The sequence below is a fragment of the Aquarana catesbeiana genome, linkage group LG09, assembly GCF_042186555.1.
Source record: "Aquarana catesbeiana isolate 2022-GZ linkage group LG09, ASM4218655v1, whole genome shotgun sequence".
Classification (NCBI taxonomy): Eukaryota; Metazoa; Chordata; class Amphibia; order Anura; family Ranidae; genus Aquarana; species Aquarana catesbeiana.
Window position 1 is genome coordinate 6164785 of NC_133332.1, and position 130955 is coordinate 6295739.

Consider the following 130955-nt stretch of genomic DNA (forward strand, 5'->3'; position numbering starts at 1 on the left):
CAAACCTACCAAGACATGGCCGTCCACCTAAACTGACCGGCCGGGCAAGGAGAGCATTCATCAGAGAAGAGGCAAGAGGTCCATGGTAACTCTGGAGGAGCTGCAGAGATCCACAGCTTCCTTCTCATGATTGCAGTCGGTTCCCAGCCGTTGGTCATTTCAGCACCCAGTTTAAGATACAGCCGTTTGTGCAGGTACGTGTGCATTGTGAGTATTGCATTGGGGGCATTTGTATGGCGCCCCCCGGAGTCAATACTTTGTAGAACCTCCTTTCTCTGCAATGACAGCTGCAAGTCTTTTTGGGGATGTCTCTACCAGCTTTGCACATCTAGAGAGGGACATTTCTCCCCATTCTTCTTTGTAAAATATCTCAAGCTCTGTCAGATTGGATGGAGAGCGTCTGTGAACAGCAATTTTCAAGTCTTGCCACAGATTCTCAATGTGATTTAGGTCTGGACTGTGACTGGGACATTCTAACACATGAATATGCTTTGATGTAAACCATTCCATTGTAGCTCTGGCTGGATGTTTCGGGTCGTTGTCCTGCTGGAAGGTGAACCTCCACCCCAGTCTCAAGTCTTTTGCAGACTCTAATGCCCCGTACACACGATCAGATTTTCCAATAGGAAATGTTCAATGTCAGGCTGTTGTATGCTCCATCGGACAATTGTTGTCGGACTAGCAGGTTTTCAAATTTTCCGCCAACAAATGTGTGTTGTCAGATTTTCTGAGCGTGTGTACACAAGTCGGACAAAAGTCCAAAGTACAAACACGCATGCTCGGAAGCAAGGAACGAGCCGGAAGCGGTCGATCTTGTAAATTAGCGTTCGTAATGGAGATATCACATTCGTGATGCGGCAAATTATGAAATATCTCAGTGCAGTGCATTCTTTTCTTCTTTATAATGGTATAATAATGAAGCTGCTTTGGCTTTTCTGGTGATATTCACAGAGTTCTGACAAACGTATTTCTTTTTTTGTTTTTTCTAGTGATCTCTAGAATAATATTCTTTTTATTGTGATCTCCAGAATAATTTTGTTTTTTTTTGGGTTTTTTTGTGTCAAGTTACCACAACACCATTATTATGTCGTATTTTTAAAGTTCAAAGACACAATATGTTGGTGTCCCTTGTTAATTTGACATTGTATTTTTGAAATGTACCTGCCTACTCACAAACAAACTATCCTTTTTTAAGTAAAACACATAGCTAAGTATTTTGCAAACAATTTTTGTTTTCAATAGGGAGCGCAAGGTCATATAAAAATCAAGAGGAAGGCAACAATGGAGAAACAGTTGGAATTGGTTATGCGTTTGTACCCTAGGGCAGACATCAATTATTTGAATTTACAAATTCGTAACCTGATTCCATTGTTGTCTAGTTGTGTTTGAAACTATAATGAAATGTCAACTTTATTCAGTGTCAGGAGAGGACATTCAGCAGTTGTTTACGCATCTGGACGCAGGAGCACTAGTGTGGGACACCATAACACCCTTGTTATGGTGTCCCAAGCAGGTGCTCCAGTGGATACTCGGGGTCTCTCAATGTGTGAAACTTGCACAAAACAGGTAAGTATTCCAGCATTTGAAAGGGAAAAAAATCATGTCTTCAGCTTGGAACTCTGCCAAAACAGACAATTGGAAGACACTTCCAAGCAATGTTTCATATTACTATTTCTAGCCTAACATATCTGTCTGCTAAGTATACCTTTTTTGTATTCACATAGGGGAGAAAAGAAGAGGGACATCTGGGGACACCAGTAACCCCACACCTAATGAAAAAAGGGAACTCACCACACACCCTGAAGATGTGGATGCAGATATACAGGAAGTACTGGGTGAAGTTTTCGAAATGGTGTCAGAGTCTGAGACCACAGCTTCAAGTAATAGATGGATGCCTGCATATTTTTAATACACTGTGTGTTTTTTTAATTATTAGGTAATGTGAATGTCGCGGAAGAGGAAACTCACTTCAGCAGTGCAAGTGCACAAATCCTGATCAGGGAGATTATGGTTTGTAATCGTGATTTGGAACAAATGAAAAAAAAACATCCATGATGTTCAAAAAAGACTTAGCAACTTCATAGATATTTTAGGTCATATATATATATATATATAAAATTCTAGTTGTCGTTATGTTGTACGTGTTTGTACAGTTTTAAAAGATTTGCAAAGCCAAATTTTGAAGATGCACACAGCGTGTCAACGTGTGCTATCTCCCATCATGGGATATCAATGTACGCGTCTTGTGGGTGCAAACCCTTCCTGCAAACTAAAGTAGGTGAGGGGAAGGGGTTGCACCCCAGAAACACGTCCATTGATCCCCCATGATGGGAGCTAGCACATGTTGACACACTGGGGCTTATTTCAGGAAGGTCAACTTGCATTGTACTTGTAGTGCGAAGTGGTTTTGCCTGGAGTCCCAATTTGTGTGCATCTTCAAAATTTTCCTTTTAGAGGGGTGAGATCACCCCATCTGATGAAGGCAAGATCAACACAGTTTTGAGATACTAATGTCTCATATGGCCTTCACTTTAGCAAAGTTGAACTTTGAAAGTTCCTGAGTTGGGGATGTCTATGTTTTATAGTTTTAAACATGCCTGTTTAGCCACAAAAAGGCTAAATACTGTCAAACATACATGTTATACAACAAGATGTTGGTTTGTTGAAAAATCCTTTATAACGCACATGTGAATGTGCTTGGAGTAAAATGTTTTATACTCAACAATGTGTGGCTTCATATTTCAATGCCCAATACCAGTGCATTTGGTAAGTTGGTAAGTTGGTGTGGTTACAGTGACAATGTGCTGTAAAATGTGCCAAACTCAAGCAATTAATTCAAGGAGTTGAAAAGGGTGAATATTTTTAACATTAATGCATTACATACGTTAACAACAATAACATTGGGTGTGTGCAGGGCTGCCATGAGGGGGGTACAGCCGGTACACAAGTAAGGGGGGGCCCAGACCACTGATCACATCCCGGGCCATATTTAACACCAGGCAGCTGCCGTCAGAGCAGACGGCTGCTAGGATGCAGGGATGGGCTGATCCCACGTGCGTGCAAGTCGGGGCCTGCTGTCAGGTTCTGTGCGGGGTGGGGTGAGGTCAGATGCCAGGACCCCATGGAGAAGGATATCAGGGGGGAGAAGCCCCCCACACCTGCTTTTGTGCATGCAGGTCAGGCGCCGCTGTCACAGTCAGGCAGGCTCTACTCCGGTCAGGTACCACTGTGCGTTGGGCTGTGCGGGGTGGGTGAGGCCAGTTGGTGCCAGCCAGAGGCCCCATAGAGGAGTGGTCAGGGTGGAGAAGCCCCTCCCCGCTCTTTCTTGCAGCTGCCTCTAGCGATCCTGGTGGAGATGGGACACAGGCTCAGCTACCCCTCCTGGCACTGCTGGACAGGTAAGAGCTGGGAGGACTGGTGCTTCTCTAGGTGTGTGTGTGACACTGCCTCCCACCAGTCCCGCCCCCCCACCTGTGACACTGCCTCCTACCTGTCCCAGTGCCCCCCAACTATGACACTGACTCCCACCTGTCCCGCTGCCCCCCACCTGTGACACTGACTCCCACCTGTCCTGCTGCCCCCCACCTGTGACACTGCCTCCCACCTGTCCCGCTGCCCCCCACCTGTGACACTGCTTCCTACCTGTCCCACTGCCCCCACCTGTGACACTGCCTCCTACCTGTCCCGCTGCCCCCCACCCATGACACTGCCTCCCACCTGTCCTGCTGCCCCCCACCTGTGACAATGCCTCCCACATGTCATGCTGCCCCCTACCTATGACACTATCTCCCACCTGTCCCACTGCCTCCCACCTGTGACACTGCCTCTCATCTGCCCCACTGTCCCCCAAGTGAGACACTGCCTCTAATCTGTGATGCTGCCCCCCCCACTTTTTCTGCTGCCCCCACCTGTCCTGCTGCCCCCTTCCATGACACTTCCCCCTCCAGTCCTGCTGCCCCTCCTGTCCCGCTGACCTCCTCCCATGACACTTCGCCCTCCAGTTTTGCTGCCCCCCTTTCATCCGGCTGCCCCCTCCTGTCATGCTGCTCTTCTCCTGTGACACTCCCCCTCCTGTCCCACTTCCCCCTCCTAACCCATTTCCACCCTTCTGTCCCCCTGCTATCTTCCTGTCCCATGTCCTCCCTTCTGTGGTAGGAGGAGATGGGACTGGAGGAGGAGGAGGAAATGGGATGTAGGAGATGGGACTGGAGAAGAAATGGGATGGAGGAGATAGGACTGGAGGAGGAATGGTATGGAGGAGATGGGACTGGAGGAGGAGGACATGGGATGGAGGAGATGGAACTGGAAGAGGAGGACATGGGATGGAGGACATGGGATTGCAGAAGGACGAAGAGGACATGGGATAGAGAACATGGGATAGAGAAGGAGGAGGATGTGGGATGGCCAGTGGGCAGTTTCGATGGGACGGCCAGTGGTCGGGCCCTGGGGAATGTTGGCGGTCAGACCCGGGGGGAAGTCCAGGCCTAAAGCTGTGTAAGGGGCCCCACAATTTCTGATGGCTGCCCTGGGTGTGTGTGTAGCAGAACCACAGCACAACATAATAGTTAGCTGAAGAAGAGATTGTCACCTCAAGGAGCAAATGGCCAAAATTAAAAGGCAATTTGAAAACCTAGGAGACAGATAAGAAACACAAACAGTAATTCAAATGAAATATGAGTTTAGTTTTCCCAAAAAATTTTATTGGACATTCGCCAAATATTGCTGTAAAGCAATTGCCCCTCTACCCACAAAGTACTCCACATATTTTTGGCGGACTTCTCGGGCACTTTGGGCGGGTAGGCCAGCATGGCCACTTTCCAGAGCCGTCGGCACTGTGGATTCAGCTGCAAAGTCCGCCTCAGTAGAAACTGAGGCCAGATAGCTGGCTGCATTCCTCCTTAAATAATTGTGAAGAATGAAGCAGCCTAACACCACATGATTCAGTTTATATTCTGCCAGGTTCATGGCTGTAAGGAAAAGCCGGAACTAACTTGCCATGATTCCAAATGCATTATTCACCACTCTTCGGGCACGAGACAGCCGGTAATTGAAAACCCTCTGCTCTGGGGTCAGGTTCCTCACGGGGAACGACCTCATGAGATGTTCCTCCAGAGCAAAGGCCTCATCCACTACAAAAACAAAGTTGAGGCCCTCTACATTCTACTCAGGAGGTGGCAACCGCAAGAGGCCATTTTGTAGCCGCCGGTAAAACTCTGTTTGAGCTATCACTCCTCCGTCCGAGTTTCGGCCGCTCTTCCCAATGTCAAGGTATAAAAATTCATAGTTGGCTGACACCACCGCTAACATGACAATACTACAAAAGCCCTTATAGTTGAAATAATAAGAGCCTGATTTGGGTGGTGGGAAAATCCTCACATGCTTCCCATCAATAGCACCACCACAATTGGGAAAATCCCACTGGTGGTGGAAGCCACAGTCTGCCATTCCTGTGGGTTTGAAGGAAACTGTGGAGTCAAACAAGAAAAAAAAATTGTACTTTTGCACATAACATTGCAAGCAGATTAGACACAAACATTCTTGGCCAACATAAGTATAACATTTATTGAAATGAATATTTAACCACTTGAGCCCCGGACCATTATGCTGCCTAAGGACCAGAGGTCTTTTTCCAATTTGGCACTGCGTCGCTTTAACTGCTAATTGCGCGGTCATGCAATGCTGTACCCAAACGAAATTTGCGTCCTTTTCTTCCCACAAATAGAGCTTTCTTTTGATGGTATTTGATCACCTCTGCGGTTTTTATTTTTTGCGCTATAAACGGAAAAAGACCGAAAATTTTGAAAAAAAATGATATTTTCTACTTTTTGTTATAAAAAAAATCCAATAAACTAAATTTTAGTCATACATTTAGGCCAAAATGTATTCGGCCACATGTCTTTGGTAAAAAAAATGTCAATAAGCGTATATTTATTGGTTTGCGCAAAAGTTATAGCGTCTACAAACTAGGGTACATTTTCTGGAATTTACACAGCTTTTAGTTTATGACTGCCTATGTCATTTCTTGAGGTGCTAAAATGGCAGGGCAGTACAAAACCCCCCCAAATGACCCCATTTTGGAAAGTAGACACCCCAAGGAAATTGCTGAGAGGCATGTTGAACCCATTGAATATTTATTTTTTTTGTCCCAAGTGATTGAAAAATGACAAAAAAAAAAAAAAAAAAAATATTTACAAAAAGTCGTCACTAAATGATATATTGCTCACACAGGCCATGGGCCTATGTGGAATTGCACCCCAAAATACATTTAGCTGCTTCTCCTGAGTATGGGGATACCACATGTGTGGGACTTTTTGGGAGCCTAGCCGCGTACGGGGCCCCGAAAACCAATCACCGCCTTCAGGATTTCTAAGGGTGTAAATTTTTGCTTTCACTCTTCACTGCCTATCACAGTTTCGGAGGCCATGGAATGCCCAGGTGGCACAAAACCCCCCAAAATGACCCCATTTTGGAAAGTAGACACCCCAAGCTATTTGCTGAGAGGCATATTGAGTCCATGGAATATTTTATATTTTGACACAAGTTGCGGGAAAGTGACACTTTTTTTTTTTTTTTTTTTTTTTTTTCATAAAGTTGTCACTAAATGATATATTGCTCACACAGGCCATGGGCATATGTGGAATTGCACCCCAAAATACATTTAGCTGCTTCTCCTGAGTATGGGGATACCACATGTGTGGGACTTTTTGGGAGCCTAGCCGCGTACTGGACCCCGAAAACCAATCACTGCCTTCAGGATTTCTAAGGGTGAAAATTTTTGATTTCACTCTTTACTGCCTATCACAGTTTCGGAGGCCATGGAATGCCCAGGTGGCACAAAACCCCCCCAAATGACCCCATTTTGGAAAGTAGACACCCCAAGCTATTTGCTGAAAGGCATGGTGAGTATTTTGCAGCTCTCATTTGTTTTTGAAAATGAAGAAAGACAAGAAAAAACATTTTTTTTTTTTCTTTTTTCAATTTTCAAAACTTTGTGACAAAAAGTGAGGTCTTCAAAATACTCACTATACCTCTCAGCAAATAGCTTGGGGTGTCTACTTTCCAAAATGGGGTCATTTGGGGGGGTTTTGTGCCACCTGGGCATTCCATGGCCTCCGAAACTGTGATAGGCAGTGAAGAGTGAAATCAAAAATTCACGCCCTTAGAAAGCCTGAAGGCGGTGCTTGGTTTTCGGGGTCCCGTACGCGGCTAGGCTCCCAAAAAGTCTCACACATGTGGTATCCCCGTACTCAGGAGAAGCAGCAGAATGTATTTTGGGGTGTAATTTCACATATTTCCATGGCATGTTTGAGCAATATATCATTTAGTGACAACTTTGTGCAAAAAAAAAAAAAAAAAAAAAAAATTTGTCTCTTTCCCGCAACTTGTGTCGCAATATAAAATATTCCATGGACTCGACATGCCTCTCAGCAAATAGCTTGGGGTGTCTACTTTCCAAAATGGGGTCATTTGGGGGGGTTTTGAACTGTCCTGGCATTTTATGCACAACATTTAGAAGCTTATGTCACACATCACCCACTCTTCTAACCACTTGAAGACAAAGCCCTTTCTGACACTTTTTGTTTACATGAAAAAGTTTTTTTTTTTTGCAAAAAAATTACTTTGAACCCCCAAACATTATATATTTTTTTAAAGCAAATGCCCTACAGATTAAAATGGTGGGTGTTTCATTTTTTTTTTTCACACAGTAATTGCGCAGCGATTTTTCAAATGCATTTTTTTGGGAAAAAACACACTTTTTTTAATTTTAATGCACTAAAACACGCTATATTGCCCAAATGTTTGATGAAATAAAAAAGATGATCTTAGGCCGAGTACATGGATACCAAACATGACATGCTTTAAAATTGCGCACAAACGTGCAGTGGCAACAAAATAAATACATGTTTAAAAGCCTTCAAAAGCCTTTACAGGTTACCACTTTAGATTTACAGAGGAGGTCTACTGGAAAAATTACTGCACTCGATCTGGCCTTCGCGGTGATACCTCACATGCATGGTGCAATTGCTGTTTATGTTTGACGACAGACCGCCGCTTGCGTTCGCCTTAGCGCGAGAGCAGGGGGCGACAGGGGTGTTTTTTTTTTTTTTTTTTTTTTTCTTTATTATTTTTTTGCTTTTTTAATCTTACTTTTAAACTGTTCCTTTCATATTTTTTTTTTTAATCATTTTTATTGTTATCTCGGGGAATGTAAATATCCCCTATGATAGCAATAGGTAGTGACAGGTACTCTTTTTTGAAAAAATTGTGGTCTATTAGACCCTAGATCTCTCCTCTGCCCTCAAAGCATCTGACCACACCAAGATCGGTGTGATAAAATGCTTCCCCAATTTCCCAATGGCGCTATTTACATCCGGCGAAATCTAAGTCATGAAATACTCGTAGCTTCCGGTTTCTTAGGCCATAGAGATGTTTGGAGCCACTCTGGTCTCTGATCAGCTCTATGGTCAGCTGGCTGAATCACCGGCTGCATTCTCAGGTTCCCTGTTGAGACAGGAGAGCCAGAGAAAAACACGGAAGACGGTGGGGGGGGGGGGGCATTCCCTCCCACGGCTTGTAAAAGCAGTCTAGAGGCTAATTAGCCGCTAGGATTGCTTTTACATGAAAGCCGACCGCTGGCTGAAAAGAATGATACCAAGATGATACCTAAACCTGCAGGCATCATTCTGGTATAACCACTCAAAGTCGTGAATGGCGTACCTGAAGACAAAAAAATGGTTAACAATGGTTAACAATAAAGCACAGTAAAGTGTAAATAATTACACACCTGAAAAACAAACATGATAAAACATAATAACAATAACAATAAAACATTGCAGAATAGAATACAGTAAAAAAGAGCAGAACAATAGAGAGAGAGAATAGAGAGAGAGAGAACAATAAAACAACAACTATTTTTTTTTATTTCATATTTTTTTTTTTTTTACACTTTTTTTGTAACTAACTTTTATAACGGTAACCGGTTCCAGGTTCGGGTCTCTCAAAATGCGATGGCATCTTGGGAGACCCTGTGAAAGTGTGCCTAGTCTGTGCAATGCTGTACCCTACGCTAATACTCAACTAGTGAATGGTAGCGTTCAAAACATTCACCAATGCAAAGACCAGGATTGTCAGGACAGGGGGGACAATAATAGCGGGTGTCACGCCTATATCCGCGCTTGCTGCAGACACGACATCTTTTTTGGGGGGTTCGTTGGGTAGGGGTACTCGGGAGGACATAAAGAAAATGCCTCTCATGCAGCCGACTGCATTTGGTTGGGGATGTGAATGGGGGAAGTACGGGCGCTGCAGAAGTGGTGGGTTCCCAATTAGGATTGGCGAATGCAGCAGGAAGGGCATTATGGGCACGATGGGCCTGTGTTTGTCTTTTTGGTGGCAGCGGGACACTACTTGTGCTTGCCACCTCACCAGCTTCAACTGCACTTATGGGACTCGCCACGTCACCACGTGTTACTGCAGTGCTGGTTTGACTACGACCGGGGTGTACTAGGCCGCTGGCGCTTGCCAGTTCACCAAAACGCTACCAAAAAACGTTAGCGATCGCAGGGATCAGGCCTGACTCTGCGAACGCTGCAGTTATGCGTTTAGTGTTTTGTAAGTGTCAGTGATCGATCGATACTGCACTTGGGTGGGCTGGGCCGGGCCGGGCGGAGGGGCAAAACGCAGGTGCTAGCAGGTATCTGGGCTGATCCCGCTAACACTGCGTTTTTGGGAACCCTAAACTGCTGGTGACGCTAGTATAGATCTGATCAGATCAGATATTGATCCGATCAGATACTATACCACTAAGGGAGGTGTACGGTGCGTGCGTGGGTGTTAGCGGTACTGGCGCTAATCTGACGCTGCCTGGGGCTGGTGCTTGCCAGTTCACCAAAACGCTACCAAAAAACGTTAGCGATCGCAGGGATCAGGCCTGACTCTGCGAACGCTGCAGTTATGCGTTTAGTGTTTTGTAAGTGTCAGTGATCGATCGATACTGCACTTGGGTGGGCTGGGCTGGGCCGGGCGGAGGGGCAAAACGCAGGTGCTAGCAGGTATCTGGGCTGATTCCGCTAACACTGCGTTTTTGGGAACCCTAAACTGCTGGGGACGCTAGTATAGATCTGATCGGATCAGATATTGATCCGTTCAGATACTATACCACTAAGGGAGGCGTATGCTGCGTGCGTGGGTGTTAGCGGTACTGGCGCTAACCTGACGCCTGGGGCTGGTGCTTGCCAGTTCACCAAAATGCTACCAAAAAAACTGTTAGCGATCGCAGGGATCAGGCCTGACTCTGCGAACGCTGCAGTTATGCGTTTAGTGTTTTGTAAGTGACAGTGATCGATCGATACTGCACTTGGGTGGGCTGGGCGGAGGCACAAAACGCAGGTGCTAGCAGGTATCTGGGCTGATCCCGCTAACACTGCGTTTTTGGGAACCCTAAACTGCTGGGGACGCTAGTATAGATCTGATCGGATCAGATATTGATCCGATCAGATACTATACCACTAAGGGAGGCGTATGCTGCATGCGTGGGTGTTAGCGGTACTGGCGCTAATCTGACGCTGCCTGGGGCGACGCATATCACCGCCGAGCGATCAGGGGGCTAAACCTTTATTTGGTAATAAACGGCGGGTGCCCTGACACTATAAAAAATAAACGAACTAACCAGCGTCACCCGTAACGGTTATACGGTGATCAGTGGTGAAAGGGTTAACTAGGGGGCAATCAAGGGGTTAAAACATTTATTAGGTAGTATATGGGGGTCCCTGACGCTATAAAACGCTGACGGCGAACCTAAATATTTACCTCACTAACTAGCGTCACCAGCGACACTAATACAGCGATCAGAAAAATGATCGCTTAGTGACACTGGTGACAGGGGGTGATCAAGGGGTTAAAACTTTATTAGGGGGGGTTAGGGGGGTACCCTAGACCTAAAGGGGGGTAATACTCACTGTCCCAACACTGTAACTGTCACAAACTGACACTATGCAGTAATCAGAAAAAAAAAAAAAAAAAAAAAAAAAAAAAAAACTGCTGGTGTCAGTTTGTGACAGGGGGGGGGGGTGATTGGGGGGGGATCGGGGGGGGGATCGGGGTGTTTTGTGTGCCTGGCATGTTCTACTGTGTGTGTGTGTTGGTGCACTCACATAGATGTCTTCTCTCCTCGGGCCGGAACGGAAAATACCGACCCGAGGGGAGATGACATCACTTCCTTTGCTGCTGTTTAGCATACAGCAGCAAAGGAGTGTTTTCATTGGCCGGCGGCGATCGCGAGGGGGGGGCCACGAACGGATGGTCTCCCCCTCATCACCGATCGCCGCTGGACAAAAGACGACCGCCTCGGGCACCGGGGGGGGGTCCGATCGGACCCCCCACCCGCGGAAGGCAAATCACGTACCCTGTACGTGATTTTGCCTGTCCGTGCCACTTTGCCGACGTACATCGGCGTGAGGCGGTCGTCAAGTGGTTAAAGACAAAAGTTTAAGGTCAACTTATCAGATTCCTCACCCAATCTGGTGGCCCATTGTAAAAATTTTAGGGTGGGGAATGGGTAGATATTTTGGACAGGTAACCCTGTCCACTTCATTGAGAGCTGAATGCATAAATAATGTGTGTTACTTTGGCCAGCCCCTCCTTACTTACACCATTGGCAGCCCACTGGACAGGTAAGAAGTGTGGATACACTCTGTCCAAATTGGAGCACATTTTTACACTCTGAAATTACCTATCAAGATAATAGGAGAACAAAACTTTCAACAGTACCATTCGAAAGTATTCAGGCAGGCCCTTGCACTACATGCTTTGGTGAATTCATCCATAAATCTGACCACAAAAGTGGTAGGTATAGTGTGTATGGGTTTGACAAAGTCAGCAGATAGAGTATTGGTATCGGTTGATTTAGCATGGGGGGGTTCAAAATGAGTTTGGGCCCCCAAAAAAATAGCCTCTTGCACTATGCCTGAATGTGAGGACAACAATAACATTTGTACATATTTTAGGGAGTGTTTAGGGTAAAGCACTACAATGGAGCTGACAAAATACATTGTTAAGTGACTAGGCTAGGTGTGTATGGGCCCAGGATAGCATGCTGGGGAGGTTAGTGAAGGCAAATATGCATTAAGGACAAAAAAGGAGCATTAAAAGCTTACAGCATGCATGAGAACAAATTCATAGCATATTACAATCATGGTAATTATAGAATGAAGAAATTAATGCAATACATTAGCAAACATTAAATACATAGAATGTGATGTTAAAGGATAAAACTTACCCGAATATAGTCCTTCTGCAGGACTTGGATGATGGCAGGACAGGTCTCTGGAATAATGATCCCCAGAGCCTGGGGGGGAGATGCCTGTCGTGAACTTCAGATCCTGAAGACTTCTCCCAGTCGCAAAGTACCGCAAGGTGGCGATGAGCCTTTGCTCGGGAGTGATGGCTTGCCGCATGCATGTGTCCTGCTTCTTAATATAGGGGGTCAGCAAAGCCAATAGGCGGTGAAAGCAGAGGGGTCCATCATCCGGAGATAATTCCTGAAATCATCAATAGTATTCTCCTGGAGCTCCCGCAGCAAAGGCATATGACAGAATTGGTCATGATTAAGCAACCAATTCTTGGTCCAAGAACTCCTCCTCCCCCTGTTCATGGACTGGACTTGGGTGAAAACAAGAACTCCTAGCCCAACAATATCACGATCTCTCCGACGAGAACGCCACATGGCTAGTAGACAAACGGCCGTTCAGAACGACCTGACAAGAACGCACTGAAAATCAGAAAGGACCTGAAAAACAAAAACGAACCGACAAGCACAACCTGAAAACCAGAAATGAACTGACAAGCACGAGGCTGAAAAGTGCAAATCGACACTCGTCAAACTTCCACTAACACGAGATTAGCAGAAGGAGCCCAAAGGGTGGCACATGACTAGTGGCCTTCCTTTTTATTGGCTTGTAGTAGGTCTAGTACGTCACTACGTTCGTAATTGTTAACCAACATTTGTGTGACCATGTGTATGCAAGACAAGTTTGAGCCAACACCCTTCGGACAAAATTCCACGGTTTTGTTGTCGGAAAGTCCGATCATGTGTATGAGGCATTCTGGGAAGGCTGTCCACGAGGTTTAGGAGGGTGTCTATGGGAATGTTTGACCATTCTTCCAGAAGAGCATTTTTGAGGTCAGGCATTGATGTTGGACGAGAAGGCCTGGCTCACAGCCTCCGCTCTAATTCATCCCAAAGGTGTTCTATCGGGTTGAGGCCAGGACTCTGTGCAGGTCAGTCAAGTTCCTCCACCCCAAACTTGTTCATTCATGTCTTTATGGACATTGCTTTGTGCACTGGTGGGCGGTCATGTCGGAACAGGAAGGGGTCATCCCCAAACTGTTCCCACAAAGTTGGGAGCATGAAATTGTCCAAAATGTCTTGGTATACTGACGCCCTAAGAGTTCCCTTCACTGGAACTTAGGGGCCAAGCCCAACCCCTAAAAACAACCCCCCACCATAATCCCCGATCCACCCACACCATTATCCCCCCCTCCCCCCACACCATAATCCCCCTCCACCAAATGATTTGGACCAGTGCACAAAGCAAGGTCCATAAAGACATGGATGAGCGAGTTTGGGGTGGAGGAACTTGACTGGCCTGCTCAGAGTCCTGACCTCAACCCGACAGAACACCTTTGGGATGAATTAGAGTAGAGACTGAGAGCCAGGCCTTCTCGTCCAACATCAGTGCCTGACCTCACAAATGCTCTTCTGGAAGAATGGTCAAACACTCCCATAGACACACTCCTAAACCTTGTGGATGGCCTTCCCAGAAGAGTTGAAGCTGTTATAGCTGCAAAGGGCGGAGCCAACTCAATATTGAACCCTACGGACTAAGACTGGGATGTCATTAAAGTTCATGTGTGTGTAAAGGCAGGCGTCCCGATAGTTTTGGCAATATAGTGTGGATAGATAGATAGATAGATAGATAGATAGATAGATAGATAGATAGATAGATAGATAGATAGATAGATAGATAGATAGATAAGATAGATAGATAGATATCGCTCTTAAAAATAATACTAGAAGATGACTTGTTATCAGATTCTTGCAGTTCCTGTACAACAGATTTCAGAGTGGGAGAGGAAGAAGCAGCTTAAGTTGACAGTCGGCTCATGTGTAACAAGGAGCACGCAGACAGAAGGAGAAGGCAGAGTGACAGAGACCTCAATACAGTGCTGTTTCTCCTTCACTGTTCAGGTTGCAGGATGCTGGCCGTCATTCAATCCAGAAGACTGAGTACATCTAGTGGCAGAAAATGAGTACTGCAGTCAGGATTGTAAATTGACTATTGCACCAAAAGTTGGCTTGTGTATTTTGTATTTTTTGATGTGCTATTAATATTTTCAGTTATATTATAAATTATAAATATTTTACCTGGTGTTTTGCTTTGATCGGAAGAATAGATGTGCACAGCCTATTGCATCAGGGTGCGTACCCCAAAGTGTATATATGTGTGTGTTTAAATAATGGCGGTGTCAGTAGGGCAGTGGACAGTGTCAGTTTTTTATTTTTTATTTCATTTTCAACAATTTTTTTTATTATTATTATTTTTTTTTAGGAGCCCCATTGGGGTCTAAACAGGAATCTGTGCCACACAGGGTGATTAGGGTGTGCCCAGGCACACCTGGCACACCCTGTGCACACACCTATGAATGGAAGACATTCAATTCTGTCAGTGCTTGAAGAAATGTGTGTATTGCTACCTGCAGCTTCAGGCTTACAGATTTCCATTAGGTTAAATGAATAGTGGGGGTATGTTACCGCCCCCCCCCCCCAACCTGAAGGAGGAGGGGGAGGAGCTGGACCTCCTATCACAGTTAGAAATGGCGGTGAGGCAGGAAAATGTCATCATAATGGGGGGACTTCAATTATCCCGATTATTGACTGGGCAGAGGGGGGGCAGCTCATTTATTAATCGCTTTAAGGTCTTTTTCTGACACTTGTTGTTTACAACAAGTTTAAATTTGTTTTATTTGCTAGAAAATTACTTGGAACCTCCAAACATTCAAATATATATATGAAAAAAATATATATTTATATATATTATTATTTTTATATATATATATATTTGATTACATAAATATAAATATTTTTTTTTCTTTTTAGCAGAGACCCTATAGAATAAAATGGCGGTTGTTGCAATATTTTACGTCACACTGCATTTGCGCAGCGGTCTTTCAAATGCAATTTTTTGGGGAAAAAATACACTTTCATGAATAAAAAAAAAAAAAAAAAACAGTAAAGTTATCCCAATTTTAGTATACTGTGAAAGATGATGTTATGCCGAGTAAATAGATACCTAACATGTCACGCTTTAAAATTGCGCACGCTCATAGAATGGCGACAAATGACGGTACTTAAAAAATCTCCATAGGCGAAGCTATAAACATTTTTATCGGTTACCAGTTTAGAGCTACACAGGAGGTCTAATACTAATTGTTGCTTCCACTCTAAGGATCGCGGCGATACCTCACATGTGTAGTTTGAACACTGTTTACCTTTGCGGGCACGACTTACGTATGGGTTCACTTCTGCGCGTGAGCACGGAGGGACGGGGCGCTTTAAAAAAAATAATTTAATTCATTTTTTCTTATTTATTTTATTTATTTTTATTTTTACACAGTCCCTTTTTACATTTTTCATTTTTTTTATTACTTTTATTGCTGTCACAAGGAACAATGTAAACATCCATTGTGACAGCAATAGTCATGTGTCAGGTATTTTGGAGGCTTATGGGGTCTATAAGACCCCAAATCCCTCCTTTGCACCTAAAAGCATTCAAAACGCCAAGTTTGGCTGTTTTGAATAGTGATTTTTTTTTTTTTAAATCTGGCGCCTTGAAGGCTCCAGTAAACCAGAAGTGACGTTGTGACGTCACTTCCGGGTTACTAGATCCGAGACCCGATCAAAGCCGATTCGGGTCTCCGGCCAACGTGCCGGCTGGTCGCATAGAGACTGGGGTCTCACCGTTTGCCCCTGGCCCCATACTAATGATTAGGACCCCGATTCTGGGTCACCTGATCGCTGGGGTAGCATCTGATTGTCTGCCACAGTGATCAGTCGCTGTGAAGCCCGCCCCTGTGTTTTTCACTCTCTGTGAATGGAGAGGAAAGATACAATGTATCTTTCCTCTACTTGCAGAGAGAAAAAAAAATATGCATAAAAAAAAATTAAATAAAAATAAAGAATAAAAAATAACCTACATCAAGGTTTGGTCTAGGTCAGTGCCGGGGTTAGTGTTTGGGTCAAGGTCAGGGTCAAAGGTCAGGGTCAGTATATTTTGGGCAGGATTTTTTTTTTTAAATCAGCATCAGTGTCAGTATGTTTTAGGTAGGACAAAAAAAAAAAATCATAATGCGCACTATTATTTCTTGGCCTTTTCTTGTTGTTTGGTGTAAGGTTATGGTAGTTACAAAAAATATACAGCTACATTTTTTTTAAAAAGGGATTTTTTTTTTACAATTTTGGGCCAGTTTTAATTTGATAATAGTAAAAATTAAAAAAAAAATAAAAAAGATATCCATAACCATTTACTACCAAATCAAAGTCCGATTTGTCCTTAAAAAAAAAAAAAACAAGGTTTAATCCACCGCATGTCAAAGTTTCAAAATTGTGCTTAGGCATTAAGATTTGTTTTACCCTTAGGCGTGAAGAGGTTAAAGAACAAAATGGGTTTTTTAAAAAATTTAAATGGGAGGACTCATTGTCAGCATTCCAACACTACAAGGAATGCAATAAAAAGTGTAAGAATGCAATCAGGGTGGCTAAAAAAAAGTTTACGAGAGACAAATAGCGGGGAAGGGTAAAAAAAAAAATCCCAAGACATTTTTTTAGATATATTAACAGTAAAAAAGCGAGATCGCATCATGATAGGGACGATGGTTGCATATGATAAGGAGAAGGCAACTGTACTAAATGATTTCTTCTCCTCCAGTTTTTACACAGGAAAAGGAGGAGTTTACCAACCACGTCTGTATTGTTAGTAACAAAGACTAGAAAAGTTTAACACAAATAAATCACCGGGACCGGATGGCTTACACCCAAGAGTCCTAAAAGAACTGAGTCAGGTTATAGCCAAATCGCTATTCCTAATCTTTATAGACCCTTGGCGGTGCATTCATTAGGGACGCTCAGGCGCCGCCCCCTCTGTGTAGGATGAATAGATTCATGCATTGCATGAATCTATCCACGGCCGCTGTAGCCACCCCCCCATTTAGGCGTCGGGCCTCTTTTCGGGCACCTGAATTACAGCGGCAGGGGTGTTTTTGAAGCACCTGATTGGAGCCATAGGCTCTAATAGGCGTCAAAAAAGGTGCACTGTGAGCGCAAACCATTGCGCTCATAGTGCACTCAGGTGTGTTAGCAAAGCAAAGCAAATGAACATTTGCTTTGCTAACACAGAACCGCCTCTCAGCCAATGAGGAGGCCCAGATGTAATACCGGGCACCTGATTGGTTGAAGGTAGAGGCGATCCCATTGGCCGCCGGGCAGAACAGGAAGAAGATGCGCACAGAGGACACAGCATCCATCGCCGCACTACATGTCCCACAGCTCGCCGCCTGACCCACCACCACGATGGGGTAAGTGTCAGGCAGACAGCGGGTGGGCGGGGAGGGCACAGTGGCTGCTAATTTTGGGCACAGTTGGCTGCATATGATGGCCACAGTTAGCTGCATATTATGGACACAGTGGCTGCAATTGATGGGGCACAGTTGACTGCATATGATGGGCACAGTTGGCTGCATATGATGGGCACAGTTGGCTGCATATGATGGGCACAGTTGACTGCATATGATGGGCAATGATGGGCACAGTTGGCTGCATATGATGGGTGCAGTTGGCTTCATATGATGGGCACAGAGGCTGCAATTGATGGGGTACAGTTGGCTGCAATTGATGGGGCACAGGCTTCATATGATGGGCACAGTGGCTGCAATTGATGGGGCGCAGTTGGCTGCATATGATGGGCACAGTTGGCTGCACATGATGGGCACAGTTGGCTGCATATGATGGGCACAGTGGCTGCAATTGATGGGGCACAGTTGGCTGCATATGATGGGCACAGTTGGCTGCATATGATTGGCACAGTTGGCTGCATAGGATGGGCACAGTTGGCTGCATATGATGGGCACAGTTGGCTGCATATGATGGGCACAGTTGGCTGCATATGATGGGGTGCAGTTGGCTGCATATGATGGGGCCCAGTTTGCTGCATATGATGGGCACAGTTGGCTGCATATGAAGGGCACAGTTGACTGCATATGATGGGCAATGATGGGCACAGTTGGCTGCATATGAAGGGCACAGTTGGCTTCATATGATGGGCACAGAGGCTGCAATTGATGGGGCACAGTTGGCTGCAATTGATGGGGCACAGGCTTCATATGATGGGGCACAGTGGCTGCAACTGATGGGGCGCAGTTGGCTGCATATGATGGGCACAGGTGGCTGCATATGATGGGCACAGGTGGCTGCATATGATGGGCACAGTTGGCTGCATATGATGGGGTGCTGTTGGCTGCATATGATGGGTACAGTTGGCTGCATATGATGGGGTGCAGTTGGCTGCATATGATGGGGCCCAGTTGGCTGCATAGGATGGGCACAGTTGGCTGCATATGATGGGGCCCAGTTGGCTGCATATGATGGGCACAGTTGGCTGCATAGGATGAGCACAGTTGGCTGCATATGATGGGCACAGTTGGCTGCAAATGATGGGCAAAAGATCGCCGCAGTATCCGCAGCCATGTCTGGCCCCTCCTCCGCACTGCAAGGCTTCACTTCCTGATTCCCTTACTTAAGATGCCGGCGCCTCCACCCGGGAGCCGAGGGTGACGTGTCGGCTTCGGGTGAGGACATTGTGGGCACCCCTGGACACATACATTTCCTTATTTTAAAAGTCAGCAGCTGCGGTATTTGTAGTTGCTGACTTTTAATTTTTTTTTTTTTATCAGGCGGAACTCCGCTTTAAAAAGGTTTCCTAAACCTCATTTAGTGACTATTGCCTAGGATGAAATATTATCATTCTGCTGCAGGCAAGAGGAAGTATTTCCTCGGTCTCCTCTCCCACCAGAGATCAGATTGTAAGATTGTAACTTTGTGTCAAACCACATGGTGAGAGGTTGCAGGGACTGAGTTGGGTCAGACATTTGTGAACAGAACCAGGAACTGCACAGCCACCGGGATTTTCAGGATGGTGTTATCTCTGGGTTGGCATCTCAGTAGAGGAGGTAGATGGTCACCTTGAATGTCCTCAGTGGACCTTGCCTGGCTGGAGTCATGCTTCCAACAGAGTTTAGGTCTAAATTGTCACAAAGAGGGAAGACACATTAAAGAGAGATAACAGTGCTGCTCACCCCAATATGGACAAGAAAAAAATGGAAAGGAGTCCCCCAGCCGGGTTTTTTGGCAGCTAACTATAGATATGAGCCAACCATAGATGTAAAACATTGGAATTTTTATTGAAAAGTGATAAATAGGTATAACAATATATCAATATAAATTGTGAGCTCAAGTGGGGAAATACCCATACCAAATACAGACAATAGAAAACATAGAGGTTATATATAGCATGTGATAAAGCCATTGTACAACAATCCTGACGCGTTTCGACCCATGAAGTTTGGGGTCTCTTCAGAGGATGAGTTTGCTAAAGAAAAAGAAAATTACAACCTATCCAGCTCATTTTAAAGAGTTATAGCATAGGCGAGTTTGTTGAGTAACATAATGTACATAATTACCACTGAATTTGGATGTACCCCTCGATCAGAGCCTCCCCACATAGCAGCCAGGCCATCCAGTGTGCCCACATGTAGCAGCATCCCGGAAAGAGGGGAACAGGAATCCACTTGATGTGGCTTGCAAGGAGTCACACGTACAGTTGCCTCCCCACCAACACGCCACAAGGGAGGTGGGGCCAGAACCTACGACAATTATCAGAGCGTTAGCTCATGGACAAATCTATATTAATTAGTGATTGGATTTATCTATATATAGGGCGGTCAGGAAGTGTTGTAATAATCTATTACAGGTTAGGTGTATCCATCATGTAAAGTTTATAATAATGATGTTGATAAGATAACTGTGTTGGTATGAACTGATGTATAATATGCCAGGAATAACCTTATCTTTAAATACTGACAGTAGCAGTAATGAAAAGGGAAGTGAAAATTGTGCAAAGTGAATGGTAATGTGAAAACTATCAAAAGGGGGTGTGCATGAAAATAACACAGATGAGTGTTCAAGAAAGAGTGAAAGAGAAGTCGATGAGTGTGTGTATATCATGTGATCGAAGGAAAAGTGCATGATGTTGCCAGGTATCTAAATCTGCGGCATCAAAAGCCGATGTGCACATAAATCAAAATTAAATATGGGTAAAAATGTTGTTCTGTGTGATCTAAGAAAACATTGGTAATCAAATATATAATAGTTTTATACTCACTCCTGCAAATAGAGAGGAGAGTCTGGCCGTCCAAGAAAGCGTATGAGGGGATCACAACCGGATCAACCCTCATTATATAGTGTCCTTAATTAGTACTAAATTAGCGACAGGTGTCGTTCCTTCCGCCCCCCAACCCTGGCGTGTGGAGGAAGGCTGTGGCCACCAATTGGCAGGCCTCGCGTGGCTCCCTCGGCGTCCCTCAAGGCAAAGCCCCGACCACTGTCGTCACCTCCGCCGTAAAAAACGTGACGTCACGACGTCGCACGCACACGCGAACCAGCACGCGTGCGCACATCGCACGCAACGTCCGGAGGTGATGAGGGACGCCGCCGGCAGGGTGATCACACCCATAAGCGGCCGACCCGGGACAACCGGCCAGCCAAGGGGAGAAAGAAAGGGAGCGCAGATGGTAAAGCTGCGCACAGCCTTCCTCCACACACCAGGGTTGGGGGGCGGAAGGAACGACACCTGTCGCTAATTTAGTACTAATTAAGGACACTATATAATGAGGGTTGATCCGGTTGTGATCCCCTCATACGCTTTCTTGGACGGCCAGACTCTCCTCTCTATTTGCAGGAGTGAGTATGAAACTATTATATATTTGATTACCAATGTTTTGTTAGATCACACAGAACAACATTTTTACCCATATTTAATTTTGATTTATGTGCACATCGGCTTTTGATGCCGCAGATTTAGATACCTGGCAACATCATGCACTTTTCCTTCGATCACATGATATACACACACTCATCGACTTCTCTTTCACTCTTTCTTGAACACTCATCTGTGTTATTTTCATGCACACCCCCTTTTGATAGTTTTCACATTACCATTCACTTTGCACAATTTTCACTTCCCTTTTCATTACTGCTACTGTCAGTATTTAAAGATAAGGTTATTCCTGGCATATTATACATCAGTTCATACCAACACAGTTATCTTATCAACATCATTATTATAAATTTTACATGATGGATACACCTAACCTGTAATAGATTATTACAACACTTTCTGACCGCCCTATATATAGATAAATCCAATCACTAATTAATATAGGTTTGTCCATGAGCTAACGCTCTGATAATTGTCGTAGGTTCTGGCCCCACCTCCCTTGCGGCGTGTTGGTGGGGAGGCAACTGTACGTGTGACTCCTTGCAAGCCACATCAAGTGGATTCCTGTTCCCCTCTTTCCAGGGGGGTTCCTACATGTGGGCACACTTGATGGCCTGGATGCTATGTGGGGAGGCTCTGATCGAGGGGTACATCCAAATTCAGTGGTAATTATGTACATTATGTTACTCAACAAACTCGCCTATGCTATAACTCTTTAAAATGAGCTGGATAGGTTATAATTTTCTTTTTCTTTAGCAAACTCATCCTCTGAAGAGACCCCAAACTTCATGGGTCGAAACGCGTCAGGATTGTTGTACAATGGCTTTATCACATGCTATGTATAACCTCTATGTTTGCTATTGTCTGTATTTGGTATGGGTATTTCCCCACTTGAGCTCACAATTTATATTGATATATTGTTATACCTATTTATCACTTTTCAATAAAAATTCCAATGTTTTACATCTATGGTTGGCTCATATCTATAGTTAGCTGCCAAAAAACCCCGCTGGGGGACTCCTTTCCATTTTTTTCAGGTCTAAATTGTCAGACCAAGAAATTCCACTAGATGGCAGCATTACAGCATTTCACTAACCAACTGTAAGTATATGCAATGTGTTATTATATTACTTTATATTACCATATTACCATAATAATGTATTATATTTTATATACGGTATATATACACATGTTGTATTAACAAAGAACAAAACAAAACTAAGAAAACACACTTTTTGATAAATTGGTCAATGTAACTATGTAAGTTTTTTTTTTTAAGTTTTTTTTAATGTTACTGTAGATTAAAAAGTAAATAAAGGTAAAACAAATTTACATGTTCACTCTATAACTAAATAAATAATTGAAATTACGTTTTTTTTTTTTTTTGTTTTTTTTTTTTTGTTGTTACTGTAGATTAAAAAGTAAATAAAGGTAAACAAATGTACATTTTCACTCTATAATTAAATACATAATGGAAATTACGTTTTTTTAAATTTTATTTTATTTTTTCAATTGTTACTGTAGATTAAAAAGTAAATAAGGGTAAAGCAAATTTACATTTTTACTCTATAATTAAATAAATGATTGAAATTATGTTTTTTTTAAATGTTACTGTAGATTAAAAAGGAAATAAAGGTAAAACAAATTTACATTTTCACTCTATAATTAAATAAATAATTAAAATTACATTTTTGTTTTTTTAAATGTTATTGTAGATTAAAAAGTAAATAAAGGTAAAACAAATTTACATTCTCACTCTATAATTAAATAAATAATTGAAATTCCTTTTTTTTTTTCTTTTTTTTTTGTCGGGGGGGGGGGGGTTGAGGTTGTTTTTTTTATTATTAATTTGCTTCTTATTTTAATGTGAAAATAAAAGTGAACAAATACAAAAAAAGAAGTTAACCACTTCAGCCCCGGAAGGATTTACCCCCTTCCTGACCAAAGCACTTTTTACAATTCGGCACTGCGTCGCTTTAACTGCTAATTGCGCAGTCATGCAATGCTGTACCCAAACTAAATTTGCGTCCTTTTCTTCCCACAAATAGAGCTTTCTTTTGATGGTATTTGATCACCTCTGCCGTTTTTATTTTTTGCGCTATACACGGAAAAAGACCGAAAATTTTGAAAAAAAATGATATTTTCTACTTTTTGTTATTAAAAAAATCCAATAAACTCAATTTTAGTCATACATTTAGTCCAAAATGTATTCGGCCACATGTCTTTGGTAAAAAAAAATGTCAATAAGTGTATATTTATTGGTTTGCGCAAAAGTTATAGCGCCTACAAACTAGGGTACATTTTCTGGAATTTACACAGCCTTTAATTTATGACTGCCTATGTCATTTCTTGAGGTGCTAAAATGGCAGGGCAGTACAAAACCCCCACAAATGACCCCATTTTGGAAAGTAGACACCCCAAGGAAATTGCTGAGAGGCATGTTGAGCCCATTGAATATTCATTTTTTTGTCCCAAGTGATTGAATAATGACAAAAAAAAAAAAATTACAAAAAGTTGTCACTAAATGATGTATTACTCACACATGCCATGGAAATATGTGAAATTGCACCCCAAAATACATTCTGTTGCTTCTCCTGAGTACGGGGATACCACATGTGTGGGACTTTTTGGGAGCCTAGCCGCGTACGGAGCCCCAAAAACCAATCACTGCCTTCAGGATTTCTAAGGGCGTAAATTTTTTATTTTACTCCTCACTACCTATCACAGTTTTGAAGGCCATAAAATGCCCAGATGGCATAAACCCCCCCCAAATGACCCCATTTTGGAAAGTAGACACCCCAAGCTATTTGCTTTGAGGCATGTTGAGTCCATGGAATATTTTATATTTTGACACAAGTTGCGGGAAAGTGACAATTTTTTTTTTTTTCACAAAGTTGTCACTAAATGATATATTGCTCACACAGGCCATGGGCATATGTGGAATTGCACCCCAAAATACATTTAGCTGCTTCTCCTGAGTATGGGGATACCACATGTGTGGGACTTTTTAGGAGCCTAGCCGCGTACGGGGCCCCGAAAACCAATCACTGCCTTCAGGATTTCTAAGGGTGTAAATTTTTGATTTCACTCTTCACTGCCTATCACAGTTTCGGAGGCCATGGAATGCCCAGGTGGCACAACCCCCCCCCCAAATGACCCCATTTTGGAAAGTAGAAATCCCAAGCTATTTGCTGAGAGGCATGGTGAGTATTTTGCAGCTCTCATTTGTTTTTGAAAATGAAGAAAGGCAAGAAAAAAATTTTTTTTTTCTTTTTTCAATTTTCAAAACTTTGTGACAAAAAGTGAGGTCTGCAAAATACTCACAATACCTTTCAGCAAATAGCTTGGGGTGTCTACTTTCCAAAATGGGGTCATTTGGGGGTTTTTTTTGCCACCTGGGCATTCCATGGCCTCCGAAACTGTGATAGGCAGTGAAGAGTGAAATAAAAAATTTACGCCCTTAGAAAGCCTGAAGGCGGTGCTTGGTTTTCAGGGTCCCGTACGCGGCTAGGCTCCCAAAAAGTCTCACACATGTGGTATCCCCATACCCAGGAGAAGCAACAGAATGTATTTTGGGGTGTAATTTCACATATTCCCATAGCATGTTTGAGCAATATATCATTTAGTGACAACTTTGTGCAAAAAAAAAAAAATGTGTCTCTTTCCCGCAACTTGTGTCACAATATAAAATATTCCATGGACTTGACATGCCTCTCAGCAAATAGCTTGGGGTGTCTACTTTCCAAAATGGGGTCATTTGGGGGGGTTTGAACTGTCCTGGCTTTTTATGCACAACATTTAGAAGCTTATGTCACACATCACCCACTCTTCTAACCACTTGAAGACAAAGCCCTTCCTGACACTTTTTGACTACATGAAAAAATTATTTTTTTTTTGCAAGAAAATTACTTTGAACCCCAAAACATTATATATTTTTTTAAAGCAAATGCCCTACAGATTAAAATGGTGGGTGTTTAATTTTTTTTTTTACACAGTATTTGCGCAGCGATTTTTCAAACACATTTTTTGGGGAAAAAACACACTTTTTTAAATTTTAATGCACTAAAACACACTATATTGCCCAAATGTTTGATGAAATAAAAAAGATGATCTTAGGCCGAGTACATGGATACCAAACATGACATGCTTTTGACATGCACAAACGTGCAGTGGCAACAAAATGAATACATTTTTAAAAGCCTTTAAAAGCCTTTACAGGTTACCACTTTAGATTTACAGAGGAGGTCTACTGCTAAAATTACTGCCCTCGATCTGACCTTCGCGGTGATACCTCACATGCATGGTGCAATTGCTGTTTACATTTGACGCCAGACCGACACTTGCGTTCACCTTAGCGCGAGAGCAAGGGGGGCAGGGGTGCTTTTTTTTTTTTTTTTTCTTTTTTATCTTATTTTTAAACTGTTCCTTTCATTTTTTTTTCTAAATCATTTTTATTGTTATCTCAGGGAATGTAAATATCCCCTATGATAGCAATAGGTAGTGACAGGTACTCTTTTTTGAAAAAATTGGGGTCTGTTAAACCCTAGATTTCTCCTCTGCCCTCAAAGCATCTGACCACACCAAGATCGGTGTGATAAAATGCTTTCCCAATTTCCCAATGGTGCTGTTTACATCCGGCGAAATCTGTCATAAAATGCTCGTAGCTTCCGTTTCTTAGGCCATAGAGATGTTTGGAGCCACTCTGGTCTCTGATCAGCTCTATGGTCAGCTGGCTGAATCACCGGCTGCATTCTCAGGTTCCCTGTTGAGAAAGGAGAGCCAGAGAAAAACACGGAAGACGGTGGGGGGGCATTCCCTCCCACTGCTTGTAAAAGTAGTCTAGAGGCTAATTAGCTGCTAGGATTGCTTTTACATGAAAGCCGACCGCTGGCTGAAAAGAATGATACCAAGATGATACCTAAACCTGCAGGCATCATTCTGGTATAACCACTCAAAGTTGTGAATGGTGTACCTGAAGACAAAAAAATGGTTAACGATAAAGCACAGTAAACGGTAAAGTATAAAAAAATTGCATACCTGAAAAGCAAACATGATAAAACATAATAACAATAAAACATTGCAGAACAGAATACAGTAAAAAAGAGCAGAACAATAGAGAGAGAATAGAGAGAGAGAGAACAATAAAACGACAACTATTTTTTTTTATTTTATATTTTTGTTTGTGTTTTTTTTTTTTTTTTTTACACTTTTTTTGTAACTGTAACTTTTATAACTGTAACCGGTTCCAGGTTCGGGTCTCTCAAAATGCGATGGCATCTTGGGAGACCCTGTGAAAGTGTGCCTAGTCTGTGCAATGCTGTACCTACGCTAATACTCAACTAGTGCATGGTAGCGTTCAAAACATTCACCAATGCAAAGATCAGGATTATCAGGACAGGAGGGACAATAATAGCGGGTGTCACGCCTATATCCGCGCTTGCTGCAGACACGACATCTTTTTTGGGGGGGGTTCGTTGGGTAGGGGTACTCGGGAGGACATAAAGAAAATGCCTCTCATGCAGCCGACTGCATTTGGTTGGGGATGTGAATGGGGGAAGTACGGGCGCTGCAGAAGTGGTGGGTTCCCAATTGGGATTGGCGAATGCAGCAGGAAGGGCACTATGGGCACGACGGGCCTGTGTTTGTCTTCTTCTTGGTGGCAGCGGGACACTACTTGTGCTTGCCACCTCACCAGCTTGAACTGCACTTATGGGACTCGCCACGTCACCAAGTGTTACTGCAGTGCTGGTTTGACTACGACCGGGGTGTACTAGGACGCTGGTGCTTGCCAGTTCACCAAAACGCTACCAAAAAAACTGTTAGCGATCGCAGGGATCAGGCCTGACTCTGCGAACGCTGCAGTTATGTGTTTAGTGTTTTGTAAGGGACAGTGATCGATCGATACTGCACTTGGGTGGGCTGGGCCGGGCGGAGGGGCAAAACGCAGGTGCTAGCAGGTATCCGGGCTGATCCCATTAACACTGCGTTTTTGGGAACCCTAAACTGCTGGGGACACTAGTATAGATCTGATCGGATCAGATATTGATCCGTTCAGATACTATACCACTAAGGGAGGTGTATGCTGCGTGCGTGGGTGTTAGCGGTACTGGTGCTAATCTGACGCTGCCTGGGGCGACGCATATCACCGCCGGGCGATCAGGGGGCTAAACCTTTAATCGGTAATAAACGGCGGGTGCCCTGACACTATAAAAAATAAACTAACTAACCAGCGTCACCCGTAACGGTTATACGGTGATCAGTGGTGAAAGGGTTAACTAGGGGGCAATCAAGGGGTTAAAACATTTATTAGATAGTATATGGGGTCCCTGTCGCTATAAAACGCTGACGGCGAACCTAAATATTTACCTCCCTAACTAGCGTCAACTTTTTTAGGGGGGTTAGGGGGGTACCCTATACCTAAAGGGGGCTAACCCTAACTGTCCTAACACTGTAACTGTCACAAACTGACACCAATACAGTAATCAGAAAAAACAAAACTGCTTGGTGTCAGTGTGACGGGGGGGAGGGGTGATTAGGGGGGGATCGGGGGGGGGGATTGGGGGTGTAAAGTGTGCCTGGCATGTTCTACTGTGAGGTGTAGTGTTGTGCAACTCACTCAGATGTCTTCTCTCCTCGGTGCCGGAACGGAAACTGCCGAGCCGAGGAGAGATGACATCACATCCTCTGCCTCTGTGTGCTACACAGAGGCAGGGGACGACTCTCATTGGCTGGGAACGATCGCGAGGGGGGGCCACGAATGGATGGCCTCCCCCTCATCTCTGATCGCTGCCAGACCAAAGCCGACCGCCTCGGGAAGGCAATCACGTACTAGGTACGTGATTTTGCCTGCCCGTGCCATTCTGCCGATGTATATCGTCGTTAGGCGGTCAGCAAGTGGTTAAAGTGATTGTAAAGGCACAAGGTGCATTCTATGCATTCTTTGTGCAGTAGCCCTCCCCCCAATACTTACCTGAGCCCCCTTTTGATCCATTGATGTCCATGAGAGCCTTGCCCCTCTGGGGACTCGCACTCCTGATTGGCTTTCGGCAGCAGCGGGAGACAGTGGATCAATTGCAGCCAGTGAGCCAATCAGGAGACGGAGGGGGTGGGGCCGAGTCGCGGCTTCGCGTGTGAATGAACACACAGAGCTGCAGGTCAGGAACGCGCCTGCTTGGGTGCCCTCAGAGGAAGCTGCTTGCTGTAGGGGGGCACCCAGCAGGAGGGAGGGGCCAGGGCGAGGGTCCCGAGAAGAGGAGGACCGGGGCTGCTCTGTGCAAAACCATTACACAGGGCAGGTAAGTATATCATGTTTGCTCTTTTAAACTTTAAAAAAAAAAAAAAAAAAAAAAACGACTTTAATATCCCTTTTAATGGTTAGAAAAACAGTTATAAACAAACAAACACAAATAAATAAAATAAAATCAGCAGGAAAATAATATCTTATGGGAGAAAGGGTTAATTAGGACTGATTAGTGTAAAATAAAAAAAAAATAAAAATGGTTGAAAGGGGCTTAAATAAGAACAAAACAAAAAAAACTATTTTTTTTCTTTGCTTGTCATGTGCAGATTGAAGCTCATCTGTTTGATCTGCAGATTAAGGAAGCAGAGTAGTCACAAATTTAACAATGTTACGTTGTATCTCTTTTTCTTCTGCCTCATCAATGTTTATAAACAATGTTACTTTGCATCTCTCTATCTCCCGTCTGATCAATGTTTATAAACAATGTTACTTTGTATCTCTCTCTATCTCCTGTCTGAACAATGTTTATAAACAATGTTACTTGGTATCTCTCTATCTCCTGTCTGAACAATGTTTATAAACAATGTTACATTGTATCTCTCTATCTCCCATCTGATCAATGTTTATAAACAATGTTACTTTGTATCTCTCTATCTCCCGTCTGATCAATGTTTATAAACAATGTTACTTTGTATCTCTCTCTCCTGTCTGATCAATGTTTATAAACAATGTTACTTTGTATCTCTCTCTCCTGTCTGATCAATGTTTATAAACAATGTTACTTTGTATCTCTCTATCTCCTGTCTGATCAATGTTTATAAACAATGTTACTTTGTATCTCTCTCTCCTGTCTGATCAATGTTTATAAACAATGTTACTTTGTATCTCTCTATCTCCCGTCTGATCAATGTTTATAAACAATGTTACTTTGTATCTCTCTATCTCCTGTCTGATCAATGTTTATAAACAATGTTACTTTGTATCCCTCTTTCTCCTTTTTGTACGTCTATTAAAATGTTTCATTGTTTACCTCTATCTCAAGCTTGAACAGTCCAGGGAATTAAGTAATCTTCTTGTGCCGTTATAATGGTGCAGGAAACTATTATAGTATTACTATTACTGTGGAGGTGGAGCTCAGTAAATATATATATATATATATATATATATATATATATATATATATATATATATATATATATATATATATATATGATTGTGCCTCATCTGGGTTAGGAGCGCACAACAGATTACGGTTACCAGTAACCCGGATATCATGTGATGGCTATGATTGGTCACAGAGATCACATGATAACAGTGTAAACAATGGCTTTCCATTCATGAACCACTTCCTTACTGCTGTGATCTGTGATTGGCCCACAGCAATCACATGGTACCTGGCTACCTGGCTACCATGTGATCAGCTGTAGCCAATCAAAGATCACAAACATAAGAAAGCTGATCATCACTGTATAAGCAATAACAGTGTAACAATAAAGAAATCCCTGATCCCCCCCTCCCCCGAGTAGTCACTATGGTGATACTGAACGACTCTGATGAAAGGATGTAAAAAAAATAGTAAAAAATAAAAAAAAAAAGATGAAAAAAAGAAAATGTTTAAAAAAATGTTAATACATTTTTTTTCTTACATATATATATATATAGTGTAGAGCTGCATTATTTTGTGTCTTTTACATCTTCCTGGAGTTCCGCTTTAAATTTTTGGTCCGTGATCTTCACCATGACTATCCATTAACACAAAAGGGCCAATCAGAAGTTAATCAGTGACCCGCCACCTCCCTGCACTGGAGATACGAGGTGAATCTTTGAACTTTGTAACATGCATATATCTTTGTAAGAATCATTTACTGAGCCCCGCCCGCTTTCCTGCAGAATAAAAATAATACGAGTTGTAGCGGCTCCTCTCCTGGACTGAAACCACTTCCTCTGATTTCACCGCACACTGTGAGCTTCTCACCATGTGCACCAGAAGCTGCAGTAAATCAGACGGAGCTCCGCCCCCCATTTCCTGGCTGGAGGACGTCCAGCATTGCTTAGTCTCGCCCCTCCTGGGCCCGCCTGTCCCTGGCCCCGCCCCTTTCATTTATTGGACTTCAGTTCTTTAAATGACGGGGGGCTCAGCGTCACTTGTGGGCATCCCCCCCTCCCCCGGTCATACCGAATCCGGCTTTGACTTAAAATCGCACAATTTCAAAGCCGCATGTCAGTGCGACTTCAGGGGCGACTTGGCTGAGATCTGTGCGATTCAATTGCTCAGATGTTGTCTATGCAAGTCGCACCTGAAGTCGGCGGAAGCAGTGTAGGAACTACTACTGGACTAACGAAGTCAGCGTCTCACCGCTTTGGAGAGTTCCGTTTCCAGGAGTGGGGTGCGACTTGTCGTGCGATTTTGACCTGTCAAATCGCATTAAAGGTCAGGCCACTCCTCCAGACTGACATCTACTTATTAGGCTGTTCTAATTATTACATAACTCCTCCCTCAAGAGCCAACTAGACACGTGCCGAACGAAAATCATCTGTTCTGTTTCGGATCGATTTGTTAACCACCTGAATACCGGAGACTTAAACCCCCCCCTTCCTGCCCAGGCCAATGTTCAGCTTTCAGCTCTGTCACACTTGGAATGACAATTACACGGTCAAATAACACTGTAGACAGAGGACATTTTTATCATTTTTTTCACACAAATAGAGATTTTTTTTTGGTGGTATTTAATCACTGCTGAGTTTTTTATTTTTTGCTAAATAAAACAAAAAAAGACCAAAAAAAAAAAAAAAAACGTTTCACAGTTTGTTATAACATTTTGAAAACAGGTAAATTTTCTCCTTCATTGATGTGCTCTGATGAGGCGGCACTGATAAGCACTGATAAGCACTGATAAGCACTGATAGGCACTGATGGGTGGCACTGAGGGGCGGCACTGAAGGGCACTGATAAGCGGTACTGATAGGTGGCACCGGGCACTGATGGGTGACACTGAAGTGCACTGATAGGTGGCACTGGGCACTGGGCAGCGCTGAAGGGGGGTGATAGGCACTGGTAGGTGACACTGATAGGCAGCACTGATCGGTGGCTCAAAGGAGCTCAGATAAGCTCAATAAAAACCATGCAAAAGAGCCCAAAAATATACAAAGCTTCTTCAAGCTGAAATAAAAGCTCACACGTCTGTAAAAGCAGATTTTATTTTTGAGCTGCAGTGTGCATGAGCCCTAATGGAAGTCGTCTCCAAGTCGGATCCTCGTCGATATTGATGTGGTTTGGATCCTACAGTTCAGGAAGATTACCCAGGCTTTTCCCGAAAGTCTCTTCAAAGTCCCTTCAAAGTCGCATCAAGTAGCACTCAAGTCGCCAGGTAGTCGTCTGGCAAAGTCGCACCGCAAGTCACGCGACTTTTAGTTCGTGGCAATGTGAACCGAGCCTAATACTGATAACAATAATAATAATGATATCAATAGTGATTATAATGGTAACAACAACAGAATTATTATTATTATTATTATTTTTTTACTATTCTACAATTTTTATACTATAATTATCATCATTTTTGTCTTTTTAACTTAATTTATTGTATTATTATTATTAATATTATTATAATCTTTTTAACTTAATTTATTGTATTATTATTATTATTAATATTATTATAATCTTTTTAACTTAATTTATTGTATTATTATTATTAATATTATTATAATCTTTTAAACTTAATTTATTGTATTATTATTATTAATATTATTATAATCTTTTTAACTTAATTTATTGTATTATTATTATTAATATTATTATGAGATAGATAGATAGATAGATAGATAGATAGATAGATAGATAGATAGATAGATAGATAAGATAGATAGATAGATAGATAGATAGATAGATAGATAGATAGATAGATAGATAGATAGATAGATAGATAGATAGATAGATAGATAGATAGATAGATAGATCTCTCTTAAAAATAATACTAGAAGATGACTTGGTATCAGATTCTTGCAGTTCCTGTACAACAGAGTTCAGAGTGGGAGAGGAAGAATCAGCTTAAATTAATTACCAGTCAGCTCATGTGTAACGAGGAGCACGCCGACAGAAGGAGAAGGCAGAGTGACAGAGACCTCACTACAGTGCTGTTTCTCCTTCACTGTTCAGGTTGCAGGATGCTGGCCGTCATTCAGTCCAGAAGACTTACTACTATTTTTTTACTTTATTAGTTCTATTATTATTATTTTTTATTATTATTATTTATTTTACTTTTTTTAGCTCTGTAAATATTATTATTATTATTATTATTATTATTATTATTGTTTTTTTACTTGTATTAGTTCTATTAATTTTATTATATATTTTTTCTACTTTATTAGTTCTATTATTATTACTATTTTTTTACTTTTTTAGTTCTATTATTATTATTATTATTATTATTTTTGTTATTATTTTTTTCTTTACTTTATTAGTTCTATTATTATTATTTATTATTATTTATTTTACTTTTTTTAGCTCTATGAACATTAGTAATATTATTATTATTATTTTTGTTATTATTTTTTTCTTTACTTTATTAGTTCTATTATTATTATTTATTATTATTATTTATTTTACTTTTTTTTAGCTCTATAAATATTATTATTATTATTATTATTATTGTTTTTTTACTTGTATTAATTCTATTAATGTTATTATATATTTTTCTACTTTATTAGTTCTATTATTATTATTACTATTTTTTTACTTTTTTAGTTCTATTATTATTATTATTATTATTATTATTATTATTATTATTATTGTTATTATTATTATTATTATTTTTTCTTTACTTTATTATTATTATTATTATTATTTAATATTATTATTTCTTTTACTTTTTTTAGCTCTATGAACATTAGTAATATTATTATCATTATTTTTGTTATTATTTTTTTCTTTACTTTATTAGTTCTATTATTATTATTATAATTGTTTTTTACTTTTATTAGTTCTATTAATGTTATTATATATTTTTTTCTACTTTATTAATTTTAATATTATTATTATTATTATTTTTACTTTTTTAGTTCCATTATTATAATCATTTTTTTTTTACTTTATTAGTTCTATTATTATTATTATTATTAGTAGTAGTAGTAGTAGTAGTAGTAGTAGTAATAGTAGAAGTAGTAGTAGTAGTAATAATTATTAAACTTTTTTACTTATTAGTTCTATAATCATTTTGTATTATCTTTTTAATTTTATTATTTCTAATATCATTATCATTATTGTTGTCTCATTGTTTTATTTCTAATGATTTTTTTTTTTTTTTTACTTTATTAGCTCAATTTTTTTTCCTTTACTTTATTTGTTCTATTAATATTAATTAATAATGCTAAGTGCCTGTAGTTTGCACTTAGCAATCTATTATTAACTGGGTGTTGCTGACTCCAGGAAGGGAGAGTGGTGGATTGTCCTTAGGAATCCGTACACTGGAGGAAGGTCCCTCGCTGTCATTCGGTTGGGCGGTGTTCAATCAGATAGTAAATATCTCAGGAGGATAGAAGGATTGATCGCTCTGAGCGCGGGGAAGGATTGCAGGGTGACATGTTGGGACTCCTCTGGATACTGGGAATCTTCGCCTTCATTCAGAATGGTGAGTTCTACAACTTTCCTATAAAATATGAGGAGAATGAACTGTGGATGGGAAGGGGGGGGGGGGGGGGGGGGGCAGTTTGGAATTTAGTGATACATAAATGAGAAGGTTTCCTTTTCAACCCAACAAATATTTAATCTTTAAGAAAACATGCATGCTCCTGGACTTCTTCTTCTGAAAATTCCTGTTACCTGGCTATCGTGTATTCTACTGCGAGGTTTTTTACACTTTCATGTAATCATAGTGATTGATTTTTGGGGTGCATTTATAAAAAAAAACAAAAAAACATAGCAAGTCTCCCAGTGAAAGTGCACATACATTCGTTCAGTGTGAATAAGCCAAAAAAAAAATGAATATTATTAGGCTATTTCCTGTGATAGTCAAATATTTTATATTGATTTTATAAATGGAAAATACCTCATTTGGCCATTAGGTGGCGGTAAGTGTACTTAGAGCCACCTAGTGGCCAAATGTTGTATAGCGACCACCCGAAAAGTTCTGCGGGGCGAGCAGCCGCTGTAGGCAAAGCGACGTACTGGTATGACGCTGCCTATCTTCAGTTTTTGGGGCGAGGGCATGCCCGCCCTCTGTCCAGCTCCCCCTCTGAGTGTACACAGCAGGAGCCTGTCGGCAAGTCCCGGCCTATGATTTATGGGCCGGGGACCTCCTGATCGGCTGTGTCCAATCACAGCCCAGAGCCTTTATGTTGGTAAACAACACAGAGCTCTGTGTGAAGGGAGCGATCTGTCAGTTTCTCATCCCTGCAAAGCAGGGCTAAGAAACTGAGAGATCTAGTCGTAAAAGCAGCACATATTATACGTTGTTGGGCACAACCCTTTTGATTGCCCCCTAGATGTTAACCCCTTTGCCAGCCAGTGTCATTAGTACAGTGACAGTGTATAGTATTATCTCTGATTACTGTCACTGGTGATGTCAGTGGCAGTTAGTCAGTGTCCCCCCCCCCCCAGCGTCAGTTAGTGTCAGATTGTCTTCCGCGATATCGTAGTCCCATTATAAGTTGCTGATCGCCGTCATTAGTAGTATAAACAAAATAAAAATTACAGTACATATCCCATCGTTTGTAGGCGCTATAACCTTCACACAATCCAATCAATAGACATTAGACATGTGCGGTTGTTTTCGTTCCGAATTAACATTCGGACGAATTTTTCATTTTCGGAAATTCGGACGTATCCAAAATTTCCGAACTAGACTAGTACCGAATTTAAAACGAATCCGAAATAACGAAAAAAAAATTTGGACGAAATTCAAATCGTTTTCGAATCGCTTTCAAATTCAAAAATTTTTAAAATTCGAATTCGAAAACTTTTCAACGTCGAATCGTTTTCCAGTTTCCAAAGAGAATAAAATAGAATAGAAACTAAAGGAATAGAATAGAAACTATTTATTTTTTCTATTCTTTTCCTTTATTTTCTATTCTATTTTTATTCTCTTTGGAAATTGGAAAACTATTCGAAATTCGAAAACGATTCCAATTCTAAAAGTGTTTGAAAACAATTCAAATTCAAATTTCGTCCAAATATTTTTTTGTTATTTCGGGTTCGTTAATTTGGTATTATTCTAATTTGGAAATTCGGATACATCCAAATTTCCGAAAAAAAAAAAAGAAAATTCATCCGAATTTTAATTTGGAACGAAACGAACCGCACATGTCTAGTGTGCCGAATAGCAACATTTTATTTACTTGCTTCATTATATGTACAGTTGTTGTTTATTTTATTTTTTTTTTACAAGTTAGACGCTATAGTTGGTATTGCCATTTTTTTTCTTCTATTAACTATCCACTTACACACAGGATATGCTGCTGTATTTCCCAAAGAGCCCCGAGACACGACCATCAGGAACTGCTCCATCACTCCTCCGGTAAGACAGACGGAAACAATAGGTGACTCAATTAACAATGGGAAAGCATACCTAGGAGGCACACAATGGGGGGATTACGCAATGTGAGAAAGACATCTTAAAGGGGTTCATAAACCCTCAAGGTTTTTCACCTTAAAGCATTCTATGTATTTATTTTTTCAATGCTCCTACTATAGACTGCCTGCAGAAAACTACAAGAGGGGGCGGAGACAAGACTAGTCACCCTGCAGGGAGAGAGAACAGAGCTGTGGGAGGGATCTAGCAGGCTCCGCCCATTAAAGACTGCCTGCATAAAACTAGAGGAGGGGGCGGAGACAAGACCAGTCACCCTGCACAAGGAGAGAGAGCAGAGCTGTGGGAGGGACCCAGCAGGCTCCACCCATTAAATATTGCCTGCAGAAAACTATAGGAGGGGTGGAAACAAGACCAGTCACCCTGCACAGGGAGAGAGAGCAGAGATGTGGGAGGGATCTAGCAGGCTCCGCCCGTTAAAGACTGCCTGCAGCCCAACCCTGACAGGTGGACACATTACTAATCACATCTCCAAGAGGATTAGCAGACAGACAGAAACAATAGGTGACTCAATTAACAATGGGAAAGCATACCTAGGAGGCACACAATGGGGGATTATGCAATGAGAGAAAGACACCTTAAAGGGGTTCATAAACCCTCAAGGTTTTTCACCTTAATGCATTCTATGCATTTATTTTTTTCAATGCACCCATTATAGACTGCCTGCAGAAAACTACAGGAGGGGATGGAGACAAGACCAGCCACCCTGCTCATGGAGAGTAAGCAGAGCTGTGGGAGGGATTTAGCAGGCTCCACCCATTATAGACTGCCTGCAGAAAACTACAAAAGGGGGCGGGGACAAGACCAGTCACCCTGCACAGGGGGAGAGAGCAGAGCTGTGGGAGGGTTCTAGCAGGCTCCGCCCATTATAGACTGCCTGCAGAAAACTACAGAGGGGGCGGAGACAAGACCAGTCTGCCTGCACAGGGAGAGAGGACAGAGCTGTGGGAGGGACCCAGCAGGCTCCACCCATTATAGACTGCTTGCAGAATACTACAGGAGGGGGTGGAGACAAGACCAGCCACCCTGCACAGGGAGAGAGAGCAGAGTTGTGGGAGGGATCTAGCAGCCTCCGCCCATTAAAGACTGCCTGCAGCCCAACCCTGACAGGTGGACACATTACTAATCACATCTCCAAGAGTATTAGCAGACAGACAGAAACAATAGATGACTCTACCACAATATTAGCTTGTAAAAGTAGCATCATCAGCTGTGCTGTGCATAGCCTGTGCAGAGAGCAGAGCTGTGGAAGGGGCTCAGCAGGCTCCACCCATTATAGACTGCCTGCAGAAAACTACAGGAGGGGGCGGAGACAAGACCAGTCTGCCTGCACAGGGAGAGAGGACAGAGCTGTGGGAGAGACCCAGCAGGCTCCACCCATTGTAGACTACTTGCAGAATACTACAGGAGGGGGTGGAGACAAGACCAGCCACCCTGCTCAAGGAAAGAGGGCAGAGCTGTGGGAGGGGCCCGGTAGGCTCCACCTACTACAGACTTCCCACAGAAAATTACAGAAGGGGCGGAGACAAGACCAGTCACCCTGCACAAGGAGAGAGCAGAGCTGTGGAAGGGGCCCAGCAGGCTCCGCCCACTACAGGATGCCTGCACCCCTAAGAGTTATCCAACGTAATATTTTGGTTATAGGTGGAGTCAGGGGTAGATATGATGGGGGTGTGACTAGAAATCACGGGGCCACATTGCAAAATTTTAATAGGATCCAATCACCCTTTGTGTACTAATCCCAATTCATTACAGACTGACCCGGAGCTAAGATCCTACTTTGTTTATTTTATTTCATGTATTTATTTTATTTATTGTGTTGATTCCTTTATTTTCTATACTTATACATTTTATGACATCTTTAGCTCACGGTAAATAAATGTGTTGTTTTCGTGGCAGTTCATTCCGCCCACTGTGAAAAATTCCACTGAAGGGCTCACCAGACTCCGTCAAGAGATGAGAAACCTCAACATCAGCGCTTACATCATCCCATCAACCGACCCCCACTTGGTAAGAGAAGCCCCCCCCCCCCAGGGAAGCTCAGACCCCGACTCTACAATGGTTTTCTATCACTTGTTACAACAAAGGAAGAGTCTTCAGGATGTTGCTGGAAGTAGAAGCAGCACAGCGATGAGCTCATCTCTCTGCCATTCTGCTCTCTTCTCCTATCACTGGGACCACGGGTGAACCACGGCCGCCTCTCCTCCTCTTCTATTTAACCAGCAAATTGACGAACAAGATTTTTTTTTTCAGCAGTTTTGTGTGTCATGATGACAACTGCCCCCTGGGCTGCTCCGCATGCCCCATACTACTCTAGCCTGTCCATATACTGCCCCAGCCTGTCCATATACTACCCTAGCCTGTCTATATACTACCCTAGCCTGTCTATATACTACCCTAGCCTGTCTATATACCATCCTAGCCTGACTCTATACCACCCTAGCCTGTCTATATACTACCCTAGCCTGCCTATATACTACCCTAGCCTGTCCCTATGCTACCCTAGCCTGTCCCTATGCTGCCATAGCCTATACTTATACTATCCTAGCCTGTCCATATACTACCCTAGCCTGCCTATATACTACCCTAGCCTGTCTATATACTACCCTAGCCTGTCCATATACTACCCTAGCCTGCCTATATACTACCCTAGCCTGTCTATATACTACCCTAGCCTGTCTATATACTACCCTAGCCTGTCTATATACCATCCTAGCCTGTCTATATACTACCCTAGCCTGTCTATATACTACCCTAGCCTGTCCATATACTACCCTAGCCTGTCTATATACTACCCTAGCCTGTCTATATACCACCCTAGCCTTACTCTATAACACCCTAGCCAGTCTATATACTACCCTAGCCTGTCCATATACTACCCTAGCCTGTCCATATACTACCCTAGCCTGTTCCTATACTACCCTAGCCTGTCTATATACTACCCTAGCCTGTCCATATACTACCTTAGCCTGTCTATATACTGCCCTAGCCCACCCCTTGGAATTGACCCTAATGGTATGTCATATCATTTTGCATATAGACAGGGTGCTGTTGCATGTAAATCTGACTTCCTGATAAATTTAATTTTAGTTTTAATTATCATGATATAAAATAATGGATGTGAGGGCCTTTTGGTGGGCGTGATTTTTTTTTGGGGGGGGGGAGGGGGGCAGCATTTTATTCTTGGACCCAGGCAGCACAATGATACATCAGCTCTCCTTTCAAGTGGCATTAAACCCGAAGGTCAAACATTTTATTTATTTTATTTTATTGTTTTATCACTTTTATTGCTGTCACAAGGAATGTAAACATTCTCTGTGACAGTGATAAGCAGTGACAGGTCCTCTTTATGGAGGGATCTGGGGGGATCTGGGGGACCCCTGATCCCTCCTCTCAAAACACCAATATCGGGGGTTTTTTGAATGCTTTCGATGTTTAAAAAAAATGGCGTTGTGGTTATTCGAGTAAATTGGAAAAGTGACGTCCTGCCATCGCTTCCGCCGTTATGAACAGCCGATCCCGGCTTTGCTTGGCTGTCCGGCCAGCCGGCGGTGGTGAGTGTGGAGGCCATTGGAGGACAGTGACCTCATTGTCCAGTGGTGAGATGATTGGAGCTTTGTGATATGGTGCTGGAAGGAGCCATCAGAAGATGGGGACACTGTAGTCATAAAGGGATGGTCAGCAACAATACTCAGGTAGGTTGTGGGGTTTAAACCATGATCAATTGGTACTAAGGGGTCCAAAGTGTGCCAAGAAAATATCCCCCCACCATTACACCCCCACCACCAGCCTGAACCGGTGATACCCCATCCCCCACACCATTACACCCCCACCAACGGCCTGAACCGGTGATACCCCATCCCCCACACCATTACACCCCCACCACCAGCCTGAACCGGTGATATCCCATCCCCCACACCATTACACCCCCAACACCAGCCTGAACCGGTGATACCCCATCCCCCACACCATTACACCCCCACCACCAGCCTGAACCGGTGATATCCCATCCCCCACACCATTACACCCCCAACACCAGCCTGAACCGGTGATACCCCATCCCCCACACCATTACACCCCCACCACCAGCCTGAACCGGTGATATCCCATCCCCCACACCATTACACCACCACCACCAGCCTGAACCAGTGATACCACATCCCCCGCACCATTACACCCCCACCACCAGCCTGCACCGGTGATACCCCATCCCCCACACCATTACACCCGCACCACCAGCCTGAACCGGTGATACCCCATCCCCCACACCATTACACCCCACCACCAGCCTGAACCGGTGATACCCCATCCCCCACACCATTACACCCCCACCACCAGCATGAACCGGTGATATCCCATCCCCCACACCATTACACCCCCACCACCAGCCTGAACCGGTGATATCCCATCCCCCACACCATTACACCCCCACCACCAGCCTGAACCAGTGATACCCCATCCCCCACACCATTACACCCCCACCACCAGCCTGAACCGGTGATATCCTATCCCCCACACCATTACACCCCCCACCACCAGGCTGTACCGGTGATACAAGGCAGGATGGATCCATGCCCCAAATTCTGACCCCACCATCTGAATGTCGGAGCTGAAATCCAGACTCATCAGACCAGGCAACGTTCTTCCAATCTTCTATTGTCTAATTTTGGTGATCCTGGGCCAATTGTAGCCTCAATTTCCTGTTCTTAGCTGACAGGAGTGGCACCCGGTGGGGTCTTCTGCTGCTGTAGCCCATCTGCTTCAAGGTTGGATGTGTTGTGTGTTCAGAGATGGTATTCTGCATACCTTGGGTAGGTTATTTGAGTTACTGTTGCCTTTCTATGATCTGGATAGATCTGCCCATTCTCCTCTGACCTCCAACAAGGCATTTTCCTCCACACAACTGCCGCTCACTGGATATTTTCTCTTTTTCCCGCCATTCTCTGTAAAAACCCAAGAGATGGTTGTGTGTGAAAATCCCAATAAATACTCAGACCAGCCCGTCTGCCACCAACAACCATGCCACGTTCAAAGTCACCGAGATCCCCTTTCTTCCCCCATTCTGATGCTCGGTTGGGACTTCAGCAAGTGGCCTTCACCACATCTAGATGCCTAAATGCAATGAGTTGCTGCCATGTGATTGGCTGATTAGCAGTTTGTGTTACTGAGCAACTGAACAGGTGTACCTAATAAAGTGGGTATATATATATATATAGTATGTTTGGTGCCTTCTTCCCATTGGAAGGTCTCCCCTCACCTCCTGTTCCAGGGACACTTCTGTTCTGGAGGGCTGAGCACCCCCCCGGCTCTGCTGGAAGTTTACTGCAGTAAAGGGGGCAGCTGTGTGAGAGGAATTGGCTCAGTTCCTCGGCGTCGGGGGTCCGATCTGCTGGAATTCCCAAGTTCCTATCCCACGACATCTGATCCCCTTTCTACCGGAGATCCTCGGGTGGGATGTCTCCCAGTAGAACGCGCAGTGAGGTTCTAATGAGTGTCCCAGTTGTTTCCAGCTTTTGTCAGGATTTTCCTGTTTGTCTCGGTGCCAGAAAAATTATGTGAATTGTGCAAATATTAAGGTTTTTTAATCAGTAACGGAAAAAAAAAAAAAAAAAAAGGGAACCAAAAAAAAAGATAAAATAAATGTAATATCTGACCTAGATATAAACTGATTAAAAAGAAGAACTTGTGGGTGTTATAAGGAAAAAAATAACTTTTTTGTGTAAAATAGAACTATGGCCTTCCTTTAACCTTGTCATCCAATTAAAAAAAAAATTAAAAATCTCATTTCTTCATCAATTTAGACCAATATGTATTCTGCCACATATTTTTGGTAAAAAAAAAAAATCCCAATAAGCGTATATTGATTGTTTTGCGCAAAAGTTATCTAGTCTTCAAACTACGGGATGTTTTTATTGATTTTTTTTTTTTTTTACTAGTAAAGGAGGCGATCAGCGACTTATAGCGGGACTGCAACATTACGGCGGAAAAATCAGACACTAAGTGACACTTTTGTGGGGACCAGTGACACCAATACAGTGATCAGAGCTAAACAAAATATGCACTGTCACTGTACTAATATATGATAATATATTGTACTATAAGATGTGTGATAACATATTGTAGTATATGATATAGTGTGTGTGTATATATATATATATATATATATATATATATATATATATATATATATATACACAGTATCTCACAAAAGTAAGTACACCCCTCAGTCTCATTTGTGTAAATCTCTTCTTCTATCTTTTCATGTGACAACACTGAAGAAATGACACTTGTCTACAATGTAAAGTAGTGAGTGTACAGCTTGTATAACAGTGTAAATTTGCTGTCCCCTCAAAATAACTCAACACACAGCCATTAATGTCTAAACCGCTGGCAACAAAAGCGAGTACACCCCTAAGTGAAAATCTCCAAATTGGGCCCAAAGTGTCAATATTTTGTGTGGCCACCATTATTTTCCAGCACTGCCTTGACCCTCTTGGACATGGAGGTCACCAGAGCTTCACAGGTTGTCACTGGAGTCCTCTTCCCCTCCTCCATGATGACATCACAAAGCTGGTGGACATTAGAGACCTTGCGCTCCTCCACCTTCCATTTGAGGATGTCCCACAGATGATCAATAGGGTTTAGGTCTGGAGACATGCTTGGCCAGTCCATCACCTTTACCCTCAGCTTCTTTATCGAGGTAGTGGTCATCTTGGAGGTGTGTTTGGGGTGGTTATCATGTTGGAATACTGCCCTGCGGTCCAGTCTCTGAAGGGAGGGGATCATGCTCTGCTTCAGTATGTCACAGTACATGTTGGCATTCATGGTTCCCTCAATGATCTGTAGCTCCCCAGTGCCGGCAGCACTCATGCAGCCCCAGACCATGACACTCCCACCACCATGCTTGACTGTAGACAAGACACACTTGTCTTTGTACTCCTCACCTGGTTGCCGCCAAAAACGCTTGTCACCATCTTTAGAAGAGGCTTCCTTCTGGGAGGACAGCCATGCAGACCAATTTGATGCAGTGTGCGGCGTATGGTCTGAGCACTGTCAGGCTGACCCCCCACCCCTACAACCTCTGCAGCAATGCCGGCAGCACTCATACGTCTATTTCCCAAAGACAACCTCTGGATATGATGCTGAGCACGTGACCTCAACTCCTTTGGTGGACCATGGCGAGGCCTGTTCTGAGGGGAACCTGTCCTGTTATACCGCTGTATGGTCTTGGCCACGTGCTGTAGCTCAGTTTCAGGGTCTTGGCAATCTTCTTATAGCCTAGACCATCTTTATGTAGAGCAACAATTCTTTTTTTCAGATCCTCAGAGAGTTCTTTACCATGAGGTGCCATGTTGAACTTCCAGTGACCAGTATGAGAGAGTGAGAGCGATAACACCAAATTTAACACACCTGCTCCCCATTCACACCTGAGAGCTTGTAACACTAACGAGTCACATGACATCGGGGAGGGAAAATGGCTAATTGGGCCCAATTTGGACATTTTCACTTAGGGGTGTACTGACTTTTGTTGCCAGCGGTTTAGACATTAATGGCTGTGTGTTGAGTTATTTTGAGGGGACAGCAAATTTACACTGTTATACAAGCTGTACACTCACTACTTTACATTGTAGACAAGTGTCATTTCTTCAGTGTTGTCACATGAAAAGATAGAAGAAAAGATTTACACAAATGTCACTGAGGGGTGTACTTACTTTTGTGAGATACTATATATATATGTGTGTGTTCAGGGGCGGACTGATAACTCATGGGGCCCCCGGGCAATCAGAGATTATGGTGCCACACAGTATACATACACACAGTATACACAGACAGATTAAAAAAAAAACAGATTTATACATACTGTCCCTGGTTTTACTGAGGCTGGCAACCCCCATGGGGTCCCCTAGTGGCCCAGGGCCCTCGGGCAGTGCCCAAGTGGCTCAATGGTCAGTCCGGCCCTGTGTGTGTTTGTATATATATATATATATATATATATATATATATATATATATATATACAGTGGGGATCGAAAGTTTGGGCACCCCAGGTAAAAATGTGTATTAATGTGCATAACAAAGCCAAGGAAAGATGGAAAAATCTCCAAATGGCATCAAATTACAGATTAGACATTCTTATAATATGTCAAAAAAGGTTAGATTTTATTTCCATCATTTACACTTTCAAAATTACAGAAAACAAAAAAATGGCGTCTGCAAAAGTTTGGGCACCCTGCAGAATTTATAGCATGCACTGCCCCCTTTGCAAAGCTGAGACCTGCCAGTGTCATGGATTGTTCTCAATCATCGTCTGGGAAGACCAGGTGACGTCAATCTCAAAGGTTTTAAATGGCCAGACTCATCTGACCCCCAACAATCAGCACCATGGCTTCTTCTAAGCAGTTGTCTAGAAAACTGAAACTGAAAATAGTTGACGCTCACAAAGCTGGAGAAGGCTATAAGAAGATAGCAAAGCGTTTTCAGATGCCAATATCCTCTGTTCGGAATGTAATTAAGAAATGGCAGTCATCAGGAACAGTGGAAGTTAAAGCAAGATCTGGAAGACCAAGAAAAATATCAGACAGAACAACTCGCGGGATTGTGAGAAAAGCAATTCAAAACCCACGTTGGACTGCACGATCCCTCCAGAAAGATCTGCCAGACACTGAAGTTCCACTATAAAGAGATACTTGTACAAATATGGTCTTCATGGAAGAGTCATCAGAAGAAAACCTCTTCTACGTCCTCACCACAAAAATCAGCGTTTGAACTTTGCAAATGAACATACAGACAAGCCTGAGGCATTTTGGAAACAAGTTCTGTGGACCGATGAGGTTAAAATAGAACTTTTTGGCCGGAATGAGCAAAGGTACGTTTGGAGAAGAAAGGGCACAGAATTTAATGAAAAGAACCTCTGTCCAACTGTTAAGCATGGGGGTGGATCAATCATGCTTTGGGGTTGTATTGCAGCCAGTGGCACAGGGAACATTTCACGAGTAGAAGGAAAAATGGATTCAATAAAATTTCAGCAAATTTTGGATGGTAACTTGATGCCATCTGTGAAAAAGCTGAAGTTAAAGAGAGGATGGCTTCTACAAATGCATAATGATCCTAAACACACCTCAAAATCCACGGAGGGATTACATCAAGAGGCGTAAACTGAAGGTTTTGCCATGGCCTTCACAATCTCCTGACCTCAACATTATTGAAAATCTATGGATAGACCTTAAAAGAGCAGTGCCCAGAAATCTCAAAGAACTGGAAGACTTTCGTAAGGAAAAAATGGGCAAAGATACCTCAAACAAGAATTAAAAGACTCTTGGCTGGCTACAAAAAGCGTTTACAAGCTGTGATACAGTGGGGGGCAGTACAAGATATTAACTCTGCAGGGTGCCCAAACTTTTGCAGACGCCATTTTTTTGTTTTCTGTAATTTTGAAAGTGTAAATGATGGAAATAAAATCTAACTTTTTTTGACATTTTATAAGAATGTCTAATCTGTAATTTGATGCCATTTGGAGATTTTTATTTTTCCATCTTTCCTTGGCTTTGTTATGCACATTAATACACATTTTTACCTGGGGTGCCCAAACTTTCAATCCCCACTGTATATATATATGTGATACTATATATATTATATATATGTAATAGTATATTGTACTAATTTATGATAATATATGATAATAAAATTATGCACTGTCACTGTACTGGCAGGGAAGGGGTTAATATCAGGGGCAATCAAAGGGTTAAATGTGTGCCTAGGGAGTGCTTACTAACTGTGTGGGGGAGGTGCTTGTACTGTAAGAAGAAACAGAAACACAAGACCTCTGTCTTCTCCTGTCACAGAACAGCGATCTGCCTTGTTTGCAGGAACGATCGGCGGGTCCCGATGGACATCGGGTCTGCTGGACCCGCTGATTGGCTCCTGCTGTGATTGGCACCCCAGGCCCAGAAGAAAAAAATCACACAGGTACAGGTATGGTTTTTTTTTTTTTTTTTTATTTCCTCTTTATTAAGATTTTATATAGGGACAAAGGAAAAACATTCATACAAAATCAATTCAGCCTGGTCGGGTTATCACCCCCGACCCTGCTATACATATAAATTGGTCCAGACTTTACTTTGTGTGTCGGAATTGTTCACACACGGTCGGAATTTATGTTGTCGGAAAATTTTATAGCCTGCTCTCAAACTTTGTGTGTCGGAAATTCCGATGGAAAAAGTCAGATGGAGCCCACACACGATCGGAATTTCCGACAACAAGCTCCGATCGCACATTTTCCGTCGGAAAGTCCGACCGTGTGTACAGGACATTAAACGGGTTTTCGTTAATTCAGAAATATCCGAATTTGTCGATATTCGTAAAAAAACTAATTCGGAACGAAACGAATTGCACATGTTTAATAAATATGAGCTACTCTTACAATTTTCTCTCTTCTGCAAAGAACAACAAAAATAAAAACCTGTTGGTCCTGCCGGTGAAGTCCACCTAACAAAGCTTCTTGTGATGGGGTGGCAACAATGCTGCACTGCTCCTGAATTCAGAGCAGTGTTGTCACTCTCGCTTAGGCAATACCTGCTTGCCCTACAGTGGGAGGAAACGATGCGGCAGGGGGTGTGGCTATCAGCATTGTCACTGCTGATTTGAAGCCTGTAGCTTGTCAGTCATCATCTGGCTACACCCACTGCTTTCTCCCGCTGTGAGCTGCAGTGTCTGGGAGGGGGAGCGCATGAGATACAGATGATGAAGGATTTGGTCAGGGAAGACAACAGGGGATTTAGTTGATTTTATATAACTGGATTGGGACTTGTTTGGACTACATAAGCTTTGAGTTGTACATTAAAAGGACAAGTAGGACCAAAGCTTCTCCTATGGATCACAGAAGTGAATTTTGTTCTGTACTCCTGCGACCCGTTTTAATCAAACAGCAGGCTGACTGTCACTGAGCCAGCCACTCCCACCCCCTCCATAGCCCGGCACTCCAATGAGCGCTGAAGGGGCAGAGCAGAGAGCTGGTGACTGCCAGCCACCGGTTCTCTGCAGACTGAGAACTGAGAGATCAGCGTCAGGGATGAGCCCGATGCTCGAGTCGAACGTAAGTTCGACTCGAACATCGGGTGTTCACCGAACAGCAAACAATTTGGGGTGTTCGCAGCAAATCAGAAAGCCGCGGAACACCCTTTAAAAGTCTATGGGAGAAATCCAAAGTGCTAATTTTAAAGGCTTATATGCATGGTATTGTCATAAAAAGTGTTTGGGGACCCGGGTCCTGCCCCAGGGGACATGGATCAATGCAAAAAAAAGTTTTAAAAATGGACGTTTTTTCAGGAGCAGTGATTTTAATAATGCTTAAAGTGAAACAATAAAAGTGAAATATTCCTTTAAATATCGTACCTGGGGGGTGTCTATAGTATGCCTGTAAAGTGTCGCATTTTTCCCGTGTTTTTTTCTAAAGGAAAAAAAGTCATTTAAAATTATTTGCGGCTGTAATGAATTGTCGGTCCTGGCAATACAGATAAAAGTAATTGAAAAAAACAGCATGGGATCCCCCCACCAGGCCCTTTGGGTCTGGTATGAATATTAACCACTTGCCTACTGGGCACTTAAACCCCCCTCCTGCCCAGACCAATTTTCAGCTTTCGGTGCTCTCACACTTTGAATGACAATTACTCAGTCATGTAATACTGTACCCAAATTAATTTTTTGTCCTTTTTTTCATACAAATAGAGCTTTCTTTTGGTGGTATTTGATCACCTCTGTGTTTTTTATTTTTTGCGCTATAAATAAAAAAAGACCGAAAATTTTGAAAAAAAACGAATTTTTCTTAGTTTCTGTGATAAAATTTTGCAAATTATAAATTTTTCTTTATAAATTTTTGGCACAATTTATACTGCTACATATCTTTGGTAAAAATAACCCAAATTAGTGGATATTATTTGGTCTTTGTGAAAGTTAGAGAGTCTACAAGTTATAGTGCAAATCATAAAAAATTGATCACACCTGAAGTACTGGCGGCCTATCTCATTTCTTGCGACCCGAGGGACACGGCCAGCACAGAACTTCCGCGATGCGCGCCCGCGGGAGCGCGCATAGCGGAAGTAAACAGCTGGACGTCCAGGGACGTCCACCCAGCAGATAGCGTCCGCGCTGCAGCTGTCTTTCGGCTATAGTGCGGGCGCGAAGTGGTTAAGGGGAACCCCGCACCAAAATTTAAAAAAAAAATTGCGTGGGGGTCCCCCTAAATTCCATACCAGGCCCTCCAGGTCTGGTATGGATATTAAGGGGAACCCCGCGCCAACATTAAAAAAAATGGCGTGGGGGTCCCCCTCAAAATCCATACCAGACCCTTCGGTTCTGGTAAGGGTTTTAAGGGGAGCCCCGCACCAGAATTAAAAAAAAAATGGCGTGGGGGTCCCCCCAAAAATCCATACCCAACCCTTATCCGAGCACGCAACCTGGCAGTCCGCAGGAAAAGTGGGGGGGACGAGAGAGTGTCCCCCTCCTGAACTGTACCAGGCCGCATGCCTTCAACATGGGAAGGGTGCTTTGAGGTAGCTCCCCAAAGCACCTTGTTCCCTTGTTATTTTTTGTTTTTTTTCCAATAAAAGTTTTTATTTAGCATGAAAATTATTGTAACATAACAAGAGCTGTGGGTAATACAATCTTACACAATATCCAAATGACATCTTATTACAGTGTTGTTCAGATCATATCATGGGTCTGGCTGTAGTGATTCATTTAATCATCTTCAAGCATTATCTGATCCAGCGGGTTGGATCCATCCATCTGTACAATCCCACCCATGGAATGGATGATATGTTATGATTCACAAAATAAGTTTGTGAGTGTCTGATATGACCTTATAAACAAAATAATACAATAAAATAATAAAATAAATAAAAGATAAGAAAGAAGGAAAAGCGAGAAAGGGGGGAAAGAGAAGAGTATGTGGATGGGGACATTCTAGCTCCGTGCCTGTTGAACCAGCCTAGGGTGAAAAGATCACAATCCATCTAGATCTACTTTAATGCAATCTCTGCCATGTATTGATGGAGTGTAGGTAACAAGGTAGTCAGCAATTAGCCATTCTGCATCTTGGCAAAGTCATCTGAGTATTTGAAGATGAACCAAGCTCTCCATAACTTATGAAATTTGTCTGTTCTTTCTGTTGTCATTGCCACTGTTTCTTCCATTCTGTATAGTGAGTTAACCTCCGAAAGCCATTCTGCTAGTGTGGGTGTGTGTTGTTTTCCAATGTCTTGGTATAATGGTTTTTGCAGCATTCAACATATGACGCACTACTGACTTTTTGTATCTACTAAATGAGTAGTTTGAGATATGCAACAGGCAACATTCTGGGGAGAAAACTATTTCGGTTTCTGTTATAGCATGTATCCTGGAGCACACCCCGTCCCAGAAGGCACGTATTAGTGGACAATTCCACCATATGTGCAGCATGTCTCCTTTTTCTGAGCCACATCTCCAACAAGCCTTGGAGGTCTCTGGGTACCATGCGTGCAGTCTGGCCGGGGTGAAGTACCTTGTTCCCTTGTTGATGGGGACAAGGGCCCCATCCCCACAACCTTTGTCCGGTGGTTGTGGGGGCTGCGGGTGGGGGGCTTATCAGAATCTGGAAGCCCCCTTTAACCGCTTCAATACCGGGCCAATTCTGACACTTTGCTCCTACATGTAAAAATCATCATTTTTTTGCTAGAAAATTACATAGAACCCCCAAACATTATATATGTTTTTTTTAGCAAAGACCCTAGAGAATACAATGTCGGTTGTTGCAACTTTTTATCTCACACAGTATTTGCACAGGAATTTTTCGAACGCGTTTTTTTGGGGGAAAAAAACTGTTTTGTGTTTAAAAAAAAACAAAACAGTAAAGTTAGCCCAATGTTTTTGCAATTTGTGAAAGATGAAGTTACGCCGAGTAAAGAGATACCTAACATGTCACGCTTCAAAATTTTCACAAAAAAAGTGTCACAATGTTAAAAAACCACAAGACACACCTTGGGACAAGTCCTTTATTAAAAAATAAAAATGTCCCACGAAGTCCATTCATCTTCTTCTATGGCTCCGCCGACGGACTGAAAAATAAAATAAAAAAGATCCCCCTCCATGGGAGGCACCCACCATATGACGTTTCAGCGCGATGACAGTTCTTTTATAACTGAGGGCGGGGCCACACGGTGACATACCCGGGTGACCCCGCCCCCCTCTGACGCACGGGGACTTCCCAATGGCTTCCACCATGGCGTAAGAGGGGGCGGGGCCACCCGGGTACGTAAACGGGTGGCCCCACAGGCAGCAGCATGATGGGACTTGTAGTTTCGCAAACATCTGGAGGGCCGCCAGTTTGGGACCCCTGCTTTAGCTGGACAAGGAGTTTCCAGAGCTCTCCCAGGTAAGCTGGGTTCCACAAGCCCCCCACCCAAAGTGACTCCCGTCACAGGAGGAAGGGTTAGACGTTGGCTGGTTTAGAGCAGGAAGGTTCTCAAACTGGCGCCCCTCCAGCTGTTGCAAAACTACAAGTCCCATAAGCCATTGCAAAGGTGACAGTTAGAAACATTACTCCCACAGGCAGCGACATAAGACCCCCTGCTTTAGAGGTTGGTTGTTGGTATTTCTGCTCCTGCCTATTGGTTCTAGTTATTATAACTGAATCCCTCTTTCCTTGTTCTTTCTCTGTTGGGGTCCCAGGGACAGGAAGTGAGGAAAAAATCTCCAAAATGGTTTCAAAGAGTGAAAAAAAACAGAAAATATATATTTTTTCCCACTTAAAGTATAATTCAAACAATCTGTTAATCTGTCTGTGGGGTTGATTTACTAAAGGAGTAGGAAACGTTCTGTACAACTGAACACAACTTATTTACTAACATTGACTTTGCAAAGTGAATGGATTCTACTCCTTTAGTAAACCAGCCTCTTTGTGTCCTGTGCACAGGGGGAATACATCGCAGACCGGGAAAAACGACGGCAGTGGATGACCGGCTTCACTGGATCTGCAGGTAATAACCCCCCCCAAAAAAAACACCCCAGGGGGCACTCACGCTGCAGATTGTATTTATTCCTATATGTTCTTCCATAGCTTATTTATATCTAGCCAAAAAAAGGGGAAGGAATGGAACCCCTGTCAGGTCTTTACTGCTCCATTAGAGAGATTTCCCCACATTTCCTGTCCTGCTTTCACCAGACAGGAAGTGAGGGAGAATCTGTAGAGGGGACACAAAGTGTTTTTTTACATTTGTTCAGAACCCCGTCCATTGTGGGCACAGGGGGCGCCGCCTTCCCTATCCCGGCCGACGTCGCCGCCCCCTCTCCATGCGCCCGCCCCCTTTCAGGACGCCGGGCGCATGAATTCCTATGGCAGGGGTGTGTTTTTTGAAGCACCTGATTAGAGCCAGAGGCTCTAATAGGCTTCAAAATAGGGTGGGCTCGGGGCACAGAGCATTACGTCCGGAGCCCACCCAGGTGAGTTGCAACAGCGAATTAATATTCGCTGTTGAAACACTGATCCTTCTCCCGGCCAATTGGGAAGCAGGTCTGATACCCGTCACCCCGATTGGCTGAAAGGACAGGTGATCCTATTGGACACTTAGGTGGAGGAGGAGGAGGGGAGGAGCTGGAAGCCGCCATGGAGGAGAGGACTCGTAGCCAAGCCGCTGCCCCCCGGACGGACCACAAACAGCAGGGGGGGAGTCATCAGCCTGCGCGGTGGCCGTGCCCCTGTGCTGGTGTCATAGATCGGCTGGACTCGTCTCCTTCATACCTCCAGCAGCAGTACCCGGTGTCTGGCTGTCAGTCTGGGTGGGAGCCCGGACCGACCAGCGAACATCGGTCGGGGGGGTTGCTGCTTGGGGGTGGGGAGATGGGGGGTTGTTTGCTGCCCCCCCCAAAAAAAAACACCAGCCGCCACTGTCAGAACCTATACCTATTGATCCTGCCAGAAATCGTGTGAGATGATGCACAGTTGGGGTCTCCTCCAGCAAGACTGGACCCAGGAACTCTGGCCCCAGACTATTTATGAGCTCTTCCACCACCTTCTGGGCACACCTCCCCAGGGATTGGTTGGAGACTAATACATATTCAGGCTGCTTACTCTGTCCCGCCTCCCACTATAATTCTAGAATCCTCTAGAATGCAGGGGGAAGTAATCACAGCAGCAGCCTATGAGACACTGAGCAGACCTAAACAATCAACCCCCGATACTTCGATTACAGAGGAGCTAACTAAATTTACTCTAGGAGGGTGCTACATTAACCACTTCCATACTGGGCCAGATCGGGCACTCCTCTCCTAAAAATCATCTTTTTATTGCTACAATAATTACTCAGAACCTCCAAACATTAGATATATAAATCTTTTTTTAGCAGAGAACCTGTACTACTCTGAGGGGTTGATTAGGGCAGGGGCTGTGCCAGGTGTGCCTGGGCACACCCTAATCACTATATGTTTATTACTGTGGTCATAGGCCTGTGCAAGGGGTGTGCCAGGTGTGCCTGCGCACACCCTAATCCCTAATGCCCCCCCTCTCGTGTTGGCCCCGCAGTGCTGCTGGCTTCCCTCCTCTCTTCTCCCTCTGGCTTCTGCAGGGGGGGGGGAGTTTCAGGATGGAGAGTGGGGAGAGGGGCTAGTAAATATGTCATTTACCAGCACCTTCCTTTTCTAAATGAACACAGAGAACACACTCACTCACTGTGTCCATTCATAACTGAAGCATGGTAAACTGTTTGCTATGCTTCAGTTTGGGAATGAACAGGAAGCTGCTCAGCACAACACAGAGCACTTCCCATTCACTCACTGCCCAGTGCAGCTGAGTCTGCGGAGAAAGGGACGTGTGTTTGAGCTTTGGGGTGCCCACCCCAATGCAATAGGCTGCGCACACCTATGACTGTGATGCTGTGATTGGCTCACAGCTGTCACATGGTACAGGGTGCTGTGACTGGCCGAGGTACCATGTGATCACTGGGGACCAAATCACAGATCACACACAGTAGTAAACAATGATGTCATGAACGGATTCCATTGACGACTATTGTTTTCTAGGTGTCATGTGATCACATGGTTTCTGGTAGACATGTGCACTGCCGAAAAATGTGTTCGTTTTATTCGTTTTTTGTTTTTCGTTTTTAGGGTCATTCGTTATGATCGCAATTCGTAAATTTGAAAATTTGAAAATTCCTAAATTCGAAAGTTCGTAAAGTCTAAAATTCTAAAACCTGAAAATAAGAAAGAAAATCCAAAAATTCTAAAGAATTACTAACTAACTATTAAATGATAGGTATTGGAATTTCTATTAAAATTTGGCTGTTAGTGAACGTAATACGAATTTATCCGAAGTTATGAATTATCCGAAATAACGAATGCCGCATCTAAACAAATGGAACGTAACTAATTAATAATAAATAATAATAAAAAGTTTTTATTATTGTTATTATTATTTATTATTAATAATTTGTTATGTTCCATTCGTTTAGATACGGCATTCGTTATTTCGGATAATTCGTAACTTCGGATAAATTTGTATTCGTTACGTTCACCAACAGCCAAATTTTAACAGAAATTCCAATACCTATAATTTAAACGTTAGTAGTAGTTAAGTTATTATTAGTTTTTTTATTATTTCAGATTTTCACATTTTCGGGTTTTCGGATTGTACAATATTCGAATTCACGAATTTTCAAATTTACGAATTTTTGAATTTTTGAATTTACGAATTTACAAATTTTCGGATATTCAAATTTACAAGTTTTTCTCATTTTTGAATTTACATATTTTCAGATATTTGAATTTACGAGTTTTCGAATTTACGAGTTTTTTCGAATTTACGAGTTTTCGAATTTACGAGTTTTTGAGTTTTCAAATATTCAAGGGTTTTCGGGTTTTCGGATTTTACCATTTTTGAATTTACGAATTTTTAAATTTACGAATTTTCGAATTTACGAACTTTTGAATTTACGAATTTTTAAATTTACGAATTTTTGAATTTATGAATTGACGAATTTTCGGTATTTCGGAATTTATGAGTTTTCGAATTTACGACTTTACGAGTTTTCAAATATTCAAGGGTTTTCGGGTTTTCGGATTTTACAATTTTCGAATTTACGAATTTTTGAATTTTCAAATTTTTGAATTCACGAATTTTCGAATTTATGAATATACAAATTTTCGAATATTTGGAAAATTTGTTAAAGAGATTTTCGTTAATTTGGATATTTCTGAATTAACTAATTTGTCGAAATTAGTTAAAAAGACGAACCGGGAACAAAACGAATCCCCCATGCCTAGTATCTGGGCCCGCTCACAGGGGCCCACTACTGAGCACTGCAATCCGCTGAGTCCGATGGGCACAGCGGATTGCAGAATGCACCCCCACAGGCACCAGAGGCCAACAAGCGCCGCAAATCATACCAGTCATATCATGGTGCCTGGCAACCCGCCAGACAGTGGTTGGCTGGTCGGCAAGTGGTTAAACATGACCATTGTAAGTACCCCTGTCAGTAGTAAAATGGTTTGTTTCAATCCTCTGACCAATGGCGTCCCTAGGGGGGCAGAGGGGGCCCTGACCCCCCCCCCCAACATTATGCTATGCCTCACCATGTGCCCCCCAATTTAAAAAAAAAAATTATTTTTTTTTTACAAAAAGGCAATGTCTAAGAGGGAGAGCGTCCCCAGTCAACTCCTGCGGGTGATTCCTCCCCCCTCCCTCTGCTGGGATCATAGTAAAGGGCCCCAGGATATATATATATATATATATATATATATATACAAAATTGCACTTTATAGTTGCCCCCCTACTTTTGTCCCTGTCCCCCCATGCACCCCCACTAAATATGACAGCTGGAGACACCACTGCCTCTGACACTTTTTTATGGACAGCTTGATCTGTTAAAAGAAGTTGAAAAATAACAGAGTTAATGACCGGGTTAGAAATCAGGTAATAAAAATATCCTTTCTATGGCTGTAATTTAATCTCTTTTTTTATTTTTTGTCCTCATTTTATCTCTCGGAAAATCTTTTATAATTGACTTTGCACCGCGCACTAATTATTTTCTCCAGCTCAGAACAAAAGCGGTAAATGATTGACAGAGTAATAAGAGCGAATCACCGGTTTATGGTTATATGGATTATATAAATAGCCGGAACATAAAAAAAAAAAAAAAAAAAAAAAAAAGAAATGTGCAAAATTATCTGATATGATTACAGAGGATGGAAATGAAATTTATGAGCTTCTAGAGTTCACCTAAACAGTGATATTACATCATCGATATCAGAAGACACACAACGATCAATAATCCTGGTCATAAAAAAAGCTGAGATATAAGATTAGCAAATAAAATTAAAAAAAAAAATAAAAACATTACTTGCGGTAACATTATATGGCATTTAGATTTGTTTTACTCTTAGGTGTGAAGGGATTGAAGGACTTGTCCAAAGTATTTTGTAAGTGTTTTAACCATTTCAGCCCCGGAAGTCTTTAAGGGTAAAACTTTTAATTTTTCTTTTGCAAAAAAAAAAAAAAAAAAAAAAGACCTTTCGTTACAAGTGTTTTAACCGTTTCAGCCCTGGAATTCTTTAAGGGTAAAATTTTTAATTTTTTTTTTTTTGAAAAAAAAAAAAAAGTCATTTCGTTATAAGTGTTTTAACCATTTCAGCCCCAGAAGTCTGTAGCCTCCCTGGCGGTTTTCCCGAGTGTGGCTCGGGGTTAAAATTCAGGACCATTAGCGGTAACCCCGAGCCACACTCGGGATTACATCGCAGGATCCTGGTGCCTCCTTTACTTACCTTGTCCCCGGGATCCTGCGATGTCACCCGCAGTGTCCGAGGGCTCCGTCCTCCTCCGAAGCCTCTCCTTGCCAGGCTCCGTTCCCTGCGAGCGTCGCGACGCACGGGGGCAGAGCCTGGCGGCAAATTCAAAAAAAAGTAAAAATCATAACACATACAGTACTGTATGAAATTATTTCACATCCCTTTCACATCCCTTTTGTCCCCAGTGCTTTGGCCAATGCCCTGCATGCAGTTTTACATGATATACACTGTTCTTTCTGCCTGGAAACTGGAGATTGTCCATAGCAACCAAAAAGTGTCCCTTTACGTCAAAAGTGGCTTTAGACCAGCTAGAAAACAGCGATAGTAAATTAGAACATTTGCAGAATTGAGCGATAGTGAATTGTGGGGAAATTTATTTTATTACTATTTTTTTTAATTTTTTTTTATTATTTATTTTTATTTATTATATTATAATTTATGTTTTTGTGTTTCAAACTTTATCATACCCGGGATATCTACTAGACTCTGGTTTGGACAGATTTAAATGTGTTATTGTTAAGATTTACAGACCTACAATATAAGGCGCCAAATTTCCATGCAAAATAATTGTACCGCTTTCAGCACCTAAAATCCGAAATAATCATACCACCAGGGAGGTTAAGGGTAAAATTTTTAATTTTTTTTTTTGCAAAAAAAAAAAAAAGACTTTTCGTTATAAGTGTTTTAACCGTTTCACCCCCGGAAGTCTTTAAGGGTAAAATTTTTAATTTTTTTTTTGCAAAAAAAAAAAAGTCATTTCATTATAAGTGTTTTAACCATTTCAGCCCCAGAAGTCTTTAAGGGTAAAATTAAAAAATTTTTTTTTTTGCAAAAAAAAAAAGACATTTCGTTATAAGTGTTTTAACCATTTCAGCCCCGGAAGTCTTTAAGGGTAAAATTTAAATTTTTTTTTTGCAAAAAAAAAAAGACATTTCGTTATAAGTGTTTTAACCATTTCAGCCCCGGAAGTCTTTAAGGGTAAAATTTGTAATTTTTTTTTTGCAAAAAAAAAAAGACATTTCGTTATAAGTGTTTTAACCATTTCAGCCCCAGAAGTCTTTAAGGGTAAAATTTGTAATTTTTTTTTTGCAAAAAAAAAAGACATTTCATTATAAGTGTTTCAACCATTTCAGCCCCGGATGTTATTAAGGGTAAAAATTTTTATTTTTTTGCAAAAAAAAAAAAAGACATTTCCTTATAAGTGTTTTAACCATTTCAGCCCCAGAAGTCTTTAAGGGTAAGATTTTTAATTTTTTTTTTTGCAAAAAAAAAAAAAGTAATTTCGTTATTATTATTATTTATTTTTTTTATTGCATTTAAGTGTAAATGTGAGATGTGAGGTCTTTTTGACCCTCCAGATCTCACAAAGAGGTCCTGTCATGCTTTTTCTTCTATTACAAGGGATGTTTACATCCCTTGTAATAGGAATAAAAGTGACCCCAATTTTTTTTTTTTGAAAAAGACAGTATAAAAACAAAAACTAAAAAGTAAAATAAATAATAAAAAAAAGTAAAGAGCCCCGTCCCGATGAGCTCGCGCGCAGGAGCGAACGTATACGTAAGTCGCGTATGAAAACGGTGTTCAAACCACACACGTGAGGTATCGCCGTGATCGTTAGAGCGAGAGCAATAATTCTAGACCACCTCTGTAACTCAAAACTGGTAACCTGTAGACATTTTTAAACGTCGCCTATGGAGATTTTAAAGGGTCAAAGTTTGTCACCATTCGGCGGGCGAATTTTGAAGCGTGACATGTTGGGTATCAATTTACTCTGCGTAACATTATCTTTCACAATATAAAAAAAAATTCTGGACTAACTTTACTGTTGTCTTATTTATTCATTAAAAAAAGTGTATTTTTTCCAAACAAAATGCGCCTGTAAGATAAGCTGCGCGGTGTGAAAAATAAAGTATTTCAACGACCGCCATTTTATTCTCTAGGGTGTCTGAAAAAAAAAAAGTTTGGGGATTCTAACAAAAAAAAAAACTGATTTTAACTTGTAAAAAATAGGCTTGGTCCTTAACCGCTTCCTGACCAGCTGACGCAGTTTCACTGCGGCAGATGGCACGGGTGGGCGAAGTTACGTTGCCTAACGTCGGTCGCGTGGCCGCCTAGGGGGCGTGCGCCCCCTAAGCGGACGCAACGATCAAATTCCTTTCAGAACCGATCAGTCTCCAGGCCCAGGCCAATGATTTCCAGCCTGGACCTGCTGATCGGTTCTGACGAATGAAGTTCTTCCCCTGCCTGTCTAAGTGTAAACACAGGCAGGGTAAGTAAATGGCATCTCCCCTTGTGGAACTCTCTTCCGTTCCAGAGAGAGGAGAGAGGACATCTAAACGTGAGTTGCACCAACTCTACACTGACACAGTACACATAGGCACACATTTCGCCCCCCCCCAGTTAACCCCTTCACTCCCTGTCACTATGTCACCCAGTGCAGTGTTCATATTTTTCTTTGATCACTGTACTGGTGTCATTTGTGACACTAATTAGTGTTAGGGTACTTAGTACCCTGTTTCCCCCGAAAATAAGACCTAGCGTGATTGTCGGTGATTGTCGGTGATTGTCGGTGATTGCTGCAATATAAGCCCTACTCCCCAAATAAGCCCTACCCTGTTTCCCCGAAAATAAGCCCTACCCTGAAAATAAGACCTACAAGGACTTTAACTAGAGTTTGTTTGGAGGGTAGGGCTTATATTGCAGCCATCACCAACAATCACGCTAGGTCTTATTTTCAAGGGGAAAAAGGGTAGTAGCCCCAGATAGGTCTAGGGACCCCCCTAAACCCCCCTAATAAAGGTTTAACCCCTTGATCACCCCCTGTCACCAGTAATCATGTATTAGTGTGGGATGGGAGGAGCCTGTGATACTTATGTACATGGGAGGAGCCTGTGATACTTATGTAAATGGGAGGAGCCTGTGATACTTATGTACATGGGAGGAGCCCGTGATACTTATGTACATAGGAGGAGCCTGTGATACTTATGTACATGGGAGGAGCCTGTGATACTTATGTACATGGGAGGAGCCTGTGATACTTATGTACATGGGAGGAGCTGTGATACTTATGTACATGGGAGGAGCCTGTGATACTTATGTACATGGGAGGAGTCTGTGATACTTATGTACATGGGAGGAGCCTGTGATACTTATGTACATGGGAGGAGCCTGTGATACTTATGTACGTGGGAGGAGCCTGTGATACTTATGTACATGGGAGGAGCCTGTGATACTTATGTACATGGGATTTTTTTTATTTTTTATTTTTAATAAAATTGCAAATATATCAAACTTCTCTCACATTGTCACTATGGGGGATTGTTTGTAGAATTTTGAGGAAAATAATGAATTTAATCCATTTTGGAATGAGGCTGTAACATAACAAAATGTGGAAAAAGTGAAGCCCTGTCAATACTTTCTGTGAACACTTTTTAATAACATAATATATATTACAATGTATATTTTTTTCATTGTAGGTGATGCGGTGGTCACTATGACAAGAGCAGCCTTGTTCACTGACAGCCGTTACTGGACCCAGGCCGAGCGCCAGATGGACTGCAACTGGGAGTTGCAAAAATCCGGTCAGTTATTACCTCTGCCATAAAAATATTTTAAATCAAAATAACCTTTTTAATAGACTGTAATTATATAGGTAATAGGAGCAGCCATAATAGTCGTGCCTTGCTGAGTCACTCTGCGCAAGGAGAGAGAGAGCAGATCTGTGGGAGGGGCCCAGCAGTCTCCACCCACTACAGGCTGCCTGTAGAAAATGACTGCAGGAGGGGGCGGAGACAAGACCAGTTCCCCCTGCACAAGGAGAGAGGGCAGCAGTGAGCGGTCTTTTTTTACAGGAAGTCTCACACTGGATGACCGGACAGGACTCTTATATTTAGACAATATTTGCTTTTCCAGGCATTAGGTAGAGGTTTGCCCAGGAAACTTGTAACTGTCACACAATCTGACATGTATTTGTATATTGTTTTTAGTGTCACTTTCTGCCATGGTGTCCTGGATTGTGGAAGAGGGGAAATCCGGAGATTACATTGGCTTTGATCCATTCCTCTGGTCAATCAGTAAGTTTTGTTTCTCCATCTCTCAAAATGATTGTAAAAGCTTTTCAAAAAAGATCTTATACTAACCTGCTCTGGTATTGCACAGAGCAGTCCCGTACCTTCTCTTCTAGAGTCCCCCTTCAGCGCTCTCCTTCTTCTGCCAAGTTCCCCCTCAGCAAGCCGTGTGCTTGAAGGGGCACCCATGCAGGCGCGCTCCCAAGCTAGGCTGTGTGTCTATAGACACACAAAGCTAGGCTCAGCTACACCCCCCTACCATTCCCTCCTCATAGGGTTTGACTGACAGCAGTAGGAGCCAATGGTGATGTTTACATTGAGGGTCAGCAATTGCTTACATTGAGAGTCAGCAATTCCTCATACTGATGAAGGGTTTTTCTTACATTTATGGTCATTGGGACAAGGGATACCATTGGTTGACAGTTAAAAGAAAGAACGTCCTTTTACATTAGTGATCTGTGGAGAAAGTTTCCCCTTTAATTTGGGATCAGTCCTCCTCCACATTGATGGACATGGAAGAAGGGTCAGTGGGACAAAACGATACCAATGGTTGACAATTGAGGGGGGAGAACATCCTTTACATTAGTGGTCAACGAAGAAGGCTTCCCTTATATTGGAAGTCAGTAGTTTAACACATTGATGGAAATTAAAAAAGAGCCTTCCTTATATTTTTGATCAGTGGAACAAGGGATACCATTGATTGACAATTAGGGGAAGAACATCCTTTACATTAGTGATCAATGAAGAAAGCTTCACTTACATTGGAAGTCAGGAATTTAACACATTGATGGACATTGAAGAAGGGCCTTCCTTACTTTTATGGTCAATGGGACAAAGAGATACCATTGGCGGATAGTTGGAGGAAGAATGTCTTTTACATTAGTGATGAGTGGAGAAGGCTTCCCCTTACATTGATGGCCATTGAAGAAGGACCTTCCATACATTTATGGTCAGTGGGAAAAGTGATACCCTTTGTATAAAATTGGAGAAAGAAGAAGAGCCTTTATATTTTTGGTCAGTGGGACAAGGCATACCATTGGTTGACAATTGGGGGGAAAACATTCCTTACATTAGCGATCAACGGAGAAGGCTACCCTTATATTGGAAGTCAGTAGTTTAACACATTGATGGACATTGAGGAAGGGCCTTCCTTACTTTTATGGTCAGTGGGACAAGAGATACCATTGGCAGGTAGTTGGAGGTAGAACGTCTTTTACATTAGTGATCAGTGGAGAAGGCTTCCCCTTACATTGATGGCCATTGAAGAAGGACCTTCCATACATGTATGGTCAGTGGAAAAAGTGATACACTTTGTATAAATTTGGAGAAAGAAGAAGAGCCTTCCTTATATTTTTGGTCAGTGGGAGAGGGGATACCATTGGTTGACAATTGGGGGAAGAACATCCTTTACATTAGTGACCAACGGAGAACGCTTCACTTACATTGGAAGCCAGTAGTTTAACACATTGATGGACATTGAAGAAGGGCCTTCCTTACTTTTATGGTCAATGGGACAAAGAGATACCATTGGCGGATAGTTGGAGGAAGAATGTCTTTTACATTAGTGATCAGTGGAGAAGGCTTCCCCTTACATTGATGGCCATTGAAGAAGGACCTTCCATACATTTATGGTCAGTGGGAAAAGTGATACCCTTTGTATAAAATTGGAGAAAGAAGAAGAGCCTTCCTTATGTTTTTGGTCAGTGGGACAAGGGATACCATTGGTTGACAATTGGGGGGAAAACATCCTTTACATTAGTGATCAACGGAAAAGGCTTCCCTTATATTGGAAGTCAGTAGTTAACACATTTATGGACATTGAAGAAGGGCCTTCCTTACTTTTATGGTTAGTGGGACGAGAGATACCATTGGGGGATAGTTGGAGGTGGAACGTCATTCACGTTAGTGAAGAGTGGAGAAGGCTTCCCCTTACATTGATGGCCATTGAAGAAGGACCTTCCATACATGTATGGTCAGTGGGAAAAGTGATACCCTTTGTGTAAAATTGGAGAAAGAAGAAGAATAGCCTTCCTTATATTTTTGGTCAGTGGGACAAGGGATACCATTGGTTGACAATTGGGGGAAGAACATCCTTTACATTAGTGATCAACAGAGAAAGCTTCACTTACATTGGAAGTCAGTAGTTTAACACATTTATGGTAATTGAAGAAGGGCCTTCCTTACTTTAATGGTCAGTGGGACAAGAGATACCATTGGCAGATAGTTGGAGGAAGAATGTCCTTTACATTTGTGGTCAGTGGAGAAGGATTCCCCTTACTTTGGTAGTCATTGAACAATTGCCTCATTTTATTTATGGTCAGAGGGACATGGACCCTCAGATTCGTAGACTATTGGAGGAAGAATGTCTATTAGATTATTGGTTCTGTTAGTGGTTAGTCAAGGAACCACTAGCAACCTTGGGGAGATCTCTGGTTGAAAAAGGCTGGTCTGATCCCTGTGTAAGCCTTATGATAGATGGTGTCAAAGCTCAGACAGTGTTAAAGACTTTTTTTCCTCTCCATCATGTGACGGTGTTCAGGTTGGGTGAATAGTCATTCAGGCCCAAGCATTGCATCTTAGGAGGAAGGGGAGAAGGTCAAATGCTCCCCCATTAGTGGAAGTGTCAGGTATTTCCAAGAGCTCCAATGTGAGAATGGAGCATCATGGAAGCGTGCCACAGGCATCCAATGGACTGTCAAGAGTACCCGTAATATTACCCTAAATTAGCAAAGTGACACATTTCACCTAAAGTTAGATATACTACATTTTAGGCCTGGGAAGTATATCGATCTTATTATAAGTTCTACCCACACAGATATTCCTGTAATATCTCTTTTATTTTCAGTATAAATATATTCTGTTTTGGTTCCTCTCCTAGATGAATGGGAGTCATACAACAATTTGTTTGAAGGAACTGGGAGGATTCTGCGATCAATATCCGTCAATCTAGTGGATGTGGTGTGGGCGAGCCAGCGCCCTCCTCTGCCCGATAATGAAATCTATGCAATCCCTGAGGAATTTCTAGGTATGAAATTTATCGGATTTATTATTCATTGACATGTCTAAGGAGTAAGGAGCATTCATGTGACCAAATAAAACCCACATCAAGCCTGGCGTAAATATCAATATACAGTATTATTAATTTTGTATGGCAGCACAATGCATTAAGGCAATGCACATGGGTTGCAGTGCATTTCACTAGAAATTATCGGTCGTGTCTGATTTTCAGAATGTTATAGTGTGTTAGCTGCCTATTATTTTTAGCTATTAAAGACTCGCTCATCCATGTCTTTATGGACCTTGCTTTGTGCACTGGTGCGCAGTCATGTTGGAACAGGAAGGGGCCGTCCCCAAACTGTTCCTACAAAGTTGGGAGCATGAAATTGTCCCATATGTCTTGGTATGTTGACGCCTTAAGAGTTCCCCTCACTGGAACTAAGGGGCCAAATCCAACCCCTGAAAAACAACCCCACACCATAATCCCCCCTCCCCCACCATAATCCCCCCTCCACCAAATGGTTTTCACCACAAAGCAAGGTCCATAAAGACATGGATGAGCAAGTTTCCACCAGATGATTTGGACCAGTGCACAAAGCATCCCAAAGGTGTTCTATCGGGTTGAGGTCAGGACTCTGTGCAGGCCACTCAAGTTCCTCCACCCCAAACTCGCTCATCCATGTCTTTATGGACCTTGCTTTGTGCACTGGTCCAAATCATTTGGTGGAGGGGGGGATTATGGTGTGGAGTTGTTTTTCAGGGGTTGGGCTTGTCCCCTTAGTTCCAGTGAAGGGAACTCTTAAGGCATCATCATACCAAGACATTTTGGACAATTTCATGCTCCCAACTTTATGGGAACAGTTTGGGGATAGCCCGAACAAGAAAAAAAATCGCTGCTCCAGGTGAGACGAGGAAGCCTAATGGAACTGGTGGGTGCCCGCCCCGGCTCACCTCCGCAGACAGTAAAAATTAAAGAATTGGCTGCACACCACAGTAATGATCCAAGATCCTTTATTGGACATCCCAAGTGACACCACAGGACTAGAATGCCTGGTAGATGCGTTTCACACAGTGCAGATGTGCCTAATCATTACCCTTCTTGTTCCAACATGACTGCGCACCAGTGCACAAAGCAAGGTCCATAAAGACATGGATAAACGAGTTTTGGATTGGAGGAACTTGACTGGCCTGCACAGAGTCCTGACCTCAACCCGATAGAACACCTTTGGGATGAATCAGAGCAGAGACTGTGAGCCAGGCCTTCTCATCCGACATCAGTGCCTGAGCTCGCAAATGCGCTTCTGGAAGAATGGTCAAACATTCCCATAGACACACTCCTAAACCTTGTGGACGGCCTTCCCAAAAGAGTTGAAGCTGTTGTAGCTGCAAAGGGCGGAGCCAACTCAATATTGAACCCTACGGAGTATGACTGGGATGCCATTAAAGTTCCGTAAAGGCAGGTGTCCTAATACTTTATGGTGTAAGTGAGATTTAGTGCACATATGTTGACACATTACAAAAATGTAAATAAGCCCTAAAAAATGGACCACATGCACGCTTAAAACAACTGTGGTCATGATTGTTTTGTTTTTTTTTGAAAGCCCATGGCATGTGAAACACACTCAAAAGCTTCACCCGGTGCCAAAAAGATGTGCACACACATAAAGAGTGAAACACAAAAACGTGCAAAGGGTGTATAAAAGCCCTCTAAAATCAGAGGGCCTTGCCCTGATCCCCCCGGGGGGGGCATGAGGCTCCAGACAGGGACTGGGGTACTTTACACTTGGTCCATCTGGCCAAAACCAGATGGACCCCTTTCTCTAGAGGGTCTGCCGAAACAGACCCACCCAAGTACTTGGTGGGGCTCTCCCCGAAGGGAGACCCCATGAGAGAGGGTGAACTAAGCCAGAAGGCCATTTCCACCCCCCTCCGAAGACCTACAACCCTACCAGTCACACGTGCAAACAACGTGTACTAACATAAAAATAAAAAAGTGACTAACAAAGGGCTTAAATAAAAGAAAGTGGGGGGAGAAGGAAGTGGAGAGGAGAGTGAAAAGTGGCCATTGTGTGAAACAATGACCAGGCCCTCCGGCCAGGAATCAAAAATTCCTCCGGTCCCAGCCAAAAGGCCCGGCCCAGGAGGCAGGTGGAAAAAAAAAAAGTGTGATATGGTGCAATGACCGTGGTGCCATAAATCAAAGTGACCCTCACTCACAGTGATTGTATGGCACCCCTGGACTGCCACTCCAGGGGCACATACACCATATGGGCTTCTTTTCAGGTCATCATTGTGGTGAACTTACCAGCCATGAAAAGTGATATAATAACAAATGAAGGATCTGGGGCCTGGGAGTTCCAGACATCAGACGATACTACCGTGCCATAGCCCTACAGAGGATACTTGACTGGCGTTTCCATGCTCGCTCGAAACTTTGGGTTCCCCTGGAGAAATGCCTACCAGGTAGAAACTTATCCTATGCACCCTGGTTGCCCCGGGAACATAGGGGATTATCGGAGACGACCTCCCACCTGGCGGCTCATGGGGCTGTCGGTCTGGGATAAGATTAACCCGCTGCTGAAGTTGGCTCCCCCTATGTCCCCATTGGCTCTGCTGGGTGGTTTCCTCTGGTTCCCCCCGGGCGAGCAATTGGGCTTCTTTGAGTCATGGGTAGAAGGTGGAGACGCCAGTTGTGGTAACCTCATGAAAGACGGCAGACTCTTGAGTTATGACGCCTTGCCTGTTGGAAGACAGGGTTCACAGATGAACTTTTGGAAATACAGGCAACTACACCACTTCTTCCAAGTACACGGCCACATGATTAGAGATTCCTCGTCCCTCACCCAACTTGAACGAATTTTCACTGCGGAAGAACCGAAACCTCACCTAATTTCGGAACTATACCAACTCCTAGGCTCGGCTGCCCCCCCCAAACTACACCTGCCTACGTTCGGCGATGGGAGACTGACCTGGGGCTAACTTTTACAGAGACGCATTTATCCCACCTATACCACCTCACCCACTCGTCCTCTATAGACTCCAAAACTCAGGAGACGAATTTTAAGCTATTGTCTCGTTGGTACAGGGTGCCAGCAGACTTGACCCGTTTTTATTCCTCCACATCCGAGTTGTGCTGGAGAGGCTGTGGACACCGAGGAACGTTAATACACATATGGTGGGCGTGCCCCCCGCTTAAACCCTTTTGGGATAGATAGATGTCCCCTTCTCTCCGATACACTTTCTCCTGCATGTCCCCCCCGATCCCACTCCACCAGTACAAAAAAAGGGCGTTGCCTCATCTGTTGAATGCAGCGAAGCGCTTGCTTCCAATCTATTGGAAGAAAGCCAGGATTCCCACTCGAGAAGAGTGGATCAATGGGGTGAGTGCAGTTCTGGAGGCCGAGGAGTGGGTGGCTGTCTGTAAGGGTTCCAGAGACCGATTTCATAGCATCTGGGTGCCCTGGACTGAATATGCTTCAGATCCTGACAAGGTGCCTTCTAGTTTAGATATTGCATTATTGGAATTGGCGGATCCCACACTTAAGGACCTCAGGATGGCTAGAGCCCGGGAGGCGGCCCCATCCCCCCCCGGGTAAGCCATAGAGATTCAATTTTATTCTTAGATACCTGAACTCTGGCATGGTGTGCCCATTGCAGACGTGGACGATGCTCATCTCTAATCTACCGGTAACCTGGTCCAACCTCCCTACCCTGTCCACCTTTCTCCTCCTTCCTCTTCCTTTCCTCCCCTCTACTGTTCTTTCTTTTCTTAGTACGCTTTACAAGATGAAATTCTCTTTCCCCTTTTTTTTATTTCCTTTTTGTTCATATATTGCAGATACTTGGGGAATTCATGCGGGATTGTTGGTTAGAAGTTGACTCACATAGCCCCAATGCCCGTGGGACAGACCCAGTACTACTGGGAACTCTGACAGTCCCGTTTGGGCACAAACTACTGCTCCCTGGTTTCCCTGGTGTATGGAGGGGTTGGGGGCAGTTTGATGGAGGCTACTGCCCCCCCCCCCCCGCCCCAGCCACCGGACCATACACCTCGCACACCTCTGATGACAACCCACCCAGGGTTTACCCCTGGGGTTGGGATACTTCTGGGCTAGATTCTACGCTATCTATGGCTTTCACATCCCCGCAACCTTTATACTGTTACATTGTTGCCCCCCCCCCCCCTTTTCGGGCCTCCCAGACTCTCCCCATACCTAGAGCTTCTCCTTTTGTATATGTCTCTGTTCAACCTACTCACTGAAAAATTGTCACCTAAACGACCCTGCGTGGTCGTCGGTTTTATGTCTCTACAAATTGTTGGACATGTCTTGTTATGTGTTGATTTGAAAATAAATGCTGATTATACAAAAAAAAAATGAAGGATCCGGTAGTGAAAGTGTTGTCATCGTCACTTTTATATAACATTTGTGTTACAGGGAACAGCTGGCAGGAAAAGGTCAACACAATTCGGAATCAGATGGAAGTTCACCCCCAAAAGCCAACTGCTCTGCTTCTCTCCGCTCTGGAGGAACCTGCATGTAAGTTAAAAAAAAAAAAAAAAAAACGAGAGGAAATGTTGCCGGGACAAAAGTGTAAATATTTCCGTTACACGGCTACAAAGCTAAGGAGAAATAAGGACACACTGATTAGGAGGAAGGCAAATCAAACCCGCATGCGGGACTATCGCTATTTCACCCCAATGAGTGGAAAAAAGTCCTTCCTGACCTCACAAGGGAGAGTTGGATCCAGGAACCCCTTCAGCAGATTTTACCCTCTATTTGCGCTATTGAGTATTATTGAGTTGCTATTGAGTTTTATTGTCAAAATTATGGTATACTCCGCGCTCAGGATACTATCGGGTGGCAGCCTCCCCTAATTGGTTCCCAAAGGGAACTTACAAAAGATAAAATCACAGAAGTGGGGTGAGTGGCACTGTAGAAATGCGTTAAAAAAACGAATTCGGGACGAAACTAATTGCCTATGTCCATTTTTCAGTTCTTTGCCTGCATTACTGCAATGCAATACTATAAATGGCCCCTTAGGCAGAGTGAGGAGGAGTCAGTGTAAATCATGTATGGAGCTCCCTCTAGTGGACGTCTCTATATTTTAATATTATCACCAAAAATATGGAAGTAGCAACTCAAAAATATACATTGGGTGAAAAATATACTATACTTTTCTGTTACTTAAAAGAAAAACAAAATGTAGGCTTTCGTTCGAATAGTTGTTACCCAAATTTTACAGCTGCGCCATGGAGCAGAAGTGGATGGCTTACCTTACCAAGGGGTCCCTTGTTTCCGTAAAAGCTGTCAAAGATTCCTACTAACTTGTGAGAGATTTTCTTGTTTTCTTCTTCTTCTTGTTTGTCTTTGAAACAGGAAGTTAAGGGAAATCTCCTGATGGGGGACACAGACAACTCCTGATAGGGCTTTCTACGCTCTATCCAAAACTAAACAAAAAAAAAAAAAAAAAGTTTTGTATGGAGTGTTTCATTCAGTTACATAGTTTTTACAGTCCTTCGGAATGAATCCCACCACCTCCACACTGTGACCAGGTTTGGAGACGAAGTTATTCAAGGAAAAAAAGTATTAGCTGCCATGCTGCTTCCTTATCAGACAAACTTGAGTTTATGTTGTAATAATAGCAGTGGTCCATACATACACTATATTGTCATAAGTATTGGGACTCCTGCCTTTACACACACATGAACTTTAATGACATCCCAGTCTTAGTCTGTAGGGTTCAATATTGAGTTGGCTCCGCCCTTTGCAGCTATAACAGCTTCAACTCTTCTGGGAAGGCTGTCCGCAAGGTTTAGGAGGGTGTCTAAGGGAATGTTTGACCATTCTTCCAGAAGAGCATTTGTGAGGTCAGGCACTGATGTCGGATGAGAAGGCCCGTCTCGCAGTCTCCACTCTAATTAGGTGTTCTATTAGGTTGAGGTCAGGACTCTGTGCAGGCCAGTCAAGTTTCTCCACCCCAAACTCGCTCATCCATGTCTTTATGGACCTTGCTTTGTGCACTGGTCCATATCATTTGGTGGGAGGGGGATTATGGTGTGGGTTTTTTTTCAGGGGTTGAGCTTGGCTCCTTACTTCCAGTGAAGCGAACTCTTAAGGCCTCAGCATACCAAGACATTTTGGACAATTTCATGCTCCCAACTTTGTGGGAACAGTTTGGGGACGGCCCCTTCCTGTTCCAACATGACTGCGCACCAGTGCACAAAGCAAGGTCCATAAAGACATGGATGAGCGAGTTTGGGGTGGAGGAACTTGACTGGCATTAACAGAGTCCTGACCTCAACCCGATGGAACACCTTTGGGATGAATTAGAGCGCAGACTGTGAGCCAGGCCTTCTCGTCCAACATAGTTACATAGTAGGTGAGGTCGAAAAAAGAAAAAACAAGTCCATCAAGTCCAATTTATGTGTGTGATTATATGTCAGTGCATGACCTCACAAATGTCCTTCTGGAAGAATGGTCAAACATTCCCATAGATACCTTCCTAAACCTTGTGGACGGCCTTCCCAGAAGAGGTGAAGCTGTTATAGCTGCAAAATGCGGAGCCAACTCAATATTGAACCCTACGGACTAAGACTGGGATGTCATTAAAGTTCATGTGCTTGTAAAGGCAGGAGTCTAGGTAGATAGACCTACACTGGTGACCTGATGACTAGTGGGGTGATGGTGAAGAAGCCACAAGATAGGTGGAGGAAGCCAAGGGCAGCATCCCAATACTTTTGACAATATAGGGTATGTTTGGTGATCCTCATATTACCATACCAAAGGAGGCATCATCCCCATGATATATACACAAGAACTGGAAATGTAGTGTATATCGGGTACCACTTCTTCATTGACCACGTTCTTTGCCTTCTTTAGGGCTCTTCAATCTCCGAGGACAGGACATTCCATACAACCCTTTCTTCTACTCCTATGCAATGCTGACTAAGGACTCCATCAGGTACCGGACTTGTATTGTGAAAAGCTGAAGACAAATTCCGCTAAATACTGTTTGCCTCCAAATTACACGACCCCGGGGCAATTTCAGGAACGCAACAACACTCTAAATAACAGAATTAAAACAGTTTAGAAGCCCCCCACAACCCCCATGAGGGTTTTATTGATAGGGGCAGAACTACCCGGACTTGCGACCGGGCCCTGGCGTTCCACTGCTGCTGTGGGAGGGGCTCCAAAATGGCAGGAAGGGGGGCCACTGTAGAACACGTGAAAGGGTCCCGCTACACTGCTGTAACCCCCGCGACATGCTTCCGACCTGCTTGTGATTTCCTTGCAACTTCCTTTGCGACTTTTGCGATTTATCAATGCAGTCTATGACACTCAAATCACACCAAAGTCGCAGAAAAGTAGTGCAGAAAACCTTTTTTTTTGTCACTGAGACTTGAGTCCAATTGATTAAGATGCACCCATTGAAATGAATGTGTTTTGACCTGTAATGCAATGTTACAGGGCCTTGAAAAAGTATTCATACCCCTTGAAATTTTCCACCTTTTCTCATGTTACACCCAAAAACGTAAATGTATTTTATTGGGATTTTATGTGATAGACCAACACAAAGTGGCACATAATTGTGAAGTGGGTGGAAAATGATAAATGATACAAATAAATATGTGAAAAGTGTGAGGGGGGGGGCATTTGTATGGCGCCCCCCCGGAGTCAATACTTTGTAGAACCAGTCTTTTTGGGGATGTCTATACCAGCTTTGCACATCTAGAGAGGGCATTTCTGCCCATTCTTCTTTACAAAATATCTCAAGCTCTGTCAGATTGGATGGAGAGCGTCTGTGAACAGCAATTTTCAAGTCTTGCCACAGATTCTCAATGTGATTTAGGTCTGGACTGTGACTGGGCCATTCTAACACATGAATATGCTTTGATCTAAACCATTCCATTGTAGCTCTGGCTGGATGTTTCGGGTCGTTGTCCTGCTGGAAGGTGAACCTCCGCCCCAGTCTCAAGTCTTTTGCAGACTCTAACAGGTTTTCTTCTAAGATTGCCCTGTATTTGGCTCCATCCATCTTCCCATCAACTCTGACCAGCTTCCCTGTCCCTGCTGAAGAAAAGCATCCCCACCACATGATGCTGCCACCACCATGTTTCACGGTGGGGATGGTGTGTTCAGGGTGATGTGCAGTGTTAGTTTTCCCCCCACACATAGCGTTTTGATTTCAGGCCAATAAGTTGAATTTTGGTCTCATGTGACCAGATCACCTTCTTCCACATGTTTGCTGTGTCCTCCACATGGCTTCTCACAAACTACAAACAGGACTTCTTATGACTTTCTTTCACCAATGTCTTTCTTCTTGTCTCTTCCATAAAGGGCAGATTTGTGGAGAACACGACTAATAGTTGTCCTGTGGACAGATTCTCCCACCTGAGCTGTGGATCTCTGCAGCTCCTCCAGAGTTACCATGGACCTCTTGGCTCTTCTCTGATGAATGCTCTCCTTGCCTGGCCGGTCAGTTTAGGTGGACGGCCATGTCTTGGTAGGTTTGCAGTTGTGCCATACTCTTTCCATTTTCCGATGATGGATTGAACAGAGCTCCGTGAGATGTTTAACCACTTGACAACTGGGCACTTAAACCCCCTTCCTAACCAGACCAATTTTCAGCTTTTGGTGCTCTCACATCGTGAATGACAATTACTCAGTCATGCAACACTGTATCTTTATGAAATTTTTGTCCTTTTTTTCACACAAATGGAGCTTTCTTTTGGTGGTATTTAATCACTGCTGGGTTCTTTATTTTTTGCGCCGTAAAAGAAAAAAGACCGAAAAATCTGTAAAAAAATACATTTTTCTTCATTTCTGTTATAATATTTTGCAAATTAGTAATTTTTCTTCATATATTTTGGCCAAAATTTATACCGCTACATATCTTTGGTAAAATTAACCCAAATCGGTGGATATTATTTGGTCTTTGTGAAAGTTATAGAGTCCAAAAGCTATGGTGCGAATATCTGAAAATTGATCACACCTGAAGTACTGACGGCCTATCTAATTTCTTGAGACCCTAACATGCCAGAAAAGTACAAATACCCCCCAAATGACCCCTTTTTGGAAAGAAGACATTCCAAGGTATTTAGAAAGATGCATGGTGAGTTTTTTGAAGTTGTCATTTTTTCCCACAATTCTTTGCAAAATCAAGGTTTTTTTTTTACTTTTTTTTTTTCCCACAAAATTGTCATATTAGCAGGTTATTTCTCACAGACCGCATATGCATACCACAAATTACACCACAAAACACATTCTGCTATTACTCCCGAGTACGGTGATACCACATGTGTGAGACTTTTACACAGCGTGGCCACATACAGAGGCCCAACATGCAGGGAGCACCTTCAGGCGTTCTGGAGCACCCAGGCCAATTCTGACATTTCTCTCCTACATGTAAAAATCATCATTTATTAGCTAGAAAATTACATAGAACCCCAAAACATTATATATGTTTTTTTAGCAAAGACCCTAGAGAATACAATGGCGGTCGTTGCAACTTTTTATCTCGCACGGTATTTGCGCAGCAATTTTTTTAACGCGTTTTTTTGGGAAAAAAAACTGTTTTGTGCTTTACAAAAACCAAAACAGTAAAGTTAGCCTAATGTTTTTGCATAATGTGAAAGATGAAGTTACGCCGAGTAAATAGATACCCAACATGTCACCTTTCAAAATTGCACGCGCTTGTGGAATGGCGCCAAACTTTGCTACTCAAAAATCCCCATAGGCGACGCTTTAAAATTTTTTACTGGTTACATGTTTTGAGTTACAGAGGAGGTCTAGGGCCAAAATTATTGCGCTCACTCTACCGATCGCAGCGATACCTCACATGTGTGGTTTGAACACCGTTTTCATATGTGGGCGGGACTTACGTATGCGTTCGCTTCTGCATGCAAGCACACAGGGACAGGGGCGCTTTAAAATTTTTTTTTTTTTTTTTTATTGTTCATTTTACTTTATTTGTTTTAGTTTGATGCTTTTTTCCAAAAAAAAATTTTTGACCACTTTTATTCCTATTACAAGGAATATAAACATCCTTGTAATAGGAATATGGCATGACAGGTCCTCTTTACAGTGAGATATGGGGTCAATAAGACCCCACATCTCACCTCTAGGCTGGGAAGCCTGAAATAAAAAAAAAAAAAAACGATCCTGGCTTCGATCGTAGCGGTGAGTCGGTAGAAGCGCGGGAGGGGGGACATCCCCTCTCGCCTCCCGTAAGAACGATCAAGCAGTGGAACAGCCGCTATGATCGTTCTCATGGTGTAGGGAATCGCTGGCTGAAAAAGCTGATATCTGAATGATGCCTGTAGCTGCAACCATCATTCAGATATCTCCACACAAAGTCAAGGATGTTGTATGATGGCCGGCGGGCGGGAAGTGGTTAAAACGCTTTTTTTTTTTAACACAAAGTTGTCCATTTATACAATATTTCTACCACATAACATGTACATACCAAAAATGACACCCCGAAATAGATTCTCCTGCTCCTCCTGAGTACGGCGATACCACATGTGTGAGACTTCCACAGCCTGGCCACATACAGAGGGCGAGTACAGCTGAGCATGGCTGGGTATGGCAGGGTATGGCGGGGTATTGCGGAGTATGGCGGGGTATTGCGGAGTATGGCGGGGTATTGCGGAGTATGGCGGGGGCGGGGTATTGCGGAGTATGGCGGGGTATTGCGGGGTATGGCGGGGTATGGCGGAGTATGGCGGGGTATGGCGGAGTATGGCGGGGTATGTCGGAGTATGGCGGGGTATGTCAGAGTATGGCGGGGTATTGCGGGGTATGGCGGGGTATTGCGGGGTATGGCGGGGTATGGCGGAGTATGGCGGGGTATGTCGGAGTATGGCGGGGTATGTCAGAGTATGGCGGGGTATGGCAGAGTATGGCGGGGGCATGGCAGAGTATGGCGGGGGCATGGCAGAGTATGGCGGGGGCATGGCAGAGTATGGCGGGGTATGGCAGAGTATGGCGGGGGCATTGCAGAGTATGGCGGGGGCATGGCAGAGTATGGCGGGGGCATGGCAGAGTATGGCGGGGGCATTGCAGAGTATTGTGGGGGCATTGCAGAGTATTGCACAGCATTGCAGAGTATTGTGGGGGCATTGCAGAGTATTGTGGGGGCATTGCAGAGTATTGTGGGGGCATTGCAGAGTATTGCACAGCATTGCAGAGTATTGTGGGGGCATTGCAGAGTATTGCACAGCATTGCAGAGTATTGTGGGGGCATTGCAGAGTATTGTGGGGGCATTGCAGAGTATTGTGGGGGCATTGCAGAGTATTGCACAGCATTGCAGAGTATTGTGGGGGCATTGCAGAGTATTGTGGGGGCATTGCAGAGTATTGCACAGCATTGCAGAGTATTGTGGGGGCATTGCAGAGTATTGCACAGCATTGCAGAGTATTGTGGGGGTATTGCAGAGTATTGTGGGGGCATTGCAGAGTATTGCACAGCATTGCATAGTAGTAGGGATGGCTGAGCATGGATGGATGGATGGATGGATGTCTCTGTGCAGCGCTGTGGGCACTACACATACAGCCCACAATGCTGCAGACATCCATCCATCCCCCTCCCCGCTCACTGTGTACCGATCGGTACACAGGAGGGGAGGAGAGGAACCGGCGTCATCAGATGACGCCGGTCTGTTTACATGTGATCGCGCCGGGTTCTCGATCAGCGGCCATTTACCGGGATCCGTGATGCGCCGGGTCCTCTGGACCCGGCGGTCACGGATGTGTTCGGGTGCGCGCCCCAGGGGGCGCGCGAGAGGGGAATTCTGGGAGGACGTCATAGTACGTCCACCCAGAGTTATCCAACCGACCTGCAGCCGTCATTCGGCTATGGGCCGGTTGGTAAGTGGTTAAAGCTTGGGATATTTTTTTATAACTTAACCCTGCTTTATACTTCTCCGCAACTTTATCCCTGACCTGTCTGGTGTGTTCCTTGGCCTTCATGATGCTGTTTGTTCACTACGGTTCTCTAACAAACCCCTGAGGGCTTCACAGAACAGCTGTATTTCTACTGAGATTAAATGACACACAGGTGGACTCTATTTTCTAATTAGGTGACTTCTGAAGGCAATTGGTACCACTAGATTTTAGTTAGGGGCATCAGAGTAAAGGGGGCTGAAAACAAATACCCCCCCCCCACACTTTTCACATATTTATTTGTATCATTTATCATTTTCCTTCCACTTCACAATTATGAGTCACTTTGTGTTGGTCTATCACAAAAAATCCCAATAAAATACATTTACGTTTTTGGTTGTAACATGACAAAATGTGGAAATGTATGAATACTTTTTCAAGGCACTGTATATGTCGCAAGTCACATGATAAGTTGCAGCAGTGTGGACCAGGGCGGCAGGAACCTTTTTTTTTTTTTTTTTGTCTCTGCGACTTGAATCGCATTGATTAAGATGCATCCATTGAAATGAATGTGTGTTGCATGTCACGTGATAAGTTGCAGCAGTGTGAATCATGGCTTATAAAGGGCTTTGCGGCGGGAGTAAAGGGTCCTGGGATCAGTGGTAAGAGCCCTGGGCTCAGAGGGAAGGGTCCGGGGACCAGGTTGAAGAGTCCCAGTGGTCAGGGAGGCCCTTCATGGTTTCTTGCACCAGGTCCCTGAAGGTTCTAGTTACTGTCTAGTTAGGGGTGAGGGATATAGACACAGCATCCCACCAGAGCATCCCACCAGAGAATACACAGAAGGGGGAGCCTAAAAATGACTCTGGGTGTCGGGTTTTGGAGACCGGGTCATTTGGATAGTGTATCACCAGTTCTGAGGCACATCATTAATGGGTTCATTAGCAGGTCTCCACCAACCCAGCAGTCCCGTCACCTCACTCTCAGTGACAATGTCTGTATGTTACTATTGGATGCAGGAAACACACTTCTTCATAACGCCATGCTTGTGCCCCTTCACCATATCTCTCTCCCAGTGACTCCAGGCTAAGTCATAGATCCTCTGTGCCGCGACACCCCTCTCAGTATGTGGGGAACCGGTCACCAGTGAAGGGGCCAAGCATAACACCCCTTCACTATCAGAGTATCCAGCTTTCCTGCCATATCACCTGTTTCCTGGCTGGTTGGCTGCTTTAGCATTTGACACAAACACAGTAGTCCTAAGCAACGAGCAATATAGTGTCAGGAACCATGAATCAGATGGAGACAGAAAATGCAGTAAATTTCACACCATTTAACATAGTGGTAAATATGGTACAAATAGTAAACATAGTCAAAACATAGCCAGGGTTCAGTAGCCAAATCAGGTAGTCGGAACAAGCCAGGAAATAAGGAACCAGAAGGGACGCCAGCCAGGCAAGTCTTCAAACAGGAACACAGCAGAGAGTCTCTAGATATATTGACCAAGGCGAAGGCACAGGAGATCTAATCCATACAGCTTAAATAGCCAGCAGGGTTTGTTAACGAGCAGGATATGATCACCAGGTGAGTCACTGTGGAATAATAAGTTCTGGCAATTAACCAACAGCTGAGCAAACCTGAGCTCTGAGAAGGGAGGGCTGAGTCCAGCCCTGACATTACCCCCTCCTCAATGACCCTTCCCCCTCAGAGGGCCACCAGGTTTGAGGCGAAAGCATTTATGGAAAGCACGGAGGAGGACAGTGGCATGTCTGAGGATGAGAACCAAGAGCACTCCTCTGGACGGGTAGGACAAGACTTCAAAAAGTGACCTGCCTGGCCACAATAAAGGCACATTATCTCCCTCCCCCTAAAGGTCCTCTCATCCGCAGAGAGATGTGTGAAGCCCAACTGCATGAGTTCTACCTCACTGGCAGACTCAGTACCAGGAGGCATGGGAGGTGAGGGAGGCAAGGGTAGGACTGCTAAGCTCGAAGCAAAAAGTACATGAGGCATCCGCAAGCGCTCCTTACAGGAAGGTCTCTCTCAGAGTCTGGAGACAATGAGAATGGAAAACGCGATCAATTTCTCCAGCTCAGTGGGTATATCTTGGGCTGCTATCTCATCTTCGATGTTATCCGAGAGACCATGAGAAAGAGCAGCCACGAGGACCTCATTGTTTCAAGCAACCTCTGCTGCCAGAGTACGGAACTCAATAGAGTAGTCGGTAACAGTTCTTATATTTTAATGGACATGAGGCTCTTGACAGCAGAATCGGAGCGTGCGGGAATGTCAAATACCCTTTTAAAGGAAGCCACAAAGTCTGGTTAATTCAGGATAACAGGTTTTTGCATCTCCCATAGATGGTTTGCCTAGGCCAAGGCTCTCTCGGAAAGCAAAGATATCACAAAGCCTACTTTGCTTCTGTTCGTGGGAAACACCTGGGGCAACATCTCAAAGTATATCTCAATCTTGTTGAGAAGCCCTCTGCATTGGACTGGATTGCCTCCAAATCGCTGGGGAAGCAGAGCGGAACCAAACATATCTCTTATAGAGGTAACACTCAAGGAGGGTGCCTGCACAGAGACTGGAGCAGCAGCAGAGATGGCCTGCAACACAGGTTGTACCGGAACAGCCACAGTGGGAGATTCCAGGTGAGCCGTGCAACTCAGGAGCGTTTGTAACGCCATGGCAAACTGATCCATGCTGTGATCCTGCTCATTCAACCTGGAAAAAATATTACCAGCAAGTGTATTGCCTGCATCTTCTGAATTCATGGCCTTAGCCTACTGTCAGGAACCTAGAATCAGACGGAGACAGAAAATGCAGTAAAAAATCACAACATTTTATTATAGTGGTAAAAATGGTACAAATATTAAATGTAGTCAAAACATAGCCAGGGTTCGGTAACCAAATCGGGTAGTCAGAAAAAGCCAGGAAATCAGGGAGCCAGAGATCAGCGTAGTCAGAGCAGCAGACAGGATCAGGAACCAGAAGGGACGTCAGCCAGGCAAGTCTTCAAACAGGAACACAGCAGAGAGTCTCTAGATATGTTGACCAAGGCAAAGGCACAGGAGATCTAATCCATACAGCTTAAATAGCCAGCAGGACTTGGTATCGAGCAGGATATGATCACCAGGCGAGTCACTGTGACAGGGGCGTTGCTAGGTCTACAAAAGATTTGGGGCTAGAGCCCATAGCAGCGTAGTAAAGAAAGTCATACGCTTGGGCGGGCATACACATGTATATACAGTAATATATGTGTGTGTGTATATCGCCAGAGAGCCCCCCACTTACATCAGGGTCCCCAGAGATCCTCCACTTACATCAGGGTGCCCAGAGAGCCCCCACTTACATCAGGGTCCCCAGAGAGCCTCCCACTTACATCAGGGTCCCCAGAGAACCTCCACTTACATCAGGGTCCCCAGAGAGCCCCCCACTTACATCAGGGTCCCCAGAGATCCTCCACTTACATCAGGGTCCCCAGAGAGCCCCAACTTACATCAGGGTCCCCAGAGAGCCTCCCACTTACATCAGGATCCCCAGAGATCCTCCACTTACATCAGGGTCCCCAGAGAGCCCCCACTTACATCAGGGTCCCCAGAGATCCTCCACTTACATCAGGGTCCCCAGAGAGCCCCCACTTACATCAGGGTCCCCAGAGAGCCTCCCACTTACATCAGGGTCCCCAGAGAACCTCCACTTACATCAGGGTCCCCAGAGAGCCCCCCACTTACATCAGGGTCCCCAGAGATCCTCCACTTACATCAGGGTCCCCAGAGAGCCCCCACTTACATCAGGGTCCCCAGAGAGCCTCCCACTTACATCAGGGTCCCCAGAGAACCTCCCCTCCCCTTGGGGACCCCTGCAGAGACGTAGGGCTATGGGCCCCAGATTCAGGGCTATAGCCCCAAAAGCCACCCCTTAGCGACGCCACTGCACTGTGGAATGATGAGTTCTGGCAATTAACTGACAGCTGAGCAAACCTGAGCTCTGAGGAGGGAGGGCTGAGCCGATGTGTGCCGCAGGGGGCACGCAGGCAGCGCAAGCACAGGAGGACATCATATGACGGCCTCCCAGCAAAGTGTGGTGATGTTGTAGCCATAATTTGGCTATAGCGTGGTCGCGAAGGAGTTAAAGAGCCTGCTTGCTCCCAGTTTTTTTTTTTTTTTAAACTTTAGATGTTATGTTATTTCATTCTGATTGCATTACATATCATTGTTCAAGCCCTGAAGAATGGGAGTTCATTCCCTGAAATGTGTTGTCTGTCTTTTTTTTTTTTTTTTTTTCAATAAAGATTTCAAAGTTTAAAACTAGGGGTAAAACTTTTTTTTTAATTTTGGATGGAGTGGAGAGGGATTAGAACACCTGTCAGGTTTTTATTGCTGTGTCCCCATTAGGGACCCTCTCTATTTGTCCTGTTTACCGTTATCATCCTAAGTGAAAGTAAAAGAAAATCCTACATAGAAAGGTAAATGAGGGGAGATCTTTCAATGGGGACACTGGTTCTCGTGACACCCCGGGATTCCCTCACATTGGAGGGATTTCCTCTCACTTCCTGTTTGGCTATGGGACAGGAAGTCAAGGAAAATCTCCTCAATGGGATACATTTGGAAAAAAAAAAAGAATCTCACTGGAATAGGAATACAGGGGAAATCTTTCAATGCGGACACTAGTTAAGGTGACACCCTGGGACTCCCTCACTATGGAGGGATTTCCCCTCATTTCCTCTTTTGGCTACAGGATGTCAAGGAAAATCTCCTCAATTGGATACAATTGGCAAAAACAAATCTCACTGTAATAGGATTAGAGGGGAAATCTTTCAACGGGGACACTAGTTCTAGTGGGACCCTGGAATTCCCTTACTTTGGAGGGATTTCCTCTCACTTCCTTTTTTGGCTACGGGACAGGAAGTCAAGGAAAATCTCCCCAGTGGGATACAGATGGCAAAAAATCTCACTGGAAAAGTAATACAGGGGAAGTCTTTCAATGGGGAAACTATTTTGGTGACACCCGGGATTCCCTTACTTTGGAGGGATTTCCTCTCACTTCCTGCTTTGGCTACGGAACAGGAAGTCAAGGAAAATCTCCTCAGTTGGATACAATTGGCAAAAAAGAATGTTACTGGAATAGGATCAGAGGGGAAATCTTTCAATGGGAACACTAGTTGTGGTGACACCCTGGGACTCCCTTACTTTGGAGGGATTTCCTCTCACTTCCTTTTTTGGCTACGGGACAGAAAGTCAAGGAAAATCTCCCCAGTGGGATACAGATGGCAAAAAATCTCACTGGAATATGAATAGAAGGGAAATCTTTCAGTGGGGCACTCGTCCTGGTGGTACCTTGGGATTACCTTGCTTTAATTGGGATTTCCTCTAACTTCCTGTTTTGGATATGGGACAGGAAGTCGAGGAAAATCTCATCAATGAGATACAATTGGCAAAAAAAAATTTGACTGAAATAGGAAAAGAGGGGGAATGTTTCAAAGGGGGACACTAGTTCTAGTGGCACCCTAGGAACCCCTCACTTTGTTGGGATTTCCTCTCACTTCCTTTTTTGGCTACGGGACAGGAAGTCAAGGAAAATATCCACAATGGGACACAGATGGTCAAAAAAAATCTCACTGGAATAGGAATAGAGGGGAAATCTTTCAATTGGGACCCTAGTTCTGGTGACACCCCAGGATTCCCTCAGTTTGGAGGGATTTCCTTTCACTTCCTGTTTTGATATGGGACAGGAATTCAAGGAAAATCTCATCAATGGGATACAATTGGCAAAAAAAAAAAAATCTGACTGAAATAGGAATAGCAGGGAAATCTTTCAAAGGAGACACTAGCTTTAGTGGCACCCTAAGATTCCCTCACTTTGTTCGGATTTCCTTTCACTTCCTGTTGTGGCTATGGGACAGGAAGTCAAGAAAAATCTCCCCAGTGGGACACAGATGGTCAACAAAAATCTGACAGGGGTTTTAAATCTAAAAATAGGGAAAATGAATGCAGCCTCCACATCTGTGGGTAGGTAATCTGCGATATGGATTTTTCTTTTGGGTTAAATGCAGTAAGCACAAGAATTTGAACCTAAACGATCTCTCCGCTCTCTCTCTCTCTCTCTCTGCAGATTGTTTGTCAACACCAGCCGTGTCACAGGCGCCGTCCGCAACTATCTGACCGTCAACTGCCCCGGGTCCATGTGCGTCCAGATCCTGGAGTATGACCAAGTCCGGGACACCCTCACAGACTATGTGAAGGGCAATGTGAAAGTCTGGATTGGATCTCAGTACACCAACTATGGAGTGTATGAAATCATACCCAAGGTAAAATAATCAGCAGTGATTGGTGGAACAGGATGCAGGCTTGTGGTCCTCCCAGCCTGACCAATGGGCTGAGTCACAGGCTAGATAGGGAAAAGGATTTTACCCAAAGCAGCTCTCACCCCCCCGTACACCCCCCTCCTCCCCCGTACACCCCCCCCCCGTACACCCCCCTCCTCCCCCATACCCCCCCTGTACATCCCCCTCCTCCCCCGTACAACCCCCTGTACACCCCCCTCCTCCCACGTACACCCCCCTTACACCCCCCTCCTCCCCCGTACACCCCCCCCCCCGTACACCCCCCTCCTCCCCCGTACCCCCCCTGTACATCCCCCCTCCTCCCCCGTACAACCCCCTGTACACCCCCCTCCTCCCACGTACACCACCCCCCTCCTCCCCCGTACACCCCCCTGTAACCCCCCCTCCTCCCCCGTACACCCCCCTGTACACCCCCCTTCTACCCCCTATGTACCAGAGACATGTTTACATCATTGCTGTGAACCCGTGAAATGGCTTAAGATAACAAATAAATATATACTGTGTATATATATATATATATACAGGGGCGGACTGACCACTGAGCCACTCGGGCACTGCCCAAGGGCCCTGGGCAACTAGGGGGCCCCATCAGGGTTGCCAGCCTCAGTAAAACCAGGGACAGTATGTATAAATCTGTGTTTTTTTTACATCTGTCTGTGTATACTGTGTGTATATGTATGTGTATACTGTGTGATTGTATACTGTGTGTGTGTATACTGTGTGGCCCCATAATCTCTGATTGCCTGGGGGCCCCATAATCTCCTATTGCCCGAGGGCCCCATGAGTTATCAGTCCGCCCCTGTATATATATATATATATATATATATATATATATATATATATATATATTATTTGATCCTCTGCAGATTGTGTAAGTTTTGCCCACTTACATAGAAATGAAGGGTCTATAATTTTTATCATAGGTGTATTTTGTATGATAGAGACAGAATGTCAACCAAAAATCCAGAAAAAACACACAATACAAATGTTATAAATGGAGTTGCAGTTCAGTGAGTAAAATAAGTATTTGATCCTCAAGCAAAACATGACTTAGCAGTTGGTAGAGAAACCCTTGTTGGTGATCACAGAGGTCAGACGTTTCTTGTAGTTGGTGATCAGGTTTGCACACATCTCAGGAGGGATTTTGGTCCGCTCTTCTTTACAGATCTTCTCTAAATCCTTAAGGTTTCTTGGCTGACGCTTCGCAACTTGAAGTTTCAGCTCCCTCCATAAATTTTCTATAGGATTAAGGTCTGGAGACTGGCTAGGCCACTCCATGACCTTAATGTGCTTCTTCTTGAGCCACTGCATTTTTGCCTTGTCGGTATGTTTTGGGTCATTGTCATGCTGGAAGACCCATCCACAACCCATCTTCAGTGTTCTGGCTGAGGGAAGAAGGTTCTCATCCAAGATCTTACAATACATGGCCCCGTCCATTGGTCCCTCAATGGGGCAAAGTCGGCCTGTACCAAACAGCCCAAAGCATCATGTTTCCACCTCCATGCTAGACTGTAGGATTGGTGTTCTTGGGGTCATAGTCAGCATTTTTCTTCCACCAAACGAGTTAATGCCAAACAGCCTAATTTTGGTCGCATTTGACCACAGAACTTTCTCCCAATCCTTCTCTGAATCATTTAGATGTTCATTGGCAAACTTCAGACCTTCCTGTACATGTGTCTTCCTGAGGAGGGGACCTTGTGGGTGCTGCAGGATTTCAATCCATGGTGGTGTATTGTGTTATCAATAGTTTGTTTGGTGACTGTGGTCCCAACTGCCTTGAGATCCTTCACAAGCTCCTCCCGTGTAGTTCTCACTTTTCTCACTTTTCTCATGACCATCCTCACCCCATGAGGAGAAATCTTGCATGGAGCTCCAGACCGAGGACGATCGATGGTTATTTTGTATTACTTCCATTTGCGAATAATCGCTCCAACAGTTGTCTCCTTCTCACCGAGCTTCTTGTTGATGGTCTTGTAGCCCATTCCAGCCTTGTGCAGGTCTACAATCTTCTCCCTGACGTCCTCTGAGAGATCTTTGGTCTTCCCCATGATGGTGAGGATTGAATGGAAGAAAGAGATTCTGTGGACAGGTGTCTTTTATACACATAACGAGTTGTCGTTAAGAGAACCTTCTTACATTGACAGGACTAATCTGTGTACCACATGAGCACCTACTGTAGCCCGTCTGTGAGAGGCAGAATTAGACATGTGCACTGCTGAAAATTTTGTTCATTTTCGTTTCATTCGTTTTTGTTTTGTTTTTTTTTGTTTTTCAGGTCATTCGTTATGATCGAAAATCCGAAAAAAGGAAAGAAAATTTGAAATAATAACTGACTGTTAAATTATAGGTATTGGAATTTCCTTTCAAATTTGGCTGTTAGTCAAATTTACGAATTATCCGAAATAACAAATGCTGCATCTAAACAAATGGAATGGAATGAATTAATAATAATAATAATAAAAAGTTTTTATTATTATTATTATTATTCATTAATATTAATTTGTTACGTTCCGTTTATTTAGATACGGCGTTCGTTATTTTGGATAATTTGTAACTTCGGAGACATTCATATTTGTTATGTTCACTAACAGCCAAATTTGAAAGGAAGTTCCAATACCTATAATTTAATAGTTAGTTATTATTGGTTATTTTTTCAAATTTTTGGATTTTTACATTTTGGATTTTGCTAATTTTTGAATATCCAAATTTTCAAATTTCCGAATTTTCGGATTTCCAAATTTTTGGATTTTCGAATTCCGAATTTTCGAATTTACGAAAAAAAAAACAAAAAAAACGAATGAAACGTAAACGAACAAATTTTTCGACAGTGCACATGTCTACTCAAAAACCATAATGGTGGGACTTTGTGTATGCCGCCAATAGTAATACAAAACCTGTTAAAAAATACCGTCAAATTTTGATACAAATGTAAAAAAAGACATGAGAACAATATTTGGATATTTCGGATTTTCGAATTTTGAATGTCCGAATTTCCAAATTTTTGTTTTTTTGTTCTTTTTTATTTCCGTTCTTATTTTGGGATTTTTGAATTTCCGAAATTTCCGATCACCGAATTTTGAATTTTTTCGAATTTCCGAAATTTGAAAGGAAATCCCAAAACCTATCATTTTAAAAGTTATTATTAGTTAGTCAGATATTATTTTGAATTTTCGTCCTTTCGAAATTTCGGATTTTCTTTCTTATTTTCGGATTTTCGTTCTTTTGAATTTTCGTTCTTACTTTCGAATTTTCAAATTTTTCGAATTTTCGAATTTCAGAAATTTCAGATTTTCGAATTGTGAATTTCCGAACTCTTGAAATTCCGAATATTCAAATATTAGAATTTACAAATTTTCTAATATTTGAATTTATGAATTTACAAATATTCGGAAAAATTCCTTAAAAAGGTTTTCGTAAATTTGGATATTTCCGCATTAACGAATTTGTCGAAATTCGGTAAGAAATTAATTTGTAACAAAACGAATTACACATGTTTAGCCAGAATTATTGTTGGTTGGTAGGAGATCAAATAGTTATTTTACTTTCTGAGATGCAACTCCATTTATAACATTTGTATTGTGTTTTTTCTGGATTTTTGGTTGATATTCTGTCTCTATCATATAAAATACACCTATGATAAAAATTATAGAGCCTTCATTTCTTTGTAAGTGGGCAAAATTTACACAATCTGCAGGGGAGACAATCATTAATTTACTCACTGTATGTATATTAAAGGAAAATTGTATCAAATGCTTCCCGTAATTTCCCTTTCCTGGCGCTAATCCATGGCAGCGTACTGAACCTGCCCAGTTGGTTCCTAGCGATGTACAGGGAAGGAGCATCAGGAGGAACCAACTGGGTGGGTTCAGCATACTGTCAAATACTTACCGTCATTTTCCTTATCGGGTGCCAATCCCGGCATACATGTGGTAGTCCGCTGCCATGGATTGGCTCCAGAAAATTCCGGAAAGTATTTGATACGCTTTTTTTCCGTTATCTTTCCCTTGAATCTTCTTTGACCCGCGTGTTTGTGTGAATGTGCTGGGGACCTAAGAACACAACGCCGGCCGTACAAATAACATTTTTTTTTTTTTTTTAATGTAAGATTATTTTTTTTTTTTTCAAAAAAAGAAAAACGGATATTTCAGAAACTGATTGCACCAAATGGGCATTTCAATCAGCGAGCGATCATTTTCATCAGAAAGAAATCATTCGATCCTGGCAAAAAATTCCAATTGGGTTCAACCAGACTGTTCTGTTTTTTTTTATGTCCGATGATCATTTTCTAGCTTGAAACACTGGAACCCAATGATTGACTATTTCCCTTTACCCGCATGACCAGCGCCAGCCCCCCCCCCCCCCCCCGGGTGGGGCATTCTGGAACGAACGATCTTTGTACTACCTAAAGTCAGGTGAAATGGCCATGTAATGGAATTTGAATGACAATTGCGCGGTCATGTAACGCTGTACCCAAATGACTTTTTTATATTTTTTTCACACAAATAGAACTTTCTTTTGGTGGTATTTAATCATCCCTGGGGGGGGGGGTTATTTTATGCTAAACAAACAAAAAAGAAGGGAAATTTTGAAAAAAAAAATCACAGTTTGTTATAAAATTTTGCAAACAGGTAATTTTTCTCCTTCATTGATGGGCACTAATAGGCACTGATAAGGCGGCACTTGTGGGCATTGATGGGCAGCACTGAAGGGCACTGATAGGTGGCACTGATGAGCATTGATGGGCACTGATAAGCACTGGTAGGTAACACTGATAGGCAGCACTGATGATGAGGCACTGATTGGCAGCACTGATTGGCACTGATAGGCGGCACTGTTGTGTACTGGTAGGTGGCACTAGCAGTTGGCACTGGTTGGCTGCAATGATAGGCACCGATAGACTGCACTGAAAATCACAAATAAGGCGGCATTGATGGGCACTGATGAGGTGGCACTTGTGGGCATTGATTGGTGGCACTGATGGGCGGCACTGAAGGGCACTAATAGGTGGCATTAATAGGTAGTGCTGATAGGTGGCACTAATAGGTGGCACTGATGGGCACTGATAGGTGGCACTGATGGGCACTGATAGGTGGCACTGATGGGCACTGGAAGGTAACACTGATAGGCAGCACTGATTGGCACTGATAGGTGGCACTGATGGGCACTGATAGGTGGGATTGGTGGGCACTGATAGGCAGCACTATTGTGCACTTGTAGGTGGCACTGGCAGTTGACACTGGTGGGCTGCACTGATAGGCACTGATAGGCTGCACTGATAATCACAGATAAGGCCGCACTGATGTGCACTGATAGGCTGTACTGATGGGCACTGATGAGGCAGCACTTGTGGGCATTGATGGGTGGCACTGATGGGTGGCACTGAAGGGCACTAATAGGTGACACTGATAGGTAGTACTAATAGGTGGCACTGATAGGTGGCACTGATGGGCACTGGCAGATAACACTGATAGGCAGCACTGATCGGCACTGTTAGGTGGCACTGGTGGGCACTGATAGGCAGCACTGTTGTGCACTGGTGGGTGGCACTGACAGTTGGCACTGGTGGGCTGCACTGATAGGCACTGATAGGCTGCACTGATAATCACAGATAAGGTGGCACTGATGGGCACTGATGAGGTGGTACTTGTGGGCATTGATGGGTGGCACTGAAGGGGCGGCACTGAAGGGCACTAATAGGTGGCACTGATAGGTGGCACTGATGGGCACTGATAGGTTGCACTGATGGACACTGGCAGGTAACACTGATAGGAAACACTGATCGGCACTGATAGGTGGCACTGGTGGGAACTGATAGGAGGCACTGTTGTGGACTGGTAGGTGGCACTGGTGGGCACAGATGAGGCAGCGGCGGCCCTCTGTGTGAGGGAACGATGTCCCTCTGACAGACGCCGGTGATTGGATTTTTTTTCTCAGTGTGTGGACAAAAAATAGCCAATTACTGGCTTTGTTTACATCACATGATCAGCTCTCATTGGCTGACAGCTGATCACATGGTAAGGGGGGTCGGGATCGGCCCCTTACTCCGATCTGTGACCAGCCGGGTCTCCTTGACTCGCTGATCACAGGGCGCGCCGCTCTGTAAATAATTTATATGTATATATATATATATATATTATTTATTAATTCATCCCTTTTCTGAATTATCTGCAGGATAAACTTCTATCGGAGAGCTACTCCCCAATCATGATAACAAAGTCTGTGAAAAATGAGAAGGAGCAACAATTACTGAAGAACTGCCATGTGAGTAACTTTTTTAATTTTTTTATATCATGTTAATGACCAATAATAATAAAACTATGAAGTGACCTTCTGTGAAAAATCACCGTGCCAAAAAATAGTAATAATATATGAATAAATAAATGTAAAATAAATACACAAATAACTAAAAATCATTATAAATAAACAATAAATAAATAAAATAAATGAATAATATGTAATAATAAATAAATAATAATTAACCCCTAACCTTAAAAAAAAGTATTATTATTAATAATCATGTATTTATTTATTTTGTGTTAGGCTGTTAATTGTTTATTTATTATTATAATTTCATTATTATTATTATTATTATTATTGTTATTATTAATAATTATTTATTTAACCTTAAGATTATTTTTTTAATATTAAAAATAATCATTTATTTATTTATTTTGTGTTAAGGTGTTGAATTATTTTTTATAATTTTTTAATTATTATTATTATTATTATTAATATTAATCATTTATTTATTTTGTGTTATGGTTAGGGTGTTTAGTTATTTATTATTATAATTTTTTTAAGGGTTAGGGGTTAATTATATATTTATTATTACATAGTATTTATTTATTATTTATTGGTTTATTTAATATTTATTGATGATTATTAATTCTAACCCCTATAAAAATGTATAATAATAATAATAACAATAAAAGAAATAAAAGTTATGGAAAAGCTACAAAAGCTGAAAAACCTAGCAACAAATTATGCAACAGATGATAGTTCTCTCTCTATTGGCTAAAAAAAAAATGGCAAGGCTCAAAAAACAATGTATAAAAGCGTGCAAATTCCACATAAAAATGCGCCAAAATCGAGCATTAAAAACATGCAAAAAAACACTTGAAGACATTATACTCAGGAGTGAATGCAGACTAAGATCTGTGACACCATATCCTTAAAAAAATCATATATATAAGTGCAGCTCTTAAAAATAATACCTGTGAAACAAAAAGAAATGCTCAAAAAACACAAAAGAAATAATATAATCAAAAAAAGGAAGTCCATATTTCCAAATGTCCGTGTAAAGAAAGAAGGAATCCGGGAAAACAATGTGCAACGGCACTAATATTCCACCATATATACTGTACTTCAAAAGCACTCTTCACACACCACATGCTCACCCTATGTGCACATAAAATACTTTACCAAAAGGCATGTGACCATGTAAGGGATATGGTCAAACAATGCTCTAGACATGCGGCCATTAAGCCTCCAAAAGATCTTCTGATAGATGACACATTCATGAGCTCCAAAGATCCAGGCAAAATAGATCCCATAGAAGGACAAAGAAACTCATAGTCTAGTAAAACTAAATCCTGGCCCGTCTCGATGCGTTTCGTCACAACAGACGTCATGGGGGAGCCTGTAGAACACCATTGATCTCTACTAGCCTCATGTAACATATTCCCAGTTTCGGATTGTCTTCTCCAGCATATACCCCCGCCAACAATGTAGCATGTCCACACTCTCTGACCTTCCTTTCCTCTATGAGACCTGCAGTTCTTCGGCAGTCTTCTCAAGCATTACATATATTAAACATTATGTGTGGCCCTTTGGTGATATCAGGGGCCGCATTTGAGGCCCCCTTTTAGCTCATAAGTTGATGACAACCAATAGCAAGAGGGCAGGTAAAGGTACTATAACTTGCTATAGGGATACCTGGCTCATGTTAGTACCAGGTTGGTGTTTCAAGATGAAGGGAGACAAAAAAAAAAGGGAGACTGTGATTCCCGGAGATGGGCTATAAATATTCTTTTACATCAACTAACATATTTACTCTCCCGTGGTTTCTTGTCCTGGGTGTCAAGATTTTCCCATAGAAAATTATTAACATTATTTTTTGTGTCATAGATCCGAGATGCTGTGGCAGTCATTGAGTATTTGGTGTGGTTGGAAAAGAACGTTCCTACCAATACAGTGACTGAACTGAGTGGCGCACATTATGTGGATGGACTACGAGCGTAAGTGTGTTTTAATACTTTGACAGCTCGTTCTTTCATTGCTTTTTTTTGGTTTTGATTTTCAAAATATTTCTCCAATGATCACAGTGTCCCTCTAAATGAGATCCTCAAAGCACAACTACAGTTTTGTTAAATAATATGATCACTAACATCAGTCGGACATATTTGTGCCCTCCTAGACCAATAAGGCCTACACCTCAGCCATGGCCTTGGAATGACGACTCACAACCACCCATAAACTCAAGACAACACTTTTGAGATCCTCAAAATACAGCTATAGTTTTATTAAATACCAATGATCACTATTACATCAGTAGGACATATCTGTCCCATCCTAGACCACAAAAGACCAATAATGATGACTCTAACAACTACCCCTAAACTGAGGACAACTGTACCCCCAACCATCTAATGACATTGTGGCTCCCAACCATAAAGTGACCCTTCCAGCCTGATGACTTCCTGCTTCCTAATGCTGGCCCTGACAGATGCTGAGGTTATCATTGGTGGCCCGACACTTGCTGGGAGTTATTATTGCTGGTGGTTAATATTTCGGGTGGGTATTGCTGGGGGTTATCCTTGCTGCCTCTGACAATTCCTTATGCTTATTGATGACCCTGACAGATGCTCAGTGTTACAATTTGATAGCTCATTATTTAATAGATCTTTTGGCCTTGATTTCCTAAATCTTTCTCCAGTGATCACAGTGTGACTATAAATAAGATCCTCAAAGCACACCTACAGTTTCATTAAACAATAATATGATCATCAACATCAGTTGGACCTATGTGTCCCATCCTAGACCAATAAGACCTACACCACAGCCATGGCCTTGAAATGATGACTCCCAACCACTCAACCATGAATGACACTGTGGCCCCCCACCACAAAGTGACCCTTCCAACCTGGTGATCTCCTGACTCGTAATGCTGGCCCTGACACATGCTGAGGATTAATATTTCTGGTGGTTATTGCTGGAGGTTATCATTACTGGCCCTGACACTTGCTGGTGCTTATTGCTGACCCTGACAGATGTTCAGTGTTAGAGTTTGATCGGTCACTATTTCATTGCTTTTTTTGGCTTTGATTCCCAAATCTTTCTCCTTTGTTTGGCTTCAGACAATGGTGCTGGGAGTATAAATAGGGGAGCCAAGTCCCTGGCCCCGACTCCCATGTTATAATAAAAGCAGACATATCATAATGACCGGGTCCCTAATCGCACGAGAGAGTCCGGTAAAGGCAGCAGTGGGGTGGAACCCCCGGCTAGTAAGCCACTGCAATTGCTATTACAAGAGAGCCGACTGCTGGCTCTAACAAAAAAAAAAAATGGTACCGGGGTGATGCCTGCAGCTGCATATCATCCCCCTACAACCACCGAAAGTCCAGCCAAGTGATTAACCACTCACCTACTGGCCACTTTTAGCCCCTTCCTGCCCAGGCCAATTTTCAGCTTTCAGCGCTGTCACAGTTTAAATGACAATTGCGCGGTCATACAACATTGTACACAGAGGACATTTTTATCATTTTTTTAAAGACAGATAGAGCCTTCTTTTGGTGGTATTTAATCACCACTGGAGGGGGGGGGGTTTATTTTTTGCTAAAAAAAAATGTAAAAGTCAGAAAATCTTGAAAATGTTTTCTGTTTCTGTTATAAAATTTTATAAATAAGTAATTTTTAACCTTCACTGATGGTCACTGATGAGGAGGCACTGATAGACAGCGCTGCTGGTCACTGATAGGTGGTGCTGATGGGCACTGATGAGGAGGCACTGATAGGTGGCACTGATGGGCACTGATAGGTGGCACTGATGGGCACTAATAGGCGGCGCTGATGGTCACTGATAGGCGGCGCTGATGGTCACTGATAGGCGGCGCTGATGGGCACTGATAGCCGGCGCTGATGGGCACTGATGGTCACTGATAGGCGGCGCTGATGAGCGCTGATGGGCACTGATAGGCGGCGCTGATGGGCACTGATGAGGAGGCACTGATTGGCACTGATAGGTGGCACTGATGGGCACTGATAGGTGGCACTGATGGGCACTGATAGGCGGTGCTGATGGGCGCTGATGGTCACTGATAGGCAGCGCTGATGGGCACTGATGGTCACTGATAGGCGGTTGCTGATGAGCGCTGATGGGCACTGATAGGCGGCGCTGATGGGCACTGATGAGGAGGAACTGATTGGCACCGATAGGCGGCGCTAATGGGTACTGATAGGCGGCACTTATGGGCACTGATAGGTGGCACTGTGGGGCATTGATGGGAGGCACTGATGGGCACTGAAAGGCAGCACTGATTGGCATCACTGATGGGCACTGACTGACATCACTGATGGGCACTGATAGGCGGCACTTATGTGCACTGATAGGTGGCACTGATGGGCATTGATGGGAAGCTCTGATGGGCACTGAAAGGCAGCACAGATTGGCATCACTGATTGGCACTGATAGGCGGCACCTATGTGCACTGATAGGTGGCACTGATGGGCATTGATGGGAGGCACTGATGGGGGGGGGCAAGGTGGTTAAAGAGTCGCCTCTGCCCTTCTGCCTGAGGGTGGCTCCACCCCCCCCCCCCGAAAAAAGCCACCCAAAGCCAACGCTTTCATTGCTTTGCGGTAGATATACCCCTGCTGGGGGTGGGGACGTGACCTATCTGTATTTGCTGAACTGCAGGATCGAAATGTCAGGTCATCAATCAGGGTCTGCTGTTTGGCGGAGCTGTGTAAACCTCAGGACTGGATTGACAGAAATACAAATCCACTGGCAGATAAATCTGTAGACTTTTTTTTTTGCTGGGGATTCAACTTTAATCATTTTAGATGGCAGTGATGGTATTTTAATGAAATTATTTTCATTCCGGTCAATCCGGGAACATTTGGTAAAATAGGATTGTGAGAGAGAGTATTAAATCCCGAGAGGAATCTCTCTCAATTATAGAAAGGAATGTAATGAAGTTGATGTTAAAGTGGAAAAAGAAAAGTTATTTTTGTCATAGTAAAGTAGGCTGAATAAGGAAAAACATTTATCAGGATATTTATTACAATTGTGTACCAAATAAAAGCCTTATACACAGTTTTTTTAGGTCCCCTTTTGGCCTTCATTCTTGGTGGCATAGATACAACAAGGTGTTGGAAACGTTCCTCATGCATAATCTGCATTCAGGGTGGCCGATATATACAGTGCAGTCAGTGGTGTACTGTTTCTAATACAGTGCAGGCGGTGTACACAGTATCTAATACAGTGTGTACAGTTTCTACTACACTTCTGGTGGTGTACACAGTACACAATACAGTGCAGTGTGGTGTTGCAAAACAAAATATACATCATGTCCGGAAGGCCACCAAGGAGAGGCAGACGCTCACAGGCCACTAAAAGAGGGCAAGTAGGCTCTGTGTCTACAGTCAACAGTGCTGGTCATGGACATGGTGCATCCTCTGCAGGTGGCCGTGGGGCACACTTGTCCTTTTTTTTCCTGCTGCTGCCGTGTTATTGAGCCAGAACATGCAGACGAGTTGGTGGAGTGGATAACAAAGCCGTCCTCATCCTCCTCATCCTCTGTTACCCAGGCTCAGAGTAGTTTGCCTTCCTATGCAGCTGCCAAAGTGGCCTATTCCACCGGCTCCTTGTCCACAGTCACTCCTTCCGTAGCCCCACCATCATGCACGGAGGAGTCCCCAGAACTATTTGACCACAGTGTCGGCACATGCTGCTGGAGGATGCGCAGCGATTTGAAGGCTCCGATGTTGGTTCCCAGGTTGAGGAAGGGAGTAAGGTGAGCCTAGAGAGAGGGGGTGTCCAAGAAGGACAAGAAACTGGCAGTCATGTTTCACAACAAGGCCCGTTCCTGTGCCCAACACAAGTATCTGTGAGAGCTTACAGTGTTGTGGCACCACCACCACCCAAGGCCCAATTTTTCTAACCCTGTTCAACAGGGACATGTAATTACAATTCTTGATATAATATTTCACAGCAGGGCCCGTTCCAGCGCCCACCAAGAGTAACTGTGAGGGCTTACAGTGTTCTGGTACCACCAACACCTAAGGCCCAATTTTCTGCTGAGTATATAGGGCAGGCCGTATAGTATACTGGAGGAAAAAAAAGGTGCGCCAATCTAAGTGCAGTATCAGATATAACTTTATTAAATAAATGTAAAAAGGAACAGCCAAATGGCTACTCACAAAAGCTCAGTAAGGGTAAGGCATGTATTAGCATGTGGATAGCCCATAGGCAAAATCGCGGCGGCTCGCAGTGAAGGGTTCCAAGGGTGTGCAATGTGCTTCTGGTAGATGTTCGGAGGCTGTCCATAGTGTGCTGTCCTCGGCCGGTGCAGGCTCTACAAAGGAGGGAACGGGAGATCCCTGATGTCAGCAAGGCAGTGCAGTTATCGTCTCGGACACCGGAAGCCAGAAACCGGAAGCTGGAACAGGAAGAGGACCAGCGTGGAGTGCACAATTCACTGGAGTAGAGGCAGCAGAAATGACGTCTGAACGTGTCAGACGACACGTTTCAATGCATCCTCCCAGGACCTCCTTCTCTCTAGCTCCCTTGTTACCTCCTCCCAAGACCTCCTGCTCTCTAGCTCCCTTGTTACCTCCTCCCAGGACCTCCTGCTCTCTAGCTCCCTTGTTACCTCCTCCCAGGACCTCCTGCTCTCTAACTCCCTTGTTACCTACTCCCAGGACCTCCTGCTCTCTAGCTCCCTTGTTACCTCCTCCCAGGACCTCCTTCTCTCTAACTCCCTTGCTACCTCCTCCCAGGACCTCCTTCTCTCTAGCTCCCTTGTTACCTCCTCCCAAGACCTCCTGCTCTCTAGCTCCCTTGTTACCTCCTCCCAGGACCTCCTTCTCTCTAACTCCCTTGCTACCTCCTCCCAGGACCTCCTTCTCTCTAGCTCCCTTGTTACCTCCTCCCAAGACCTCCTGCTCTCTAGCTCCCTTGTTACCTCCTCCCAGGACCTCCTGCTCTCTAGCTCCCTTGTTACCTCCTCCCAGGACCTCCTTCTCTCTAACTCCCTTGCTACCTCCTCCCAGGACCTCCTGCTCTCTAACTGCTCTCTAGCTCCCTTGTTACCTCCTCCCATGCTCACTTTGAGGACTTCTCCATAGCCTCTCCCATCCTCTGGAACTCCCTGCCTCAGTATGACCGATCAGCCCCTAACCTGTCCACCTTTAGGAGATCCCTAAAGTCGCACAAAAACGAACCAAAATCACGCATAAAACAGCGCAAAAAAATACCGGAAAATCGCTCAAAGACGCTATGCTCAGGTGTGAATGCAGCCTTAATGTGCGTTTTATTAATTGCATTTATTTTCCATTACAGGAAGCAGGCACATGCTAAAGGGCTGAGTTTTGAAACCATTTCTGCCGGCGGTTTGAATGCGGCTCTCGCACATTACAGGTAATGCTACAAATCTTATGAATGTTTGTGCCACTGTTATAGTGCACCCATGCCCAGACTATGGACATTAAGATAAAAGATAAAACAAACCACCCCTGATGCCGATACCATGCATTTGAGCGACTATCGGTACACGCCCAAATGCTCCCAATACCGAAACCGATACTTTGCGGTGCAATTTTCGGCAATACAAAAAGCATGGGCGCAAAATGTCAAACTGCAAAGAATCACTTGAGATTTGAACAGGAATGTGGTGCGATTCCTGTCCTAATCGCATGCATGGAACTTCTCCTCCAGCCCTGTGAACACCTTCAGGGGGCCCTGATTTGCTGCCAGATATGTACTATGAGTTCTAACATTTTTTCAACTTCCCACTAGATGGCGCTTTAATCCCTTTCTATACACACACACACACACACACACACACACGAGCGGTGGGAGAAATCGCTTTGCAATTCGGACAGGAATTTCACTGCATTCCTGTTCAAATTGCATGCAATTCTTTGCAGTGCAATTTGCGCCAATTTTTAAATTTTTTTGTATTGATGCAAATTGCACCGCAAAGTATCGGTACTCCAGTATTGGCGAGTGCTTGACCGAAAGTATCGGTATTCAAACTCGCCTATAAAAAAACTGTATCGGTGCAACCCTACATGAAATCCATTAAGGTAAAAAAAAAAAAAAAAAAAAAAACTTCTGCTTTTAGAACCACTTAAAACACCTGCATTCTTGGAACCCTAGGCCATGGATGATCTAGTAGAAAGCAACAACCCTTATATAGCAGCATGGTCTAATTTGCGCAAACAGTCTTCCTGGTCCTCTAAAGCAGCCTTTCCCAACCTATCTACCCCAGAGGAGCCCTTGAAATAATTTTCAGGTCTCTGGGAACCTCTACTAAATCATGGCCAGTGGGAAGGATGTCCCTTACATTGGTGATCAGTGAGAAGAATGTTCCTTACATTGGTGATCAGTGGGAAGAATGTTCCTTACATTGGTGATCAGTGAGAAGAATGCTCCTTACATTGGTGATCAGTGAGAAGAATGTTCCTTACATTGGTGATCAGTGAGAAGAATGTTCCTTACATTGGTGATCAGTGAGAAGAATGTTCCTTACATTGGTGATCAGTGAGAAGAATGTTCCTTACATTGGTGATCAGTGGGAAGAATGTTCCTTACATTGGTGATCAGTGAGAAGAATGCTCCTTACATTGGTGATCAATGGGAAGAATGTTCCTTACATTGGTGGTCAGTGGGAAGAATGTTCCTTACATTGGTGATCAGTGAGAAGAATGTTCCTTACATTGGTGATCAGTGAGAAGAATGTTCCTTACATTGGTGATCAGTGAGAAGAATGCTCCTTACATTGGTGATCAATGGGAAGAATGTTCCTTACATTGGTGGTCAGTGGGAAGAATGTTCCTTACATTGGTGATCAGTGAGAAGAATGTTCCTTACATTGGTGATCAGTGAGAAGAATGTTCCTTACATTGGTGATCAGTGGGAAGAATGTTCCTTACATTGGTGATCAGTGAGAAGAATGCTCCTTACATTGGTGATCAGTGAGAAGAATGTTCCTTACATTGGTGATCAATAGGAAGAATGTTCCTTACATTGGTGATCAGTGGGAAGAATGTTCCTTACATCGGTGATCAGTGAGAAGAATGTTCCTTACATTAGTGATCAGTGGGAAGAATGTTCCTTACATTGGTGATCAGTGAGAAGAATGTCCCTTACATTGGTGATCAGTGAGAAGAATGTTCCTTACATTGGTGATCAGTGAGAAGAATGTTCCTTACATTGGTGATCAGTGAGAAGAATGTTCCTTACATTGGTGATCAGTGAGAAGAATGTTCCTTACATTGGTGATCAATGGGAAGAATGTTCCTTACATTGGTGATCAATGGGAAGAATGTTCCTTACATCGGTGATCAGTGAGAAGAATGTTCCTTACATTGGTGATCAGTGAGAAGAATGTTCCTTACATCGTTGATCAGTGAGAAGAATGTTCCTTACATTGGTGATCAGTGGGAAGAATGTTCCTTACATTGGTGATCAGTGAGAAGAATGTTCCTTACATTGGTGGTCAGTGGGAAGAATGCTACTTTCATTGGTGGCCAGTGGGAAGAATGTTCCTTACATTGGTGATCAGTGGGAAGAATGTTCCTTATATTGGTGATCAGTGAGAAGAATGTTCCTTACATTGGTGATCAGTGGGAAGAATGCTACTTTCATTGGTGGCCAGTGGGAAGAATGTTCCTTACATTGGTGATCAGTGGGAAGAATGTTCCTTACATTGGTGATCAGTGAGAAGAATGTTCCTTACATTGGTGATCAGTGAGAAGAATGTTCCTTACATTGGTGATCAATGGGAAGAATGTTCCTTACATTGGTGGTCAGTGGGAAAAATGTTCCTTACATTGGTGATCAGTGAGAAGAATGTTCCTTACATTGGTGATCAGTGAGAAGAATGTTCCTTACATTGGTGATCAGTGAGAAGAATGCTCCTTACATTGGTGATCAGTGAGAAGAATGTTCCTTACATTGGTGATCAATGGGAAGAATGTTCCTTACATTGGTGATCAGTGGGAAGAATGTTTCTTACATCGGTGATCAGTGAGAAGAATGTTCCTTACATTGGTGATCAGTGAGAAGAATGTTCCTTACATTAGTGATCAGTGGGAAGAATGTTCCTTACATTGGTGATCAGTGAGAAGAATGTTCCTTACATTGGTGATCAGTGAGAAGAATGTTCCTTACATTGGTGGTCAGTGAGAAGAATGTTCCTTACATTGGTGATCAGTGAGAAGAATGTTCCTTACATTAGTGATCAGTGGGAAGAATGTTCCTTACATTGGTGATCAGTGAGAAGAATGCTCCTTACATTGGTGATCAGTGAGAAGAATGTTCCTTACATTGGTGATCAATGGGAAGAATGTTCCTTACATTGGTGATCAATGGGAAGAATGTTCCTTACATTGGTGATCAGTGAGAAGAATGTTCCTTACATTGGTGATCAGTGAGAAGAATGTTCCTTACATCGGTGATCAGTGAGAAGAATGTTCCTTACATTGGTGATCAGTGGGAAGAATGTTCCTTACATCGGTGATCAGTGAGAAGAATGTTCCTTACATTGGTGATCAGTGGGAAGAATGTTCCTTACATTGGTGATCAGTGAGAAGAATGTTCCTTACATTGGTGGTCAGTGAGAAGAATGTTCCTTACATTGGTGATCAGTGAGAAGAATGTTCCTTACATTGGTGATCAGTGGGAAGAATGTTCCTTACATTGGTGATCAGTGGGAAGAATGTTCCTTACATTGGTGATCAGTGAGAAGAATGTTCCTTACATTGGTGGTCAGTGGGAAGAATGCTACTTTCATTGGTGGCCAGTGGGAAGAATGTTCCTTACATTTATGATCTGTGGGAAGAATGTCCCTTAAGTTGGTGGTCAGTGGGAAGAATGTTCCTTACATTGGTGGTCAGTGAGAAGAATGTTCCTTACATTGGTGATCAGTGAGAAGAATGTTCCATACATTGGTGATCAGTGAGAAGAATGTTCCTTACATTGGTGATCAGTGAGAAGAATGTTCCTTACATTGGTGATCAGTGAGAAGAATGTTCCTTACATTGGTGGTCAGTGGGAAGAATGCTACTTTCATTGGTGGCCAGTGGGAAGAATGTTCCTTACATTGGTGATCAGTGGGAAGAATGTTCCTTACATTGGTGATCAGTGAGAAGAATGTTCCTTACATTGGTGATCAGTGGGAAGAATGTTCCTTACATTGGTGATCAGTGAGAAGAATGTTCCTTACATTGGTGATCAGTGGGAAGAATGTTCCTTACATTGGTGGTCAGTGAGAAGAATGTTCCTTACATTGGTGATCAGTGAGAAGAATGTTCCTTACATTTGTGGTCAGTGGGAAGAAATGCCCCTTACAGAGGTGTCATGGAGCTGATTCTGCCAAGTGGCATTGGCCCTGGATCTTTGCAGGCACCATCAAATGGGAGGTCAGTCAGCAAAAGCTCAGGGAGCCCCCAGAACCTCAGGGTTCCACAGAATCCTGGTTGAGAAGGACAGCCCTAAGGCAACCAGAAATTCCCTGAATCATAATAAATAAAATGTATATTGTTTATAAATATTATTTTCCAGTTCTGTTTTGTGTCTTTAGAAACACACCCAGCCTGTTCTTGACGTAATCTACAGAGCTGGCTAAAACAATTTTCTTGTGGAATTCTATTCCACTTTTTCGTACCTCTCGTCTCCCACATTGCCATCATCTTCTTGACGTTTCTCAGAAGCTTCCTGGAATACCCGTCTTTTCATGGACCTCATAATACCTGCTCTATTATCTGGCATATGGTGTAGCCTTGGACATATTTATTTCATTTGGTTGTACTTTAAATCGTAAATGACAGAAGCTCTCAGGAGTTTGTAATTTGACTTTAGGGGTTCCTTCATACTTGTGACACCCCTTACCACCCCTCCAAAGAGAATTTCTTTCCAGAGTGTGGTTGACAGACAGCTAGGACGAGATACTTCACCTCCACACCACCTGTTTTAATCCTCATAAGGCTGAACTACTCTGTTGGGTTGACCATCCCGAGCAGCTGCATATCCTTGTTTAGGTGGGCAGCCCGGGCATGGAAAAACTGTGGCTCAATCATCTACTTTTACATTCCCCGTCCACTCATGTGAATAAGCCCTAATTAGTTCAGCTTTTTGTTATTGCAGCGCGACAAATGAGACCAACCGACAGCTGACTGTGAATGAAATGTACCTGGTGGACTCTGGAGGACAGTTTCTGTGAGTATTCTTCTGAAGAATTTTCCTTTGACTTCTATATACCGGTAATTAACTTATAAGAAGATTAAGTCATTTTTCTATATGATAATTCTCAGAGTTATAAATCCCAACATCCCGCCTAGGTAAAAAACCTGGAGTAGATTCATGGCACTCATTTGAACTCAGGAATCCATTTGGATGAGTGGTGAAATATCTCCAGCCATACAGAAGAAGTCTGATTCAGTGTGACTAACTACTACTAGCCAGACCTTAACTCAGACTTTCTTAACCTTTCCACAACAGGGCAGGGCCGTCTTTAATATTGATTGGACCCTGGGGCAAAATTTTTTTGGGCCCTCCCGAATTCACTTATCAACTATTTTCTGGCATTGCGTGCTCAGGGGGCAGCTCATTTGGGCCCCACAACAACGGCTGGGCCCCGGGGCAGCTGCCCCATTTGTAGAAAAAAATTATCCACACTCCGGTTGTGGCTCTTAAAATTTCTTAATTTTACTGAATAGCCACAGTGAACAAACGCTGATTAAATCAGTTGACGCGTTTCAACCTATAAGGCCTTAGTCATAACCCCATAGCTGCCCCTTTTGCACTGCATTAAAAATGGGGAACCCTTGAAATAACTTTCTCGTCTCAGGGAACCCCTTCCTTAAAATGATTATATCATAGGTGTGCGCAGCCTGTTGCATTAAGGTGCGCACCCCAAAGCTCAAACACACATGAGCGCCACCTGCTGTCACAGGGAGGAAGCTCTGGTGGTGGGAGACGGCTGATTGGGAGCATATTATGGTACACCCTAAATACGGGTGTAATGTGTTCCTACGGTTGAACCTAGCCTTTAATATAATAGGGGCATTTACACTGGCCATTAGCATCCCCCAACCATCCACCTGGTGCTGCCCATAGATAATACTAATGCACATGGGGTGATTAAGGTGTGCCCGACACATCCAGCACACCCTGTGCGCACACCTATGGACTATATCTACAACTCATGATACATTAGTGTGATGGTCAGTGGGAAGAATGCTCCCTACACTTGTGGTCATTGGAAAGAATTACCCCCTTACACTATACACTATATTGCCAAGAGTATTGGGACACCTGCCTTTACACACACAATAATGGCATCCCAGTCTTAGTCCGTAGGGTCCAATATTGAGTTGGCCCACCCTTTGCAGCTATAACAGCTTCAACTCTTCTGAGAAGGCTGTCCACAAGGTTTAGGAGGGTGTCTATGGGGATGTTTGACCATTCTTCCAGAAGAGCATTTGTGAGGTCAGGCTTGGCTCGCAGTCTCCGCTCTAAATTATCCCAAAGGCGTTCTATTGGGTTGAGGTCAGGACTTTGTGCAGGCCAGTCAAGTTCCTCCACCCCACCCCGAAAATGCAGAAAACCCACTACGAATGGGCACTTTGGAAACCTTTTTTATTTTGATACAAATGGAATGTGTGTAGCTGATTTCAAGTGAAAGTTCAACTAGGCTTAAATTAGACTAACATTTATTTTTTCATAGGGATGGAACGACTGACATTACAAGAACCGTTCACTGGGGGAAACCTACTGATTTTGAAAAGGTATGTTTATTTCAACACAGCTGGCAAGTCAACCAATACGTGGTCAGAGAAGCCTTGAGACAGCGAAAATGTGAAGGGTCGAATAGCGATTCTTTGGTCTATATAGCCAAAAATATACCAAAACATGGTTTTGGTTCCCAGAAAGATATAAATTTGGCACTGTTTAGATTTGGTTTATGATTTTTAAAAAAATGAAAAGTTTGATTAGCTGTAGTTTGACCAATATTCGTAATTGCTGAATTCGAAGACATCCCATTGAATTTAATGGGAATCCAGAACAGGCTTCGAAAAAAAATTGTGCATTACAGAGCAGCAACCATTTCCAAATGATATAGAACAATTTGGGGAGCTCCTGACATCCTGCCTGGTGAGATTGTAGGTGGGATGCAGCATGGTGCAGAGGGTATAACACGGTCCGAGTGTGATATAAGAACTTGTATTGAAGTAATGCAAAGACAGTTCACAATGAACCCGGAAAGGGCTGGCCCCAGACATTGTGCTGCTTGGGTCCAAGAATACAATGCTGCCCCCCCCCCCCCACCCCACCCCCCAAAAGAAAAAATCACGGCCACCAAAAGGCCACCATTATTTTATATCACGATAATTAAAACTAAAATTACATTTATCAGGAAATCAGATGTATATGCAACAGCACCCTGTCTATATGCAAAATTATATGACATACAATTATGTTCAATTCCAAAGGCCCGGCTAGGGTAGTATAGGGGCAGGCTAGGGTAGTATATGGACAGGCTAGGGTAGTATGTAGACAGGCTAGGGTAGTATAGGGGCAGGCTAGGGTAATATATAGACAGGCTAGGGTAGTATGGGGACAGGTTAGGGTAGTATATAGGCAGGCTAGGGAAGCATAGGGGCAGGTTATGGCAGTATAGGGGAGGGCTAGGGTAGTATATAGACAGGTTAGGGTAGTATAGGGGCAGGCTAGGCTAGTATAGGGGAAGGCTAGGGTAGTATATAGACAGGCTAGGGAAGTATAGGGGCAGGTTAGGGCAGTATAGGGGTGGACGAGGGTAGTATAGACAGGCTAGAGTAGTATATAGACAGGCTAGGGTAGTATAGGGGCAGAATGTTAGAAGATGATAAATTTGGGACAATTTTTATGGATTCTGATTCAATTACGAATATTGGTCAAACTACAGCTAATCAAACGTGATATAAAAGGCTGCTCTTCTAAAGTTGTTTCTGCCTTATAATTCTAGGAATGATACATTTTAATGAATTGCAATCTTTCACATTTGGGGTCTATGTATAAAACATTCATTCTGTAGATGTGACAAACATCCTGTCAGTAACTATGAAATCAGACCGAGACAGTACAGTTAAATCACACTTGTTTATTTTCAAAAGTAAAAAGAACAAACATAGTCAAAACATAGCCAAAGTTCAGTAACCGGAACGGATAGTCAGCCAAGCCAGAAGTCAGGGATCAATGTAGTGGAACAGCAAGCAGGATCTGGAGCCAGAAGGGATGTCAGCAAAGCCAGTCTTGAACAGGATCGCAGGAGAAAGTCTCTGTGATGTTGACCAAGGCGAAGGCAGAGATCCTCTGGGCTGAACGGCTTAAGTAGGCAGGACTCACAAGCAGGATATCATCGACAGCTGAGTAACTGTGGAGAGAGATAGGAGCTGGCAATTAGCCAACAGCTGAGCGGCCAGCTCTGAGAAGGAAGGGCTGAGCCCAGCCCTGACATATCCACACAATCAGGACAGATTCTTAGCCACAGACAAACCACTAATTTAAGCACCACATCCCTTGATTTGAATAAATACAGGAGGATTCGTGGGATTTTTAAGGTGCAAATATGACACTGTGATCCAGAAAAATGTAAAATTATTTTATTTAAACAGTGATAAAAATTGTCTAAAAACAATTATTGCAAGTACACAAAACATGGTTCTTATGTGTACAGCACTTTTTTAATGGAATCCCCAACATGTTTCGCCCACATCCTGGGTTTCCTCAGGAGGTACTTGAGGTACAAGCCTTCCCGGTCTTTAAGAACAGTATATACTACAATCAGTGGTAATTCAGGGAGTCTGCAGCCGTCACAGAAAACCAAGAACTACAGGTGACCATAGGGGGCATTCAAGGTGTCAGGAAAGGTTCCACCCGCTGGTAATACTATCTGATATTTGGTGTGCAGTATTGATGTCCACCAGCAGGTGTCTCCTTGCAGTTTGGAACTGTCAGGAGAGCTTTCCCCTGCTGGTGTTTAGTGGTCTTTGGTCCGCAGTACTGGCGTCCACCAGCGGGTGGATCCTGACAGTATGGAGCAGACATCACCTCCTGCAGTCAGGCATCACCTGAGCCTGATAGCAGGTAATGGTATAAATACCCGGCAAGTTCACACACACCTTGCCTTGGTGTCGTCCTTGTGCCCTGACCTGTTAGCTTTGATCCTGAACCTGATCCCTGTATCCTGAACCTGACTCTGATCCTGAACTTATTTGTACCTGTTCCTGTCTGTCCTGTATCCCTGGATCCCTGCCCTGCAGCCTGATCCCTTCCACCCACTCCCTGTCTGTCTTGCTCCTTGTCCCCCATCTGCTGATCTCCTGTTATGACCTCGGCCTGGCTGAGACTACGATTCTGGCATTCCCTTTTGGCTGTATATACTGGTCTGATTATTGTTATTTGTGGGTCTTGTTTGTTATTGGTTTGTTGTGCGCTGTGTGATATTGGAGGTGGTTGTATTTATATATTATTCACTTTTCTTAATAAATTATTACTTTCCTCACCTACATAGGTCTGGTTCACTTGTGCAGTCCACGCAGTTCTGATCACATCTGAGTTATGACACAAGGACCAGAAAAAAAGTTTGCAAAAACGCTCAACAGCCAGGGACATAGACACTCCAAAGCAGGGTACTTGTGTCTAAAGCTGGTATCCTGCCGTGGTGTGTGTGTCCCTGTAGTTCCAGCAGCTGCTCGTTGTTTCCTTGAAATTATAAGAAGTAACTGCTTAAAGGAACACCTTCCCCCCTCCGAATCTAGAAGGCTACAGGATTAGAGAATCCATTGGGTACTCGTTATATTGAGTTTATTGCCTTACTTTTATCTTCTAGGAAGCTTACACTCGGGTCCTGATGGGGAATATTGAACTCAGTAGACTTGTGTTCCCACCACAAACATCGGGTAAGTTCACATGGGCAATAAAAGGATCTAGCTCTTAGTATTTGTTCATTTATCTGTAATGAGGAGGTTTTGTGATGCACCAGCCCATGGTCACATGACTTGAAGTCACGGCAGAATGACATCCTGTCGCTGAGACAATGTAACTCTCCCGTGACTTTAGGTCATGTCTCCAGTCAAGGGGTGAAAAAAAAAGGAAAAAACGCTAATATCAGCACCCATGATGCAGACCTGTTTTGGAGAACGTGGCCTAATGCTGGTTTTCAGTTATGTTAACCTTTCCCACCATCTCCATTACCCCTAGTGTGGTAGAGATTCCCAGGGGTACCTAGGCAGCCCAGCTGAAGTTCCCTGTGTGCTCTTTGAGGTCCCAGCAATTCTAGAGCTGGGGGGCCTGTTTTGCCGAAATTCTTGAGCTAATTAAGGGATTTACCCTGAGGACCCAGCCTGGAGAGTTCCCAGGAGAAAGGTCTGGCTGATATTGGAAGGAGGTGTCCATGTATCCAGGTGTAGGTGGGGTGCAGCGCGGTGCGACAACAACAATTCACACAGTCCGGTGCAGTGAAGAACTTGTACTGAAATAATACAACAAACTCGGTGGGAAAACTGCCCAACTGGGTGCACTCACATTTTTCCGTAGTGTTAAGAGAGCAGTCCAGCCATTTCATGCCCATATGGGAAGAGGTCCAGAGGAGATGCATCCCTGCGCTTTCCCCTCGTCATCAGGAACCTTACTGCTAGTATTGTCTCTAACGGGGGAGGTACCTTAGCTACTCTATCAACTCACAAAAAGCATGCCAAGCCTGGAAGCCAGGACCTTAAATAGGCTCTGCCTGACCCAAAATGGCTGCTAGAGTCACATGCGGCGGAAGCATCCAATAGGACAGCTCCCTCCAGTGACCCAGGAAACCATAGAGGAACCCTGTTCTTCTTGACTTCCTCTCTAACAACAGCACCGCTGAGGAAGAGCGCCACCTCTCGTGGAGAAAGTAGACTGCACCTGCCTACACAGCAACATTGTAGTATGCTAGTGACTGGTTGCTGCTACTATCCCTTGTGCATATGTGCTAGTGCTTGCATGGACTGGGACACTTCTTATGGTGTCTCAGTGTTGTCCATTCCCTTGGCTTCTACCGGTTGGACTGTTCTTAGAAGTAGTGACAAAGTGAAAAGTGTCCCCTTATTACTGATTAGTGTTTATGGAGTATCCCACAGCTCCCTGTGCCCCACCCAAGTATATTCAGCAATACATTCCAAAAAAAAAGGCAACCCCTGGACAGTTCATTGAGCCAGAAAGAGTGGCCATTGATGTGTGCCTGGCTGCCGCTGCACTAATCTGGGGGAGGAACCTGTGGCAAATCAGCGGAACCCTTTCACAGGTGTGCTCACAGGGTGTGCCGGTGTGCCTGGGCACACCCTAATCACCCCGTGTGGGGAAAGATTCCCCCTGCTGCCTGGAGACACCCCCCCCTATATCCCTTATCCCCCCAAGGGGATGTTTCAGGAGGGAGAGCTGGGGAATGAGCCAGTAAATATGTTATTACAGATCACTAACTATGTTCATTCATAACTGAAGCACAGTAAGTGAACACAGTTTACTATGCTTCAGTTTGCAAATTAACAGGAAGCCACCCAGTACAGAGCGCTTCCCATTCATTCACTTTCCAGTGCAGCTGAGGCTGCAGAGAAAGGGACTGGGGAATCTGTCCCTTTCTCTGTCTCAAAAGTGAGATATCTGGGCTTGGTTTGGACACTACTGACACCGTCCTCTGCCCTACTGACACTGACCCCTGCCTTACTGATATTGACACCCGGCCCTACTGACACCGTCCTCTGCCCTACTGACACTGACCCATGCCTTACTGATATTGACACCCGGCCCTACTGACACCGACCCCTGCCCTATTGACACCGACCTCTGCCCTATTGACACCGACCTCTGCCCTATTGACACCGACCCCTGCCCTATTGACACCGACTCTGCCCTACTGACCCCGACCCCTGCCCTTCTGACACCGACCCCTGCCCTTCTGACACCGACCCCTGCCCTACTGACACCGACCTCTGCCCTATTGACACCGACCCCTGCCCTACTGACACTGACCCTGCCCTACTGACCCAGACTTCTGCCCTAGTGACACCGACCTCTGCCCTACTGTATTTATGGACCTTGCTTTGTGCACTGGTGCGCAGTCATGTTGGAAAAGGAAGGGGCCGTCCCCAAACTGTTCCCACAAAGTTGAGAGCATGAAATTGTCCAAAATGTCTTGGTATGCTGACGCCTTAAGAGTTCCCTTCACTGGAACTAAGGGGCCAAACCCAACCCCTGAAAAACAACCCCCCACACCATAATCCCCCCTCCCCCCACACCATAACCCCCCCTCTACCGAATGATTTGGACCAGTGCACAAAGCAAGGTCCATAAAGACATGGATGAGCAAGTTTGGGGTGGAGGAACTTGACTGGTCTGCACAGAGTCCTGACCTCAACCCAATAGAACACCTTTGGGATGAATTACAGCGGAGACTGCAAGCCAAGCCTGACCTCACAAATGTTCTTCTGGAAGAATGGTCAAACATTCTCATAGACACCCTCCTAAACCTTGTGGACGGCCTTCCCAGAAGAGTTGAAGCTGTTATAGATGCAAAGGGCGGAGCCAACTCAATATTGAACCCTACGGACTAAGACTGGGATGTCATTAAAGTTCATGTGCGTGTAAAGGCAGGTGTCCCAATACTTTTGGTAATATAGTGTATATATACACACACACACACACACACACACACACGCACGCATGTGTGTTTAAACCTTGGGGCGCACACCTTTGCCTAAACATCTATACAGCTTAATAAAGATAAGTAGAAAGTTTCCGGTATTAGATTTCTAACAGTATTTTCATGTTTCCTGTATCCTGTATAATAATAATAAATAATAAGTAATAAATGTTTCCGTCAGGAAGAGTCGTGGAAGCTTTTGCCAGGCAAGCCCTTTGGGAGGCGGGATTGAATTATGGACATGGAACAGGACATGGAATAGGAAACTTTTTTGCGGTTCATGAGTGTAAGTCAACCAATATAAAGTCAAACATTTCTCTTATTTAACCACTTGATGACCCGGATTATTCATACACTTTTTTTTTACATGTAAAAATCTGTATTTGTTTTTTTTGCTAGAAAGTTACTCAGAACCCCCGAAACATTCTATCTAACTATCTGTCTATCTATCTATCTATCTATCTATCTATCTATCTATCTATCTATCTATCTATCTATCTATCTATCTATCTTATCTATCTATCTATCTATCTATCTATCTATCTATCTATCTATCTATCTATCTATCTATCTATCTATCTATCTATCTATCTATCTATCTATCTATCTATCTATCTTATCTATCTATCTATCTATCTATCTATCTATCTATCTATCTATCTATCTATCTATCTATCTATCTATCTATCTATCTATCTATCTATCTATCTATCTATCTATCTATCTATCTTATCTATCTATCTATCTATCTATCTATCTATCTATCTATCTATCTATCTATCTATCTATCTATCTATCTATCTATCTATCTATCTATCTATCTATCTATCTATCTTATCTATCCCTATCTCTATCCGATGGTCCTTGCAAATTTTTATGTCACACAGTAATTGTTTGACATGAAAGCGGCAGTTTTCCAAATGCAATTTATTTTGGGGAAAAAATAAAAAAATGTAATGAATTTTAATGCAAGAAAAAATACTACATATAATTCAGTTTTGTGGTAAAATATAAAAGATAGGGTTACGCCGAGTAAATAGATACCTAACACGTCACGCTTTAAAATTGCGCACACTCGTGGAATGGCAACAAACTACGATACTTAAAAATCCCCATAGGCGACGCTTTAAAATTTTTTTACAGGTTACCAGTTTAGAGTTACAGAGGAGGTCCAGCACTAGAACTATTGCAAGCACCTTTTTCATATGCATGCGTGACCGATGTGTAGCCAAGTCCTGGGTCCGCTTTGGTCTAATAAGAACCTCCAGAGTTGGGAGAAGCTGACATCCTTCTGTGTAGAGCGGGTTATGAGGCATGGTGGGTGTAGTGTAAGGTAGAGTGATTGGCGCCAGACACTTCTTGAATGCAAAGAGATTTATTGTCTCTTAAACAGAACTGTGGGAGAGAGGGTTGGGGCCAGGATACCCTTTAGTAGTTGCAATGTTAATTGGCAGACTTATGCCGCGTACACACGGTCGGACTTTTCGTCTACAAAAGTCCAACGGACGCTGACGGACTAAAGCTGGCTGGTAATCCGATCGTGTGTGGGCTTCTCCGGACTTTCAACGGACTTTTTTAGCCTCAAATCCGACGGACTTTAGATTTGAAACATGCTTCAAATCTTTACGTCGTAAGTACGACGGACCCCGAAATCCGCTCGTCTGTGTGCTAGTCCGACGGACAAAAACCCATGCTAGGGCAGCTATTGGCTACTGGCTATGAACTTCCTTATTTTAGTCCGGTGTACGTCATCACGTACGAATCCGTCGGACTTTTGTGTGGTCGTGTGTAGGCAAGTCCGTTCGTAAGAAAGTCTGCCGCAAGTCCGCCGAAGGTACGTCGGAAGTCTGTTGGACAGGCTGTCGGACTTTTGTAGACGAAAAGTCCGACCGTGTGTACGCGGCATAAGAGACTTCTATAGGTAGACAGCCATGCAGGGAAAGGCACCCAGCCGGACACCACATCTGCATGTGTAGACACGCTGTCTCCTATGGCAACAGTCTTGAACAGATCCTAACAAAGGTTACGATGAACTCTTTCACTTTCTCTACAATCTCTTCTTGTAGATCTTCTCTCAACGGAGTTCCCAGTCTCTCTCACTAGACTTGCTGATCCAATACCATTGGATCCCCTGAGCTCTTCCAATCTTCTAACTGAGTATCTTCCTTAAGTGTCACCCCCGCGTCCCTGCTGGGTCCCTGGCTTGGCATTCAGGATATTCCTCAAGCGTCACCCCGCTGGCCTGCTCGGTCCCTGGTTTGACACACAAGGCTGCTCTGCAAGCGTCTCCTCCGATGGTTGGGTCCCTGGCTTGATCACCGCCTGAAGTTTCTCGATTCTTCAAGGTCCCCGTTTGGTGAGAATACTTCTCCGGTACTTGCTTCAGCTACTCACAGTGGTCCCTGGTAATAAAGTGGACGGTCCCTTAGTGGCGACAGCTTCCCTTCTACCTCCGACCACGACAGTTTCTCCGGCCGGCAGAACCGTCACTTCTGGTTTGACTGCAAGCCGCAACCCCAACACTACGCTTCTCTCTTGCTTCAGGATAGGCCCTCAGACAGCCCAGCAGCCAGATGTCCCCAGGATAGGCCTCAGGCTCTGGCCTAGCAGCTTGGCGCAATACAACACGCGTCCACTCAGCCAGCTGTCCAAGTGGCACAGAACCCAGATCGCCTGACCTCACCCAAATGAATAGGCTCTCCCAGCAGGCCAAGGGACCCAAGAAGATCCCTGGCTGAGATACCCCATATACCCCTAATCTGTCCTTGCAATGCCCTTGTCTTATCTAATGCCACCAGATACCCGGCCATCTAGTGACAGAAGAGAGAAATCCAGCAATTCCAGAATTAGGGTGAAATCAATTGATCTCCTATCAATTGGCCAAGGTAACTATACCCAGGCCTTTTTTTCAACAGGAACTTGGGGGGAACTCAGTTCCACCACCTCTGGCTCAGGTCTTCTGCTCCCTGCTCACCATTATCACTTGGTAACATTGAAGTCCAGGTTCTGTGTTTACAAGTGATAGCTCATCTCCCAGTAGCTCCCACAGGTCAGATGCCCTGCGCAGATCCCACTGAGTGCCGAACAGGGACAAGGGAAATACAGAACAGGTGCCCAGGGTTTAGTGAAGTCATGGGCAGGAGAGGGTGCCTGGTAGACTGCGCCCTCTGTGGTCTCCATTTTTTCCCTGGTGACCAGTTGTTGATGTTCCTACTGCATGATCTCCCTTACAAGTGACTATAGTATAGTATAGTATAGTATAGTATAGTATAATATAATATAGTATAGTATAATATAGTATAGTATGCTGGGAGGTACTACAGCCAGATAGGTGCCTCAGCTTAATATTGCAACAAAGGTAAGACATATGACAGGTGGTGGAGCTTTTAAGGAGGGAGGAGAAGATGAGGGCAGTGGAGGGAGGGGTTGTATGCAGAGGGAAGAGCTACTATTTGATGCCATTTGGCAGGTATGTGTGTGTGGCGGTATGGTTGAGTTCCTGCACCTTTTCTCTGAGAAAAAAAGCCCTGACTATACCTGGCAGGTAAATTTACTAGCAACCCTGCCTAAACATCAGGGTGCTACATGTGTATGTGTTCACCTCTGCGCATGAGTTTGGGGGGATAGGGGAGCTTTACATTTTATTTTTTTCATTTTTTTTTTGTTTACACTGTTTCTTAACATTTTTTATCACTTTTATTGCTGTCACAAGGAATGTAAACACCCCAGATGTCTCCTCTGCCCTTTAAAGCATCTGATCACACCAAGATCGGTGTGATCAGATGCTTTCAATATTTAAAAATGGTGCTGCTTACATCCGGGGAAACCAGATGTGCCGCAAAAAATGCTTGTTGCTTCCGGTCTCCTAGAACAGTGGTTCTCAACCTCGGTCCTCAGGTACCCCCAACAGGCCATGTTTTGGTAATTTCTCTTAGATAAAATAGCGGACCAAAATACCAAGCCATTGATTCTCATTTATAAAGGAAAACCTGAAAACATGGCCTGTTGGGGGTACTTGAGGACTGAGGTTGAGAACCACTGCACTAGAGCAGGGGTCTCCAAACTTTCTAAACAAAGGGCCAGTTTACTGTCTATCAAGCTTGGGGGGGGGGGGGGCTGGACTGCAGCCATTTGGAATAGAAAAGTGGCAGTGGGAAAAAACAATGCCCTATTGTTGGTGTCAGTGGGAGGAATTGTGCCCCATCATTGGTGTACTTTGGAGATCGATTTGCTCCATCGTTGGTGCTCTATCGTTGGTATCATTAAGAGGAATTGGGCCTTATTGTTGGTGTCATTGGGCCCCATTGTTGGTGTCAGTTGGGGCCGGATTGGATGCCAGGCTCCCTGCCGGGATGGGAGAGCCCAGAGAGGCAGCAGAGGGCGGCGGGGGCAAATCCAGCAGCTAAATGGCCCTTAGAATTGCTTTTACTTTGTAGAGCTTCGCCGGGTCTAAAAAATAATACTGGGGTTATGGCTGACAGCTGCAGCCATAACCCCAGTATTACCACTTACAGTCAATCGCGTACATTTACGTGATTTTGTGGCAAGTGGTTGAAGAAACTGTAAAGCGCTAAACTGAACTTTCCTCATCTCCATCTCCAACTTCTCCCCTTGGAGATCTGTCCCCGACGTGAGTGTGTGCACAGGTCTGTTAGATCCAAGAGCCACTGAGAGCAAAGCTGTCCCCTGTAAACACAGAAGGCTTCTGCGTTTACAAGCGACTGAGGGGAACGAAGGGTGAAAGCTGGAGATGGCGGAATAGAGTTCCGGAGGCAAAACTGGGGCCACGTTAATACATAGGAAGCATTAAGGTGAAAAAACACAAGGGTTTACAACCCCTTTAATAGGGTTTGCTCAAACTTTTGCCTGTTCGCATGTTCTGGTGTAAACCGAACCGGGGGGTGTTCGGCTCATCCCTACTCAGGATCAAGTGGGGCTTTAGGGTTCTGTGCGTACAAATTTTCAGTTCATATATTTTTTTTCCATTGGTTGAACTCCATAGGCATTGATGGACTAACTATACTTTGAAGGCCCTTTTCTGTTCCAGCATGACTGTGTCCCTGTACACGAAAGCCAGCTCCATATAGACATGGGTTGATGAGTTTGGTGTGGGGGAACTTAAGTGGCCTTCACGGAGTCCTGCCCTCAACCCCGATAGAACACCTCAGGAAACGTACATTGCAAGCCAGGTCTTCTCATCCAACGTCAGTACCTGACCTCACAAATGTTCTTTATGAGGGCTCACGTTGCCACAGACACGCTACAAATCTTGGAACCTCTTCTCAGAAGAGTGGAGGGTGCAAGCGATTAGGAGAGGCACACGAAGACACCTCTAGAGGTAGCTTGTTTTAACAAGTTTCCCCAAGATGGGGCACCAGTATGTCCAGTGGCAATATCTCATTGCCCAGATCAGCTGACAGTCATATATACAATACAATATGGAAATGATTATCTACAGTCTATCATTATTTCATTTCTCCAGGGCCGGTGGGATTTCAGTCCAGCAATATCGCTCTGACCAAAGGAATGTTCTCATCAATCGGTATTTTTTGCATTTTAATGTCTTATTTCATTAAACCAGTCTAATCTGTGATGACTAGAAAGCAACGAGACACCCAGACTCACACAGTTCTTGTAACACTTACATAAAATACAATTGGATTTCAAACTTTGCCTTTCCACCTTTAGTAGACTTTATTTGGTTGCTGTGCACAAGCCTCTCTGCAGCTCAGAGGTAGAACTTTGCCATCAACAGCTCTGCGGTAGCCGTACTCTAGGCCTGAATTCAGTTGGTCCAAAATTTAAGAACATTTCCATAGCACCAGTTTTTATGGAAACTTTTGCAGTTTAATGTCTCAGAACAAATAAACAATTGAATATATATATATCTGATGCAGGCCCCTATCAGCCTGCATCAGATGTCCCCATCACAGTGCCCCCTTACATCAGATGTCCCCAAAAATCTGCTTCTCCTATCTCAGATCCCCCATACATCAGGTGCCCCCCCTCCCCATCAGTTTTCCCTTACATCGGGGGTGTCCCTATCATAATGTCCCCATCGCAGTGTCCCCATCCATCAGAGCTGTGCCCCTCCCCTTCCCCCCCTTGTACTCAAAGTCCACAAATGCTGTTCCCATCTGCAATGAAAGCAGCTCCTCCTTCCTCTTCCATGCTGAGACTGAGGTGAGTTCTCAGTCTCAGTGCCCCCTGCAGGAGGTAGGAGGAAACGGACTCCTTTCTCAAGCAGAAGCCAGCCACTGTTTCTTCTAACAGGAGTGACGTTGCAGTTACTCCTATCAAAGAAGAGCGGCACGAGTGGCCAAATCGCCAGTGTGCGCCCCCCTCCTACACAACACCCCCCTTTTTTTCTGGCCCTGCGCATGGGGCCCCCCCATGCACCTGGGGCCCCTGAGCAGTACCTAGGTGTTCCCATCTGCAATGAAAGCAGCTCCTCCTTCCTCTCCCATGCTGAGACTGAGGTGAGTTCTCAGTCTCAGTGCCCCCTGCAGGAGGTAGGAGGAAACGGACTCCTTTCTCAAGCAGAAGCCAGCCACTGTTTCTTCTAACAGGAGTGACGTTGCAGTTACTCCTATCAAAGAAGAGCGGCACGAGTGGCCAAATCGCCAGTGTGCGCCCCCCTCCTACACAACACCCCCCTTTTTTTCTGGCCCTGCGCATGGGGCCCCCCATGCACCTGGGGCCCCTGAGCAGTGCCTAGGTGTGCCCGTTCATTAAGACGGCCCTGACTAGGGCTAATTTAGACAAGACAAGAGCAAATAAACCTACCAGCATGACTTTGTAGTGTGTGTGTGTGTTTATATATACATATCTATATATATGTGTGTGTGTGTGTATATATGTATATATGTGTATATATATATATATATATATATATATATATATATATATATATATATATTTAATGTGCATTTTTTTAATTTATCAATCAGTCAATGATAGTATAGAAGTCAGTAAACTGTGATTATGGTTCTGTTCAGAAAAGTTTTGAAGACACATCTTGACCCTCTTCTGTTCTTTATGATTCCCTCTCTAGAACCGGGCTACTACCATGACGGATATTTCGGTATTCGGATTGAGGATATTGTGCTGGTGGTGGAGGCAGATACTAAGGTCAGTTTTTAGTTTATAGCTAATTTTGGTCTAATGTGCTGTTGGCTTTGCAACAAAAAATGCATGTAAGAATTTAAAGAGAATTACATTTTGCAAGAATTTTAAGATCTAGGTCAGGGATATGCAATTAGGCTCCATTCACACTAGCGCGTTTTTTGATGCATTTTGCATTTTGCAGAAATGCATGGGAATTTTTTAACATGGGATCCTATGGAACATGTTCACATCAATGCCTTTTTGTACCTCTGCGTTTTTGGAAAGGGTCAGGGACTTTTTTTCATGCAAAAAGCAGCGTTTTGGATGTAATGGATTTCAATGGACAAGCATCAAAAACGCAAGTGCACCGTTTTTGCAGCGTTTTTGCAGCGTTTTTGCAGCGTTTTTGGTGCGTTTTTGCCGTTTTTTTTTTTTTGTAATTTTTTTTTAAGACTGTAAAAAAAAATGAAAAAAAAAACAAAAAAAAACGCAAAACGCAAATCGCAGCAAAAACGCGGCAAAAACGCTACAAAAACGCTGCTCAAAAACGTGGCAAGCATGAAAAAAAAACCTCCAAAAACGCTCAAAAGCAACATGCATAGGTGTGAATCGAGCCTTAGCGGACCTCCAGCTGTTGCAGAACTACAAGTCCCATGAGGCATAGCAAGACTCTGACAGCCACAAGCATGACACCCGGAGGCAGAGGCATGATGGGACTTGTAGTTTTGTAACAGCTGGAGGTCCGTTAATTGCATATCCCTGGTCTAGGTGCTTTTTAATGCATTTCCTGCATTAAGGTATAATCCCCCCCCCCAGTACTCACCCCCCCACCACCACCACCACCACCACCATACACTTACCTCACACCTGTCACGATCTATCACTGTCTCTGTTGGAAGCTCAGCTCTCCTCTCTTCTTTAATTTACAGGCTTCATTGAGAGTAGCAGGAGCCATATCTAGGGGGGGGGGACAAATCTATAGACAAAAAAAAAAAAAAACATAAACAATGAAAGTGCATTTTTTTTCTGTTTTGATCAGTGTAAGGTTTTTAAAAAGTAGTTTTGCTACAAATTAAAAGTATACAATTTATTCTATAATATTTCCTGTTTAAAATAACACTAAGATCTGTAACCACCCAAGAGCCAGCTCAGAGGCAGTGACTTATTCTTTATATACTGTTTAGTATGTGGACTTCTGTAGGTTTCTTCATTTTACATGATCTCTTCTCCTCAGCGAATGATACATTTGTACATACCCTGTTTCCCTGAAAATAAGACCTAGCGTGATTGTCGGTGATGGCTGCAATATAAGCCCTACCCCCCAAATAAGCCCCACCCTGTTTCCCCGAAAATAAGCCCTACCCTGAAAATAAGACCTACAAGGACTTTAACTAGGGCTTATTTGGGGGTAGGGCTTATATTGCAGCCATTACTGACAATCACACTAGGTCTTATTTTCAGGGAAACTGGGTAACTGTACAGCCACACATCATGTTGATTATTGAATGATATTCTTGCACTTTGTTTTTTGCATTTCTACTCTGTATGCTGTTTAACCACTTGCCGACCGCCGCACGCCCATGTACGTCCCTTTTTTAAGGACGGATATTTTTGTTATGGCAACAGCTGGCTGCCATAACCCCCGGTATCCCCATATTCGGCTACAGGATAAAAGTGGTCTCTGCGGTGGATTCGCCGCAAGATTACTTTTATCGGTGGTGGGGCCCCCACTTCCCGCCGCGATCCAGTGCCCTCCGCCGCTAGCGACGGCTCCGGTAATCATCCTCTCACTTGCTGTGCATGGAGACGAGTGAGGGGAAGATGGCCCCCACCCATCTCCATGACACTGCAGGGCGGAAGCGACGTCATAACGTCACTTCCGCCCATACGTGTTAAAGGCACATTTTTTCAATGTCATTTTTTTCAAATGACATTTTTTTTTTTTTTTTTTAATTGCATTTAAGTCCAAATATGAGATCTGAGGACTTTTTGACCCCCAGATCTCATATTTAAGAGGACCTGTCATGCTTTTTATCTGTTACAAGGAATGTTTACATTCCTTGTAATAGGAATAAAAGTGACCCAAACATTAAAAAAAAAAAAAAACAGTGCACAAATCAATAAAATCAAATAAAATAAATAAGAAAAAAAAAATGTTTAAACGCCCCGTCCCGCTGAGCTCGCGCGCAGAAGCGAACTCATATGCGAGTAGCGCCCGCATATGAAAACGGTGTTCAAACCACACATGTGAGGTATCGCCGCGATCGTTAGCACGAGAGCAATAATTCTAGCCCTAGACCTCCTCTGTAACGCAAAACTTCTAAGTAATTTTCTAGCAAAAAAAACTGTTTTAAACATGTAAACACCTAAATTCCAAAACGAGGCTGGTCTTTAAGTGGTTAAAACATACAATACAACTTTTTGGTTAAAATAACACTAACACAATGTTTCTGGCACAAAGCATGGCAAAGTTATTGCAAATTTAGATAAAGCATTTTTTTGCATATTTTTTGTTATGCAATACTGAAAAACTAAGGCCCCTTTCACACTGGGGCGGTAGGGGGCGTCGGCGGTAAAACAGCGCTATTTTTAGCGCTGTTTTACCACGGTATTCGGCCGCTAGCGGTGCGGTTTTAACCCCCCACTGGCGGCCGAAAAAGGGTTAAAACCCCTCGTATAGCGCGGCTATAGCCGCGGTATTACCACGGTATAGCCGCGCTATCCCATTGATTTCAATGGGCAGGAGCGGTGAAGGAGCGGTGAATACACCGCTCCTTCACCGCTCCAAAGATGTGGCTAGCAGGAGATTTTTTCTTCTCCTGCCAGCGCACCGCTTCAGTGTGAAAGCCCTTGGGCTTTCACACTGAACAAACAGCGGAGGCGGTTTGCAGGCGCTATTTTTAGCGCAATAACGCCTGCAAACCGCCCCAGTGTGAAAGGGGTCTTACAAACAAAATGAATGAAAATAATAATAATAATGGTAAAATAATAGAACTTAAAAAAAAAAAAAAAGCAGGAAAATAATAGCTAAGGGGAGAAGGGGGAGGAAGGAGTTAATTGGTGCTGATTAGGGTTAACTGTATGTTAATAAGCGGTTAAATAGGAATACATTTAATATAGAAATGTTTTTAACTTGTCAGGTTTCTTTAGCTTATGTCATATGCAGATCAAAAGTCATACTTTTGAACTGCATGTGAATAAAATAATAAATGCAATGAAATAATACATTGTATTTACTGACTTGCAACACTTGCAGACTGATTTCTTGGCTGGATGAACTGAACACTCTCCCTCTTTTTCTGCAGTACACATTTGGAGGGCAGAAATATCTGACCTTTGAGACGGTGACATTGGTGCCATATGACCGAAATCTGATCAACACCGATATTATGACCGAGGCGCAGGTGAGTTATTATTTTTTTTAGGAATCGCAGCTTTAGTGTAAATTTGCTGTCCCCTCAAAATAACTCAACACACAGCCATTAATGTCTAAACCGCTGGCAACAAAAGTCAGTACACCCCTAAGAGAAAATCTCCAAATTGGGCCCAAAGTGTCAATATTTTGTGTGGCCACCATTATTTTCCAGCACTGCCTTATCCCTCTTGGGCATGGAGGTCACCAGAGCTTCACAGGTTGTCACTGGAGTCCTCTTCCCCTCCTCCATGATGACATCACAGAGCTGGTGGATGTTAGAGACCTTGCGCTCCTCCACCTTCCGTTTGAGGATGTCCCACAGATGATCAATAGGGTTTAGGTCTGGAGACATGCTTGGCCAGTCCATCACCTTTACCCTCAGCTTCTTTAGCAAGGCAGTGGTGGTCTTGGAGGTGTGTTTGGGGTGGTTATCATGTTGGAATACTGCCCTGCGGCCCAGTCTCTGAAGGGAGGGGATCATGCTCTGCTTCAGTATGTCACAGTACATGTTGGCATTCATGGTCCCCTCAATGATCTGTAGCCCCCCAGTGCTGGCAGCACTCATAAGTCTATTTCCCAAAGACAACCTCTGGATATGACGCTGAGCACGTGACCTCAACTTCTTTGGTGGACCATGGCGAGGCCTGTTCTGAGTGGAACCCAGGCATGTACTGGCCATTGGGACTACAGGGAGTTTCCCGGTGGGCCGATGGCTCAGTGGGCCGATTTCAGTGACAGTGGACCGCTGCCTCCCTCCAGTCCTCTGTCCCCCCCGCAGTGCTCACCTCCTCTCCCTGGCTAGTTATGCAGCGCGCCTGAATACAGACATGATGCTCAGGAGTCAACACTTAGAAGCTCATCATACGATCTGGAAGGAGGGCGGCCTCACTTTCCTGCCTAATCTTGTTCCATTGGGGGGGTGGGCACCAAACTGATTCTTTGCCCCAGGTGAAATAATGTCTAGCTTCCCCACTGGCACTGCCTATAAGAGAAATAATGTAGAACGGCTAATAGCTAGTGGGGGGGGGGGGGGGGGCTTGGGTGGCAAGCCGGCATGGGAGAGACCTGTCAAAGTGGGCCAGTCTGGGTGAAGTCCAGGGCCAAATTTTTGTCCCAGTCCAGCCCTGGTGGAACCTGTCCTGTTATACCGCTGTATGGTCTTGGCCACCGTGCTGCAGCTCAGTTTCAGGGTCTTGGCAATCTTCTTATAGCCTAGGCCATCTTTATGTAGAGCAACAATTCTTTTTTTCAGATCCTCAGAGACTTCTTTGCCATGAGGTGCCACGTTGTACTTCCAGTGACCAGTATGAGAGAGTGAGAGCGAAAAAAACAATTTTAACACACCTGCTCCCTATTCACACCTGAGACCTTGTAACACTAACGAGTCACATGACACCGGGGAGGGAAAATGGCTAATTGGGCCCCAATGTGGACATTTTCACTTAGGGGTGTACTGACTTTTGTTGCCAGCGGTTTAGACATTAATGGCTGTGTGTTGAGTTATTTTGAGGGGACAGCAAATTTACACTGTTATACAAGCTGTACACTCACTACTTTACATTGTAGACAAGTGTCATTTCTTCAGTGTTGTCACATGAAAAGATAGAAGAAAAGATTTACACAAATGTCACTGAGGGGTGTACTTACTTTTGTGAGATAATGTGTGTGTGTGTATATATATATACACATATATACTGTATATACTGTATATATAATGTTTAAGGGTTCTAAGTAATTTTCTAGCAAAAAAATACAGAATTTTACTTGTAAACAAAAAGTGCCAGAAAAGGCCTGGTCCTTAAAGTGATTGCAAATTCAGTTAACACATTTGTGTATAGATATAAAAAAAAACATTATAAATACCTTCTTTTTTTTTTTTTACTTTTTTATAAGTGATCACGTTCTCTGTTCTCAGCTGCATACGAGCTGGGCAGAGTAGAAGCAGCAACACGCTGAGCTTCCCAGTGAATGGCTGTGCAGGGGGGGGGGGGTGTCAGGACAAGTCTGATCATTGAAGGAGAGCACACAGAGTTCCCAGCATAGCTAGAGAACTAACCATGGTGTGCTCTCCTGCTTAGTGTGGTCAGTTTTTATTGGAAACCAGAGAGACTGTCAGGAACACCAGGGATTTCACACAATGGAAGCAACACAAAGAGAACAGGAGACTTTCCTATACCAGTACACGGTACAGCAGGCTCATATGAGGAATATGAAGTGTTGGGGTAACAAGTGGGTACATTTCAGGCCTAAAATTATTTTTTAAATGTGAACTAAAAAAAAATATATATATACATATCTCTGGCAGGGTTTGGGTTTTACCCCCTCTGCAATTGAAGGAAATCCTGAAAACATGACCAGCTGAGGATTGAGGTTGCTCTGAAGTCAAAGCTTCTCTTTGAATTTTTGGATAGAGTTAGATCCTCCGCCAGGGGTTTATTGCTGTCTGGAGATTTGCATTTACTTCCTGTTTTGGAGAAACAACAGGAAATGAGAAGAAATCTGTATAGGAAGGTTAATGACCCTTTTTTTAGACAGTTGTCACCAGAACAGGTGACCAGGGCTGGGACAAGTGGTGGGCAGGAGGGGGGCGGGGGCTGGGGGGGCGGCTGCCCTGGGCACAATGGCTTGTTGTAGGGATAGGGGGGCGCACCCGACCCTATAACTCTAAGGGAAGGAGAGGCGCTGTTTGGCATCTTTGCCCTGGCCACTGGATGACCTTGTCCCGACACTGCAAGGTGACCCCAATGGAAGATTTCCCCTCACCTCTTGTTCTGGTGACAACTGTAAAATTTTGGATAATTTTTTGGGTCATCAGAAGAAATGTGTTGAGTTGGTAATGCCGTGTTTTGTGGTTTCTCTCCTTTTTAGATCCGCTACGTAGACAAATATTACGGGAAGATCAGACAGGTGATGCTCCCGGAGCTGCAGAGACAGGGCCGCCAGGAGGAGTACAAGTGGCTGGAGAGGAACACGGAGCCCCTGTCCCCGGGGACAATCGTCACCGCCTCTCTGGGGGTGCTGTCCACATCTCTCATGGTCAGTCTGTTCCTCCAGCAGACGAGGAGCCTGACACGGACACCATGACACCCTCGCCGCGCCGTACTGTACCACGTACCAGGACTGACTTCATGAAGAGCTTCTTAAGATCCTAAATCGCTAAAAAAAGATAAACTATTAAAATGACTTTTCTATGATATCCTGTCTTAGTTTCCTTTCCTTTTAAAGTGTATCCAAACCCGAGAACAAACACATCCTCTATCTCACCATACACGCTTCAATTTTTTATTATCGGCTCCATGTGCGATTCAATAAAAAAAAAAAATCGCATCTGAAAACAAACCAATAGCCATAACTTCCCTTCCGATTAATTTAGATCATATTTGAATGAACTGAGTTGATCGGCCAGGGTGGAAGATTCTCGTTTTGCAACAGTCGTAGCAACTGTGTTGCTTCGCTCGTAAAGACGATCGTATTTTTAATCAATTATGGGATTACATGGTGAAATCAATGCGGTGATCAATAACTCAGAAAGTCGTGTGTCCATAAATAGAAGGAACGCCGCTCTCCAAACCAGCCCCGGTAACATGGAATTAAGGTGCCGCCTCAGCCTATATGTCTCCGCTAGGGATGAGCCGAACACCCCCCGGTTCGGTTCGCACCAGAACCCGCGAACGGACCGAAAGTTCGCACGAACGTTAGAACCCCATTGACGTCTATGGGACTCGAACGTTCGAAATCAAAAGTGCTCATTTTAAAGGCTAATTTGCATGGTATTGTCCTAAAAAGGGTTTGGGGACCCGGGTCCTACCCCAGGGGACATGTATCAATGCAAAAAAAACTTTTAAAAACGGCCGTTTTTTCGGGAGCAGTGATTTTAATGATGCTTAAAGTAAAAAAAAAAAAGTGAAATATTCCTTTAAATATCGTACCTGGGGGGTGTCTATAGTATGCCTGTAAAGTGACGCGTGTTTCCCATGTTTAGAACAGTCCCTGCACCAAATGTCATTTTTAAAGGAAAAAATCTCATTTAAAACTGCTTGCGGGTTTAATGTCATGTCGGGTCATGGCAATATGGATGAAAATCAGTGAGACAAACGGCATGGGTACCCCCCAGTCCATTACCAGGCCCTTTGGGTCTTGTATGGATATTAAGGGGAACCCCGCACCCAAATTAAAATAAGGAAAGGTGTGGGGCCACCAGGCCCTATATACTCTGAACAGCAGTATACAGGCTGTGCAAACAAGACAGGGACTGTAGGTTTGTTGTTAAGTAGAATCTGTTTGTAATTTTGAACATTTTTAACGTGTTTAGCTCCAGCCAAAAAATCTTTTCTAAGCTTTTTGGAAAACATAGGGAAGGGTTATCACCCCTGTGACATTTGTTTTGCTGTCTTTCCTCCTCTTCAGAAGATTTCACCTCACTTTTTTGTCCCAATGAAAAATGTTTTTTGAAAATTTGGGTTTTTTTGTGGAACAAGGATTGGAAAGCATCAGTGGAAAGGAGAAATTGTTTTCCCATATTAACTCTTACAGGAGAGAATTTCCCTTCCTAGGGGTAGATTTCATCTCACTTCCTGTTGTCTCCTTCCGTTTGCAAGTAGGAGTCGTTTGTAAGTTAGATGTTTGAAAGTAGGGTCCTGCCCTATATACTCAGCAGAAATTTGGGCCTTAGGTGTTGCTGTGGCCACAACACTGTAAGCCCTCACAGGGCCCTGCTGTGAAATATTAGATCAAGAATTGTAATTACATGCCCCTGTTGAACAGGAGCTGAAAAATTAGGCCTTAGGCACTGGTGCTGGTGCCACAACACTGCAACCCCTCACAGACACTCTAGTTGGAACGCAGGAACGAGCCCTGCTGCAAATTATTGCTTCAAAAATTGTAATTACACGCCCCTGTTAGACAGGGGCAGAAAAATTGGGCCTTAGGCACTGGTGCTGGTGCCACAACACTGCAACCCCTCACAGACACTCTAGTTGGAACGCAGGAACGAGCCCTGCTGCAAAGTATTGCATCAAAAATTGTAATTACACGCCCCTGTTAGACAGGGGCAGAAAAATTGGGCCTTAGGCACTGGTGCTGGTGCCACAACACTGCAACCCCTCACAGACACTCTAGTTGGAACGCAGGAACGAGCCCTGCTGCAAAGTATTGCATCAAAAATTGTAATTACACGCCCCTGTTAGACAGGGGCAGAAAAATTGGGCCCTAGGCACTGGTGCTGGTGCCACAACACTGCAACCCCTCACAGACACTCTAGTTGGAATGCAGGAACGAGCCCTGCTGCAAAGTATTACATCAAAAATTGTAATTACACGCCCCTGTTAAACAGGGGCTGAAAAATTGTGCCTTAGGCACTGGTGGTGGCGCCCAGAACCAAAAATGTTCTTACAAGCTATCAGCGTGATGATTGAGGAGGAAGAGGATAATTACTCAGGGATAGTCACTCAGCATCAGCATAGGCAGTCTTTGAAGGGATCTGAGATTTCAAAAAAAATTATTCGGTTACATCAGCATCAGGTGCTTGGTAGCTGGTGGTGATCCAAGACTCATTCATTTTTATGAAGGTCAGCCGATCGACCGAGTCGGTGGACAGACGCACCCTGTGATCGGTTACCACGCCTCCAGCAGCACTGAATGTGCGTTCCGAAAGAACGCTGGATGCAGGACAGGCCAGTAGCTCAATTGCATACTGTGCAAGCTCTGGCCAGTGATCCATCCTCAAGACCCAGTAACCCAGAGGATTTTCGGTGGGAAAGGTGTCCAAGTCTGATCTTGCCCCTAGGTATTCCTGCACCATGTAAAACAGACGCTGGCGATGGTTGCTGGAACCGATCATACCTTGGGGCTGCGGACCAAAAAATTGTCTGAACGCATCGGTCAGACGGCCACCTTCTCCACCGCTCCTTCTTTGACTGACCGAAGCCTCAGCAACACGTTGTCCAGAAACAGGAGTTTGTAACCTCCCAGTCTCTGGGAACGCGTTGCACAGACCTTTCTGCAAGGCCTCCCGAAGATGTTTCATCCTCTGCTCCCTCTGCGATGGCAAGATAAGGTCCGCAACCTTACCCTTGTAACGTGGATCAAGGAGGGTTGCCAGCCAGTATTGGTCCTTCTCCTTGATACCACGAATACGAGGATCCTTACGCAGGCTTTGCAGGATCAGGGAGGCCATGCAGCGTAGGTTTGCTGAGGCATTCGGTCCGGAGTCCTCTGGGTCACTAAGAACGACATGGTCCGCAGCCACCTCCTCCCAGCCACGTACAAGTCCATGTGTTTCTTGGGACTGATCCCTTAAAGACTGCTGCTGATGCTGAGTGCCAGGCTCCACCTCCATACTGACACAATCTTCCTCCTCCTCCTCTTCCTCCTCGTCCTCTTCCTGTGTGATCGGCGGGCACGCAGGAACACTGTCTGGATAAAGGGGGCCTTGAGAGCTAAGGAAGTCCTCCTCTTCCTGCCTCTGTTCTGCCTCAAGTGCCCTGTCCATTATTCCACGCAGCGTGTGCTCCAACAGGTGGACAAGGGGGACAGTGTCACTGATGCATGCACTGTCACTGCTCACCATCCTCGTGGCCTCCTCGAATGGTGACAGGACAGTGCATGCATCCCTGATCATGGCCCACTGGCGTGGGGAAAAAAAACCAAGCTCCCCTGACCCTGTCCTGGTGCCATAGTCGCACAGGTACTCATTGATGGCCCTCTGCTGCGTGTGCAGCCGCTGCAGCATGGCCAACGTTGAGTTCCACCTGGTGGGCATGTCACAGATTAGGCGGTTCTTGGGCAGGTTAAACTCCTTTTGGAGGTCCGTCAGCCGAGCACTGGCATTATATGACCGGCGGAAATGCACACAGACTTTCCTGGCCTGCCTCAGGACATCCTGTAAGCCCGGGTACCTGCCCAAGAACCGCTGCACCACCAAGTTAAGGACGTGAGCCAAACAGGGCACATGGGTCATTTGTCCCTGTCGGAGGGCAGAGAGGAGGTTGGTGCCATTGTCGCAAACCACCATTCCTGCCTTAAGTTGGCGTGGCGTCAACCACCTCTGAACCTGCCCCTGCAGAGCTGACAGAACCTCTGCCCCAGTGTGGCTCCTGTCCCCCAAGCACACCAGCTCAAGCACCGCATGGCATCTTTTGGCCTGCGTACTTGCGTAGCCCCTTGAACGCCTACGGAGCACCGCTGGTTCCGAGGAAGAGGCCATGGAGGAAGAAGAAGAGGAGGGGGTGGAGGAGAGAGGTGTGTCACAATCAGCATTTTGGAGGCGTGGTGGCGGAACAACCTCCAACACTACTGCACCTTGTCCTGCATCCTTCCCAGCTGCCAGCAGAGTCACCCAATGCGCCGTGAAACTTAGGTAACGTCCCTGTCCATGCCTGCTGGACCATGAGTCAGCGGTAATATGCACCTTACCGCTGACCGCCCTGTCCAGCGAGGCATGGACATTGCCTTCCACATGCCGGTAGAGAGCCGGAATCGCCTTCCGTGAGAAAAAGTGGTGTTTGGGTACCTGCCACTGAGGAACCGCACATTCCACAAACTCACGGAAGGGGGCAGAGTCTACCAACTGAAAAGGCAGCAGTTGAAGTGCTAGCAATTTTGCCAAGCTAGCATTCAACCGCTGGGCATGTGGATGGCTGGGAGCAAACTTCTTTCGGCGGTGCAGCAGCTGGGGCAGGGAAATTTGCCTGGTACAATCTGACGTCGGTGTACCAAAAGCAGATTGCCCACAAGTACTTGGCTGTGACACACCTAATTTTACACCTTCATTCCTCTCACTGCAGGTCTCAGAGAGGACTGAAGGTCTAGTGGGGTTGGAAATCTCAGCTGATGAGGAGCAAGGAGAGATCCTCTTTGTTCTTTGGTGTGGGTCTTTTAGATACGCTTGCCAACGAACTGCATGGCAGGTCAACATATGTCTGGTCAAGCATGTGGTACCCAAGCGGGAGATATTTTGGCCACGCGAGATACGCTTGAGACATATGTTGCAAATAGCAGCGGTGCGATCTGATGCACTCGTCTCAAAAAAGGCCCACACCAAAGAACTTTTTGAATAACGCGCAGAGACTGCAGCGCCCTGCACATGTGGAGCTTTGGGGTGTGATGCAGTCAATGTGCTGCCCTTAGGCTGGCCCCTGGAGGGCATCCTGCCTCGTTGGTGATGTGCTGCCGCCTCCTCCTCCTCCTCCTCCTCCTCCTCCTCTCTCCTATCAGGCACCCACGTTGAGTCAGTGACCTCATCATCCCCTCCCTCCTCATCACTGGAGCAAACCTGGCAGTATGCTGCAGCAGGGGGAGCATGACTGCCAGATTGCTGTCCTTCTTGGGCACCCCCTCTGTCCGCGCTCATGTTACTGCCTTCATCGAGCTCAGTATCGTCATCAGAGCCTTCCAAACGCTGGGCATCCTCCTGGAGCATGTACCCAACACTGTGGTCAAACAGTTCGAGGGAATCCTCATGAGGACATGGTGGAGCTAGGGAAGGAGTCACTGATGACATTGAGCTGAGGGAAGAGGCCGCTGCTTTGCCAGACAAAGCACCCTGGGCATGGGTGAGAGAGGATGAGGAGGATGAGGACGGCTTGGTCATCCACTCGACCAAGTCTTCCGCATGTTGCGGCTCAACATGGCCAGCTGCCGAAAAAAAGGCCAAGCGTGTCCCATGGCCACGTGCTGATGAGGATGCACCGTCTCCACGACCAGCACTAGACACAGAGCCTGCTTGCCCTCTCTTATTGGCTTGTGACTGTCTGCCTCTCCTTCTTGGCCTTCCAGACATACTAATGGCCTGTAGCTGCACTAAGCTGGGATAGAACACCTGTAATTTTCTTCAAGTAGCTTTATATACTGTAACCAGACAAGCCTGCCTGTCAGTAGGAAGATAACAGGAACGGATCTAGCTGAACACTGTGAGCAGGACGCACTGTACTAAATGTAAATAGTCTAGCTGCCTGACCGTGGTACTAATAGGATCAAATAGAACACCTGTAATTTTCTTCAGGTAGCTTTATATACTGTAACCAGACAAGCCTGCCGGTCAGTAGGAATTTAACAGGAACGGATCTAGCTGAACACTGTGAGCAGGACGCACTGCACTAAATGTAAATAGCAGGAACGGATCTAGCTGAACACTGTGAGCAGGACGCACTGCACTAAATGTAAATAGTCTAGAAGATAACAGGAACGGATCTAGCTGAACACTGTGAGCAGGACGCACTGCACTAAATGTAAATAGTCTAGAAGATAACAGGAACGGATCTAGCTGAACACTGTGAGCAGGACGCACTGCACTAAATGTAAATAGCAGGAACGGATCTAGCTGAACACTGTGAGCAGGACGCACTGCACTAAATGTAAATAGTCTAGAAGATAACAGGAACGGATCTAGCTGAACACTGTGAGCAGGACGCACTGCACTAAATGTAAATAGCAGGAACGGCTCTAGCTGAACACTGTGCGCAGGACGCACTGCACTAAATGTAAATAGCAGGAACGGATCTAGCTGAACACTGTGAGCAGGACGCACTGCACTAAATGTAAATAGCAGGAACGGATCTAGCTGAACACTGTGAGCAGGACGCACTGCACTAAATGTAAATAGCAGGAACGGATCTAGCTGAACACTGTGAGCAGGACGCACTGCACTAAATGTAAATAGCAGGAACGGATCTAGCTGAACACTGTGAGCAGGACGCACTGCACTAAATGTAAATTGCAGGAACGGATCTAGCTGAACACTGTGAGCAGGACGCACTGCACTAAATGTAAATAGTCTAGAAGATAACAGGAACGGATCTAGCTGAACACTGTGAGCAGGACGCACTGCACTAAATGTAAATAGCAGGAACGGATCTAGCTGAACACTGTGAGCAGGACGCACTGCACTAAATGTAAATAGCAGGAACGGATCTAGCTGAACACTGTGAGCAGGACGCACTGCACTAAATGTAAATAGCAGGAACGGATCTAGCTGAACACTGTGAGCAGGACGCACTGCACTAAATGTAAATTGCAGGAACGGATCTAGCTGAACACTGTGAGCAGGACGCACTGCACTAAATGTAAATAGTCTAGAAGATAACAGGAACGGATCTAGCTGAACACTGTGAGCAGGACGCACTGCACTAAATGTAAATAGCAGGAACGGATCTAGCTGAACACTGTGAGCAGGACGCACTGCATTAAATGTAAATAGTCTAGATAGAAGATAACAGGAACGGATCTAGCTAAACTGAATACAGTGTATATATATATATGCAACACCTGGGATGCATATATATACACAATACACTGTAAGTGCAGCTAACTGACTGACTGTTCTGCCTAATCTATCTAACTCAAATCAAATGACACTCTCTCTCTCTCTCTCTCTCTCTATCTATCAGCACACCGGAACACACACTACACAGGGCCGCCGTGCAGGCGGCCTTATATAGTGTGGGGTGTGTACTAAATCCCCTGAGCCATAATTGGCCAAAGCCACCCTGGCTTTGGCCAATTACAGCTCTCTCTACTGACGGCGCTGTGATTGGCCAAGCATGCGGGTCATAGTGCATGCTTGGCCAATCATCAGCCAGCAATGCACTGCGATGCCACAGTGAATTATGGGCCGTGACGCGCCACACGAATTTAGCGCGAACGGCCCATAACGTTCGCAATTCGGCGAACGATCGAACAGCCGATGTTCGAGTCGAACATGGGTTCGACTCGAACACGAAGCTCATCCCTAGTCTCCGCCAAAACCACACAACTGACGCGTTTCTCCTTGCCCATAGGGGCTTAGTCGTAGGCCCTATGACTAAGCCCTGGTGGGTATGGCGAAACGCGTCCGTCTCGTGGTTTGGGCAGAGACGTGAAGGCTGAGGCAGCTCCTTACTTCTATGTCGCAGGGGCTGGTCGGGAGAGTGGCGTTCCTTCTATTTATGTGCACGTGACTTTCTGGATAAGTACATTGACGCGCTGGCACCCTTTTTTTTTCTGTGGATCACAGGAACAGATTCTTCTCCAAATTTGAGCGGCGACGCAAGTGTTTACTCAGGTCACAGTCAATAACATAGAATCATATCTTATGGATCAAAGATGAAGACCCAAGAGTACGCTGCACTAATGTAACACATCAACATAATTCTGTAGTAAAAAAAAGAAGGCAGCTCCCATTGATATCCACTAATATCAATTAATATCTATATACAGTGTGTATATATATATATAATTTACACTGTGTGTATATACATACACACAAAATGGGTAGCGCTATCCCTTCGCAGGAATGTTGGGTTGTGTGCCCTTCCCTGCGCGTTTCGTCACAACTGACGTCATCAGGGGAAACCGGAACACAAGTCTTACATGCGCTGTGAGCAGCGGGATCTGATGTGGTCTCAGTTTACTGCGCTTTTGTGAGTATATACTTTAGATAACCCCAAATCTTTTTTTAAATGGTATTATCGTTATCATGGTATTGTCAGGGCTGGGCTCAGCCCTTCCTTCTCTGAGCTGGCTGCTCAGCTGTCGGCTAATTGCCAGCTCCCATCTCTCCACAGTGACTCACCTGTTGATGATATCCTGCTCTTCAGTCCTGCCTACTTAAGCCGTCCAGCCCAGATGATCTCTGCCTTCACCTTGGTCACATCTCTAGAGACGCTCTCCTGTGTTCCTGTTAAAGACTTGCTTGGCTGACATTCCTTCCGGCTCCAGATCCTGCTTGCCACTCTACTACGCTCATCTCCGGGTCCCTGACGTTTTGGCTTGTCTGACTATCCGTTCCGGTTCCTGAACTCTGGCTATGTTTTGACTACGTTTACTTTTTTTTTATTATTATTATTATTAAACAAGTGAGATTTGACTGTACTTCTGTCTCAGTCTGATTCATGGTTTCTGACAGGTATTACTTGCGGTCTATTCTTTTATTGATTAGGTATTCACTTTGCAGACAATTTGGAATATATTTGTAGAACGTCTCGTTTGATACAGATACTGGATACCATGTGCCTATGTGTGGGATACAAGAACATTTGACCTCCATCTAATATAGGAGTCCTATTTGCTGGTAAGAGTCGTAATTTCACTATAGATAAATTATTGCTATTGGAGGAGATTGATTGGAAAATACATTGATCATTCCTTATAGTGTGTATGGCCTCCCTTAGGTGCGGTGGCTAGATTCATTTTCTTCATTGAGGTTTTTTCCTTTCATTTTTTGGTCCCGCCAGGAACACCTTTGTTGTCCTGGGTGAAAGCATTCACTCACCGTGTATCTTTTTTTTTTTGTTGTTAAATAAATCCATCTTCATAAAGACTTCTAGAGAAGTGAATGTATTCAGGTGAATCATGAGGTTTCCTCCCTGGCAATAATTGCTACACCAAAGAGAATTCATTTCCTGTTTACAGTTCAACTTCCTCTTCGGGGTTTACAGAAAGAACAAAAGTTTAAGGTGATTGTAGCAATATTAGTAAAGTCGCAATAACACAGCTGAGTATTTTGTTTATTTTGCACAAGTAGTTATATATTTTTTCAGGACAAGTTTTTGGAGGCATTTATCCTGTTTTTGTAGTATTGTAGTACAGACACACAAACGGTTCTATTTATATAAAAAAAAAAATAATAATGTCAATGTCTCAAGAATTCAAACAGCCATAATCATAATTTGCCCAATATGTGTATTTCTTTTGATCCTCAGCTCCATCTAGGGGCCATACTGCGGTATTTTTCCTGATTGAAGTACAGTATTGTATTGTAGGAAGATTCTACACTGTGCATTCATACGGCCATCACATATAATCTCCTTATCCTTCTAGTGCCTGTATATCACACATGTCACAAGAATAGGAAGAGATGGGAAATCTTCCAGTGGACACACCTACCTAAGAGACGATTTCCCTCAGTTTGATGGAGATTTCCTCTCACTTCCTATTGTCTTGAATGGGACGTGAAGTGACAGGGGTATTAATAATTCCACGCTATCTAAAGGGAAAAAGAAACTGCTTTATATGGGCATCACAACCATCCCTGTGCTGAGTTCCCAGGTCTGTACATCCGCTGTGCCCATTATGAGGGGTTCCCACCATCTCTGTGCTGAGTTCCCGGGTCTGTACACCCGCTGTGCCCATTATGAGGGGTTCCCACCATCCCTGTGCTGAGTTCCCAGGTCTGTACACCCGCTGTGCCCATTATGAAGGGTTCCCACCATCCCTGTGCTGAGTTCCCAGGTCTGTACACCCGCTGTGCCCATTATGAGGGGTTCCCACCATCCCTGTGCTGAGTTCCCGGGTCTGTACACCCGCTGTGCCCATTATGAGGGGTTCTCACCATCCCTGTGCTGAGTTCCCGGGTCTGTACATCCGCTGTGCCCATTATGAGGGGTTCTCACCATCCCTGTGCTGAGTTCCTGGGTCTGTACACCCGCTGTGCCCATTATGAGGGGTTCCCACCATCCCTGTGCTGAGTTCTCTGGTCTGTACAC

General features: G+C 44.0%; 1 protein-coding gene across 1 annotated transcript; it reads left to right on the forward strand.

Annotated features, from left to right (window-relative positions):
- Positions 1-33744: 33744 nt before the first annotated feature.
- Positions 33745-120691, forward strand: LOC141107401 (xaa-Pro aminopeptidase 2-like). The gene is made up of 21 exons (XM_073598108.1): positions 33745-33974; positions 35791-35858; positions 37830-37940; positions 50877-50940; positions 59218-59322; positions 59728-59814; positions 62687-62833; positions 67242-67343; positions 69687-69768; positions 80802-80997; positions 87205-87294; positions 89161-89270; positions 94595-94672; positions 99404-99475; positions 100986-101046; positions 104133-104202; positions 107155-107259; positions 112456-112515; positions 114028-114104; positions 117386-117484; positions 120364-120691. Exons 1-21 carry the CDS (start codon positions 33926-33928, stop codon positions 120577-120579), a joined length of 2049 nt encoding a protein of 682 aa, XP_073454209.1. The 5' UTR covers positions 33745-33925; the 3' UTR covers positions 120580-120691.
- Positions 120692-130955: the final 10264 nt, after the last annotated feature.

Bases quoted from the DNA above. Each gene is read 5' to 3' on its own strand.
- LOC141107401 (XM_073598108.1), top strand. From the start codon at position 33,926: ATGTTGGGACTCCTCTGGATACTGGGAATCTTCGCCTTCATTCAGAAT. The intron at 62,834-67,241 runs GTATGAAATTTA...TTTGTGTTACAG, and splicing joins AATCCCTGAGGAATTTCTAG to GGAACAGCTGGCAGGAAAAG. The intron at 80,998-87,204 runs GTAAAATAATCA...AATTATCTGCAG, and splicing joins TGTATGAAATCATACCCAAG to GATAAACTTCTATCGGAGAG.